We start from the raw sequence: 144,179 nt of genomic DNA, 5'->3' as shown, positions 1-144,179 counted from the left end.
AGGTTGTCTAGAAGAGCTGGGCGTCACCGTGGCACGTGAATGTGTATTTGATCGACCCATTTTTCAACTAATTGAACAAAGTCATAAATAATTCAATCCCAAATTTATATCAAATTATCATTCTAATTTCAAACTCAATTCAAATAAAAATATTATACTTCTTAACCCATTCAAATTAAAATTCTAACACATATTCTAACTAAACCCAACAAATAAATTCAAAACATATTATCACACTGATTTCAACTTCTTCTTTAAAATCAAACTGTTAACCTATATTTTGCTTGTATATCAGAATATTTCAACCAAAAACCTATATGTCTCACACAAATTTCAACCGAAAACAAACTCAGTTACAAACAAAAACTAATTTTTTCGCCAAAAACTCAATTTAAATTTCAAATTAACCTCAAATCCATCTTAATGTCAACCTAGAACTCAATTTATGTAAGGAATTCTTGCCCACGAAAGATAATGAATAAATGATTACTAAATAGAATAATGGTTTAATTTATTAGCATCATATGATTAGTGGGTTGAGGTCGGAATATCAGAATCAATAGCAATTATCATCCATAGCCTCCGTATTAAACTGAGTCACTTGTTGGGCACCTGAGTTCGGGTGGTTTTGCTAAAACATGCTTGATGACTGATACATGCCTAGATAGTTGTATCTAAAGTCATATATGTGGAACACTAGTGAATGTTGATCACTACGTGCGAGCATTCTACACTTGTGGTAAGTGTACGACCCAGACAGACTTTGGTTGTAAATGTGTCATTTAAGTACCGTTACGACACACTAACCGGGGTTGCTATGATGGTCACAATGGGACTTGATCTAAATCTTGAAGTGATCATGGACACTGGATCATGTTAACGAACTCTTTGACTCATTCGCTAAAAGGCTATACTATCATACTAAACCACAACTTATGTCTTGGGAGTTTTTGGAGCATGATTCGAGTGGAAGTGGTTAACAGATACGGAATCCAGCCTTCCTGAAAGAAGGTCAGTGTTCACTAACCTAAGGGTTGATTCCAGAACCGATAGATTGCCGGCACTTCCGAAGTTTATACGTTCAAAAAAATCTTTCGCTAGGGAAGTAACAATGCTTAGGGTATATATGTATCAAGAAAGGTATAACAGATTAATTGACCTTTCTCGATACGAGTTGAACCTGGAGGATCTTGATCACGTACTGACTAGATCAGTGGACACTCTCAAGATGAGTGAATATAATTCTAGTATAAAGGAGAGTTCAGTCTTGACATACCTAGGTGGAGTTTGATCAAGATCAGTGTCGTTGAAGTACCGTTACGACACACTAACCGGGGTCGCTATGATGGTCACAATGGGACTTGATCTAAATCTTGAAGTGATCATGGACACTGGATCATGTTAACGAACTCTTTGACTCATTCTCTAAAAGGCTACTATCAGCTAAATCACAGCTTATGTCTTGGGAGTTTTTGGAGCATGATTCGAGTGGAAATGGTTAACAGATACGGAATCCAGCCTTCTTGAAAGAAGGTCAATGTTCACTAACCTAAGGGTTGATTCCAGAACCGATAGATTGCCGGCACTTCCGAAGTTTATACGTTCGAAAAAATCTTTCGCTAGGGAAGTAACAATGCTTAGGATATATATGTATCAAGAAAGGTATAACAAATTAATTGACCTTTCTCGATACGAGTTGAACCTGGAGGATCTTGATCACGTACTGACTAGATCAGTGGACACTCTCATGACGAGTAAATATAATTATAGTATAAAGGAGAGTTCAGTCTTGACATACCTATGTGGAGTTTGATCAAGATTAGACAAATCGATGTGGAAAAAAGAAAGGAATTTTTTGTCTTTTCATCGGATTTGTTAAACTTCTATTACTAGGTCCATAGTCCCCGATTCGGCTTCGATAAGACGAATAAAGAACCTCTAATAATGATGTGTTTCATTATTATAATCTCACTAGCTATAATTGTGATCGACTACATCAATTCTGAAATATGGGTATTTGCATAATTAAATAATTATTTATGACAGTAATAATTATTTATTGTTTGATCAAGTAAATAATTAATCAATTACTTATTTGTTTATTGTTGGACCAAGTAAATAAATGATTAATTTGGTTTTAAGCAATTGGGCCTTGCACATTTTGAGGTAGATGAATTTAATAGGTTATGGCACAAGATTTGCGTCAAACACCTCTTGGCGATGGGTCAAAATGTGTTCCTCACTTCTTTAGTTTGTTAAATAAAAGAGAGAGAAAAATATTTAAAATAGAATAAGATATTGTCTTTTATTCTATCTCATGAATATTATGAGAGAATAATATTTAAAAGGAAATAAGATATTGTCCCTTATTCTCTCTCATGAATATTATGAGAGAATAATATTTAAAAGAAAATAAGAAAGTGTCATTTATTCTCTCTCATGAATATTAGGAGAGAATAATATTTAAAATGAAATAAGATATTGTCCTTTATTCTCTCTCATGAATATTAATGAGAATAATATTTAAAAGGAAATAAGATATTGTCCTTTATTCTCTATCATGAGAGAATAATATTTAAAAGGAAATAACATATTTCCTTTATTATCTCATTAATAAATATTCTTTATTTAAACAGGAAATAAAATCCTATAGATATTGATATGATGACTAAGAGAGAAAGTAGGATTCATGAGATGAGATCCAATAGCCAAGCTTAGATTCACTAGTATGAACACAATAAAAATAAATAATATATTTTGGAAACTATCAAGAATATATCATTTCCACTACTATACTTGTGCATTCAGAAAATTCAACCAAGAGCTCTCCCTCTCTCTCGGCCGAATTCTCTCTCTCTCTCTCTCTCTCTCTCTCCCCCCCTCCCCCCCCCCTTTGGAATTGCTCTATTCTGTTCTTAGAAAATAAGAGCGAGATCTTGAAACAATATTTGTTTCTTGATCGTGTGAGATTAAAGAGTGTGGTCCCACGCCATATTTCTTTCTTCATCCGAACATTACGTTTCAGAAGACTACGGTGTCATCAAGACGAGTACGAGGATCTTAAAGCTTGAAGAAGGAGATCAAGGTGTTCAAGTACGAGGATCTGAAAGCTTGAAGAAAGAGATCAAGGCATTTGAAGACGGATTGTGAAAGGTAGAAGTTTCTCTTCGTGAACCCAATCTGTAAGTTCTCTATGAACCTTATTCTTTGATCTTCTTCGTTGCTTGACATGTTTGAATGCTTTCATTATTTAATTAATAAAGTAAATCTAGATCTTGTTAGATAACCATCCTTACAAGTAGTATCATAGCGTATGTTCGTGTCCGATACTCCCCTCGTTTCCTTACAAGTAGTATCGGAGCGACTGTTCGTGTCTGATACCACCTCCGTAATTATGACAAGTGGTATCGGAGCGATTGTTCGTGTCTGATACCACCCCGTATTCTCCACAAGTGATATTATAGCGATTGTTCGTGTCTGATATCCTACGTGTTTCACCAACAAGTGGTATCAGAGCAATTTTTCGTGTATGATACCACTCGTTTGTTCCCATCAAGTGGTATTAGAGCGATTGTTCATGTCTGATACCACTCGTTTGTTCCCAGCAAGTGGTATCAGAGCAATTGTTCGTGTCTGATACCACTCGTTTGGTCCCAACAATTTCAACCTCAAATTCAAAACAATGTTTAATCCTAACATAAATCTACATAAAAATACATATCAAAACCCCAAATTCATGTATTAATCAAGTTAAAGACAAACACAACCCTAAATTCATGTATCAATACATATTGTGAATGAAATAATATGATATATATACACGATAGGTCTTAGAATATATATATATGATATAGAATATATATATATATATATATTTATGTTGTATGCAGATTCTTTTTTTTTTTACTTTTATTCCATGTATACATTATATATATATATATATATATATATATATACAATAAAAGAAATAATTATTACTATTAATATATTAAGAATAAAAGTAGGATTAGGGTATGAGCTTTTAGGGTTTGGGCTTTTAAGTTTAATTAAATCATATATAAACATCCCATCATTTTCTTTTCACGTTTCTTCTCTGCTCTCCCTCCCCTCTTCCTCTCTTTGTTTGGAAATTCGTAGCTCTAATTAGGTATACTTTCTTTTCTATCTGGTTCGGATTCCTTGAACACGGTTTCTTAAAACGCTTGCCCTGGTTTTAAAAAGTATGTTTTTGCGTTGATTATTTTTGGAATAGTTAGTTTTAAGTGTCTTCTATCTAAATCCGTATCGAAAAATATTTTTATGAAATACAAAATATTTTCCGATTATTTTCAAATCAGTGCACTGACCTAAGACCTATTTCTGATTTTCAGACTTTAAACGGTTACTGTGGATTCAACAATTTTAATTTTGCGTTGATTTTTGTTTTGAAAAAGTTAGGTTGAATGTCTTCTATCTAAACCTTTAATCGAAAAATATTTTTATGAAATACAGAATAGTTTTTGATTATTTTAAAAACGGTGCGCAGACAGTTTTTGACAAAAATTTTAAAGTTAGATATTAGCACTTCTTTTATTTTTTAATAAATAGTTAAAAAAATTTATTTTGGCTGTGGTGACTTTACAAAAAGTGACCAAAATTATGTTTTATATGTACTGGAAGTTTTACAAAAGTTTTCTCAGAGTTTTAGTTTTTCACCGAAACCTTAATAGCCAAGGGTATTTTGGTAATTTCACTTTGAAAGTCGTTTTTGAAAATTTCCAGAACCTGAGTTGTCTTTAGAACTTCTTCAAAAGTAGCTTAATAATATTTTCCCATCGATTACGCTCCGAGCCACGTAGCTTTTCCTACCCGTTTAGTTTTCCCGAGCCGTCCTCGACCAACGGACGCGATTTCTGAAGCGCAGGTGAGAATAATCTCACTACAACACGGATTTGTTCGAAAATAAAATTAACGACTATGCAATCTATTTTAGTTGTATTATGTGACTTTATATGTTTGATTGTTTTGATATGTGTGATATGTTATGATTCATGTGTTTATGATATGTTATGATTCACTTAGGCATGATCGATGTCTACAATATGTTCTTATTCTAAGCATGCTATCAAGTATGTCAATAAATTATGTTATTCTTGCATTTGACGTAATCAAGTAATAAGATTAACAAGTAAATAAGAGGGTCGTACTGCTTCGATCCAAGGTGGTAACTAGAGGATCTTCTCGAGCCGAATCAAGGGCTCACCTAGAGAATTTCCTCACAAGTTTATCAGATAGATGGGACGTCCTATGAGAGGTTGCAGCCCCATAGTTTGTTACCAAAGTGTACATTGAAATTGGTACGACTACTCTAGGGGACCCCGAATTAAAATACGTCAGACTTTACTTTTTGATATCATGTGTCACTTTTTAGCAAGTGAAATACTAATAACTGGTTATGCATGTTTATTGCTCTTGTTTTGTGAGTATAGTTGTTCTCGCTGAGCGTTAGCTCACCTATGTATATCCGTCCGTGTTGTAGGTAAGCAACCTATGAGCAAGTGAGGAGGGTGGATCAGCAGCGACAATGGCGAAAAGGTTGGGTTATGGTTGCCGCTTTCGAAAAATAAAAGACTTCCGCTTTGCTTTCAGTTTTTTTTTCAATAATCCAAACCCAAAGTTTTATTTTTCATGGTTTAAGTTATGTTTTTCAATTCCGTTAAAGGTTACGACTTTATTTATGGTATTTATTTACAATGGTATCTTTGGGTTTTAATTTTCGATTATGCAACTTCGAATTTTTGGTTGTTTTTGTTCATCAAGTTTTAAATGAAAATTTATTTTTAGGTCATGAGTTTGCACACTTTATATTTTAAGTTATGCTTTAAAAAAAAATTTACCTCAAATTTTCTTAAGTTTGTAAAGAGTAAGATAAGTAAGACGGTCCGAAAAGTCTGATCGTCACATGTGGCGAAGAAGATTGGCGGCGAGGACGTAGCGAATAACTTTGGTGGCGAGATCTGCATAGCGTCGGTCGAAACAGAGAGAAAGAGAGAGAGAGAGAGAGAGAGAGAGAGAGAGAGAGAGAGAGAGAGAGAGAGAGAGCGATTTAGGTCTGAGTTAAAATAATTTTTTTGCCTTTTATACTCGTGTTGTCAATGGTGCCCACAAGAATAGTAGTAGTGTCTATTTATGTACATTTGATGTCATATAGTCTTACGAAGACTCTTGCTTGTAATTGCTTATTCATTAATAATAAAGTTGAAACGTTCATTCATTCTTTCTTTGTTTGAAGCTTTATGATAAAACATTAGTCTTTTAGTCCATAAACAAACTTAACAACTTACGAAGAGACAAATGTAGATTTGCATGAACAAACTCTTCGTAGTTTGCTTAAAACGATATATTCGCAATCTTAGGGTCAAAGGACTATTGACCTCAGTACGATTGTTAGAAGAATCTATGATGTCTGGTTATGAGGCATTGAGAGTTGGAGACTCTATAGTTCTTCTAGGTATCTTCCGAAGGTACTGAATTGACCAGTGCACTTCTAGAGACAAGATAAGAACAAACCATTTAACCTCTTATGTCTCGAAGTCACTATGTATGAATTGCATCATGCTTACCTTAATCCTGAAATGAGACAAGCCATTTCACAGCTTAGTATTCTCATTTGAGAAAGTCAGAGTTCGGACTCACTATGTGATTCCGAACAGGGCCTATTGGTGAAGTACTAAGTTGTGAGAATGTCATGAGTAACTTTGTGAAGTTCTCATAGATATGGAATTCATGTACAAGATTGCTGAAATGCAATGTATGTCACCTCATGCTTTGTTCCTTTGAGTGTGAATAAATGAACTGGCCAGTCCAAATTGAGTCCTGACTCTTTTGGATGAAACAATGTGACTTGTTAGCTCCTCGTCATATACATTGTTTCTAACTTATTCACAAGCGACAAAGGAGTTGAGGAAATAACAGCTAGAAGGGTAAAATGGTAATTTAGTAAATCCCAACTAGCTGATGACATTCATGAAGGGTAGCATAGATAATATTCAGTGGATCCGCTCATTATAATTAGGTGAATTCTTGAGTAGAAAATAAATTCATTTGAACCGAGAGATTTTCAGTGTCAGCTCTTTAGTGGAGTCAGTTGGCATTAAGCTAAACTTGGAAAAGGTTTGTGAACTTTTGAGTCCAAGTGTTTAGCTCAAGCTTTGTTCATTTGGGTCCATGAGGTCACTGTCACGAATCACATCGATAGGAATAGTTAAACTGGAAGCTAAGTCAAAACAAGAACGAGAATTGTCAAAAGGGTATTTTTGTCTTTTGAGACATAGGATGAAATGAATGTCAATAAATTTTTTGACATGGTCATTTGATGACAAGTAACACTTAGCCATAATAAGATTAATTGGGCCCTGTGGATTAATTTCATTTCATAAGAATTTTATTGAAAATTCTTAATGGGCATTTTTCATGTTGTCATGAACAAATGGAAAAGCTTCTAGAAGGCCTTTCTAGAATGATGCTAGGCGCCCAACATACCCAAAGAGAGAGAGAGAATATTTTGTGCATGAATGTATCAAGATACTTGCCAAAAGAAAAAGAGGAAACAAATTTCCTCTAAGAGGAACAAGGAAGTTCGGCCAAGACAAGTAAAAGAGGGAGAGAATAAATGAGGAAACAAATCCATGTGGCATAGGTGATGCCTTACACGCCCAAATTGAAATGGGAAACATGGGATTTCTTCATGAGTATGTGATATTCAATATAGAAGAGGAAACTACCTTATTGAAGGTAAAGCATCTCCTATAAATAGGAGCCTCATTCTTCTCATTTTTCTCATTCCACATAAGTTAGAGATTGAGAGCTTCTCTCTCTAGAACTTGTGGTTGCCGCCCCTCTTCTCTCTAGTTTATTTTTTATTCTTCTTGTTTTGGCACCTAGGTCCTCACTCGACCTAGTGTTTAGCTCTGCGATTTCAAGACTCGTTCTTAAGTCGTAGTGTTTAAAAGTGCCCACTCACTAATTCCTTTATTTCGAGTGATTTAGTGATAGAAACTTTCGTGGTTGATCGAGGTGTCGAGGAAAGAAAGAGAGACGTGCTGCGAGGGGAGACGAGCGTTGCAACTTTCTAAGAGCTTCTCAAAGATCAAGCTTCAAGAAAGGTTAGTAACCTTCTTAGCTCATATTAGTTTTTAATTACATGTACTTGCACTTTGTCTAGGTTAGTAAAAAAATGTTTTTACTTGTAAAAGAAAATTTTTAAAATTCCGCCGCTTACCGAAGCGTTAATTATTTTCTTAAACCCTAGATCGGTTCCATCAAATGGTATCAGAGCTATGTGCAAAGATTAGCATGTACATGTTTTTTAAAATTATGAGCTTGAAAATCGTTTTCGAAAGTTTAATAATTTTGTGACAAGTTAGAATTGTTATTTTAGATTTTTTTTAATTTATTGCTCTTGCCTTTAAATTAAAATTCATATTGATTTTCTATGACTTTGGGATGTTTTTAAAACACATTAGAATCAGTTCTAAAAGTTTTTAATTTTTTATATTGAAAAACGTGTTTTAAAGGTTTGAGAAATTTCGAGTAAAATTTTGTTACTAGTTTTCTTGTCTTACTAGTTTCTTATTTTTACTTGAATCGTTTTATGCTTTTTGTTATTTCTTTTATGCCTTGTTATTACCTTGCTAATAAAACACAAATAAAAGCTTTAACAACCTTCGTAAAACGTTCCGTTACACTCGATTCTTTTTCGCACCTAAAAAGGACCAAGCTTTAATTATTTCTTTTTCTTCGAGCTGGAGTAAACCCGCATTAAAAGTGGCATAACTCTCTTCTCAGAAATCTAAATTTGATGATTCTTAAATCAAATTAAATCTCTGTCTCTCCTCTGTCCAATGCCACCGGTTTCGGCTAAAAAGGACATCGGAGCCGCCAAATATGGCGATTTTACTCCGAGGTGCGCGGCTGTGCTGAAACTCCAGTTTTTTAGAAATCCGGATTTTCAAACCCCACTACCATGAGTTATAGAACTCTAATGAGAAAATTTTCTTGAGCAAAAATGTTTTTCATATGATTATAAACATGATGTATAAGATTAAAATGTTTTGATTTTTGAAAGATTAATTGAAATTGAGTTTTTACAAAACTAGTTTGAATTTTGAAAAACCGTTTTCACTTTCAAACTTGAAAATATTTTGTCATCCAAATCAAATAAATTTTCAAAATGTTTTCAAAACTATATCTATATCACATATGTTCAAAATCTATATGCTCTTGAAAATTTGAGTGGGAGGTCTCCTTGTAGACAAGCGAAAAATAAAAAGATGTGTAATCTCAAACTTTCAAGTGTTCGAGTGAGTTGAAGTTCACACTTCCCTCACGCACTTTCCCGAAATAGAAAATAGGAAAAGATCGAGTATGTACCTTGTGCCTTTATGCACTAATAGTACTCTGAACATGTCGATCTAGGATTCTCTTCTAGTTGTCCGCTCTGTCGCTCTCTAACTAGGAAATCTGTTTCCGAACTTATAAGAGTCGATGAACCAACTCCAAAAACTAAGTGGGAGGGTTATACTTGTTGTTTGTAACCCACGATCTCCAACACTAATGAAAAGTGCAAGTGTCACCAGACTAAGAGTCACCCTCGTGGCCCTCTCTTAAATGAGAGTACTCAAGGGCGCTTTGCACTGATCATTGCTCCATGAGCTAAATCTGAAAGTGAGACAATGAGACAAGACCTCCCCTCGGCGGATTGTTTTTCAAAGTCAATCTCTTGGACTAAGTGGTTGGTTACACACTTAGACTCAATCCCTAGTAATCCTCCCTCGAGGCTCTGCGAAAGGATGTGAGTGATCAAACCAATTTACAAGGTGGCTAGTCAAAATTTGGTGTATTGACATCTTGGCTAAGCATTAATGATGTGTCATTTACTTATAAATGGAGATTTTTTGCGGCCTTCCCGCGAAGGAGTAAATTATCGTTTGGTTTATAACACCTTTGGATTTTATAAAGTCTTAAACAAACTTAAATCCTAAACCAAAGACTAATCATAAACTTGTTTCAACTTAAATAAGCAACATGTCTCGCAAACATCTCTCATTCATCCTTTCCTCGAACGAACTCGAAACCAAGAACTACGTAGTTTCGAAACATAACCTCGACATAATCCTTACCAAGCACAAATGGGTACTCACCACCCCGTGTCCTCCTCTGACGAATAATGATTCAACTCAAGAGGACAAAGACGCCTTGACGGCCTGGCTCTGCTCCAATGAGATTGTGAGGTGCTATATCTTAGCATCAATGAACAATGTGTTGCAACAACAACATCGTGACATCGAGACTGCCGTCGACATGCTCACCAATCTCCATGAGATGTTTGGAGGGCAAATGCGTCAAGCAAGGCAAAAAGCAGTCCGACAATTTATGAACTGTCGCATGAAGGCTAGGACTCCTGTTGGAGACTTTATGATATTGATCATTAGTCATCTGAGTAAAATGGAAATCCTAAGATCTGAGATTGATGGGAAGAATGTCATAGATATGATCTTAGAAACTCTCCCCGCATCTCTTGATACCTCCAAGATGAACTACTCCATACACAAGCTAGAGTACACTGTTACCAAGCTTATGATGGAACTTCACACTGCTGTAGGTCTCACTAAGAGAAAGAGGAATCAAGGAGAGGCACATGCTACTGAGCACAAAGCCTCCGCCTCTAGAACTGAGAAGGGACATTACAAGGCCAATAAAAGGAACTGTCCTGCCTATCTCAAAGCAAAGGAACATAGTATTGTACTAGTTACTGAAGCATGTTTAGTAGCTGATAATTTATCAATGTGGATTCTTGACTCCGCTGCTACTAACTATATTTGTTGTTCCTTGATTGGTTTCAAGAAAACCAAAAGCTTAGAGGAAGGCGAGTTCTGTTTCAAATGGGGTGATGGGAGCCTGGCGTCTGCAAAGGCTGTGGGATCCATGACGCTGTCATTTGAAGACCGGACTTTAAACTTGAATAATGTTTATTTTGTTCCTACCTTTGGGAAGAACTTAATATCCCTTGCTCGTCTTCGTGAGAAAGATTATTGTTTAAAGTTCATTAAGAATGGAATTCGTATTTCGTTTCCTGATTATTATTTTGTCACTAATGCATGTATGAAGATTGCTTTTTTCTACATCAATCCCACTCAACCTTCTCTTTTAGACACCGAAATAGATAATGATCTAATTAGGGAGCCAAAGAGGATCAAACTTTCTGAATCCTCCGATCTAACAAAATCAACACACCTATGGCACTTAAGACTTGGTCATATCAGTCTAGAAAGGATTAAGAGACTTGTGAGGGACGGTCCACTCCAAGCCTCTGCAATAGGTTCACTACCTACTTGTGAATCCTGCATAGAAGGAAAAATGACTAAGCGACCTTTCTCCGATAAGGGTCGAAGAGCCACTGAGTTGCTGGAACTAATACATTCTGATGTATGTGGTCCGCTTAGCCAACAGGCACGTGGAGGATACGAATACTTCGTTACCTTCACTGATGGTTACTCACGATATGGGTTTGTCTATTTGCTCAAACACAAATCCGAGATCTTTAACGTATTTAAGGTCTTTAGGGCTGTAGTGGAAAAGCAAACTGGCAAAGTGATCAAAACCCTTCGATCTGATCGAGGTGGTGAGTATATGTCTGGAGAGTTCGATGACTTTCTTAAAGAAGAAGTTATCGCTTCTCAGGTTACCGCACCTGGCACACCTCAACAAAACGGAGTGTCAGAGAGAAGAAACCGAACTCTTATGGAGATGGTTAGATCAATGATGAGTTACTCATCACTCCCTCCTTCCTTTTGGGGATATGCCCTCGAAATAGCCGCTTATATTCTGAACAAAGTTCCGTCCAAGACGGTTCCTAGTACTCCTTATGAACGATGGACTGGCCGTAAAATGAATCTTGGCCGCATCAGAATTTGGGGTTGCCCTGCACACGTGCTAAGGCAAAAGACTAGCAAGTTGGCTAGTAGGTCAGAATTGTGCTTGTTTGTGGGATATCCAAAGGAAACCAAAGGTTTTACTTTCTATAGTCCCGAGGACGATAAGACTTTCGTTAGCACGAATGCTCGTTTCCTTGAGGAGGACTTTATGAAAGATGCAAAACCTAGAAGCAAAATTATGCTTGAAGAAAAGTTGGGTGAGGAAGCTTCTACCTCATCTGTAAGAACTGTTCTTACCCCAACTGAAACACAACCTAACTCATCAGAATCTCGTCAAGTAGTACTTCGACGTAGTGGGAGGGCTACTCAAAAGCCTGACAGGTACATGTCTTATGGAGACTCTCTTGTAGCCGTCTCTGACACGGATGATCTTGTTTCCTATAGCCAAGCGATGGCTTGTTCTGAATCAAACCTTTGGCTTGACGCCATGAAAGTTGAAATGCACTCGATGTATGTCAACAAAGTCTGGAAACTTGTAGACCTTCCTGAAGGGATTAAACCCGTAGGGTGTAAGTGGATATACAAGAAGAAAAGGGGTCCTGATGGGAACGTCGAGACGTTCAAAGCACAACTTGTGGCGAAGGGTTATACCCAACAAGAAGGGATTGACTTTGAAGAAACCTTCTCGCCAGTCGCAATGCTTAAATCCATCCGAATACTCCTATCCATAGCTGCAGCTCTCGACTATGAGATCTGGCAAATGGATGTCAAGACAACCTTCCTGAATGGCAATCTTGACGAGCGCATTTACATGGCTCAACCAGACGGTTTCGTGGATAAAGGTCAAGAGACCAAGGATTGTGAGTTGCTTAAATCCATTTATGGACTAAAGCAAGTATCTAGGTCATGGAATATTAGATTCGATGAAACTGTAAAGAGCTTCGGCTTTGAATAGTCAATAGATGAGCCTTGTGTTTACAAGTTAATACACGAAGGCAAAGTTGTGTTTCTGGTACTATATGTCGATGATATACTACTCATTGGTAATGACGTGGGTAAGTTATCTGAGGTTAAGGTCTGGCTGGCATAGCAATTCGATATGAAGGATCTAGGAGAAGCCGTGTACATTCTGGGGATCCAAATCTTTCGAGATAGGAAAAACCGGACTCTGTCGCTCTCTCAAGCCTCTTATATTGATAAGGTGATGGATCGCTTCTCGATGCAAGACTCCAAGAAGGGCCAAACACCCTTTAGGCATGGAGTCTCACTCTCTAAGGACCAGTCTCCTAAGATTGCACAAGAGAGTGAAGATATGAGGAAGATTCCTTACGCCTCTGCCGTAGGAAGCCTCATGTATGCTATGCTTTGCACTAGACCTGATATATGTTTCGCCGTTGGCGTAGTTAGCCGTTTCCAATCTAACCCTGGACCCGAGCACTGGATTGCTGTTAAGCATGTTCTTAAGTATCTTCGAAGAACTAGGAACTTGATGCTTACATACTCAGGTACTGACCTGACTATGACGGGATATACCGACTCCGATTTTCAAGCGGATAAGGATTCCAGGAAATCCACTTCGGGATCTGTGTTCATCCTTAATCGTGGAGCTGTTGTGTGGAGGAGTATTAAGCAATCTTGCATTGCTAACTCCACAATGAAAGCAAAATATGTGGCTGCTTGTGAAGCATCCAAAGAGGCTGTATGGCTTAGAAAATTCCTCAAGTATTTGGAAATTGTTCCAAAAGTCGACGAGCCCATGACCCTTTATTGTGATAATAGTGGGGCTGTCGCTGACTCAAAGAAACCTCGAAGCCATAAAGCGCTCTACACATATTGAAAGGAAATACCATTTGATTCGAGAGATCGCGCAATGCGGAGACGTGGAGGTGAAGTAGATCTCTGGCAGATCTATTCACCAAGGCCCTAGCGAACATGGTCTTCGACCAAATTCGAGAGGGATTAGGCATGTAGGACTACTCACATCTTCTTTGAGTCAAGTGGGAGTTTGTTGTCAATGGTGCCCATAAGAAGAGTAGTAGTGTCTATTTATGTACATTTGATGTCATATAGTCTTACGAAGACTCTTGCTTGTAATTGCTTATTCATTAATAATAAAGTTGAAACGTTCATTCATTCTTTCTTTGTTTGAAACTTTATGATAAAACCTTAGTCTTTTAGTCCATAAACAAACTTAACAACTTACGAAGAGACAAATGTAGATTTGCATGAACAAACTCTTCGTAGTTTGCTTAAAACGATATATTCGCAATCTTAGGGTCAAAGGACTATTGACCTCAGTACGATTGTTAGAAGAATCTATGATGTCTGGTTATGAGGCATTGAGAGTTGGAGACTCTATAGTTCTTCTAGGTATCTTCCGAAGGTACTGAATTGACCAGTGCACTTCTAGAGACAAGATAAGAACAAACCATTTAACCTCTTATGTCTCGAAGTCACTATGTATGAATTGCATCATGCTTACCTTAATCCTGAAATGAGACATGCCATTTCACAGCTTAGTATTCTCATTTGAGAAAGTCAGAGTTCGGACTCACTATGTGATTCCGAACAGGGCCTATTGGTGAAGTACTAAGTTGTGAGAATGTCATGAGTAACTTTGTGAAGTTCTCATAGATATGGAATTCATGTACACGATTGCTGAAATGCAATGTATGTCACCTCATGCTTTGTTCCTTGGAGTGTGAATAAATGAACTGGCCAGTGTCCAAATTGAGTCCTGACTCTTTTGGATGAAACAATGTGACTTGTTAGCTCATCGTCATATACATTGTTTCTAACTTATTTACAAGCGACAAAGGAGTTGAGGAAATAACAGCTAGAAGGGTAAATGGTAATTTAGAAAATCCCGACTAGCTGATGACATTCATGAAGGGTAGCATAGATAATATTCAGTGGATCCGCTCATTATAATTAGGTGAATTCTTGAGTAGAAAATAAATTCATTTGAACCGAGAGATTTTCAGTGTCAGCTCTTTAGTGGAGTCAGTTGGCATTAAGCTAAACTTGGAAAAGGTTTGTGAACTTTTGAGTCCAAGTGTTTAGCTCAAGCTTTGTTCATTTGGGTCCATGAGGTCACTGTCACGAATCACATCGATAGGAATAGTTAAACTGGAAGCTAAGTCAAAACAAGAACGAGAATTGTCAAAAGGGTATTTTTGTCTTTTGAGACATAGGATGAAATGAATGTCAATAAATTTTTTGACATGGTCATTTGATGACAAGTAACACTTAGCCATAATAAGATTAATTGGGCCCTGTGGATTAATTTCATTTCATAAGAATTTTATTGAAAATTCTTAATGGGCCTTTTTCATGTTGTCATGAACAAATGGAAAAGCTTCTAGAAGGCCTTTCTAGAATGATGCTAGGCGCCCAACATACCCAAAGAGAGAGAGAATATTTTGTGCATGAATGTATCAAGATACTTTCCAAAAGAAAAAGAGGAAACAAATTTCCTCTAAGAGGAACAAGGAAGTTCGGCCAAGACAAGTCAAAGAGGGAGAGAATAAATGAGGAAACAAATCCATGTGGCATAGGTGATGCCTTACGCGCCCAAATTGAAATGGGAAACAAGGGATTTCTTCATGAGTATGTGATATTCAATATAGAAGAGGAAACTACCTTATTGAAGGTAAAGCCTCTCCTATAAATAGGAGCCTCATTCTTCTCGTTTTTTCTCATTCCACATAAGTTAGAGATTGAGAGCTTCTCTCTCTAGAACTTGTGGTTTCCGCCCCTCTTCTCTCTCTCTCTAGTTTATTTTCGATTTTTCTTGTTTTGGCACCTAGGTCCTCACTCGACCTAGTGTTTAGCTCTGCGACTTCGAGACTCGTTCTTAAGTCGTAGTGTTTCAAAGTGCCCACTCACTAATTCCTTTATTTCGAGTGATTTAGTGATAGAAACTTTCGTGGTTGCTCGAGGTGCCGAGGAAAGAAAGAGAGACGTGCTGCGAGGGGAGACGAGCGTTGCAACTTTCTAAGAGCTTCTCAAAGATCAAGCTTCAAGAAAGGTTAGTAAACTTCTTAGCTCATATTAGTTTTTAATTACATGTACTTGCACTTTGTCTAGGTTAGTAAAAAACTGTTTTTACTTGTAAAAGAAAATTTTTAAAATTCCGCCGCTTACCGAAGCGTTAATTATTTTCTTAAACCCTAGATCGGTTCCATCAACTCGACCCATAATTTTTATCGAGTTTTCTCTGCGGTGAGGAATGCACTACACCGCGGCGATAGTTTTCCAGAAACTTTTACAATGGGACTTTAACCGTTGTAGAAGGTTCTCACCGTGGCGAGGTATACTTCATGCCGCGGCGAGATTGTATAATTTTTTCTTGGAACTATCTCACCGCAGAGAGAAGTACTCATCGCCGTAGTGAGATTATACAACAGTACACTGTACCGTTGTACAAGGTCATGACTTTATCTCGCCACATCGAGAAGTACTCATCGCCACAGCGAGAATGTACAATAGTACACTGTACCGTTGTATAAGGTCGTGACTTTATCTTACCACAGCGAGAAGTACTCATCGCCGCAGCGAGAATGTACAACGGTACACTATTCCGTTGTATAAATTCCAGACTGTCTATTTTTTTACAACGAGACAAAATAACCGTTGTAAAGGCACTCATATTTCACAATAGTACAAAATAATCGTTGTAAAATGTCGACTTTTCACAACACTTAATTAAAGTGTTGTGAAAAGTCCGTTGTGTAATCCACACATTGTAGTAGTGATTAAACTCCAAAAGTAGTTCAGTTGAGCATATTATGGAGATTACAAAGGTACTGCTCTAAAGTGTCGAGATGATAAGCGCACCCAATCAATTTGAATGAGAGAAGTGCAGTTTTGGAATAGCCTTTAAAACAATTTGGTTATATTTTAATGGTCAATTAGGTTAGTAGCTCAATATTCACATTCCTTTTAAAAAATAGCACAAATCTTATTTTATTAAAAAAATAGAACACCATATTCACAGTAAATTAATTAACTAAAGAGTAAATTAAATTTATTCTTTAGTTAATTAGTTTAGTGCGGGTCTGGTGGGCTATTGTTTTTAATAAAAATGAAACTTTGACTATAATCTTAAAATAAGTTATGATATTGGTTAGTTGCAACAAATTCTTCATATTTTAATGAGTCTATTAGTTAGTTTGCCATATAGCCAATCTTTAGTAAGTTTTTGGTGAATAACCATGACCGAAATTCCCCAAATTTAAAATTTAATAAATTTTAATATTAGTATTAATTAGTAATTGTGATAAAGAAGGAAACAAAATCTACCACACACGTTATAAAAATATGAACGACTATTTATAATTATTAACTTATATTATGAACATTTTTGCGGTAAATATTGGAATTTGTTTACTATATAAAAATATTGATATTTTTTTATTGCATAAGAACTATATGTATACATATAGTTTACAACTATTTACAAATATTTACTACAACCTGTTTAGTAATTAACAAGTGTAAATAACCATAAATACATTACAGATAGAAAAAGAAAATTTAAATTACAATATAAATGCATTACAATCCTTATATGATTGCTGTGAATTTGGTCGAACGGAGTTCGTAGTTGTGTTCGGAACAACGAAAGAAGTCATTGGGTGGTCTTGGCTTAAATTTTGACAATGGAGTCCCGGCGACGATGGCAGTCCCGTGGCGGCGGTGAGTTTTAGCGCTCTGAAAAAATGTACCAAATTTTATTTTCCAGCACCTCTTATTAATCTCTGTGCCGCAATGGCGGAGTCATTTATAACAAAACCAACACAAATCAAAGTAGATATACAAGAGAACGTCAAAATTCATGTTTTTCAGTGAGTGCTCCGGCAATTTATCATCCCGTGTGAGTTTCAGAACAAAATATCCAGTTTTAAAGCTCTCTTTAAAATAAACACAATGCAAAAAGAATCGAGTTAAATGGAGTTCGGATGGCGGAAATATTAATCGACGAAATTTCAAGCCTGGTTTTTCGGCAAACAGAGACTTCTCCATGGACCAAAAGTTAGCTCAAAATACTCCATAACACTATTACTATCTTTACGTGGCGGATGTGTACTTCACTCCCATTTGGTTTGGTTTAGAGAGAGAGAGAGAGAGAGGAAAAAATGGGTTTCATTTATGGAGGTAACAAATCATTCTTATAAATTGTAGAATAATGCTACAATAAAAAGAAATGAATCAATTAAATAATTAATAATAATTGACTCAATCTGAATTAAAAATCATGAACTAAAAGAGAAATTGGAAATCAGAAATTTTTCATACAATGTCACGTCATACCACACTAGAACAAATATAGGCATCGGGTGCAACAAAAGTCGCACCCGATGCCCAAAATATCGCATCCAAAAATCCATCGCTAAAGGCTTCGGGTGCGACTTGTCGCACCTAAAGTCGCACCTATATTGCTTCGAAAAAGCTAAAAAATGGCGGGTGTTTGAGTATTCGGTGCGATATGTTGCACCGAATAACCTTTCCATCATAGTATTAGGTGCGACGTGTCGCACCTAATAACCTTCCCGCCAAGGTATCCGGTGCAAAATTTCATACCGCATACCCTTTCTGCCAAGGTATCTGGTGCGATATGTCGCACCTAATATATATTTTAATTAAAAAAATAATTTAAAAATTTATATATTAAAAATCTAAATTAGAATTCTTATAGAATTAATTAAAAAATAAAATTTAATTTACAAAATTATAAATTAGAAATAAGATTCTCATATTAGAATTCTTATATAAATGTACAAATCAAGTCTAGTATTAGATATTAATATCTAAACGTTCAAATCCTATTTTTCTTTTATATATACAACATATCGATAGTTGAATTTCCTTTTCCAAATAGGTCGCTTCGGGATCTGCTACGTCGTCCTCACGCTCGTCCGTCGCTGCCTGTTTCGCTGCTGCCTGTTCCACCGCTTCCGCTAGGACAATCTCGTAGGAATTCCGCAGAACCTGGCTTCTGCTAATTTGTTGTTGCACCTGGTTGCGACGTAGGCTGAGGCTGGGGAGTCGTGGGGGACTTCTGGGACATCCGTGTGAGGAAGGCGATCTGTTGCCGCATCTCATGCTGCTCGGCTTGTTGGTCCTCCATCTGGGCTTGTTGGCTTGACAGCGTAGATTGCATCTCGCTAACCAATGGATTGGTCCGAGATGACGAACTTGTCGAACATTTATCTAGCGCTCGAGCCATACCCATGGATGACCTTGGGATCGAAGGCCCTATCCCGACTTCCCAATCTCGGCGTGTCGCGAAAACTTCATGCATCGCATACTCCTCTGCGGATTCTTGGCTTACCACTTGGCCTTGTTCCTCTGCCTGTCGCATAATATCCGCCACTAAGGCGGTGACTTGATCCTTCACAAAAAAACCACAAAAAAGTATCAAATAAGAATGATATGTAATTAAATATAATAAATTAAACAAGTAACTTATAAATTGCGACTTCGCGAAGACCGTCGTCCACGATCCCTTTGCGTCATGGTGTTTGGCCAACCATATCGCTAAAGCTGAGCCCATAGTCCCATCTTCATTCCTATGCAATTTTTCAACGTCAAAATAAGACTACCGTATGTATTGCAAATCAATATTAAGCGACTTACTTTCTTGGAGCGATGATGCAAAACACTTAGTGACCCTTATCTCGCTTTTGTCTTCTTCTTCTTCTTCGAATTTTCTCGGTTGCGAAGAGACTTTGCATGTGAGACATAAATTCATTTAACTCGAAAATATAAGAAATTCAAAAAAAAATCAACTCATACCTTATGCTATTGCGTGTCGAACACATCTATTGCCTTCAACCAAGCTTCTTTGTTATAGCGCCCTCGGGTGTTTCATTTCTGGCAAGATCCTTACTCCCGCAAAACATCTTGAAGAATAACTACAACAGTCTCGAATTCTGGCCACGTCGCATCCTCTTGGCATCACGAACGATAGCCATATCAATCTCATGATGAATGAGATCTGCTGACACTAGCTGGTTAGTCACAGGATCACTGTACGCGAAGCGGTACTCGTTATGGATCAAAATCATCAAAGCCGCCATACTCTGAGGGTCTACGTGTTTCCAGTGAGGGAGGTCAATGGGAATGGTGCTCTGGAATAGGTTTCCAGCGTGGTTTTGGAAAGTGCCAATCAGTGGATTTTTTTCCCTGACGTCTTGAAAGAACGCCTATTGTATTTGATCGTAGCGAACTATGTTCGCACCAGGAGTCCCAACTCTTGCTCTAGCAGAAACGAGGCCAGTCGTTGGTCCCCACTTCTTCTTCGGTTCCCCAAAACTCGGTGTCTGTGGGGGATCACGGTCTCCTCCTAATAACGAATCCTGTCATCCACTCGCTCCTGAAGAAGTCGCCATCTTGCAAAATGAAAAATATTAGTATTACTCATTAAATGTCAATATTTCTCATTCATTGTCATTAATTATGTTATTAGTATTCAGTCGTGGTTCCATGGTATTACTCATTCCTCGTCGTCACTCGATGTAATGTTAGTACCCACTTCTATATCGACATCAACATCTTCTCCCTAAAAAACGACGCATACTTTATCTTCTTCATCGACTTCTTCATCATCGTCAATAATATTAACTAGCTTGGTCGCAGCGGTTTCATGTGGATGATTAAGACGGTCGATGTTTGACAATTTTATTGTCAACGGGACCAAGGCTGAGGTGGTCGGATCAACTTTAGGAATGTCTCATATTCCTCGATGATTGCATTCCTGAAAGATTTCCCATTCACGAACCTTAACAAGATCTTGGATGCAAAAGACTTGTTTCGCCTGAGTCGCGAGTATGTACAGCTCTTCTGTAAACCACTCTTTAGCGGTATACGAACTCGTCGCTCCGGTGGTCTTATCAACATGCACTATGCGTCCTGCATTGTACTTGTCGCCATACCATATGCATTTGAATAGTACGACATAACAATTATGTCAATAGTTCAGCACGATGACGTCTTCCATTCGACCGTAGAAATTATACTTATTCACAGGCATACAAACACCGCTGTTCTGAGTGATTCGTTGGTTATCATGACGACGAGTGATGAACTTCACGCCATTAACAAAGCAGCTCGGATACTGATGAACGAGTTAAAAGGAACCGGAAGACAATGCATAATGTTAATAGCATTTTTAGTATGCTTTCAATAAATGAATTATTTCATTTTACCTTTTTCGCAAACCAAATTTTGAATTCGTTTCTATGCATTGCTTCGATTCAGAATCTTCAGTGCCCACTTGAGACTTCTTTTGTATAAGTTCTAAATGCTCACTGTTAACGTTACTTAATTAAATGAATCGAACATTTACATCAAATATGGATCCACTTATGGACAAATGGTATAAATGTACCACTCCGCCTTCTCTTTTTGGTCGTCGTCTAAAACTATCGGTTTCATCATCGCATAAGGCACACAGTTCTCGTACCGAAAAACATAAAGCTCCCGCACTTGAACTTCATCGACAGTTTTCTTGTCTTCGAGATACCTTGCAACAAACGTCAGGGCCTCTTCTAAAACGTACGCTTCCGCAATAGAGCCTTCTGGCCTAGCTCTATTGCTGACAAAATGTTTTAACATTCCAAGGTATCTCTCAAATGGGTACATCCATCGCATATGCACCGAACCGCCACACAATGCTTCATCTGATAGATGAATCGCCATGTGAACCATGACCATGCAAAAAACTGGCGGGAATATGATTTCAAGCTTACACAAGATCTCAATGATAGAATCTTGCGCTTTTTCGAGATCTTCCACTCTTAGGGTTCTAGAACTTATCAATATGAAAAAGTTGCAAAGCTCAGAGATCATCTCCTATATCGGTTTTGGCACAAAAGGGCAAATACCATCAGCCAACATCATCTCAAGATCACGTTACAATCGTGCGACTTCAAACCTGTGAGCTTCCCATCAACAGTCACATTTTTCTTCAAATTTCCAACGAGCCCGTCTGGGAATTTGACAGATTGGAGGAACTCGGTAAATCGCTGTCTCTGCTCAAGGGTAAAGGTGTATGCTGCTGGCAGTTTGTACCACCCATTCCTTTGTTGTCTCAAGTGCAGAGAGGTCTTTATTTTCAAGTCCATCAAGTCAAATCTCGCCTTCTCCGTATCATAGTTCTTCTTTTCCAAGCTAAGGATGGTCCCGAAAAGATTCTCGCACACGTTCTTCTCTATATGCATGACGTCCATGTTGGGCTTCAACTCCAACTCTGACCAGTACAACAACTCGTAGAAGATGCTCTTTTTGGTCCAATTCAATTCGCACTCAAATCGTTTTTTGTTTGTCGACGTGTTTGTAATTGTCGTGCAAGAAACACTAGCCAATTGATCGAGTATATCTTGCGGAGTGAACTTGACAGGTTTACGGCATTTCTCGTGACGATCTATGTAGTGATCAGTGCTTTTCCTCAATCGGTGATGAGTAGGCAAGAATCGATGATGGTCGTAGTAGACTATCCTGTTTTTGACTTTCATAGATGGCATCTCGAGGTTGAACGTGGGGCACGCAAGATACCCTGGTCACTCCATCCCGACAAATACCCATCGAGCCGGGAAGTCGTTTATCATCTATAGAAGCGCGGCACGCAACCAAAACATTTCATCGTTTACCCCATCTTGAACTTGGAACCCAGTATCCCACAATTATTTCAGCTCTTCAACAACTGGCTGTAAGAACACGTCCATGTCTTTTTCAGGTGAGCTCGGTCCGGGTATCAGAAGTATTAGCATCAGGTACTCTTTTTTCATGCACAACCAAGGTGGCAAGTTGTACGCAGTTAGTACAAATGGCCACATTCTGTATGCTAGACTCATTTCCCCAAACGGGTTGAACCCATCAAAAGCTAGTCCAAGCTGTACGTTCCGAGGCTCTGCTATAAAATCTGGGTATCTCTTGTCTAGATTCTTCAACATCGTCCCATCCCCAGGATGTCGCAAAACGCCTTCTTCCTTGATGTGATCTCTTTCGTGCTACTGCATCTGAAGCGACGTGTGTCGAGAAGCGTACAATTGCTTCAATTGATCTTTCACGGAAAACTATCGCAATATCTTTTGCGATATCTTCGTTTTGGTTAGCTTTCATCTGCTCTCATTGCAAATTGAGCACGTTTCAGTTCCTCGAGATCTTTTCGAAATATGACATAATCGATAGTGTATGCGGCGTTGATAATCTCGTACCCCATGCCAAGACACTTCAGCTTTGCCTTTGCCCTGTAGTGTTTTTTCGGAATGCGATTACCAATTGGATGAGACTTCCTCAAGAGCTGCAAGAGTTCTATGAACGACTTGTTCGTCCAATGGTTCGTGACTTTGATGTGCGTCAACGATACCAAGAACGATAAAGAAGAAAACTATTTGCATCATGGGTACAATTCCGCTTCCATCACAGCGAACAAGTCTTCCACTTGCTCCTCTGCACGCACCTCGCTCGGGGTTGGATCCACATAGTTGTCAAAATCCTCGTGATTCATGATATCATGTAAGGCATCGTGCAATCCACTGACTCATCTCTGATCAGTTTCGATGACATCTTCTCACGAGTACGGACGAGATGATCACCGTGATGATACCATTCAGTCTATCCCGGGGTAAACCCTTTGTTCAAGAGGTGATTCTTTACAACCCCTATGTTGTGCCAATATCTCACGTTGTTGCAAGACTTGCAAGGACAACGGTATTGGCCATTTTTGTTTGGGAGTCTGCTTCCAAGGCGGATAAACTCGTTAACCCCTATTTTATACTGCAAACTCTACCGATTGTTCTCGATAATCCAATCTCTACTTGGATTTGACTTTCCCTTGAACGAGAATGACAGTTAAGATATTAATTAACTAACAAAGAGAGTTGTTAGTAAAAGACCATGAGAGAATTTGAAGAGAGAGAGAGAGAGAGAGAGAGAGAGAGAGAGAGAGAGAGAGAGAGAGAGAGAGAGAGAAGAGAGAGAGAGAGAGAGAACATAATATTTTTTTGACGTCTGATTGTATCAATTATGATTAGATACGAGTATTCTATAATTTGAACAAATCTATCGAAATTTCGGTAGAGTTTCATCTAGAATATTGACAAACCAAAAACCTACATTTTCATTTAAAAACATATAGATACCCTAAACTGAGCCTCTATGGCTCGATAACTACAACGGGAGATGATACCTTAAACCGAGCCTCTATGGCTCGATCAACTAAAACCTAAACCGAGGCTCTATGGCTCGATCACAACAATTTAATTCAATTATCTAACCAAACAACTAATGAATTTCAATCCAATCATGTAACATAACAATTCAATTTGCAGTTAAAAAAATATATTAACTAAAATTAAACAAGTATAATAACCTAAACTATTTAAATCATATAAATCTTTCATTCCAATTTTAATTTCAAAATCATATACAATTTAATTATAATTTAGAATTTACCAACAAAACTAACAAACTAACAAAATTAAATCATTTACAATTTATTAACCAATGCATATACTATTTATAATTTTTACTAACAAGACTAGCAAACTAAGAAAATCATAATAAATTATTTTATATTAACAAATTAAATCATATGAACATATTTACACATTATTAACATTTACAAAAAAACAAATTTACAATTACAACTAACCTAAACTAATCAAAATAAAAAACTTAAACAAAATCATTCCATTTACTTTTACAATTACATTTACCTAATTAAACATTAAACATTGAATTATCATATTATATTTACAATCATTATAATCACTTAAACTTAAATAATACGTATAACAAAAAAAATTAACTAACCTGTAGGATCACCGAGCTAGGCAGCGACGAGGCGGTTCACCGGGCAGGTATCGGAGTGCAGTGATGACGCAGATTTTTGGGCAGGTCTCCGAGCGTGGCTCAGTGGTCTCGATGGAATCGTGGGAAGGAGTGCCGATGGACGATCTCAGCAAGCGCCTTAACTTAAAGAGTGAGAGAGAATCAATGAAAGAGAGAGAAAGAGAGATAGAGAGAGTGAGAGACAGAGAGATAGAGAGATAGAGAACACGTTGGCGGAGAGCTCGACACAGCGGTGCCTCCTCTTCGGGAAGGGTCCGACGACGAGGCGAAGTGCTCGTCTGCCGAGGGTGGAGCGCGTGGGGAAGATATTGAGAAAGAGAGTGAAAAAGAGAGAGCGAGCTAGTCAAGGCTGGTCAGAGAGGCCGAGGAGGCGTTGGAGCGTCGGCGGCGCTGATCGGGGGGGAGCGCGGGCGGGCGGCGCTGGGCGAGGGCGGCGCTGGTCGCGAGCGAAGGTCGGGCGCGGGCGAGTGGGCGTGGGCGGCGGCGCTGAGTCGCGGCGGGTAGCCGGGAGAGCGCCGGAGTCGGGTTCGCGAGAGAGAGAGAGAGAGAGAGAGAGAGAGAGAGAGAGAGAGAGAGAGAGAGAGAGAGAGAGAGTTGAAGTGAGAAATATACAGAGTGAGGAAGAAGAAGAAAAAGACTGGGTGATTATAAATAACCTAAAATTATCAGGTGTGACGATGGGTTTATCCAGTGCGACATGTCGCACCGGAGGGTATTCGCTGGGGCGACGACGCACCCGATACCACTTATATGAATATAATAGTTTTTTTTTTTGCGTGTTATATTTGGTGCGACTTTGAACATATTAGGTGCGACATGTCTCAACTATTGGGCTTATTAGGTGCGACAGTGTCGCATCGAAAAGTAAATTCCACAGTGAAAAATATTCGGATGGATTTAAGGCTCGTTTAAAATTTTGAAACATTTAGATCCGACAAAGTCGCACCTAAAAGTATTAGGTGCGACATATCACACCGGATACCACTTAAATTTAGCGAAAATTTTAGTTTTCCGAAAGGGTATCCAGTATGACATGTCGCACCTAATACTCGCTTAGGTGCGACTTTTAGGTGCGACATCTCGCACCTAATACCCTTCCGTACCAGAAAACTGAATTTGTAGTAGTGTCATGTCATCATTATAGTTATTTACTTAAAATTTAATAAATCTTGGCTATTTAGAAATTCACTAAGCGACTTAGTTACCTATTTTTTTGTATTTTAATTTGTGTATTCGTGGCTAAATTTTTTATTTATTATTTTAATAAGGCTATTTAAAATAATTTATTCTATATTATACATTGTCTTAGTAGTAATAAGAAGAAAACCGACTCTAAATTGGAACATCAATTTCTAGAAACATGTTCTAAAGAAGTCATATTTAGAAGAATTTCTGGATAAGTCCATGCAAATCTTCTAGAACTTCTAGAAGATAAGGATAAATTAGGAGTCATGGGAAATAAAATACTAGCGAATAAATTTGAGCAGTAGATCGAAGGGGTCACTGGTATTGGTATATATAGTTGTGTATGTGTTTGTCTTAAACAAAAAAAAGTAGTGTTGCAAAAAAGTAAACACTAATAGTTTCTCCAAAGTTCTGTAGCCTCTCTTAAGATGGCTTCACATATAGATTTTGGGATCATCAGCACCGAAAAAGTTAAACCATCTTCTCCAACACCCAACCACCTCAAAAGCTATAAGCTCTCACTTCCCGACCAGTTAGCCTCAGTACTTCATATCCGACTAGTTCTCTTCTTTCCCAAAACTAGCGTAACCGATCAAAACCCTGGCTTTGTCAAAGCCAAGAGATCGGAACTCCTTAAGAAATCATTGTCTCAAACCCTGAGTACTTTCTATCCTTTTGCTGGAAGACTTAGAAATAATCTTTTGATCGACTGCAACGATGCGGGAGCTGAATTCGAGGAGACCAGTGTAAACGCTGCTTTATCAACGATCACGGACAAACCAGATTCAGAAATTTTGAAGCAACTCGTTCCGAGTGAGGGAGTTGTGCTCAAAGAAGACCCTCTCCTACTCGTGAAAGCCAGCTTCTTCGAATGTGGTGGGATGACCATTGGAGTTTCTCTTTCTCACAAGGTCGCTGATGCTGCGACACTTAGCTTGTTCCTAAGATATTGGGCTGCGGAGACTTCAGAGTCTCAGATTGACTCATCGCTGTACCCAGAATTCATTCAGGCTTCTCTATTCCCTCCGCTGGATTCCTTGGCCACGCTTCCACAGGTCTCCACAGAACAATCTCCTCCTGCAAATATCTCTGTTAGAAGGTTGGTGTTTCCTGGCTCGAGCATCTCGGCTCTGCGGTCCAGACTTTCAAGCTCAACTGTCAGAACCCCAACACGAGTTGAATCTGTACTCGCGTTGATCTGGAAATGCGCGATGGAAGCTTCAAGGGCTGTCTCGGGAAGATCTAGACTGTCCATGTTGAGTCAAGTGGTGAACTTGCGTGGAAAAACGGCTGCGGTGCCACAAGAGAACGCTTCAGGGAATCTCGTGTGGGGCTTTGCAGTGAAGTGTAGAGAGATACACGAAGCAGAACCGCAAAACTTGGTAGCTTTACTGAGGAAAGGGATTGATGAATTCAAGCAAAGCTGTGAAAATAAGGTGAAATGGGATTTTCTAAATGAAGAGCGTGCGGAGATCGTGAAGCTCATGAAAAATGGGGATGTGGATATTTTCACAGCAACAAGTTGGTGTAAGTTTCCATACTCTGACGTGGATTTTGGTTGGGGAAAGCCATCTTGGGTGGGTCCACCAAGTATAAGGTTAAAGAACTTGATTGTGGTCATGGATAGAATCGATGATGATGGAGTAGAAGTGTGGTTGTCTCTAAATGGAGAACAAATGACCAACTTTGAGGGAAACCAAGAGTTGCTAGAATTTGCAGCTTTCAATCCAAGTGCTAAAGATATTTGTTCACGATAATAAATCTAGTCACGCTCCCATTCAAAAGCTATCATAGCCATAGCCAATTTTTACTTTTATTAAGGAGTCCGTTTGGAACCCGAAAAATATGAATAAAATATTAAGGATTTGTCTTCTTTTTTTTAATCTTTGTTTGAATTATGAAAAACAAATATTTGTTACAACTAATCAATCCTTTACTTCATTTTAAGGATTCAGCCAAAGTTTTATTTTATTAAGAAAATAGTCAACCAGACCGAAGTTTGGAGACCGAACCAAGATAAATTTATGTGTCTCTCCTTTTATTTTCGCACTTGTGTCCGTGTTAATTATGTTTGTGTGTGTTGCTTGTGGTGCAAGTCACGTATGTGTGTGTGCGTGCGCTTTGAACGCAGATTTGGTCTAAACCTAGGATTCTCACAACAATTGGTATCAGACCCTTCTCCACACACCAAGAACCCAGGTTTTCAGGAAACCCAAGATTGAAAGATTCGATGGAAAAGGAGATTTTTCCCTATGGTGAGTTAGGGTGAAAGCCATTCTCATTCAGATGAAGATTGCAAAAACTTTGGAAAGAGATAAGGGTCTTCTTGCAACAATGTCCGCATCTGACAAATCTAACATCCTCGAAATGGCGCACATCACTCTTATTCTTCACCTTTGGATAAGGAGATGAGAGAAGTCTCGAAAGATAAAACTGCAGTGGGAATTTGGTCAAAGCTCGAATCATTCTACATGGCAAAGTCCTTGTGAACACTGAATTCTCCTAAAAGGAAGGCTCTGTGCATTTAAAATCCAAGAGGATAAATCGCTCAATGAAGGCGGCCTCAATGAATTCAACAAGATCATTCTTGATATGGAAAATATCAAAGTGAAGGTCGACGATGAAGACCAAGTTGTGCTTCTACTCAATTCCCTGCCTAAATACTTCACCAATCTCGATGAAGCGATGAAATGCGCGAAAGAGTCTCTAACCCTAGAAGAAGTTCAGATCGCGATCAAATCCAAAGATCTCGAATCGAAATTGGAGAAATGATCACTAGCTGAAGAATTGAACATTCACAAAAAGAACAAAAGGAACTTGAAACAAAATTTCAAGAATTGCTTCAAATCGAAGACGAGACCAAAAGGAATCAAAGACTGGCAATCAAAATAAATTCCCATACATATGCTATCATTGTTACAAGGAGGGCCACATGAAGAAAGATTGCTCTGATAAAGACAAGACCTTTGTTAAGCCAAGAAAGCACGCCAACGCCGCCATAGCTCAAGACGGCTATGAGAGCGCTGAAGCCCTAAACATCTTCGATAAATATCCAAATAAAGCATAGGTTCTTGACATCAGTTGTATCTACCACACGTCTCCAAAAAAATTCGTGGTTTAAGGATCTAAAGCTTGAAGATGGAGGCTCAGCTTCGTTAGAAAATGAAAAAACCGTGCAAGGTTTTGGGGTCACATAACATTTGTATCAAAATGTTCAATAACATTAACCTAATTTGGACTAATGTGAGATATATCCCCAATCTCAAAAGGAATTTTATAGCACTTGGAACTCTTGACAATCACGGATGTAGTTTCAATTCTTTCAATGGCCATATCTTAGTCAAATGGAATTATGAGATCATCATGAAGAGAATTATGCAAAATGGATTGTATTTTCTCCTAGGTAGTACTGTTGTGGGTTGTGTAAATGTGATCAACAGGGAAAATCTTCCAAGATTTTCATATAAGACTTGGACATCACTGAGCCTGATAAGCGAGGCTGTTTTGGTGATCAAAGGCTTGGCAAGTTGCAATTTTGTGAAGACTGTCTATGGAAAATCGGCTAGAGCCAAGTTCAAGAACGCTGAACTCGATCAAGGCATTCTAGACTATGTCCACTCCGACCTATGGAGTCCTTCTAGAGTTTCTTATCATGGTGGTAGTAGATACTATATGTATATGTATATTATTGATGATTACTCCAGAAGACTTTGTGTCTATGTCTTAAAGCAAAAGTCAGATGCTTAAAGTTTGGAAAGCTATGGTTGAAAATCAGACTGAGAAAAAGATTAAAAAGTTGAGAATCGAAAATGGCTTAGAGTATTGTGTTGATGTGTTCAATGAGTTATGCAGTTGGGAATGGAGACATAGACATCATATTGTGGTTCACACGCCACAACAAAATAGCTTGGCTGAGAGATTCAATAGAACAATCTTGGAAAGAGTGAGACGTATGCTACTTCATGCCAAGCTCTCTTACTCTTTCTGGGCCAATGGAGTCAAAATTGCTTGCTATCTCATCAATAGATGTCCTTCCACAACAATTGATCTAAAAACTCCAATGTAAATATATAATGGTCATAAAACTGGCTACTCAAAATTGAGATGTTTTAGTTATACAACCTATGCTCATGTGAAATAGGGAAAGTTTGATCCAAGCGCAATCAAGTGTATTTTCATTGGTTACCCTTAGTAAAAGGCTAAAACTATGGTGCATTGAACCAATTCAAAGAAGACGCATCATAAGCAGAGATATGGTGTTCAATGAAGAATGACTCGTTGCAGAAAATAAAAGTCTCAGCCACTGATTCTCTATCTGATCAAGATCAGTATACTGATGCTCAAGTTGAGGTGAAGCTACAATCAGAATGAGATCAAGATGATACTAAGCAAGTGCATGAATTTCAACCTCAACATGAACCCCTTGCTCAAAATGAAGTGGGGTTGCCAAACAAAGGTGGAGCTGATCAAGATCTTCCATATCAACAAGATGATGAAGTTTAGAATCAGAATGATTATAAACTTGTTAGAGATAGAGCAAGAAAAGTCTCAAAGCCCACACAAAGGTTTAGCTATGATCTAACTACTTATGCCTGTGTGATTGGTTCTGAGATCCTTGAAGAAGAACCAAGAAATTTCAAAGAGGCTTGCCAAGGCAAAGACAAAGAATTTTGGAAATCTGCAATGGTAGATGAACTAAATTCTTTGAAACTGAATCACACTTGCATTGTTGTGAACAAACCTCTTGGAAAGAAGAAAGTAGGCTCAAGACGGATCTTCAAATTCAAGGATGGAATACATGGGGTGGAGAAACCCAGGTTTAAAGCCAGACTGATTGCTAAAGGCTTTTCTCAACAAGAATGCATTGATTACAATGAGATTTACTCACCAGCTGTCAAGCACAGATGCATAAGAACTATCCTAGCTCTTGTTGCTCATTTCAATTGGGAATTGGAGCAAATGGATGTCACTACAGCTTTCTTGTATCTTGATTTAGAAGAGGATATTTACATGTAGCAACCTAAGGGATATGATGTTGGTGATTCCAAATCTAAAGTCTGCTTGCTACACAAGTCACTATATAGCTTGAAATAGTCTTCAAAACAATGGTATCTAAAATTTGACGACTTTATGAGGCAACACCATTACATGAGAAGTGAATATGACAGGTGTGTCTACTACAAGACTGTATCCAACAATGTTATGATTTATCTTTTACTATATGTTGATGATATGTTATTCGTATGTCAAGATAAATTAGAAATTTGCAGGTTAAAGTCACAACTCAAGGAGAGATTCAAAATGAAGAATCTTGGACCAACCAAGAGAATACTTTGCATGGAGATCAGGAGAGACATAAAAGCTAATAAGCTTTGCCTTTTTCAGAAGATCTATTTTCTAAAGTGCTTGACAAATTTGATATTAGAACAACCAAATCAGTCTCAACTCCGATGCCTCATCACTACAAGCTCTATACATCTCAAAGACCTATTACTGATGAAGACAAGAAGTTTATGCCTAAGATACCTATAATTTTGAATAAAATGAGAAGCGTATATTATTCATCAACCGTAAGGCTATATATACATGTACATATGTATAGAATCAGAAAATAACTCTGACTATAGAATAGGAGATAAACAAGGAAACTACCAACTATTCCTAAGGATGTAATCTAATTGAATCAATCAGATAATATCAGATCCTATAATATTTATATGTATGTATTTACATGTAACTAGAGTAGAAATAATAGAAATACGTATTTTTGTTGTCAATGGTGCCCACAAGAAGAGTAGTAGTGTCTATTTATGTACATTTGATGTCATATAGTCTTACGAAGACTCTTGCTTGTAATTGCTTATTCATTAATATAAAGTTGAAACGTTCATTCATTCTTTCTTTGTTTGAAGCTTTATGATAAAACCTTAGTCTTTTAGTCCATAAACAAACTTAACAACTTACGAAGAGACAAATGTAGATTTGCATGAACAAACTCTTCGTAGTTTGCTTAAAACGATATATTCGCAATCTTAGGGTCAAAGGACTATTGACCTCAGTACGATTGTTAGAAGAATCTATGATGTCTGGTTATGAGGCATTGAGAGTTGGAGACTCTATAGTTCTTCTAGGTATCTTCCGAAGGTACTGAATTGACCAGTGCACTTCTAGAGACAAGATAAGAACAAACCATTTAACCTCTTATGTCTCGAAGTCACTACGTATGTATTGCATCATGCTTACCTTAATCCTGAAATGAGACATGTCATTTCACACCTTAGTATTATCATTTGAGAAAGTCAGAGTTCGGACTCACTATGTGATTCCGAACAGGGCCTATTGGTGAAGTACTAAGTTGTGAGAATGTCATGAGTAACTTTGTGAAGTTCTCATAGATATGGAATTCATGTACAAGATTGCTGAAATGCAATGTATGTCACCTCATGCTTTGTTCCTTGGAGTGTGAATAAATGAACTGGCCAGTGTCCAAATTGAGTCTTGACTCTTTTGGATGAAACAATGTGACTTGTTAGCTCCTCGTCAATACATTGTTTCTAACTTATTCACAAGCGACAAATGAGTTGAGGAAATAACAGATAGAAGGGTAAAATGATAATTTAGTAAATCCCGACTAGCTGATGACATTCATGAAGGGTAAACATAGATAATATTCAGTGGATCCGCTCATCATAATTAGGTTGAATTCTTGAGTAGAAAATAAATTCATTTGAACCGAGAGATTTTCAGTGTCAACTCTTTAGTGGAGTCAGTTGGCATTAAGCTAAACTTGGAAAAGGTTTGAGAACTTTTGAGTTCAAGTGTTTAGCTCAAGCTTTGTTCATTTGGGTCCATGAGGTCACTGTCACGAATCACATCGATAGGAATAGTTAAACTGGAAGCTAAGTCAAAACAAGAACGAAAATTGTCAAAAGGGTATTTTTGTCTTTTGAGACATATGATGAAATGAATGTCAATAAATTTTTTGACAAGTTCATTTGATGACTTAATGTCACTCGGCCAGAATAAGATTAATTGGGCCTTGTGGATTAATTTCATTTCATAAGAATTTTATTGAAAATTCTAAATGGGCCTTTTCTTATGTTGTCATGAACAAGTGAAGAAAATTCTAGAAGCCTTTCTAGAAGATTTGGGCGCCTACTACCCAAGAGGAAAGAGAGTTTATTTTGTGTATAAATGTATTTAGATACTTGCCAAAAGAAAAAGAGGAAACAAATTTCCTATGCATGGCATAAGGGAATTTCGGCCATAAGGGTCAAGAGAGAAGCAAATAAAAGAGGAAACAAATCCAAGGACTTGCTTGGCAAATCTTGGCCGTGTGCCTCATTAAAGAAAAAGGTAAATTGGCTCATGAATATGTGATATTCTATAGAAGAGGAAACTACCTTATTGAAGGTAAGACCTCTCCTATAAATAGGATTCTCATTCTCCTCATTTTTCTCATTCCACATAAGTTAGAGATTGAGAGCTTCTCTCTCTAGAACTTGTGGTTGCCGCCCCTCTTCTCTCTCTTTCTAGTTTATTTTCGATTTTTCTTGTTTTGGCACCTAGGTCCTCACTCGACCTAGTGTTTAGCTCTGCGACTTCAAGACTCGTTCTTAAGTCGTACTGTTTAAAAGTGCCCACTCACTAATTCCTTTATTTCGAGTGATTTAGTGATAGAAACTTTCGTGGTTGCTCGAGGTGCCGAGGAAAGGAAGAGAGACGTGCTGCGAGGGGAGACGAGCGTTGCAACTTTCTAAGAGCTTCTCAAAGATCAAGCTTCAAGAAAGGTTAGTAAACTTCTTAGCTCATATTAGTTTTTAATTACATGTACTTGCACTTGTCTAGGTTAGTAAAAACCGTTTTTACTTGTAAAAGAAATTTTTTAAAATTCCGCCACTTCCCGAAACGTTAATTATTTTCTTAAACCCTAGATCGATTCCAACAAATGGTATCAGAGCTATGGTCAAAGATTAGCATGTACATGTATTTAAAAATATGAGCTTGAAAATCGTTTTCGAAAGTTTACTAATTTTGTGACAAGTTAGAATTGTTATCTTAGATTTTTTTTTATTTATTTTTTTGTCTTTAAATTAAATACCATGTTGATTTTCGATGAGTTTGGGATGTTTTTATAACACATTAGAATCAGTTCTAAAAGTTTTTAATTTTTTATATTGAAAAACGTGTTTTAAAGGTTTGAGAAATTTCGAGTAAATTTTGTGACTAGTTTTCTTGTCTTACTAGTTTCGTTTTTTTACTTGAATCGTTTTATGCTTGTTGTTGTTGGAATCGATCTAGGGTTTGAGAAAATAATTAACGCTTCATTAAGCGGCGGAATTTTAAAAATTTTCTTTTACAAGTAAAACAGTTTTTACTAACCTAGACAAGTGCAAGTACATGTAATTAAAAACCAATATGAGCTATGAAGTTCACTAACCTTTCTTGAAGCTTGAACCTTGTAGAAGCTTTTGGAAAGTTACAACGCTCGTCTCCCCTCGCAGCACGTCTCTCTTCCTTTCCTCGGCACCTCGAGCAACCACGAAAGTTTCTATCACTAAATCACTCGAAAAGAAGGAATCAGTGAGTGGGCACTTTTAAACACTACGACTTAAGAACGAGTCTCGAAGTCGCAGAGCTAAACGCTAGGTCGAGTGAGGACCTAGGTGCCAAAACAAGAAAAATCGAAAATAAAATAGAAAGAGAGAGAGAGAGGATTTCGGCCACCACAAGGTCTAGAGAGAGAAGCTCTCAATCTCTAACTTATGTGGAATGAATAAAATGAGGGGAATGAGGGTCCTATTTATAGGAGAAGGGTTGGCCTTGGAAAGAAGTAGTTTCCTCTTATTTTCCAAGCCTTTATGAGCAACCCTTTATTTCCCATTCCTATCCAAGTCACACGGCCACATAAGCCTTCATGACACCTTGGATTTGTTTCCTCTTTTATTTTTCTTCTCCCTTGACTTGTCTTGGTCGAAATTCCCATTGCCTTGAATAGGAAATTTGTTTCCTCTTTTTCTTTTGGCAAGTATCTTCATACATTAATGCACAAAAGGAACTCTCTTTCTCTTTGGGTAGTGGGCGCCTATTATGCTTTAGAAAGGCCTTCTAGAAGCTTTTCCATTTGTTCATGACAACATGAAAAAGGCGCATTAAGAATTTTCAATAAAATTCTTATGAAATGAAATTAATTCACAAGGCCCAATGATCAAGTCATGGCCGAGTGACATTAAGTCATCAAATGAACTTGTCAAAAAATTTATTGACATTCATTTCATCCTTTGTCTCAAAAGACAAAAATACCCTTTTAACTATTTTCGTTCTTGTTTTGACTTAGCTTCCAGTTTAACTATTCCTATCGATGTGATTCGTGACAGTGACCTCATGGACCCAAATGAACAAAGCTTGAGCTAAACACTTGGACTCAAAAGTTCACAAACCTTTTCCAAGTTTAGCTTAATGCCAACTGACTCCACTAAAGAGCTGACACTGAAAATCTCTCGGTTCAAATGAATTTATTTTCTACTCAAGAATTCGACCTAATTATGATGAGCGGATCCACTGAATATTATCTATGCTACCCTTCATGAATGTCATCAGCTAGTCGGGATTTACTAAATTACCATTTTACCCTTCTGGCTGTTATTTCCTCAACTCCTTTGTCGCTTGTGAATAAGTTAGAAACAATGTATTGACGAGGAGCTAACAAGTCACATTGTTTCATCCAAAAGAGTCAGGACTCAATTTGGACACTGGCCAGTTCATTTATTCACACTCCAAGGAACAAAGCATGAGGTGACATACATTGCATTTCAGCAATCTTGTACATGAATTCCATATCTATGAGAACTTCACAAAGTTACTCATGACATACTCACAACTTAGTATTTCACCAATAGGCCCTGTTCGGAATGACATAGTGAGTCCGAAATCTGACTTTCTCAAATGAGAATACTAAGGTGTGAAATGGCATGTCTCATTTCAGGATTAAGGTAAGCATGATGCAATTCATACATAGTGACTTCGAGACATAAGAGGTTAAATGGTTTGTTCTTATATTGTCTCTAGAAGTGCACTGGTCAATTCAGTACCTTCGGAAGATACCTAGAAGAACTATAGAGTCCCCAACTCTCAATGCCTCATAACCAGACATCATAGATTCTTCTAACAATCATACTGAGGTCAATAGTCCTTTGACCCTAAGATTGCGAATATATCGTTTTAAGCAAACTACGAAGAGTTTGTTCATGCAAATCTACATTTGTCTCTTCGTAAGTTGTTTAGTTTGTTTATGGACTAAAAGACTATGGTTTTATCATAAAGCTTCAGACAAGGAAGATTGAATGAACGTTTCAACTTTTTATTAATGAATAAGCAATTACAAGCAAGAGTCTTCGTAAGACTATATGACATCAAATGTACATAAATAGACACTACTACTCTTCTTGTGGGCACCATTGACAACAAACTCCCACTTGACTCAAAGAAGATGTGAGTAGTCCTACATGCCTAATCCCTCTCGAAGTTGGTCGAAGACCATGTTCGCTAGGGCCTTGGTGAATGGATCTTCCAGAGATCTACTTCACCTCCACGTCTCCGCGCTGCGCGATCTCTTGAATCAAATGGTATTTCCTCTAAATATGCTTAGAGCGCTTATGGCTTCTAGGTTCCTTTGAGTTAGCGACAGCCCCACTATTATCACAATAAAGGGTCATGGGCTCGTCGACGTTTGGAACAATTTCCAAATACTTAAGGAATTTTCTAAGCCATACAGCCTCTTTGGATGCTTCACAAGCAGCCACATATTCTGCTTCCATTGTGGAGTCAGCAATGCAAGATTGCTTAATACTTCTCCACACAACAGCTCCACCATTAAGGATGAACACAGATCCCGAAGTGGATTTCCTGGAATCCTTATCCGCTTGAAAATCGGAGTCGGTATATCCCGTCATAGTCAGGTCAGTACCTGAGTATGTAAGCATCAAGTTTCTAGTTCTTCGAAGATACTTAAGAACATGCTTAGCAGCAATCCAGTGCTCGGGTCCAGGGTTGGATTGGAAACGGCTAACTACGCCAACGGCGAAACATATATTAGGTCTAGCGCAAAGCATAGCATACATGAGGCTTCCTACGGCAGAGGCGCAAGGAATCTTCCTCATGTCTTCAATCTCTTGTGCAGTCTTGGGAGACTGGTCCTTAGAGAGTGAAACTCCATGCCTAAAGGGTGTTTGACCCCTCTTGCAGTCTTGCATCGAGAAGCGATCCATCACCTTATCAATATAAGATTCTTGAGAGAGCGACAGGGTCCGGTTTTTCCTATCTCGAAAGATTTGGATCCCCAAAATGTACGCGGCTTCTCCTAGATCCTTCATATCGAATTGCTTTGCCAGCCAGACCTTAACCTCAGATAACTTACCCACGTCATTACCAATGAGTAGTATATCATCGACATATAGTACCAGAAACACAACTTTACCTTCGTGTATTAACTTGTAAACACAAGGCTCATCTATTGACTGTTCAAAGCCGAAGCTTTTTACAGTTTCATCGAATCTAATATTCCATGACCTAGATGCTTGCTTTAGTCCATAAATGGATTTAAGCAACTCACAAACCTTGGTCTCTTGATCTTTATCCACGAAACCGTCTGGTTGAGCCATGTAAATGCGCTCGTCAAGATTGCCATTCAGAAAGGCTGTCTTGACATCCATTTGCCAGATCTCATAGTCGAGAGCTGCAGCTATGGATAGGAGTATGCGGATGGATTTAAGCATCGCGACTGGCGAGAAGGTTTCTTCATAGTCAATCCCTTCTTGTTGGGTATAACCCTTTGCCACAAGTCGTGCTTTGAACGTCTCGACGTTCCCATCAGGACCCCTTTTCTTCTTGTATATCCACTTACACCCTACGGGTTTAATCCCTTCAGGAAGGTCTACAAGTTTCCAGACTTTGTTGACATACATCGAGTGCATTTCAACTTTCATGGCGTCAAGCCAAAGGTTTGATTCAGAACAAGCCATCGCTTGGCTATAGGAAACAGGGTCATCCATGTCGGAGACGGCTACAAGAGAGTCTCCATAAGACATGTACCTGTCAGGCTTTTGAGTAGCCCTCCCACTACGTCTAAGTACTACTTGACGAGATTCTGATAAGTTAGGTTGTGTTTCAGTTGGGGTAAGAACAGTTCTTACAGATGAGGTAGAAGCTTCCTCACCCAACTTTTCTTCAAGCACAATTTTGCTTCTAGGTTTTGCATCCTTCATAAAGTCCTCCTCGAGGAAACGAGCATTCGTGCTAACGAACGTCTTATCGTCCTCGGGACTATAGAAAGTGAAACCTTTGGTTTCCTTCGGATATCCTACAAACAGGCACAATTCTGACCTACTAGCCAACTTGCTAGTCTTTTGCCTCAGCACGTGTGCAGGGCAACCCCAAATTCGGATGCGACCAAGATTCACTTTACGGCCAGTCCATCGTTCATAAGGAGTACCAGGAACCGTTTTGGACGGAACTTGGTTCAGAATGTAGGCGGCTGTTTCGAGGGCATATCCCCAAAAGGAAAGCGGGAGTGATGAGTAACTCATCATCGATCTAACCATCTCCATAAGAGTTCGGTTTCTTCTCTCTGACACTCCGTTTTGTTGAGGTGTGCCAGGTGCGGTAAGCTGAGAAGCGATACCTTCTTCTTTAAGAAAATCATCGAACTCTCCAGACATATACTCACCACCTCGATCAGATCGAAGGGTTTTGATCACTTTGCCAGTTTGCTTTTCCACTAAAGCCCTAAAGACCTTAAATACGTTAAAGGTCTCGGATTTGTGTTTAAGCAAATAGACAACCCATATCTTGAGTAGTCATCAGTGAAGGTAACGAAGTATTCGTATCCTCCACGTGCCTGTTGGTTGAGCGGACCACATACATCAGAATGTATTAGTTCCACCAACTCAGTGGCTCTTCGACCCTTATCGGAGAAAGGGCGCTTAGTCATTTTTCCTTCTATGCAGGATTCACAAGTAGGTAGTGAACCTATTGCAGAGGCTTGGAGTGGACCATCCCTCACAAGTCTCTTAATCCTATCTAGACTGATATGACCAAGTCTTAAGTGCCAGAGGTATGTTGATTTTGTTAGATCGGAGGATTCAGAAAGTTTGATCCTCTTTGGCTCCCTAATTAGATCGTTATCTATTTCGGTGTCTAAAAGAGAAGGTTGAGTGGGATAGTTGTAAAAAAGAGCATTCTTCATACATGCATCAGTGACAAAAGAATTATCAGGAAACGAAATACGAATTCCATTCTTAATGAACTTTAAACAATAATCTTGCTCACGAAGACGAGCAACGGATATTAAGTTCTTCCCAAAGGTAGGAACAAAATAAACATTATTCAAGTTTAAAGTGCGGTCTTCAAAAGACAGCGTCACGGATCCCACAGCCTTTGCAGACACCAGGCTCCCATCACCCCATTTGAAACAGAACTCGCCTTCCTCTAAGCTTTTGGTTTTCTTGAAACCATTCAAGGAACAGCAAATATGGTTAGTAGCAGTAGAGTCAAGAATCCACGTTGATACATTATCAGCTACTAAGCATGCTTCGGTAACTAGTACAATACTATGTTCCTTTGCTTTGAGATAGGCGGGACAGTTCTTTTTATCGGCCTTGTAAGGTCTCTTCACAGTTCCAGAGGCGGAGGCTTTTTGCTCAGTAGCATGTGCCTCTCCTTGATTCCTCTTTCTCTTAGTGAGACCTACAGCAGTGTGAAGTTCCTCCATAAGCTTGGTAACAGTGTACTCTAGCTTGTTAATGGAGTAGTTCATCTTGGAGGTATCAAGAGATGCGGAGAGAGTTTCTAAGATCACATCTATGACATTCTTCCCATCAATCTCAGATCCTAGGATTTCCATTTTATTTAGATAACTAATGATCAATATCATAAAGTCTCTAACAGGAGTCATATCCTTCATTCGACAGTTCATAAATTGTCGGACTGCTTTTTGCCTTGCTTGACGCATTTGCCCTCCAAACATCTCATGGAGATTGTTGAGCATGTCGGCGGCAGTCTCGATGTCACGATGTTGCTCTTTCAGCATATTGTTCATAGATGCCAAGATATAGCACCTCACAATCTCATCGGATCGAAGCCAGGCTGCCAAGGCGTCATTGTCCTCTTGAGTTGAATCATCATTCGTCAGAGGAGGACACGGGGTGGTGAGTACCCATTTGTGCTTGTTAACGGTAGGTATAATGTCGAGGTTACGTTTCGAATCTACGTAGTTTTCGTTTTCGAGTTTGTTCGAGGAAAGAAAGATTGAGAGATGTTTCAGAGACATATTGCCTATATAAGTTGAAACAAGTTTATGATTAGTCTTTGGTTTAGGATTTAAGTTTTATTAAGACTTTTTATAAAATCCAAAGGTGTTATAAACTAAACGATAATTTACTCCCTCAAGAGAAGGCCGCAAAAAATCTCCATTTATAAGTAAATGACACATCATTAATGCTAAGCCAAGATGTCAGTACATCATTTTGACTAGCCACCTTGTAAATTAGTTTGATCACTCATATCCTTTCGCAGAGCCTTAAGGAAGGATACTAGGGATTGAGCCTAAGTGTGCAACCAACCACTTAGTCCAAAAGATCAGCTTTGAAAAACAATCCCCCAAGGGGAGGCCTTGCCATCATTGCATCACTCTCGGACGTAGCTCATTGAGCAATGATCGAAGCAATAACGCCTTGGAGTACTCACATTTAAGTGAGGGTCGCAAGAGCGGCTCTTAGTCCCACGTTATTGCATCTTTCATTAGTGTTGGGGATCGTGGGTTACAAACAACAAGTATAACCCTCCCACTTAGTTTTTGGAGTTGGTTCATCGACTCTTATAAGTTCGGAAACAAATTTCCTAGTTAGAGAGCGACAGAGCGGACAACTAGAAGAGAATCCTAGATCGACATGTTCAGAGCAGTATTAGTGCATAAAGGCACAAGGTACATACTCGATCTTTTCCTATTTTCTATTTTGGGAAAGTGCGTGAGGGAAGTGTGAACTTCAACTCACTCGAACACTTGAAAGTTTGAGATTACACATCTTTTTATTTTTCGGCTTGTCTACAAGGAGACCTCCCACTCAAATTTTCAAGAGCATATAGATTTTGAACATATGTGATATAGATATAGTTTTGAAAACATTTTGAAAACTTATTTGATTTGGATGACAAAATATTTTCAAGTTTGAAAGTGAAAACGGTTTTTCAAAATTCAAACTAGTTTTGTAAAAATTCAATTTCAATTAATCTTTCAAAAATCAAAACATTTTAATCTTACACATCATGTTTATAATCATATGAAAAACATTTTTGCTCAAGAAAGTTTTCTCATTAGAGTTCTATAACTCATGGTAGTGGGGTTTGAAAATCCGGATTTCTAAAAAACTGGAGTTTCAGACAGCCGCGCACCTCGGAGTAAAATCGCCATATCTGGCGGCTCCGATGTCCTTTTCAGCCGAAACCGGTGGCATTGGACAGAGGACAGACAGAGCTTTAATTTGATTTAAGAATCATTAAATTTAGATTTCTGAGCAGAGAGTTATGCCACTTTTAATGCGGGTTTACTCCAGCTCGAAGAAAAAGAAATAAATTAAAGCTTCGTCCTTTTAGGTGCGAAAAAGAATCGAGTGTAACGGAACGTTTTAAGACATTGTTTAAAGCTTTTATTTGTGTTTTATTAGCAGGGTAATAACATAGAATAAAAGAAATAACAACATGCATAAAACGATTCAAGTAAATAAACGAAACTAGCAAGAAAATAAAACTAGTCACAAAATTTACTCGAAAATTCTCAAACCTTTAAAACACGTTTTTCAATATAAAAAATTAAAAACTTTTAGAACTGATTCTAATGTGTTTTAACATCATCCCAAAATCATAGAAAATCAACATGGTTTTTAATTTAAAGACAAGAGCAATAAATTAAAAAAAATCTAAAATAACAATTCTAACTTGTCACAAAATTAGTAAACTTTCGAAAACGATTTTCAAGCCATTAATTTTAAAAACATGTACATGCTAATCTTTGACCATAGCTCTGATACCATTTGTTGGAATCGATCTAGGGTTTGAGAAAATAATTAACGCTTCATTAAGCGGCGGAATTTTAAAAATTTTCTTTTACAAGTAAAACAGTTTTTACTAACCTAGACAAGTGCAAGTACATGTAATTAAAAACCAATATGAGCTATGAAGTTCACTAACCTTTCTTGAAGCTTGAACCTTGTAGAAGCTTTTGGAAAGTTACAACGCTCGTCTCCCCTCGCAGCACGTCTCTCTTCCTTTCCTCGGCACCTCGAGCAACCACGAAAGTTTCTATCACTAAATCACTCGAAAAGAAGGAATCAGTGAGTGGGCACTTTTAAACACTACGACTTAAGAACGAGTCTCGAAGTCGCAGAGCTAAACGCTAGGTCGAGTGAGGACCTAGGTGCCAAAACAAGAAAAATCGAAAATAAAATAGAAAGAGAGAGAGAGAGGATTTCGGCCACCACAAGGTCTAGAGAGAGAAGCTCTCAATCTCTAACTTATGTGGAATGAATAAAATGAGGGGAATGAGGGTCCTATTTATAGGAGAAGGGTTGGCCTTGGAAAGAAGTAGTTTCCTCTTATTTTCCAAGCCTTTATGAGCAACCCTTTATTTCCCATTCCTATCCAAGTCACACGGCCACATAAGCCTTCATGACACCTTGGATTTGTTTCCTCTTTTATTTTTCTTCTCCCTTGACTTGTCTTGGTCGAAATTCCCATTGCCTTGAATAGGAAATTTGTTTCCTCTTTTTCTTTTGGCAAGTATCTTCATACATTAATGCACAAAAGGAACTCTCTTTCTCTTTGGGTAGTGGGCGCCTATTATGCTTTAGAAAGGCCTTCTAGAAGCTTTTCCATTTGTTCATGACAACATGAAAAAGGCGCATTAAGAATTTTCAATAAAATTCTTATGAAATGAAATTAATTCACAAGGCCCAATGATCAAGTCATGGCCGAGTGACATTAAGTCATCAAATGAACTTGTCAAAAAATTTATTGACATTCATTTCATCCTTTGTCTCAAAAGACAAAAATACCCTTTTAACTATTTTCGTTCTTGTTTTGACTTAGCTTCCAGTTTAACTATTCCTATCGATGTGATTCGTGACAGTGACCTCATGGACCCAAATGAACAAAGCTTGAGCTAAACACTTGGACTCAAAAGTTCACAAACCTTTTCCAAGTTTAGCTTAATGCCAACTGACTCCACTAAAGAGCTGACACTGAAAATCTCTCGGTTCAAATGAATTTATTTTCTACTCAAGAATTCGACCTAATTATGATGAGCGGATCCACTGAATATTATCTATGCTACCCTTCATGAATGTCATCAGCTAGTCGGGATTTACTAAATTACCATTTTACCCTTCTGGCTGTTATTTCCTCAACTCCTTTGTCGCTTGTGAATAAGTTAGAAACAATGTATTGACGAGGAGCTAACAAGTCACATTGTTTCATCCAAAAGAGTCAGGACTCAATTTGGACACTGGCCAGTTCATTTATTCACACTCCAAGGAACAAAGCATGAGGTGACATACATTGCATTTCAGCAATCTTGTACATGAATTCCATATCTATGAGAACTTCACAAAGTTACTCATGACATACTCACAACTTAGTATTTCACCAATAGGCCCTGTTCGGAATGACATAGTGAGTCCGAACTCTGACTTTCTCAAATGAGAATACTAAGGTGTGAAATGGCATGTCTCATTTCAGGATTAAGGTAAGCATGATGCAATTCATACATAGTGACTTCGAGACATAAGAGGTTAAATGGTTTGTTCTTATATTGTCTCTAGAAGTGCACTGGTCAATTCAGTACCTTCGGAAGATACCTAGAAGAACTATAGAGTCCCCAACTCTCAATGCCTCATAACCAGACATCATAGATTCTTCTAACAATCATACTGAGGTCAATAGTCCTTTGACCCTAAGATTGCGAATATATCGTTTTAAGCAAACTACGAAGAGTTTGTTCATGCAAATCTACATTTGTCTCTTCGTAAGTTGTTTAGTTTGTTTATGGACTAAAAGACTATGGTTTTATCATAAAGCTTCAGACAAGGAAGATTGAATGAACGTTTCAACTTTTTATTAATGAATAAGCAATTACAAGCAAGAGTCTTCGTAAGACTATATGACATCAAATGTACATAAATAGACACTACTACTCTTCTTGTGGGCACCATTGACAACAGTTGTTATTTATTTTATGCCTTGTTATTACCTTGCTAATAAAACACAAATAAAAGCTTTAAACAACTTCATAAAACGTTCCGTTACACTCGATTCTTTTTCGCACCTAAAAAGGACCAAGCTTTAATTATTTCTTTTTCTTCGAGCTGGAGTAAACCCGCATTAAAAGTGGCATAACTATCTACTCAGAAATCTAAATTTAATGATTCTTGAATCAAATTAAAGCTCTGTCTGTCCTCTGTCCAATGCCACCGGTTTCGGCTCAAAAGGACATCGGAGCCGCCAGATATGGCGATTTTACTCCGAGGTGCGCGGCTGTTCCGAAACTCCAGTTTTTTAGAATTCCGGATTTTCAAACCCCACTACCATATGAGTTATAGAACTCTAATGAGAAAATTTTCTTGAGCAAAAATGTTTTTCATATGATTATAAACATGATGTGTAAGATTAAAATGTTTTTATTTTTGAAAGTTTAATTGAAATTGAGTTTTTACAAAACTAGTTTGAATTTTGAAAAACCGTTTTCACTTTCAAACTTGAAAATATTTTGTCACCCAAATCAAATAAGTTTTCAAAATGTTTTCAAAACTATATCTATATCACATATGTTCAAAATCTATATGCTCTTGAAAATTTGAGTGGGAGGTCTCTTTGTAGACAAGCCGAAAAATAAAAAGATGTGTAATCTCAAACTTTCAAGTGTTCGAGTGACTTGAAGTTCACACTTCCCTCATGCACTTTCCCGAAATAGAAAATAGGAAAAGATCGAGTATGTACCTTGTGCCTTTATGCACTAATACTACTCTGAACATGTCGATCTAGGATTCTCTTCTAGTTGTCCGCTCTGTCGCTCTCTAACTAGGAAATTTGTTTCCGAACTTATAAGAGTCGATGAACCAACTCCAAAAACTAAGTGGGAGGGTTATACTTGTTGTTTGTAACCCACGATCCCCAACACTAATGAAAAGTGCAAGTGTCGCCGGACTAAGAGTCACCCTCATGGCCCTCTCTTAAATGAGAGTACTCAAGGGCGCTTTGCTCTGATCATTGCTCAATGAGCTACGTCCGAGAGTGAGACGATGATGGCAAGGCCTCCCCTTGGGGGATTGTTTTTCAAAGTTGACCTTTTGGACTAAGTGGTTGGTTGCACACTTAGGCTCAATCCCTAGTAATCCTCCCTCGAGGCCCTGCGAAAGGATGTGAGTGATCAAACCAATTTATAAGGTGGCTAGTCAAAATAGATGTATTGACATCTTGGCTTAGCATTAATGATGTGTCATTTACTTATAAAAGGAGATTTTTTGCGGCCTTCTCTTGAGGGAGTAAATTATCGTTTGGTTTATAACACCTTTGGATTTTATAAAAGTCTTAATAAAACTTAAATTCTAAACCAAAGACTAATCATAAACTTGTTTCAACTTATATAGGCAATATGTCTCTCAACCATCTCTCTATCTTTCTTTCCTCGATCAAACTCGAAAACGAAAACTACGTAGATTCGAAACGTAACCTCGACATAATACCTACCGTTAACAAGCACAAATGGGTACTCACCACCCTAAACCCTAACCACAACTCATCCGCCGATTCTTCAACATCAGTCGGTTCGGACCTCCACTTAGTTTCACCCAAGCTTCATCCTGGTCATGGATAGATCACCCAGGTTCGGGTCCATAAGCAGTGACAATTGCCCTATGAAGACTCGCTTTCGCTAACGAACGATGATTCAACTCAAGAGGACAATGACGCCTTAGCGGCCTGGCTTCGATCCGATGAGATTGTGAGGTGCTATAACTTAGCATCAATGAACAATGTGTTGCAATAACAACATCGTGACATCGAGACTGCCGCTGACATGCTCACCAATCTCCATGAGATGTTTGGAGGGCAAAGGCGTCAAGCAAGGCAAAAAGCAGTCCGACAGCTTATGAACTGTCGCATGAAGGCTAGGACTCCTGTTGGAGACTTTATGATATTGATCATTAGTCATCTTAGTAAAATGGAAATCCTTGGATCCGAGATTGATGGGGAGACTAAAATAGATATGATCTTGGAAACTCTCCCCGAAACCTTTGATACCTTCAAGTTGAATTATTCCATGAACAAGCTGGAGTACACTGTTACCAAGCTTATGGAGGAACTTCACACTGCTGTAGTGTTGGAATCGATCTAGGGTTTAAGAAAATAATTAACGCTTCGGTAAGCGGCGGAATTTTAAAAATTTTCTTTTACAAGTAAAAACGGTTTTTACTAACCTAGACAAGTGCAAGTACATGTAATTAAAAACCAATATGAGCTAGAAGTTTACTAACCTTTCTTGAAGCTTGAACTTTGAAGAAGCTTGTGGAAAGTTTGCAACGCTCGTCTCCCCTCGCAGCACGTCTCTCTTTCTTTCCTCGGCACCTCGAGCAACCACGAAAGTTTCTATCACTAAATCACTCGAAAAGAAGGAATCAGTGAGTGGGCACTTTTAAACACTACGACTTAAGAACGAGTCTCGAAGTCGCAGAGCTAAACACTAGGTCGAGTGAGGACCTAGGTGCCAAGACAAGAAAAAATCGAAAATAAACTAGAGAGAGAGAGAGAGGATTTTCGGCCAAGTTCTAGAGAGAGAGTCTCTCAATCTCTTAAACTTAGGATGAATGAAATGTGAGGAAATGAGGCTCCTATTTATAGGAGAGGTCTCACCTTCAATAAGGTAGTTTCCTCTTCTATAGAATATCACATATTCATGAGCAATTTCCTCTTTTTTCCCTTTGAGACACTCGGCCAACTCAAGGCTTCTAGAAGCCTTGATTTGTTTCCTATTTTGTTCAAGGCCTTGCCTTGTCTCTCACTTGGCCGATTCCCACTTTCCTCTTGGAGGAAATTTGTTTCCTCTTTTTCTTTTGGCAAGTATCTAAATACATTTATGCACAAAATAAACTCTCCTATTTCTCTATTAGGGTAGGCGCCCAAGTCTCTCTAGAAGGAGCTTCTAGAAGCTTCTTCATTTGTTCATGACAACATGAGAAAGGCCCATTAAGAATTTTCAATAAAATTCTTATGAAATGAAATTAATTCACAAGGCCCAGTTAATCATATTATGGCCGAGTGACATTAAGTCATCAAATGAACTTGTCAAAATTTATTGACATCCATTTCATCCTTATGTCTCAAAAGACAAAAATACCCTTTCGACAATTTTCGTTCTTGTTTTGACTTAGCTTCCAGTTTAACAATTCCTTTTGATGTGATTCGTGACAGTGACCTCATGGACCCAAATGAACAAAGCTTGAGCTAAACACTTGGACCCAAAAGTTCACAAACCTTTTCCAAGTTTAGCTTAATGCCAACTGACTCCACTAAAGAGCTGACACTGAAAATCTCTCGGTTCAAATGAATTTATTTTCTACTCAAGAATTCGACCTAATTATGATGAGCGGATCCACTGAATATTATCTATGTTTACCCTTCATGAATGTCATCAGCTAGTCGGGATTTACTAAATTACCATTTTACCCTTCTAGCTGTTATTTCCTTAACTCCTTTGTCGCTTGTGAATAAGTTAGAAACAATGTATTGACGAGGAGCTAACAAGTCACATTGTTTCATCCAAAAGAGTCAGGACTCAATTTGGACACTGGCCAGTTCATTTATTCACACTCCAAGGAACAAAGCATGAGGTGACATACATTGCATTTCAGCAATCTTGTACATGAATTCCATATCTATGAGAACTTCACAAAGTTACTCATGACAGACTCACAACTTAGTACTTCACCAATAGGCCTTGTTCGGAATCACATAGTGAGTCCGAACTTTGACTTTCTCAAATGAGAATACTAAGGTGTGAAATGGCATGTCTCATTTCAGGATTAAGGTAAGCATGATGCAATTCATACATAGTGACTTCGAGACATAAGAGGTTAAATGGTTTGTTCTTATATTGTCTCTAGAAGTGCACTGGTCAATTCAGTACCTTCGGAAGATACCTAGAAGAACTATAGAGTCCCCAACTCTCAATGCCTCATAACCAGACATCATAGATTCTTCTAACAATCATACTGAGGTCAATAGTCCTTTGACCCTAAGATTGCGAATATATCGTTTTAAGCAAACTACGAAGAGTTTGTTCATGCAAATCTACATTTGTCTCTTCGTAAGTTGTTAAGTTTGTTTATGGACTAAAAGACTAAGGTTTTATCATAAAGCTTCAAACAAAGAAAGAATGAATGAACGTTTCAACTTTATTAATGAATAGATAGGCAATTACAAGCAAGAGTCTTCATGAGACTTCATTACATCAAATGTACAAAATAAAGACTACAACTCTTCTTGTGGGCACCATTGACAACATTTAGGTCTCACTAAGAGAAAGAGGAATCAGGGAGAGGCATATGCTACTGAGCACAAAGCCTCCGCTTCTGGAACTGTGAAGAGACCTCACAAGGCCGATAAAAAGAACTGTCCTGCCTATCTCAAAGCAAAGGAACATAGTATTGTACTAGTTACCGAAGCATGCTTAGTAGCTGATAATGTATCAACGTGGATTCTTGACTCCGCTGCTACTAACCATATTTGTTGTTCCTTAAATGGTTTCAAGAAAACCAAAAGCTTAGAGAAAGGCGAGTTCTGTTTCAAATGGGGTGATGGGAGCTTGGTGTCTGCGAAGGCTGTGGGATCCGTGACGCTGTCTTTTGAAGACCGCACTTTAAACTTGAATAATGTTTATTTTGTTCCTACCTTTGGGAAGAACTTAATATCTGTTGCTCGTCTTCTTGAGCAAAATTATTGTTTAAAGTTCATTAAGAATGGAATTCGTATTTCGTTTCCTGATAAATTCTTTTGTCACTAAAGCATGTATGAAGAATGCTCCTTTTTACCTCTATCCCACTCAACCTTCTCTTTTAGACACCGAAATAGATAATGATCTAATTAGGGAGCCAAAGAGGATCAAACTTTCTGAATCCTCCGATCTAACAAAATCAACATACCTTTGGCACTTAAGACTTGGTCATATCAGCCTAGATAGGATTAAGAGACTTGTGAGGAATGGTCCACTCCAAGCCTCTGCAATAGGTTCACTACCTACTTGTGAATCCTGCATAGAAGGAAAAATGACTAAGCGACCTTTCTCCGATAAGGGTCGAAGAGCCACTGAGTTGCTGGAGCTAGTACATTCTGATGTATGTGGTCCGCTCAGCCAACAGGCACGTGGAGGATACGAATACTTCGTTACCTTCACCGATGATTACTCACGATATGGTTTTGTCTATTTTCTCAAACACAAATCCGAGACCTTTAACGTATTTAAGGTCTTTAGGGCTTTAGTGGAAAAGCAAACTAGCAAAGTGATCAAAACCCTTCGATCCGATCGAGGTGGTGAGTATATGTCTGGAGAGTTCGATGAATTTCTTAAAGAAGAAGGAATCGCTTCTCAGCTTACCGCACCTGGCACACCTTAACAAAACGGAGTGTCAGAGAGAAGAAACCGAACTCTTATGGAGATGGTTAGATCCATGCTGAGTTACTCATCACTCCCTCTTTCCTTTTGGGGATATGCCCTTAAAACAGCCGCCTATATTCTGAACCAAGTTCCGTCCAAAACGGTTCCTGGTACTCCTTATGAACGATGGACTGGCCGTAAAGTGAATCTTGGCCGCATCCGAATTTGGGGTTGCCCTGCACACGTGCTGAGGCAAAAGACTAGCAAGTTGGCTAGTAGGTCAGAATTGTGCATGTTTGTGGGATATCCAAAGGAAACCAAAGGTTTTACTTTCTATAGTCCCGAGGACGATAAGACTTTCGTTAGCACGAATGCTCGTTTCCTTGAGGAGGACTTTATGAAGGATGCAAAACCTAGAAGCAAAATTGTGCTTGAAGAAAAGTTGGGTGAGGAAGCTTCTACCCCATATGTAAGAACGGTTCTTACCCCAACTGAAACACAACCTAACTCATCAGAATCTCGTCAAGTAGTACTTAGACGTAGTGGGAGGGCTACTCAAAAGCCTGACAGGTACATGTCTTATGGAGACTCTCTTGTAGCCGTCTCTGACATGGATGATCCTGTTTCCTATAGCCAAGCGATGGCTTGTTCTGAATCAAACCTTTGGCTTGACGCCATGAAAGTTGAAATGCACTCGATGTATGAATACAATGTCTGGAAACTTGTAGACCTTCCTGAAGGGATTAAACCCGTAGGGTGTAAGTGGATATACAAGAAGAAAAGGGGTCTTGATGGGAACGTCGAGACGTTCAAAGCACGACTTGTGGCGAAGGGTTATACCCAACAAGAAGGGATTGACTATGAAGAAACCTTCTCGCCAGTCATGATGCTTAAATCCATCTGCATACTCCTATCCATAGCTGCAGCTCTCGACTATGACATCTGGCAAATGGATGTCAAGACAGCCTTTCTGAATGGCAATCTTGACGAGCGCATTTACATGGCTCAACCAGACGGTTTCGTGGAAGGAGGTCAAGATACCAAGGTTTGTGAGTTGCTTAAGTCCATTTATGGATTAAAGCAAGCATCTAGGTCATGGAATATTAGATTCGATGAAACTGTAAAGAGCTTTGGCTTTGAACAGTCAATAGATGAGCCTTGTGTTTACAAGTTAATACACGAAGGTAAAGTTGTGTTTCTGGTACTATATGTCGATGATATACTACTCATTGGTAATGACGTGGGTAAGTTATCTGAGGTTAAGGTCTGGCTGGCAAAGCAATTCGACATGAAGGATCAAGGAGAAGCCGCGTACATTCTGGGGATCCAAATCTTTCGAGATAGGAAAAACCGGACCCTGTCGCTCTCTCAAGCATCTTATATTGATAAGGTAATGGATCGCTTCTCGATGCAAGACTCCAAGAAGGGCCAAACACCCTTTAGGCATGGAGTTTCACTCTCTAAGGACCAGTCTCCCAAGACTGCACAAGAGATTGAAGACATGAGGAAGATTCCTTACGCCTCTGCCGTAGGAAGCCTCATGTATGCTATTCTTTGCACTAGACCTGATATATGTTTCGCCGTTGGCGTAGTTAGCCGTTTCCAATCCAACCCTGGACCCGAGCACTAGATTGCTGTTAAGCATGTTCTTAAGTATCTTCGAAGAACTAGGAACTTGATGCTTACATACTCAGGTACTGACCTGACTATGACGGGATATACCGACTCCGATTTTCAAGCGGATAAGGATTCCAGGAAATCCACTTCGGGATCTGTGTTCATCCTTAATGGTGGAGTTGTAGTGTGGAGGAGTATTAAGCAATCTTGCATTGCTGACTCCACAATGGAAGCAGAATATGTGGCTGCATGTGAAGCATCCAAAGAGGCTGTATGGCTTAGAAAATTCCTTAAGTATTTGGAAGTTGTTTCAAACGTCGACGAGCCCACTATTGTGATAATAGTGGGGCTGTCGCTAACTCAAAGGAACCTCGAAGCCATAAGCGCTCTAAGCATATTGAGAGGAAATACCATTTGATTCGAGAGATCGCGCAGCGCGGAGACGTGGACGTGAAGTAGATCTCTGGCAGATCCATTCACCAAGGCCGTAGCGAACATGGTCTTCGACCAACTTCGAGAGGGATTAGGCATGTAGGACTACTCACATCTTCTTTGAGTCAAGTGGGAGTTTGTTGTCAATGGTGCCCACAAGAAGAGTAGTAGTGTCTATTTATGTACATTTGATGTCATATAGTCTTACGAAGACTCTTGCTTGTAATTGCTTATTCATTAATATAAAGTTAAAACATTCATTCATTCTTTCTTTGTTTGAAGCTTTATGATAAAACCTTAGTCTTTTAGTCCATAAGCAAACTTAACAACTTACGAAGAGACAAATGTAGATTTGCATGAACAAACTATTTGTAGTTTGCTTAAAACGATATATTCGCAATCTTAGGGTCAAAGGACTATTGACCTCAGTACGATTGTTAGAAGAATCTATGATGTCTGGTTATGAGGCATTGAGAGTTGGAGACTCTATAGTTCTTCTAGGTATCTTCCGAAGGTACTGAATTGACCAGTGCACTTCTAGAGACAAGATAAGAACAAACCATTTAACCTCTTATGTCTCGAAGTCACTACGTATGAATTGCATCATGCTTACCTTAATCCTGAAATGAGACATGTCATTTCACACCTTAGTATTCTCATTTGAGAAAGTCAGAGTTCGGACTCACTATGTGATTCCGAACAGGGCCTATTGGTGAAGTACTAAGTTGTGAGAATGTCATGAGTAACTTTGTGAAGTTCTCATAGATATGGAATTCATGTACACGATTGCTGAAATGCAATGTATGTCACCTCATGCTTTGTTCCTTGGAGTGTGAATAAATGAACTGGCCAGTGTCCAAATTGAGTCCTGACTCTTTTGGATGAAACAATGTGACTTGTTAGCTCCTCGTCAATACATTGTTTCTAACTTATTCACAAGCGACAAAGGAGTTGAGGAAATAACAGCTAGAAGGGTAAAATGGTAATTTAGTAAATCCCGACTAGCTGATGACATTCATGAAGGGTAAACATAGATAATATTCAGTGGATCTGCTCATCATAATTAGGTTGAATTCTTGAGTAGAAAATAATTTCATTTGAACCGAGAGATTTTCAGTGTCAACTCTTTAGTGGAGTCAGTTGGCATTAAGCTAAACTTGGAAAAGGTTTGAGAACTTTTGAGTCCAAGTGTTTAGCTCAAGCTTTGTTCATTTGGGTCCATGAGGTCACTGTCACGAATCACATCGATAGGAATAGTTAAACTGGAAGCTAAGTCAAAACAAGAACGAAAATTGTCGAAAAGGTATTTTTGTCTTTTGAGACATATGATGAAATGAATGTCAATAAATTTTTTGACAAGTTCATTTGATGACTTAATGTCACTCGGCCATAATAAGATTAATTGGGCCTTGTGGATTAATTTCATTTCATAAGAATTTTATTGAAAATTCTAAATGGGCCTTTTCTTATGTTGTCATGAACAAGTGAAGAAAATTCTAGAAGCCTTTCTAGAAGATTTGGGCGCCTACTACCCAAGAGGAAAGAGAGTTTATTTTGTGCATAAATGTATTTAGATACTTGCCAAAAGAAAAAGAGGAAACAAATTTCCTATGCATGGCATAAGGGAATTTCGGCCATAAGGGTCAAGAGAGAAGCAAATAAAAGAGGAAACAAATCCAAGGACTTGCTTGGCAAGTCTTGGCCGTGTGCCTCATTAAAGAAAAAGGGAAATTGGCTCATGAATATGTGATATTCTATAGAAGAGGAAACTACCTTATTGAAGGTAAGACCTCTCCTATAAATAGGAGCCTCATTCTCCTCATTTTTCTCATTCCACATAAGTTAGAGATTGAGAGCTATTCTCTCTAGAACTTGTGGTTGCCGCCCCTCTTCTCTCTCTTTCTAGTTTATTTTCGATTTTTCTTGTTTTGGCACCTAGGTCCTCACTCGACCTAGTGTTTAGCTCTGCGACTTCAAGACTCGTTCTTAAGTCGTACTGTTTAAAAGTGCCCACTCACTAATTCCTTTATTTCGAGTGATTTAGTGATAGAAACTTTCGTGGTTGCTCGAGGTGCCGAGGAAAGGAAGAGAGACGTGCTGCGAGGGGAGACGAGCGTTGCAACTTTCTAAGAGCTTTTCAAAGATCAAGCTTCAAGAAAGGTTAGTAAACTTCTTAGCTCATATTAGTTTTTAATTACATGTACTTGCACTTGTCTAGGTTAGTAAAAACCGTTTTTACTTGTAAAAGAAAATTTTTAAAATTCCGCCGCTTCCCGAAGCGTTAATTATTTTCTTAAACCCTAGATCGATTCCAACAATTTTGACAATACCTTATGCAAGTGCAGTGGAGAGTATGATGTTCTCCATGATATGTTCAAGACATGACCTAACTTATGCAATAAGCTTAGTCAAACATTTCATTTCTGATCTAGGAAAAGAATATTGAAGTGAATTCAAATAGGTTCTGAGATACTTGAGAGGTACACTTAACCAGGATCTTGTGTATGGTAAAACTTCCACTAACGCTATGTAGATAGAAGGTTATGCAGGGAGCATAGACATTACAAAGTCCCTAACATGCTATCTACACTTCAGTCCGAACTTGTAGATAAAAGGACTACTATCTGAACTTGGCTACAAGCAAGAGCAAGTAACAGTGTTCAGTGACAGTCAAAGTGAACTGCATTTGGCTAATTAGGCTAAACAGCAAGTCTTCCATGAAAGGTTAAAGAATATTGACGTCAAGAAGCACTTTGTTAAAGACGTGGTTAATTAAGGTGCAGTCAAGATGGCAAAGATCTCAACTGAAGAAAAGCCAGCTGACATGATGATCAAGCTTGTTCCTAGTTCCAAGTTTCAACATTGCTTGAAGATAGTTAATTTTGAAAGCTGTGAAAGAGAAGAGAAAATGGACGTAGGGTTTCTGATCTAAGTGACTTGAGAATGAGTTAGATCAAGGTGGAGAATCATTACGTTGATCTAATCATGGAATGACACGTGGAAGAGCTAGTGGCATGGCATAACAGACTTCGACAAAAGAATCGCAAATTAAAACAGTAATCAGTTTGCTTCAACAGAATTCGACCATTGGATCTTGAAAACGTGCATATGAAGGCATCTCAAGCTTTGTGTTTAAATAGAGTGGAACGTTGTTTTTTATATACACTTTATCATTATGAGATCTTGTATGTTGTAGAGAGAGAAAGAAATTAAGAGAATTTGGTTTAGAGAGATAAATACAGTTGAGAGAGAAAGTCTTTTGTAATTTGAAAATAACAAGAAGAGAATCAATCTCATCGATAGTGAAGAAACTCCAAGGCTAGAGTAGGTCATTTGGAGACCAAACCAGGATAGATTTACGTGTCTTTCCTTTTATTTCCGCACTTGTGTTCTTGTTAATTGTGTTTGTGTTTGTTGCTTGTGGTGCAAGTCATGTATGTGTGTGTGTGTGTGTGTTTTTTTTTTGAACCCATATTTGATCTAAACCCTAGATTCACAAAACAGCCTCGTAGGAGATCAGTCCCGTATCCTTCCAAAAGGCATCGAACTTCCATTAGAGATCTCCTCGTTTGTCTCTCGTAGGCTTTATGACCTTTCAAAAAATAGTTTATTACAGTTAACTAATGAGGATTATGTTAACGTGAGGTTTGGGTTCTTTCAACTACATTAATAAAAAAAAAATCATCAGTTTCGTGGAAATTTTAAATTTTTTGAGGTAATAGCTAATTTTAATTTTACTTTTCAGGAAGGAAAAGAAGAAATAGATACACTTTTATTTAAAAATTGAGTAGAAATGCAGCAACGATGCAATCAGGTAGTCGGTCTCCAAAGCCTATGGGAGATCCTACATCGACCTCGCAGTTAATATTTGGATCGGAGGTTATGCATAATGTTGTCGGTCGTTTTCGGAAAATCCGAGACGCCAAGAAGGCACGTCGCTCAAAGGGCCGATGGTCAGGCCGGAGGTCCTGAAGAGCGGCAAGTCTTCAAGCCCTCGCCCAAACTCTTGACTCCTTGAGTCGAGCCTAGCCCCTCGAGTTGAGACTTGAGTCGGCTCCCCGAGTTGAGCCTTGCTTCTCGAGTTGAGACTTCATACAGTCTCCTCGAGTCGAGCTTCGCTCCTCGAGTTGAGCCTTCAGTCAGTCTCCTCGAGTCGAGCCTTGAGTCAGTCTCCTCGAGTCGAGCTTCGCTCCTCGAGTCGAGCAACTCTCGTCAAGTGGAAACCTTCATATTTCGCGTGGGAAGAATGGTATTCGAAGACCCCTAAAGGCCCGCAAGAGTCCGGGAAGACGAGCCATTCGCCGCGCGCACAGCACGCTACGCTGGCCAGCCGTGCAGCAAGCAGCGCGCCGCGCCATCAAGGCAGCGCGCCGCGCCAGGCAGGCGCGCGCCGCGCCAGGCAGGCGCGCGCCGCGCCAAGATGCGCCCTCGCCGCGCGCTCCATGCGCCGCGCATCCTGCGCCGCGTCCAGTGACCCGCGCGCCGCGCGCCGTGCGTCTCCACTTGATGGCGCGCGCGTCCCTAGTCCCACATGGACGAAAAAGGGACCTTCTAAGGCCCCCAAACACCTATAAATACTCCCTCTCATTGAGGGGAAAGCCATCCCATTCATTCTCAAGGAACTTGAGACTTTTCTCTGCTTCTCTGGATGCCATCCTTGGCCTGAAGCAGATTCTCCTCGATTTCTCGTTCTCAGATATTCTGAAGCGCTTTCCGGGGACTCCCGAGTGCCGCCTCTCTTGATCGAACGATTAATCTTGAGCCCACGAGTGCTCTAACGGTTTTCGACTGAAAATCGCCTACGCGTCTAGCACCCTAGACGCGTCCACCATTTCTGACAAGAAATCGCGTACACGTCCGGCATTTCCAACTAGGAATCGCCTACGCGTCCGGAATCTCCGCCACAACAAGGAACTCTTGACTTAGAGTCTTCCACGTCTCCAAAAGAGAGAAAACACACATTCTCTCTCGCATACGTGATGTTTGAAGTTCTGAGACGTCGCCGAGGACTCCTCCGCACCTCATCTCCTTCGTCGAGCACGCCTCTCCACCAAGGCTCCGCGCCTCATACTGCATCTCACACGCTTGAACTACGTTCTGACCTGATCCCACACAAGGGTACGTAGGCAGCCGACAACCAAGGCACGGTCACTCCTCCTCCTCACCCCCTACCTCACCCGAGAGGCGGGTTGATCGGAGAAGACCCTAGCTCGAGACTATCGAGTTCACACTCTTGGCCCGGGTGCGATCACTTAGTTCGGCCTTGGATCGAACTGCCCGAGGTTTTAAATAGTTGTTCATTTTCGTGCGACAACATTTTGGCGCTAGAAGGAGGGGACTTCCCGACCTGTTCAGCCCGAAATCCCTTCTGTTCATCTTCTTCTTTTCTTCTACAAACTCAACTTTCTCGAACTTGAGAAAAGATGAGTACTCAACCACCCGTACGTTCTGAGGCCGTGAACAACCCCGAAAACGTCACTGGGACCAAGAAATACTTCTTGCACTCCCGAGCGCATGGTGACGAAGAGTCGCTCCACGAAGAGAGCTCGACCCGCTCACCATCTCCATCTTCTGATAGCAGGGACAACCGCATCATGGAGCTGGAGGAGAGTATCCGCCAACTAAAAGCGAAGAACGCGAGGTACCACAACCGACTGGCTGTGAAGTCGAGTCGAGCATCACTCCTCGAGTCGAGTCATTCTCCTCGAATCGAGCTTCGCTCCTTGAGTCGAGTCACACTCCTCGAGTCGAGCCTTGCTCTTCAAGACGAGTCACACTCCTTTAGTCGAGCCTTGCTCCTCGAGACGAGTCATACTCCCCGAGCCGAGCCATGCTCTTCGAGACAAGTCACACTCCTCAAGTTGAGCCTTTCTCTTTGAGACGAGTCATTCTCCTCGAGTCGAGCTTCGCTCCTCGAGACAAGTCATTCTCCTCGAGTCGAGCCTTGCTCCTCGAGTCCAGTCATTCTCCTCGAATAGAGCTTCGCTCCTTGAGTCGAGTCACACTCCTCGAGTTGAGCCTTGCTCTTCAAGATGAGTCACACTCCTCGAGTCGAGCCTTGCTCCTCGAGGCGAGTCATTCTCCTCGAATCGAGCTTCGCTCCTCGAGACAAGTCATTCTCCTCGAGTCGAGCCTTGCTCCTCGAGTCGAGTCATTCTCCTCGTGTCAAGCCTCGCTCCTCGAGTCGAGTCACTCTCCTCGAGTCGAGCCTTACTCCTCGAGACAGGTCATTCTCCTCGAGTCGAGCCTTGCTCCTCGAGACGAGTCATTCTCTTCGAGTCGAGCTTCGCTCCTTGAGTCGAGTCATTCTCCTCGAGTCGAGCCTCGCTCCTCGAGTCGAGTCATTCTCCTCGAGTCGAGCCTTGTTCCTCGAGACAAGTCATTCTCTTCGATTCGAGCTTCGCTCCTCGAGTCGAGTCATTCTCCTCGAGTCGAGCTTCGCTCCTCGAGACAAGTCATTCTCCTTGAGTCAAGCCTTGCTCCTCGAGTCGAGTCATTCTCCTCGTGTCGAGCCTCGCTCCTCGAGTCGAGTCACTCCCTCGAGTCGAGCCTCACTCCTCGAGACAAGTCATTCTCCTCGAGTCGAGGCTTGCTCCTCGTGTCAAGTCATTCTCCTCGTGTCGAGCCTCGCTCCTCGAGTCGAGTCACTCCCTCGAGTCGAGCTTCGCTCCACGAGACAAGTCATTCTCCTCGAGTCGAGCCTTGCTCCTCGAGTCGAGTCATTCTCCTCGCGTCGAGCCTCGCTCCTCGAGACGAGTCATTCTCCTCGAGTCGAGCCTTGCTCCTCGAGACGAGTCATTCTCTTCGAGTCGAGCTTTGCTCCTTGAGTCGAGTCATTCTCCTCGAGTCGAGCCTCGCTCCTCGAGTCGAGTCATTCTCTTCGAGTCGAGTCATTCTCCTCGAGTCGAGCCTTGCTCCTCGAGACTATTCATTCTCTTCGAGTCGAGCTTCGCCCCTCGAGTCGAGTCATTCTCCTCGAGTTGAGCCTTGCTCCTCGAGTCGAGTCACTCCCTCGAATCGAGCCTCACTCCTCGAGACAAGTCATTCTCCTCGAGTCGAGCCTTGCTCCTCGAGTCGAGTCATTCTCCTCGCGTCGAGCCTCGCTCCTCGAGACGAGTCATTCTCCTCGAGTCGAGCCTTGCTCCTCGAGACGAGTCATTCTCTTCGAGTCGAGCTTCGCTCCTTGAGTCGAGTCATTCTCCTCGAGTTGAGCCTCGCTCCTCGAGTCGAGTCATTCTCCTCGAGTCGAGCCTTGTTCCTCGAGTCGAGTCATTCTCCTCGAGTCGAGTCTTGCTCCTCGAGACGATTCATTCTCTTCGAGTCGAGCTTCGCCCCTCGAGTCGAGTCATTCTCCTCGAGTTGAGCCTCGCCCCTCGAGTCGAGTCGTTCTCCTCGAGTCGAGCCATGCTTCTCGAGACGAGTCAGTCTCCTCGAATCGAGGTTCGCTCCTCGAGTCGAGCTTAAACTTTACGCACGAAGAGCCTCCGTCCGTGCCTCACGAGACGATTTACTTCACCAACAAAGAGACCAAGCGAGTTGTGCATCCGCTTAACGACGCGATAGTGCTCAAAGCCCAAGTGGCCAACAACTTGGTGAAAAGAGTTCTCATCGACAACGGCAGTGTTGCCGACATAATTTTCAAGTCCACCTTAGAGCGCATGAAGCTCGGGGGGCTACGCCCAACTCCGACCCAAACACCTTTATCCGGGTTCACTGGGGAGAGAGTCATGACCGAAGGCATCATCGATCTACCGGTCACCTTCGAAACTCCCGGAGGCATTGAAGTCGTTCACATGGTCCCATTCCTAGTGGTCGACCAAGAGTCCCCCTACAACGTAATAATTGGGTGACCCACGCTGAACCAACTAAGGGCCATTACTTCAACATACCACCTACTGGTGAAGTTCCCCACCGAGGATGGAATCGGCACCATGGCTGGAGATCAATCCCAAGCCAGAATATGCTACATCCAAGGAATCGATGGAAAAACCGCTAGAAAGACGGTTAACACAATCTCCCAGCTCAGAGATAGCGTCGAGTCGACCAAGGTCCTCCTCGAAATCCACGAAGACCTCTGCATGACACTCAAGTGCAAGGCGCCGACGTCTTCATCCCAAACAGGGAGGGACCCCACAAAGTCTGCCAAGTCGTACATGACGAGATACGCTACATCAAATACACGGACACCGATCCGTCGCCTGTGGAATGCGGAACACTTGAGAAAGTACTACCGGTAGCCAGCGCTTCCCCCCATTTTATTTCTTTGCTTTCCAACATTCAATAAGGCCTACGAGCCAATGTTTTAGGATTTCAAATTTTTGCAATATTAATAAAGTTCGAGGTTTTTCTTTCAAAATCCATTATATCAAAGATTTTCAATCATCAAAGATTACACTTGTAAACCCAAAACTCGGGGGGCTAGTGACATAGGCAATGGTAAGTACGCTCAAAATCCTCAAGAAAGTACGCTCCACAAAAAGAAAGCACGCTCCATCAAAACAAAACACCCGAACATAAAACGGGAACAAGCGTACACGTAAGACGCCTCAGTGGCGCGCCGTAAGACATCCCCGAGATGCAGGCTAAAGACGCCTCTGTGGCGCGCCATAAGCCATCCCCGAAATGTAGGCTAAAGACGCCTCCGTGGCGCGCCGTAAGCCATCCCCGAGATGCAGGCTAAGACGCCTCCGCGGCGCGCCATAAGCCATCCCAGAGATGCAGGCTAAGACGCCTCCGCGGCGCGCCATAAGCCGTCCCAGAGATGCCGGCTAAGACGCCTCCGCGGCGCGCCACAAGCCATCCTAGCGATGCAGGCTAAGACGCCTCCGCGGCGCGCCACAAGCCATCCCAGAGATGTAGGCTAAGACGCCTCCACGGCGCGCCACAAGCCATCCCAGAGATGCAGGCTAAGACGCCTCCACGGCGCGCCACAAGCCATCCCAGAGATGTAGGCTAAGACGCCTCCGCGGCGTGCCACAAGCCATCCTAGAGATGCAGGCTAAGACGCCTCCGCGGCGCGCCATAAGCCATCCCAGAGATGCAGGCTAAGACGCCTACATGGCGCACCTAAGACGCCTACATGGCGCACGTAAGACGCCTACATGGCGCAACCAAGCCGTCACTCGTGACGCACCTAAGACGCCTACATGGCGCACTAAAGCCGCCTACATGGCGCACCCAAGTCATCCCTCGCGACGCACCTAAGACGCCTACATGGCGCACGTAAGACGCTTACATGGCGCAACCAAGTCGTCACTCGCGACGCACCTAAGACGCCTACATGGCGCACGTAAGACGCCTACATGGCGCAACCAAGTCGTCCCTCGCGACGCACCTAAGATGCCTACATGGCGCACTTAAGACGCCCACATGGCGCAACCAAGTCGTCCCTCGCGACGCACCTAAGTAACCTACATGCCGCATCTAGGCCATCCCTTACGACGTGCCTACGATGCCTAAAACAACGCACAGAGCCGTCCCTAACAACGCGCCCTGAGTCACCACAAGGCGCTGCGTACGATGACTAATCGCAACGCACTAGAAGCCGCCATAAGGCGCACCTGAACCGCCACACTAGGCACAATTCAAACTATCTCCGCCACCACCGACTCAGCACGATCACACCCGCCTTGGGAGACTCTCCACTCCGTGCGAGCTAATCAAAGCTTCTCGTAAAAACTCGCAAACTCCACCTCTGAGCGAGAACCTCGCTCGGCCTGAGCTAGCTGAGACTTCACTCGAGCAAGCTCCTCCTGGAAGAGTCCCAGGCGACAAATGAGGTCGTGTAGAACCTCCTCGAGTCGAGTCATTCTCATCGAGTCGAATCTCGCTCCTTGAAACGAGTCAGTCTCCTCGAGTCGAGACGCGCTCCTCGAGTCGAGTCATTCTCCTCGAGTCAAGCTTTGCTCCTCGAGTCGAGGCACGCTCTCCTTAAGTCAAGCCTTGCTGCTTGAGTCAAGTCATTATCCTCGAGCTGAGCCTTGCTCCTCGAGTTGAGTCACTCTCAACGAGTCAGTCTCCTCGAGTCGAGACGCGCTCCTCGAGTCGAGTTATTCTCCTCGAGTCGAGCATCGCTCCTTAAAGTCAAGTCGCTCTCCTTGAGTCGAGCCTTGCTCCTCGAGTCAAGACATCCTCCTCGAGTCGAGCCTTGCGCCTCAAGTCGAGTCACCCTCCTCAAATCAAGCCATGCTCCTCAAGTCGAGTCACGGCCTCCTCGAGTCGAGCCTTGCGCCTCGAGTCGAGTCATCCTCCTCAAATCAAGCCATACTCCTCGAGTCGAGTCACTCTCCTCGAGTCATCCCCCTCGAGTCGAGCACCACTCATTAAGTCATTCTCCCCGAGTTGAGTCTTGCTCCTCGAATCGAGTCATACTCCTCGAGTCGAGCATAGCTCCTCGAGTAGAGTCATATTCCTTAAAGTCCAGCCAATCTCCTTGAGTTGAGCCTAGCCCCTCGAGTTGAGACTTGAGTCGGCTCCCCGAGTCGAGCCTAGCCCCTCGAGTTGAGACTTGAGTCGGCTCCCCGAGTTGAGACTTGAGTCGGCTCCCCGAGTTGAGCTTCGCTCCTCGAGTTGAGACTTGATTCAGTCTCCTCGAGTCGAGCTTCGCTCCTCGAGTCGAGCCTTGAGTCAGTCTCCTCGAGTCGAGCTTCGCTCCTCGAACCGAGCCTTGAGTCAGTCTCGCTCCTCGAACAAACACCTGGAGCGGCCTGAAGAACAGGTCAGCCAAAGTAGAGACTCGCGCTCGCGCCTGGGGAATAAGGGCCGATCTTCCGAACGCAGACGAAGAAGCATCACCAAGGCGGGAATGGCGGATGCCCCGTGAGGCCGACTTATGCTTGATGTGTTGGAATTGATCTAGGGTTTAAGAAAAAGATTAAACGCTTCGGGAAGCGGCGGAATTTTAAAAAATTTCTTTACAAGTAAAAACAGTTTTTACTAACCTAGACAAAGAGCAAGTACATGTAATTAAAACCAATATGAGCATAGAAGTTTACTAACCTTTCATGAAGCTTGAACTTTGAGAAGCTTTTGGAAAGTTGCAACGCTCGTCTCCCTCGCAGCACGTCTCTCTTCCTTTCCTCGGCACCTCGAGCAACCACGAAAGTTTCTATCACTAAATCACTCGAAATAAAAGGAATTAGTGAGTGGGCACTTTTAAACACGACGACTCGAGAACAAGTCTCAGAGTCGAAGAGCTAAAACCACTAGGTCAAATGAGGACCTAGGTGCCAAAACAAAAACCGAAAATAACTAGAGGGAGAGAGAGAGGATCGGCCACAAGGTCTAGAGAGAGAAGCTCTCAATCTCTAACTTATGTTGAATTAATAAAATGAAGGGAATGAGGGTCCTATTCATAGGAGAGGGGTTGGCCTTGGAAAGAAGTAGTTTCCTCTTATTTTCCAAGCCTTTATGAGCAATCTTTTATTACCCATACCTATCAAAATAGGCGCCCATCTCATACAATCCACAAGGGATTAGTTTCCTCTTTTGTTTCCCTTCTTGGTTGCCTTGGCCGATTCTCCTTGTTTCCTCATAGAGGAAATTTGTTTCCTCTTTTTCTTTTGGCAAGTATCTTGATACATTTATGCACAAAATATTCTCTTTCTCTTGGGTATTTTGGGCGCCCATCTCTCATCTAGAAGGAGCTTCTAGAAGCTTCTTCATTTGTTCATGACAACATGAGAAAAACCCATTAAGAATTTTCAATAAAATTCTTATGAAATGAAATTAATCCACAAGGCCCAATAAACAGGTTATGGCCGAGTGACATTAAGTCATCAAATGAACTTGTCAAAAAATTTATTGACATTCATTTCATCCTTTGTCTCAAAAGACAAAAATACCCTTTTAACTATTTTCGTTCTTGTTTTGACTTAGCTTCCAGTTTAACTATTCCTATCGATGTGATTCGTGACAGTGACCTCATGGACCCAAATGAACAAAGCTTGAGCTAAACACTTGGACTCAAAAGTTCACAAACCTTTTCCAAGTTTAGCTTAATGCCAACTTACTCCACTAAAGAGCTGACACTGAAAATCTCTCGGTTCAAATGAATTTATTTTCTACTCAAGAATTCGACCTAATTATGATGAGCGGATCCACTGAATATTATTTATGTTTACCCTTCATGAATGTCATCAGCTAGTCAGGATTTACTAAATTACCATTTTACCCTTCTAGCTGTTATTTCCTCAACTCCTTTGTCGCTTGTGAATAAGTTAGAAACAATGTATTGACGAGGAGCTAACAAGTCACATTGTTTCATCCAAAAGAGTCAGGACTCAATTTGGACACTGGCCAGTTCATTTATTCACACTCCAAGGAACAAAGCATGAGGTGACATACATTGCATTTCAGCAATCTTGTACATGAATTCCATATCTATGAGAACTTCACAAAGTTACTCATGACAGACTCACAACTTAGTACTTCACCAATAGGCCTTGTTCGGAATCACATAGTGAGTCCAAACTTTGACTTTCTCAAATGAGAATACTAAGGTGTGAAATGGCATGTCTCATTTCAGGATTAAGGTAAGCATGATGCAATTTATACATAGTGACTTCGAGACATAAGAGGTTAAATGGTTTGTTCTTATATTGTCTCTAGAAGTGCACTGGTCAATTCAGTATCTTCGGAAGATACCTAGAAGAACTATAGAGTCCCCAACTCTCAATGCCTCATAACCAGACATCATAGATTCTTCTAACAATCGTACTGAGGTCAATAGTCCTTTGACCCTAAGATTGCGAATATATCGTTTTAAGCAAACTACGAAGAGTTTGTTCATGCAAATCTACATTTGTCTCTTCGTAAGTTGTTAAGTTTGTTTATGGACTAAAAGACTAAGGTTTTATCATAAAGCTTCAGACAAGGAAGATTGAATGAACGTTTCAACTTTATATTAATGAATAAGCAATTACAAGCAAGAGTCTTCATAAGCCTATATGACATCAAATGTACATAAATAGACACTACTACTCTTCTTGTGGGCACCATTGACAACAAACTCCCACTTGACTCAAAGAAGATGTGAGTAGTCCTACATGCCTAATCCCTATCGAAGTTGGTCGAAGACCATGTTCGCTAGGGCCTTGGTGAATAGATCTGCCAGAGATCTACTTCACCTCCATGTCTCCGCGTTGCGCGATCTCTCGAATCAAATGGTATTTCCTCTCAATATGTTTAGAGCGCTTATGGCTGCAAGGTTCCTTTGAGTTAGCGACAGCCCTACTATTATCACAATAAAGGGTCATGGGCTTGTCGACGTTTGGAACAACTTCCAAATACTTAAGGAATTTTCTAAGCCATATAGCCTCTTTGGATGCTTCACAGGCAGCCACATATTCTGCTTCCATTGTGGAGTCAGCAATGCAAGATTGCTTAATACTTCTCCACACAACAGCTCCACCATTAAGCATGAACACAGTATATCCCGTCATAGTCAGGTCAGTACCTGAGTATGTAAGCATCAAGTTCCTAGTTCTTCGAAGATACTTAAGAACATGCTTAACAGCAATCCAGTGTTCGGGTCCAGGGTTGGATTGGAAACGGCTAACTACGCCAACGGCGAAACAGATGTCAGGTCTAGTGCAAAGCATAGCATACATGAGGCTTCCTACGGCAGAGGCGTAAGGAATTTTCCTCATGTCTTCAATATCTTGTGCAGTCTTGGGAGACTGGTCCTTAGAGAGTGAAACTCCATGCCTAAATGGTGTTTGGCCCTTCTTGGAGTCTTGCATCGAGAAGCGATCCATTATCTTATCAATATAAGATGCTTGAGAGAGCGACAGGGTCCGGTTTTTCCTATCTCGAAAGATTTGGATCCCCAGAATGTACGCGGCTTCTCCTAGATCCTTCATATCGAATAGCTTTGCCAGCCAGACCTTAACCTCAGATAACTTACCCACGTCATTACCAATGAGTAGTATATCATCGACATATAGTACCAGAAACACAACTTTGCCTTCGTGTATTAACTTGTAAACACAAGGCTCATCTATTGACTGTTCAAAGCCGAAGCTTTTCACAGTTTCATCGAATCTAATATTCCATGACCTAGATGCTTGCTTTAAATCATAAATGGACTTAAGCAACTCACAAACCTTGGTCTCTTGACCTTCTTCCACGAAACCGTCTGGTTGAGCCATGCAAATGCGCTCGTCAAGATTGCCATTCAGAAAAGCTGTCTTGACATCCATTTGCCAGATCTCATAGTCGAGAGCTGCAGCTATGGATAGGAGTATGCAGATGGATTTAAGCATCATGACTGGCGAGAAGGTTTCTTCATAGTCAATCCCTTCTTGTTGGGTATAACCCTTCGCCACAAGTCGTGTAATGAACGTCTCGACGTTCCCATCAGGACCCCTTTTCTTCTTGTATATCCACTTACACCCTACGGGTTTAATCCATTCAGGAAGGTCTACAAGTTTCCAGACTTTGTTGACATACATCGAGTGCATTTCAACTTTCATGGCGTCAAGCCAAAGGTTTGATTCAGAACAAGCCATCGCTTGGCTATAGGAAACAGGATCATCCATGTCAGAGACGGCTACAAGAGAGTCTCCATAAGACATGTACCTGTCAGGCTTTTGAGTAGCCCTCCCACTACGTCTAAGTACTACTTGACGAGATTCTGATGAGTTAGGTTGTGTTTCAGTTGGGGTAAGAACAGTTCTTACAGATGAGGTAGAAGCTTCCTCACCCAACTTTTCTTCAAACACCATTTTGCTTCTAGGTTTTGCATCCTTCATAAAGTCCTCCTCAAGGAAATGAGCATTCGTGCTAACGAAAGTCTTATCGTCCTCGGGACTATAGAAAGTAAAACCTTTGGTTTCCTTCGGATATCCTACAAACATGCATAATTCTGACCTACTAGCCAACTTGCTAGTCTTTTGCCTCAGCACGTGTGCAGGGCAACCCCAAATTCAGATGCGGCCAAGATTCACTTTACGGCCAGTCCATCGTTCATAAGGAGTACCAGGAACCGTTTTAGATGGAACTTGGTTCAGAATGTAAGCGGCTGTTTCGAGGGCATATCCCCAAAAGGAAAGCGGGAGTGATGAGTAACTCATCATTGATCTAACCATCTCCATAAGAGTTCGGTTTCTTCTCTCTAACACTCCGTTTTGTTGAGGTGTGCCGGGTGCGGTAAGCTGAGAAGCGATACCTTCTTCTTTAAGAAAGTCATCGAACTCTCCAGACATATACTCACCACCTCGATCAGATCGAAGGGTTTTGATCACTTTGCCAGTTTGCTTTTCCACTAAAGCCCTAAAGACCTTAAATACGTTAAAGGTCTCGGATTTGTGTTTAAGCAAATAGACAAACCCATATCTTGAGTAATTATCAGTGAAGGTAACGAAGTATTCGTATCCTCCACGTGCCTGTTGGTTGAGCGGACCACATACATCAGAATGTATTAGTTCCAGCAACTCAGTGGCTCTTCGACCCTTATCGGAGAAAGGTCGCTTAGTCATTTTTCCTTCTATGCAGGATTCACAAGTAGGTAGTGAACCTATTGCAGAGGCTTGGAGTGGACCATCCCTCACAAGTCTCTTAATCCTATATAGACTGATATGACCAAGTCTTAAGTGCCAGAGGTATGTTGATTTTGTTAGATCGGAGGATTCAGAAAGTTTGATCCTCTTTGGCTCCCTAATTAGATCATTATCTATTTCGGTGTCTAAAAGAGAAGGTTGAGTGGGATAGATGTAAAAAAGAGCATTCTTCATTCATGCATCAGTGACAAAAGAATTATCAAGAAACGAAATACGAATTCCATTCTTAATGAACTTTAAACAATAATCTTGCTCAAGAAGACGAGCAACGGATATTAAGTTCTTCCCAAAGGTAGGAACAAAATAAACATTATTCAAGTTTAAAGTGCGGTCTTCAAAAGACAGCGTCACGGATCCCACAGCCATCGCGGACACCAGGCTCCCATCACCCCATTTGAAACAGAACTCGCCTTCCTCTAAGCTTTTGGTTTTCTTGAAACCATTCATGGAACAACAAATATGGTTAGTAGCAGCGGAGTCAAGAATCCACGTTGATACATTATCAGCTACTAAGCATGCTTCGATAACTAGTACAATACTATGTTCCTTTGCTTTGAGATTGGCAGGACAGTTCTTTTTATCGGCCTTGTGAGGTCTCTTCTTAGTTCCAGAGGCGGAGGCTCTTTGCTCAGTAGCATGTGCCTCTCCTTGATTCCTCTTTCTCTTATTGAGATCTTCAGCAGTGTGAAACTCCTTTATAAGCTTGGTAACATTGTACTTTAGCTTTGTAATGGAGTAGTTCAGCATGAAGGTATCAAGAGACTCGGGGAGAGTTTCTAAGATCATATCTATGATATTCTTTCCATCAATCTCAGATCCTAGGATTTCCATTTCATTTAGGTAACTAATGATCAGCATCATATTGTCCCAAACAGGAGTCCTAGCCTTCATGCGACAGTTCATAAACTGTCGGACTGCTTGTAGCCTTTGTTGTCAATGGTGCCCACAAGAAGAGTAGTAGTGTCTATTTATGTACATTTGATGTCATATAGTCTTACGAAGACTCTTGCTTGTAATTGCTTATTCATTAATAAAAAGTTGAAACGTTCATTCAATCTTCCTTGTCTGAAGCTTTATGATAAAACCCTGGTCTTTTAGTCCATAAACAAACCTAACAACTTACGAAGAGACAAATGTAGATTTGCATGAACAAACTCTTCGTAGTTTGCTTAAAACGATATATTCGCAATCTTAGGGTCAAAGGACTATTGACCTCAGTATGATTGTTAGAAGAATCTATGATGTCTGGTTATGAGGCATTGAGAGTTGGGGACTCTATAGTTCTTCTAGGTATCTTCCGAAGGTACTGAATTGACCAGTGCACTTCTAGAGACAATATAAGAACAAACCATTTAACCTCTTATGTCTCGAAGTCACTATGTATGAATTGCATCATGCTTACCTTAATCCTGAAATGAGACATGCCATTTCACACCTTAGTATTTTCATTTGAGAAAGTCAGAGTTCGGACTCACTATGTCATTCCGAACAGGGCCTATTGGTGAAATACTAAGTTGTGAGTATGTCATGAGTAAATTTGTGAAGTTCTCATAGATATGGAATTCATGTACAAGATTGCTGAAATGCAATGTATGTCACCTCATGCTTTGTTCCTTGGAGTGTGAATAAATGAACTGGCCAGTGTCCAAATTGAGTCCTGACTCTTTTGGATGAAACAATGTGACTTGTTAGCTCCTCGTCAATACATTGTTTCTAACTTATTCACAAGCGACAAAGGAGTTGAGGAAATAACAGCTAGAAGGGTAAAATGGTAATTTAGTAAATCCCGACTAGCTGATGACATTCATGAAGGGTAGCATAGATAATATTCAGTGGATCCGCTCATCATAATTAGGTCGAATTCTTGAGTAGAAAATAAATTCATTTGAACCGAGAGATTTTCAGTGTCAGCTCTTTAGTGGAGTCAGTTGGCATTAAGCTAAACTTGGAAAAGGTTTGTGAACTTTTGAGTCCAAGTGTTTAGCTCAAGCTTTGTTCATTTGGGTCCATGAGGTCACTGTCACGAATCACATCGATAGGAATAGTTAAACTGGAAGCTAAGTCAAAACAAGAACGAAAATAGTTAAAAGGGTATTTTTGTCTTTTGAGACAAAGGATGAAATGAATGTCAATAAATTTTTTGACAAGTTCATTTGATGACTTAATGTCACTCGGCCATGACTTGATCATTGGGCCTTGTGAATTAATTTCATTTCATAAGAATTTTATTGAAAATTCTTAATGGGCCTTTTTCATGTTGTCATGAACAAATGGAAAAGCTTCTAGAAGGCCTTTCTAAAGCATAATAGGCGCCCACTACCCAAAGAGAAAGAGAGTTCCTTTTGTGCATTAATGTATGAAGATACTTGCCAAAAGAAAAAGAGGAAACAAATTTCCTATTCAAGGCAATGGGAATTTCGACCAAGACAAGTCAAGGGAGAAGAAAAATAAAAGAGGAAACAAATCCAAGGTGTCATAAAGGCTTATGTGGCCGTGTGACTTGGATAGGAATGGGAAATAAAGGGTTGCTCATAAAGGCTTGGAAAATAAGAGGAAACTACTTCTTTCCAAGGCCAACCCTTCTCCTATAAATAGGACCCTCATTCCCCTCATTTTATTCATTCCACATAAGTTAGAGATTGAGAGCTTCTCTCTCTAGACCTTGTGGTGGCCGAAAATCCTCTCTCTCTCTCTCTAGTTTATTTTCGATTATTTCTTGTCTTGGCACCTAGGTCCTCACTCGACCTAGTGTTTAGCTCTGCGACTTCGAGACTCATTCTTAAGTCGTAGTGTTTAAAAGTGCCCACTCACTGATTCCTTCTTTTCGAGTGATTTAGTGATAGAAACTTTCGTGGTTGCTCGAGGTGCCGAGGAAAGAAAGAGAGACGTGCTGCGAGGGGAGACGAGCGTTGCAAACTTTCCACAAGCTTCTTCAAAGTTCAAGCTTCAAGAAAGGTTAGTAAACTTCTAGCTCATATTGGTTTTTATTTACATGCACATGCTCTTGTCTAGGTTAGTAAAAACTAGTTTTACTTAAAAAGAAATTTTTTTAAATTCCGCCGCTTAACGAAGCGTTAAACTTTTTCTCAAACCCTAGATCGATTCCAACAGCCTTGTCTGACGCCTTTGCCCTCCAAACATCTCAAGGAGATTGTAGAGCATGTTAGCGGCAGTCTCGATGTCACGATGTTGCTCTTTCAGCACATTATTCATAGATGCCAAGATATAGCACCTCACAATCTCATCGGATCGAAGCCAGGCCGCTAAGGCGTCATTGTCCTCTTGAGTTGAATCATCATTCGTCAGAGGAGGACACGGGGTGGTGAGTACCCATTTGTGCTTGTTAACGGTAGGTATTATGTCGAGGTTACGTTTCGTAGTTTTCGTTTTCGAGTTTGATCGAGGAAAGAAAGATTGAGAGATGGTTGAGAGACATATTGCCTATATAAGTTGAAACAAGTTTATGATTAGTCTTTGGTTTAGGATTTAAGTTTGTTTAAGACTTTATAAAATCCAAAGGTGTTATGAACGAAATGACACTTTACTCCGTCGAGGGAAGGCCGCAACGAGTCTCCTTTCATAAGTAAATGACTCATCATTAATGCATAGCCAAGATGTCAATACATCAATTTTGACTAGCCACCTTGTAAATTGGTTTGATCACTCACATCCTTTCGCAGGGCCTCGAGGGAGGATTACTAGGGATTGAGTCTAAGTGTGTAACCAACCACTTAGTCCAAAAGATTGACTTTGAAAAACAATCCGCCGAGGGGAGGCCTTGTCATCATCGTCTCACTCTCGGACGTAGCTCATTGAGCAATGATCAGAGCAAAGCGCCCTTGAGTACTCTCATTTAAGAGAGGGCCACGAGGGTGACTCTTAGTCCGGCGACACTTGCACTTTTCATTAGTGTTGGGGATCGTGGGTTACAAACAACATGTATAACCCTCCCACTTAGTTTTTGGAGTTGGTTCATCGACTCTTATAAGTTCGAAAACAGATTTCCTAGTTAGAGAGCGACAGAGCGGACAACTAGAAGAGAATCCTAGATCGACATGTTCAGAGTAGTATTAGTGCATAAAGGCACAAGGTACATACTCGATCTTTTCCTATTTTCTATTTCGGGAAAGTGCGTGAGGGAAGTGTGAACTTCAACTCACTCGAACACTTGAAAGTTTGAGATTACACATCTTTTTATTTTTCGGCTTGTCTACAAGGAGACCTCCCACTCAAATTTTCAAGAGCATATAGATTTTGAACATATGTGATATAGATATAGTTTTGAAAACATTTTGAAAATTTATTTGATTTGGATGACAAAATATTTTTCAAGTTTGAAAGTGAAAACGGTTTTTCAAAATTCAAACTAGTTTTGTAAAAATTCAATTTCAATTAAACTTTCAAAAAACAAAACATTTTAATCTTACACATCATGTTTATAATCATATGAAAAACATTTTTGCTCAAGAAAATTTTCTCATTAGAGTTCTATAACTCATGGTAGTGGGGTTTGAAAATCCGGATTTCTAAAAAACTGGAGTTTCAGACAGCCGCGCACCTCGGAGTAAAATCGCCATATCTGGCGGCTCCGATGTCCTTTTGAGCCGAAACCGGTGGCATTGGACAGAGGATAGACAGAGCTTTAATTTGATTCAAGAATCATTAAATTTAGATTTCTGAGCAGAGAGTTATTCCACTTTTAATGCGGGTTTACTCCAGCTCGAAGAAAAAGAAATAAATTAAAGCTTGGTCCTTTTTAGGTGCGAAAAAGAATCAAGTGTAACAGAACGTTTTAAGACGTTGTTTAAAGCTTTTATTTGTGTTTTATTAGCAGGGTAATAACAAGGAATAAAAGAAAAAACAACAAGCATAAAACGATTACGGTAAATAAAAGAAACTAGAAAGACAAGGTAACTAGTCACAAAATTTACCGAAATTTCTCAAACCTTTAAAACAAGTTTTTCAATATAAAAAATTAAAAACTTTTAGAACTGATTCTAATGTGTTTTAAAAACATCCCAAACTCATAGAAAATCAACATGCTTTTTAATTTAAAGACAAGAGCATTAAATTAAAAAAAAAATCTAAGATAACAATTCTAACTTGTCACAAAATTAGTAAACTTTCGAAAACGATTTTCAAGCTCATAATTTTAAAAACATGTACATGCTAATCTTTGACCATAGCTCTGATACCATTTATTGGAATTGATCTAGGGTTTAAGAAAAAGATTAAACGCTTCGGGAAGCGGCGGAATTTTAAAAAATTTCTTTACAAGTAAAAACAGTTTTTACTAACCTAGACAAAGAGCAAGTACATGTAATTAAAACCAATATGAGCATAGAAGTTTACTAACCTTTCATGAAGCTTGAACTTTGAGAAGCTTTTGGAAAGTTGCAACGCTCGTCTCCCTCACAGCACGTCTCTCTTCCTTTCCTCGGCACCTTGAGCAACCACGAAAGTTTCTATCACTAAATCACTCGAAATAAAAGGAATTAGTGAGTGGGCACTTTTAAACACGACGACTCGAGAACAAGTCTCAGAGTTGAAGAGCTAAAACCACTAGGTCAAATGAGGACCTAGGTGCCAAAACAAAAACCGAAAATAACTAGAGGGAGAGAGAGAGGATCGGCCACAAGGTCTAGAGAGAGAAGCTCTCAATCTCTAACTTATGTTGAATGAATAAAATGAAGGGAATGAGGGTCCTATTTATAGGAGAGGGGTTGGCCTTGGAAAGAAGTAGTTTCCTCTTATTTTCCAAGCCTTTATGAGCAATCTTTTATTACCCATACCTATCAAAATAGGCACCCATCTCATACAATCCACAAGGGATTAGTTTCCTCTTTTGTTTCCCTTCTTGGTTGCCTTGGCCGATTCTCCTTGTTTCCTCATAGAGGAAATTTGTTTCCTCTTTTTCTTTTGGCAAGTATCTTGATACATTTATGCACAAAATATTCTCTTTCTCTTGGGTATTTTGGGCGCCCATCTCTCATCTAGAAGGAGCTTCTAGAAGCGTCTTCATTTGTTCATGACAACATGAGAAAAGCCCATTAAGAATTTTCAATAAAATTCTTATGAAATGAAATTAATCCACAAGGCCCAATAAACAGGTTATGGCCGAGTGACATTAAGTCATCAAATGAACCTGTCAAAAAATTTATTGACATTCATTTCATCCTTTGTCTCAAAAGACAAAAATACCCTTTTAACTATTTTCGTACTTGTTTTGACTTAGCTTCCAGTTTAACTATTCCTATGGATGTGATTCGTGACAGTGACCTCATGGACCCAAATGAACAAAGCTTGAGCTAAACACTTGGACTCAAAAGTTCACAAACCTTTTCCAAGTTTAGCTTAATGCCAACTGACTCCACTAAAGAGCTGACACTGAAAATCTCTCGGTTCAAATGAATTTATTTTCTACTCAAGAATTCGACCTAATTATGATGAGCAGATCCACTGAATATTATCTTTGTTTACCCTTCATGAATGTCATCAGCTAGTCTGGATTTACTAAATTACCATTTTACCCTTCTAGCTGTTATTTCCTCAACTCCTTTGTCGCTTGTGAATAAGTTAGAAACAATGTATTGACGTGGAGCTAACAAGTCACATTGTTTCATCCAAAAGAGTCAGGACTCAATTTGGACACTGGCCAGTTCATTTATTCACACCCCAAGGAACAAAGCATGAGGTGACATACATTGCATTTCAGCAATCTTGTACATGAATTCCATATCTATGAGAACTTCACAAAGTTACTCATGACAGACTCACAACTTAGTACTTCACCAATAGGCCTTGTTGGGAATCACATAGTGAGTCCGAACTTTGACTTTCTCAAATGAGAATACTAAGGCGTGAAATGGCATGTCTCATTTCAGGATTAAGGTAAGTGTTGTCGCTATTTTTTGGACAACGATTTAGGAGCCAAAGACGGTTAGACCCAAGGCCGGACCAAGTGGTCTCGTCTTGACTCGAGCGTGTCTGACTTGGTATCCCAAGTCGTCCCTTAGCTGTGGATGTCCCTTGAGTTCGTCAGAGTACCTGAAAAGGAGTAGAGAACACGTGAACTACAAAGGGGAAACAGGGGGGGTGCCCCTGTTTACCTCTCCGACGCTCAACATTAGTGGGATTGAGGTGGAGTATAGAGGTTTTAGTGGTGTTTAGGGGCCAAAGCTTGAGAGAAACGAGCGAGGTACGAGTTCGGCAGCGTTTCAGTACTCAAGAATGGATTACCTGGACTAGGGGAGTGACCCCTGTATTTATAGGCAGCCAAGGGGTGGTTTGAAGACCCCTTGGCCGAGTGAGCAAGGTTGAGCCAGCCTTGGAGGAGGGCCGGCCTTGGAGTGCCGGCCTTGGAGAGCCGGCCATGGAGGGCCGGCCTTGGAGAGCCGGCCATGGAGAGCCGGCCATGGAGAGCCGGCCTTGGAGGAGGGCCGGGCTTGGAGTGCCGGCCTTGGAGAGCCGGCCTTGGAGAGCCGGCCATGGAGAGCCGGCCTTGGAGGAGGGCCGGCCTTGGAGTGCCGGCCTTGGAGAGCCGGCCTTGGAGGAGGGCCGGCCTTGGAGTGCCGGCCTTGGAGAGCCGGCCATGGAGAGCCGGCCTTGGAGGAGGGCCGGCCTTGGAGTGCCGGCCTTGGAGAGCCGGCCTTGGAGGAGGGCCGGCCTTGGAGTGCCGGCCTTGGAGAGCCGGCCTTGGAGAGCCGGCCTTGGAGGAGGGCCGGCCTTGGAGTGCCGGCCTTGGAGAGCCGGCCATGGAGAGCCGGCCTTGGAGGAGGGCCGGCCTTGGAGTGCCGGCCTTGGAGAGCCGGCCATGGAGGGCCGGCCACGGAGAGCCGGCCATGGAGGGCCGGCCTTGGAGAGCTGGCCATGGAGATCCGGCCATGGAGAGCCGGCCTTGGAGGAGGGCCGGCCTTGGAGTGCCGGCCTTGGAGAGCCGGCCTTGGAGGAGGGCCGGCCTTGGAGTGCCGGCCTTGGAGAGCCGGCCTTGGAGAGCCGGCCTTGGAGGAGGGCCGGCCTTGGAGTGCCGGCCTTGGAGAGCCGGCCATGGAGAGCCGGCCATGGAGGGCCGGCCACGGAGAGCCGGCCATGGAGGGCCGGCCTTGGAGAGCCGGCCATGGAGAGCCGGCCTTGGAGGAGGGCCGGCCTTGGAGTGCCGGCCTTGGAGAGCCGGCCTTGGAGGAGGGCCGGCCTTGGAGTGCCGGCCTTGGAGAGCCGGCCATGGAGAGCCGGCCTTGGAGGAGGGCCGGCCTTGGAGTGCCGGCCTTGGAGAGCCGGCCTTGGAGGAGGGCCGGCCTTGGAGTGCCGGCCTTGGAGAGCCGGCCTTGGAGAGCCGGCCTTGGAGGAGGGCCGGCCTTGGAGTGCCGGCCTTGGAGAGCCGGCCATGGAGAGCCGGCCTTGGAGGAGGGCCGGCCTTGGAGTGCCGGCCTTGGAGAGCCGGCCATGGAGGGCCGGCCACGGAGAGCCGGCCATGGAGGGCCGGCTTGGAGAGCCGGCCATGGAGATCCGGCCATGGAGAGCCGGCCTTGGAGGAGGGCCGGCCTTGGAGTGCCGGCCTTGGAGAGCCGGCCTTGGAGGAGGGCCGGCCTTGGAGTGCCGGCCTTGGAGAGCCGGCCTTGGAGAGCCGGCCTTGGAGGAGGGCCGGGCTTGGAGTGCCGGCCTTGGAGAGCCGGCCTTGGAGGAGGGCCGGCCTTGGAGTGCCGGCCTTGGAGAGCCGGCCTTGGAGGAGGGCCGACCTTGGAGAGCCGGCCATGGAGGGCCGGTTGAGCATATGGCCGGCCACTGGCCGACTGACCTTTGGGCCGGCGACAGGCCGGCCAAGCATATGGTCGGTCGCTGGCTGGCTGACCCCTGGCCCGGCCACTGGTTTGGGCCGGCCAAAGGCCGAGGCAAGGTTTCGCCGCTTGAGGCCTTGCACCGGTCGCATGGGTCGAGGTGACGCCTTAGTCCCCGTCGGTCCGAGACGGACCGACAACATTAGCCCCCCGAGTTTCCGGTCGAGCGTAGATCGAGTGGAAACTCAAAATCTACCCTTTATACGGATGCGTGATGAACGCTCTCGGGTTTGCGTCATGAGGAATGGCCTTCGCGCGTCGCGAGGGACGGCCTTTGGGCGTCGCGAGGGACGACCTTTTGTTTCGGGTTGATCGTGCATGGCTTATTTTCTCGATCTACCAACGAGGGCGTGATCGATTAGCACGGCTTTATTGTGTGGTGCGCGTCTTATTTTCTCGACTTGCCAATGAAGGCATAATCGATTTGCACGTTTTTTTGTATTGTACGCGTCTTGTTTTCTCGACTTGCCAACGAAGGCATAATCGATTTGCACGTCTTTGTTGTGTTGTGCGCGTCTTATTTTCTCGACCTGCCAACGAAGGCATAATCAATTTGCACGTCTTCGTTGTGTTGTGCGCGTCTTATTTTCTCGACCTGCCAACGAAGGCATAATCGATTTGCACGTCTTCGTTGTATGGACGCAGACCTTGAACCCATTTGTAACTCGTTGCCTATCGGCCCACGAGCTGGGCGGCGAGCGCGATGCCACATTTGTGTGGTGAGGTTTCCCGTGGACACTGGCTAGACCAGATACGCCCTGCGGACGCAGACCTTGAACCCATTTGTAACTCGTTGCCTATCGGCCGACGAGCTGGGCGGCGAGCACGATGCCACATTTGTGTGGCGAGGTTTCCCGTGGACGTTGGCTAGACCAGATACGCCCTACGGACGCAGACCTTGAACCCATTTGTAACTCGTTGCCTATCGGCCGACGAGCTGGGCGGCGAGCACGATGCCACATTTGTGTGGCGAGGTTTCCCGTGGACGTTGGCTAGACCAGATACGCCCTACGGACGCAGACCTTGAACCCATTTGTAACTCGTTGCCTATCGGCCGACGAGCTGGGCGGCGAGCGCGATGCAACTTTTGCGTGGCGAGGTTTCCCGTGGACGCTGGCTAGACCAGATACGCCCTGCGGACGCAAACTTGAACCCATTTGTAACTCGTTGCCTATCGGCCGACGAGCTGGGCGGCGAGCGCGATGCCACTTTTGCGTGGCGAGGTTTCCCGTGGACGCTAGCTAGACCAGATACGCCCTACGGATGCAGACCTTGAACCCATTTGTAACTCGTTGCCTATCGGCCGACGAGCTGGACGGCGAGCGCGATGCCACATTTGTGTGGCGAGGTTTCTCGTGGACGCTGGCTAGACCAGATACGCCCTGCGGACGCAGACCTTGAACCCATTTGTAACTCGTTGCCTATCGGCCGACGAGCTGGGCGGCGAGCGCGAACTCAAGACTCAACTCGAGGGCTCATGTAGAGCCTACACGAGGAATAGTTAGTTGACTTGTGGACATGGGACTCAACTCGAGGGCTCTTGTTGAGCCTGCACGAGGAGTGGTTAGTTGGCTTGTGGACTCGGGCTCAACTCGAGGACTCATGTAGAGCCTGGACGAGGAGTTGTTAGTTGGCTTGTGGACTCGGGCTCAACTCGAGGACTCATGTAGAGCCTGCACGAGGAGTTGTTAGTTGGCTTGTGGGCTTGGGACTCAACTCGAGGGCTCTCGTAGAGCCTGCACGAGGAGTTTCGTGAAGAGTCGTCGCGAGGAGTATCGGTCGACTCGTGGACTCGGAGCTCGATTCGAGGAATGAATTCATCTCGAGGAGACATGTGAAGAATCGGCACGAGGAGTATTAGTCGACTCGTGGATTCGAACTCGACTCGAGGAATGAATTCATCTCGAGGAGACATGTGAAGAGTCGGCACGAAGAGTATTATTCGACTCGTGGACTCGAACTCGACTCGAGGACTTACGTAGCGCCAGTACAAGGAGTTACGTGGAGAGTCAGCGCGAGGAGTATCGGTCGACTCGCGGACTCGGAGCTCGACTCGAGGAATGAACTCATCCCGAGGAGACATGTGAAGAGTCGGCACGAGGAGTATTAGTCGACTCGTGGATTCGAACTCGACTCGAGGAATGAATTCATCTCGAGGAGACATGTGAAGAGTCGGCACGAGGAGTATTATTCGACTCGTGGACTCGAACTCGACTCGAGGACTTACGTAGCGCCTACACGAGGAGTTACGTGGAGAGTCAGCGCGAGGAGTTTCGGTCGACTCGCGGACTCGGAGCTCGACTCGAGGAATGAATTCATCTCGAGGAGACATGTGAAGAGTCGGCACGAGGAGTATTAGTCGACTCGTGGAGTCGGGCTCAACTCGAGGACTCATGTAGAGCCTGCACGAGGAGCTACGTGGTGAATCGGCACAAGGAGTATTAGTCGACTCGTGGATTCGAACTCGACTCGAGGACTCACGTAGAGCCTGCACGAGGAGTTTCGTGAAGAGTCGTCGCGAGGAGTATCGGTCGACTCGCGGACTCGGAGCTCGACTCGAGGAATGAATTCATCTCGAGGAGACATGTGAAGAGTCGGCACGAGGAGTATTAGTCGACTCGTGGACTCGGGCTCAACTCGAGGACTCATGTAGAGCCTGCACGAGGAGCTACGTGGTGAATCGGCACGAGGAGTATCGGTCGACTCGTGGATTCGAACTCGACTCGAGGAATGAACTCATCTCGAGGAGTTACGTGAAAAGTCTTTCTTTGGGGCCTCCGGTCTAACCATCGGCCCCATGAGACTTTATTATGCTTTTATCTGTTTTTTGTTTTTGAGGGAGTTAGCCCAACACGGTTGGGCGAACTGATGAACCGAATCCAAAGACGTTTGGACGAAGCGATGAAGTCGCTCCAGCTCGTCTAGACGAAGTGCCGAGATCGACCAGGCGAGGCAACGAACTCAGCCAGACGAGGTGACGAGCTCGACCAGATGAGCTTGGCCAGGCGAAATCAACCAGGCGAGTTGACGAGCTCGGCCAGGCGAGGCGAGCTGATGAGCTCGGCCAGGCGAGGCGAGCTGCTGAGCTCGGCCAGGCGAGGCGAGCTGATGAGCTCGGCCAGGCGAGGCGAGCTGATGAGCTCAGCCAGGCGAGGCGAGCTGCTGAGCTCGGCCAGGCGAGGCGAGCAGATGAGCTCGGCCAGGCGAGGCGAGCTGATGAGCTCGGCCAGGCGAGGCGAGCTGCTGAGCTCGGCCAGGGCGAGGCGAGCTGCTGAGCTCGGCCAGGCGAGGCGAGCTGCTGAGCTCGGCCAGGCGAGGCGAGCTGCTGAGCTCGGCCAGGTGAGGCGAGCTGATGAGCTCGGCCAGGTGAGGCGAGCTGATGAGCTCGGCCAGGTGAGGCGAGCTGATGAGTCGGCCAGGCGAGGCGAGCTGCTGAGCTCGGCCAGGGCGAGGCGAGCTGATGAGCTCGACATCCCGAAAATTCGTGAGAATCGACACGAGGAGTATCAGTCGACTCGTGGACTCGGGCTCAACTCGAGGACTCATGTAAAGCCTGCACGAGGAGCTACGTGATGAATCGGCACGAGGAGTATCGGTCGACTCGAGGAATGAACTCATCTCGAGGAGTTACGTGAAAAGTCTTTCTTTGGGGCCTCCGGCCTAACCATCGGCCCCATGAGACTTTATTATTATTATTATATTTTTTTTTTTGAGTTGTTGTTGAGTTGTTTTTGATTGAGCGTTGATCCCTGTTAGCCCCCCGAGTTTCTTGCGTTTGTGGGACGAAGGCCAAGAAACTCTCGTATTAGAGGTATACAATAGTGTGCGTTACACTTTTTCATGTGTGAAATAACTCTTTATTGCAATAAGGGGGTCGTTACAGTTTGTCATGGCACTTGGCCTTCTTTTATGAAAAAAAAAGAAAATTACATTTTTGAAATGAAAGCAATCACGAGGTCGATCGAGCTTGGTCGTGAGTTTAAGGGTCGAAGTAACGACACTCATGGCTTGCCAGCAGACGCGACGAATTCCTTGAAATCCCCACCTCGAATTAGGGAATCAATTCGCTTCTTAAGCTGCTTGCACTCGATCGTCGCGTGACCGTGATCTTTGTGGTATTCGCAGAACCTACTTCGATCTCGCTTCGCGAGGTCCTTTGTGAGTGGTGCGGGGCTTCCCAGCTTATCGCTGCGTAAGCTCAGGATCCGGTCGGGCGTTGTGTTGAGCGGGACGAAGGATCGCTTCGGGGCTGGAGAAGGGTGGTCGTTAGGGACTTGACCCTTCCGGCGCCTTTTCCTTCGTGACTCGGGACCAACGGCCGGCATCACAAGCGTGGCCGCGCGTTCTTGGTCGAGTGCTCGATCAATGTTGGGTGGTTGCTGCCCCAAGATGATCGCGGTCTCGCGTCGGGCGTTGAGCTTTTCTCTCAAATCGAACCCGTGATTCTCTCTTTGAGAACTGAGGCGGTCTCTCAAGTCTCCGGAGGCTGTCCCTATCACCCTTGTTAAGGGTGCGTCATTCAGGCGACGCCCTTGATGGAGGCCGTGACCATCGACGTTGTCACCTTCACGAGGGTTTTGGACGCGGATGGAGAGCTTGGAGCGTCCCTTTCGGGACCTCGAGACCGAGCGTTCTCGAGTATTGCGTGAGCTTTGGAGCCTTGACGTGGTCGCCCGAGGGTGTCCCCTCGAGGGCGCGTGCGCGTGCTCCTCAGAAAGTTGACGTTTCGACGCGGCCGCCCGAGGGTGTCCCCTTGGAGGCGTGCGCGTGTGTCCACTTTCGTGAATAGCGTGGTCGAGGTTGGTCTCATGGTTGATGTCATCGACATTGTTGGAGTCGAGGAGGTCGGCGATGAGCGCGCCGGTGACGCCGGGGCGGTCTAGGAGCTCGGCGAGCCTTCGAGTCGTGTCCTCTCGGACTGCGGCCTCGGGGTCATTCGCCAGGTCTCGGGGCTGGCTCTCGTTATCACGAGGTTGCCCTTCGAGACGGTGCGCGGAGCTTTGGAGGTCGCGCCTCGAGCTAGTCGCTCGGGCGCCCGCGGAGGTGGCGGGGCTACGACTCATCTCTCGAGAGTCGTAGAAGTGAGAAGAAGACTGGTAGAGGGGATGTGTTGCCAAGGTCGAGAGATCCCCTCTTTCTAGCGCCAAAATGTTGTCGCTGTTTTTCGGACAACGATTTAGGAGCCAAAGACGGTTAGACCCAAGGCCGGACCAAGTGGTCTCGTCTTGACTCGAGCGTGTCGGACTTGGTATTCCAAGTCGTCCCTTAGCTGTGGATGTCCCTTAAGTTCGTCAGAGTACCTGAAAAGGAGTAAAGAACACGTGAACTACAAAGGGGAAACAGGGGGGTGCCTCTGTTTACCTCTCCGACGCTCAACATTAGTGGGATTGAGGTGGAGTATAGAAGTTTTAGGGGTGTTTAGGGGCCAAAGCTTGAGAGAAACGAGCGAAGTACGAGTTCGGCAGCGTTTCAGTACTCAAGAATGGATTACCTGGACTAGGGGAGTGACCCCTGTATTTATAGGCAGCCAAGGGGTGGTTTGAAGACCCCTTGGCCGAGTGAGCAAGGTTGAGCCGGCCTTGGAGGAGGGCCGGCCTTGGAGTGCCGGCCTTGGAGAGCCGGCCATGGAGGGCCGGCCACGGAGAGCCGGCCATGGAGGGCCGGCCTTGGAGAGCCGGCCATGGAGAGCCGGCCATGGAGAGCCGGCCTTGGAGTGCCGGCCTTGGAGAGCCGGCCATGGAGGGCCGGCCACGGAGAGCCGGCCATGGAGGGCCGGCCTTGGAGAGCCGGCCATGGAGAGCCGGCCTTGGAGGAGGGCCGGCCTTGGAGTGCCGGCCTTGGAGAGCCGGCCTTGGAGGAGGGCCGGCCTTGGAGTGCCGGCCTTGGAGAGCCGGCCATGGAGAGCCGGCCTTGGAGGAGGGCCGGCCTTGGAGTGCCGGCCTTGGAGAGCCGGCCTTGGAGGAGGGCCGGCCTTGGAGTGCCGGCCTTGGAGAGCCGGCCATGGAGGGCCGGCCACGGAGAGCCGGCCATGGAGGGCCGGCCTTGGAGAGCCGGCCATGGAGAGCCGGCCATGGAGAGCCGGCCTTGGAGGAGGGCCGGCCTTGGAGTGCCGGCCTTGGAGAGCCGGCATTGGAGGAGGGCCGGCCTTGGAGTGCCGGCGTTGGAGAGCCGGCCATGGAGAGCCGGCCTTGGAGGAGGGCCGGCCTTGGAGTGCCGGCCTTGGAGAGCCGGCCTTGGAGGAGGGCCGGCCTTGGAGTGCCGGCCTTGGAGAGCCGGCCATGGAGAGCCGGCTTGGAGGAGGGCCGGCCTTGGAGTGCCGGCCTTGGAGAGCCGGCCTTGGAGGAGGGCCGGCCTTGGAGTGCCGGCCTTGGAGAGCCGGCCATGGAGGGTCGGCCACGGAGAGCCGGCCATGGAGGGCCGGCCTTGGAGAGCCGGCCATGGAGAGCCGGCCATGGAGAGCCGGCCTTGGAGGAGGGCCGGCCTTGGAGTGCCGGCCTTGGAGAGCCGGCCTTGGAGTGCCGGCCTTAGAGAGCCGGCCTTTGAGAGCCGGCCTTGGAGGAGGGCCGGCCTTGGAGTGCCGGCCTTGGAGAGCCGGCCATAGAGAGCCGGCCTTGGAGGAGGGCCGGCCTTGGAGTGCCGGCCTTGGAGGAGGGCCGGCCTTGGAGAGCCGGCCATGGAGGGCCGGCTGAGCATATGGCCGGCCATTGGCCGGCTGAGCATATGGCCGGCCACTGGCCGACTGACCTTTGGGCCGGCGACAGGCCGGCCAAGCATATGGTCGGTCGCTGGCCGGCTGACCCTTGGCCCGGCCACTGGTTTGGGCCGGCCAATGGCCGAGGCAAGGTTTCGCCGCTTGAGGCCTTGCACCGGTCGCATGGGTCGAGGTGACGCCTTAGTCCCCGTCGGTCCGAGACGGACCGACAACAGTAAGCATGATGCAATTCATACATAGTGACTTCGAGACATAAGAGGTTAAATGGTTTGTTCTTATATTGTCTCTAGAAGTGCACTGGTCAATTCAGTATCTTCGGAAGATACCTAGAAGAACTACAGAGTCCCCAACTCTCAATGCCTCATAACCAGACATCATAGATTCTTCTAACAATCGTACTGAGGTCAATAGTCCTTTGACCCTAAGATTGCGAATATATCGTTTTAAGCAAACTACGAAGAGTTTGTTCATGCAAATCTACATTTGTCTCTTCGTAAGTTGTTAAGTTTGTTTATGGACTAAAAGACTAAGGTTTTATCATAAAGCTTCAGACAAGGAAGATTGAATGAACGTTTCAACTTTATATTAATGAATAAGCAATTACAAGCAAGAGTCTTCATAAGACTATATGACATCAAATGTACATAAATAGACACTACTACTCTTCTTGTGGGCACCATTGACAACATGATGCGTGGTCAAACTTTTAGCGTTTATCCCCGAGCAGTCGAAGCCCTCCGGTGCGGCAGAGCCTTCCGCCAGGTGCCACTCCGTCTTCTCGAAGCATTAGCCCGCAGCATCAACCTCCGTCTTCGAGACCTCGGAATGAGCACGCCATTGCGAAATTCAAAAGTACAGTCGCCTTCCAAGCTGGCCGAGACGGAAGCCATGATCTTCCCTTAATAGGTCACGATTACACAATCGTCGCCCTGCTAGTCACCGCCGAGTCCCATGGACTCCGGATTGATGATATTATCAAGCAAAATACCATCGAAGAAAGACTTGGGCATGACTTCGCCAAAAGATCAACGAGCTGCAACACGCAGGTACGCCTCTACACAAATGCGTGTCCCACTTGCCCACGCATGTCCCCTTTGCTCCGGGGTTAGAGCGACGGACGCAAACGCGTTTGCCTCGCCCATGTCAAGCTACGTCTCCTATCCGCTTGGATCCTCCTGCACGTGTCGAGAGAGACGGAAAAGCGAGAGAGAGCACTAGCAATTATGAGAATATCCTTCATAACCACAAAAGCTTCGTGACAGTGAAGCTCTAGGAAGTCTATTTTCCTCAAACACCCGGCGGAAACAACTAAAAGTTCACCGCCCGGGGCCTCCCGAGCAATGAACTTGGGGGGCTAATGTTGTCGGTCGTTTTCGGAAAATCTGAGACGCGAAGAAGGCACGTCGCTCAAAGGGCCGATGGTCAGGCCGGAGGTCCTGAAGAGCGGCAAGTCTTCAAGCCCTTGCCCAAACTCTTGACTCCTTGAGTCGAGCCTAGCCCCTCGAGTTGAGACTTGAGTCGGCTCCCCGAGTTGAGACTTCATACAGTCTCCTCGAGTCGAGCTTCGCTCCTTGAGTTGAGCCTTGAGTCAGTCTCCTCGAGTCGAGCTTCGCTCCTCCAGTCGAGCCTTGAGTCAGTCTCCTCGAGTCGAGCCACTCTCTTCAAGTGGAAACCTTCATATTTCGCGTGGGAAGAATGGTATTCGAAGACCCCTAAAGGCCCGCAAGAGTCCGGGAAGACGAGCCATTCGCCGCGCGCACAGCACGCTACGCCGGCCAGCCGCGCAGCAAGCAGCACGCCGCGCCATCAAGGCAGTGCGCCGCGCCAGGCAGGCTCGCGCCGCGCCAAGACGCGCCCGCGCCGCGCATCCTGCGCCGCGTCCAGTGACCCGCGCGCCGCGCCAGATGCCCCGTGCGCCGCGCCCCCTGCGCCGCGCGCCGCGCATTGTGCGCCACTCTTTGTGCGCCGCGCGCGCCGTGCGCCTCCACTTGATGGCGCGCGTGTCCCTAGTCCCACATGGACGAAAAATGGACCTTCTAAGGCCCCCAAACACCTATAAATACCCCATCTCATTGAGGGGAAAGCCATCCCATTCATTCTCAAGGAACTTGAGACTTCTCTCTGCTTCCCTGGATGCCATCCTTGGCCTGAAGCAGATTCTCCTCGATTTCTCGTTCTCAGAGATTCTGAAGCGCTTTCCGGGGACTCCCGAGTGCCGCCTCTCTTGATCGAACGATTAATCTTGAGCCCACGAGTGCTCTAACGGTTTTCGACTGAAAATCGCCTACGCGTCTAGCACCCTAGACGCGTCCACCATTTATGACAAGAAATCGCCTACGCGTCCGGCATTTCCAACTAGGAATTGCCTACGCGTCCGGAATCTCCGCCACAACAAGGAACTCTTGACTTAGAGTCTTCCACGTCTCCAAAAGAGAGAAAACACACATTCTCTCTCGCATACGTGATCTCCGAAGTTCTGAGACGTCGCCGAGTACTCCTCCGCGCCTCGTCTCCTTCGGCGAGCACGTCTCTCCACCAAGGCTCCGCGCCTCATACTGCGTCTCACACGCTTGAACTACGTTCTGACCTGATCCCACACACGGGTACGTAGGCAGCCGACAACCAAGGCACAGTCACTCCTCCTTCTCACCTCCTACCTCTCCCGAGAGGCGGGTTGATCGGAGAAAACCCTAGCTCGAGACTATCTATTTCACACTCTTGGCCCGCACTACTACAAAAATAGGATTCTACAACGCTTAAAAACAGTTGTAGAATGATTCTACAACGCTTCTTAAGCGTTGTAGAATCCTGCGTTGTAGAAGCTTCTACAACGCTTAAAAATCCGTTGTAGAATCCAACAGCTTTCTACAACGCTTAATTATCCGTTGTAGAAACTAAGCTTCTACAACGGATTCTTAAGCGTTGTAGAAGCTTCTACAACGGGTTGAATCCATTGTGTAATTTTTAAACATTTTCAAACATCTCGCCGCGGCGACGTATAATTCGCGCCGCGGCGACATATTCTACAACGGATCTTCAATCCGTTGTAGAAGCACGTCGCCGCGGCGCGAAATATACGTCGCCGCGGCGAGTTATTTGCCGCGGCGAGGTACGTTCCACGCCGCGGCGAGAACATTCTACAACGGAAAATAATCCGTTGTAGAATCAACTCGCCGCGGCGAATAATACACTTCGCCGCGGCGAAGTCAAATCTTAGCCGCGGCGAGATTATTCTACAACGGATTATCATGCGTTGTAGGAAGGGGATGAATTTTTTTTTTAAAACTCGCCGCGGCGAAGAAAAAATCTCGCCGCGGCGAGACTAAGATTTCTAATTTGCCTGCTCTCGGTATCTTGTCTCGCCGCGGCGAATAATATTTCCCGCCGCGGCTCGAATTACTTGCCGCGGCGAGAAAAAAAGTTCGCCGCGGCGAGAATCATTTATTTTCAATCCAGAATCTGTTTTTTACACGATACTAGCACCTGAAAATAATCTTCAATACAAAAAATATCTAATATATACATTCATCTTCAAATATCCTCATCTTCAAAACATTCAAAATCTAATATATACATCTTCAAAAAAACTAGCTAATCATCACAGTTAATAAATGTTTGTACATAACTTACCCATTCTTCCCTAACTCTCTCTAAATCCTCCTTTGTATAGGATTTCTTATTTTCTAATTTTCCTACACCTCCTACGACTATATCACGCATATAAGAAATGACAAAATACCCGCATTCCGTGTTTCCCGTTTGTCTCGGAGCGTCCCAAGCCTTGATGTACGTTGATTGCCCGTTACTATGGGCGTTTTGATGCTCGAGCTTGAAATCAACAAGAACCCTATATAACACGGAGATTATAAGAGAAAAAACATCTAGAACGATTTATAATGAAAATTATTTAAGAAATCAAAATATTACCTTTTTATCAATCGATTTAAATCGATTGGGATTTTATTTCTCAACGGGTCAAAGAACATAGCGCTATTTCTCCAAAGGTCGAGGACAACGAGCATCCAATGCGCACCTTTGTTATACGGCATCAAAACTAATTCACCAAATTTGCAATCTCGTACCACGTTTCCAACGTCCTTGACTCGTTTTGACAAATAAGCCTCCTCGTCGTCATTTTCGATATACGAACTTAAGCTCGGATTTATAAAACAATAATTTCGAGTCTTCTTCGCCTTTTCTAGCCTCGAGCGTAGATAGCTATGACAAACAAATATTTAGTTGATCAAAACACTAAATATTGAATATTGATATTAAAAAACGCATATAAAGAAAACTCTTACTCCATATAAACCGTTATGCTCCCCGCGCCAATTTCCAAGTATTGCAAAAAATCGGAAATGTCTTCAAATGACACAGGAATCGGGATAGCCGCGAGACTTGGACTAACATCGACCATAATCACATCCCCTTCCGGTAACATTACTTTGTTGGCATGTTGAGCGAGCAATCGATACTTGGGATTAATCACCTTGTACGGAATCTTCTTAGCATCATCGATGCTAGCTTCACTCTCAAAACCGAGCTTTGAGAGTTGTTTGACAACCGGACCGCGACTCTCTATTCCCGAGTCCATTTCCATGAGTCTCTTTGGCCACGAGACAAACCCGCCTATAGCATCTTCAACGGTTTGAGCTTCTTCGGTGGGAATTGGCAATTTTGCTTTTTTAATCAAAACCCCCAAAACGGCCACGCGTAAATTTCCTTCCTCCAAAGGTGAGAAATGAACTACGCCTCCATTCATGTACGCTCGCCCATTTGCAACATGAATTGTGCCTCCAAACTCGGTGTCATCAATGAAAAGAAGACACTCGACGCTTTCATCCGAACTCGGTGTCACCGGCGTGGTTGGATTCAAAGAGCAACTAGCACGAACACTATTGGGTTTTTCCACAACAATAGGATCGATCTTCGGACGATCATCAACAATGATAGGATCGATCTTCGGACGATCATCAACATCGTCGTGTTCTAAGCGAATCAAGAATTTTATCAATAACTTAATACCAAAACATTTATCTTTAATAAATAGATAAAAAAAAATTAAACATACCTAAAGAGACCGCTTCATTGACGTGTTCTTCAACATTTGCCATCTCTTTATCATCAACAACCTTAGTGTTGAGATTCCCATCCACTTGCTCGACACTAGGCGACTCGACAGTAATGCTACCATTTCCACCGAAGGCCTTCATCACCAAAGACTTTAACTCGCTCATTTCCCGACGCATCTTCATTACTTCTTCGTTGGGCGTTGGAGGAACAAAATACTTAAAACGCGACGTGTGTTTGGATTGACCGCAAACTCGCGACGTTCCCAAAGCTTCTTGCAAAACACTCTTTCCCGATTCCGGCAACCATGTCCCTTGCGATGCTTGTTGGGATAACGTTTTCTACACATAAAATTATTTGAAAATAAAATTACAAGGTTAATTGTTATAACAAAGGTAAAGAACTTACGATTTTTTCTCCCATCAATTTGTCTTTCTCATCCTTGTAGTTATCTACGTCTTTCATTCGCGAGTCAATCCAAAGTTCCTCTTTCGTAGGCCATTCCCCCGTTTCGTCATGCTAGTAAGAAGTAATTATATAATAAATTAAAAAATAATTGCAACATTTGAAATAACTAAAAGAAAAAAATGAATCTAACCTTTTCTTGATCAAGCTTTCGATATCCATTTCGGCCCGTTCGAGATTTGTACACACTTTTTCCGATATTTGATTTCCCATGTTCCGATGTTTGTTTGAACATTTCGGTTCGCCTATACTCAACAAATGCTATCCAATCTTCTTCGGTGATACTTGTATAGTATTTCAAAATACAAGCCGGTCTCTTTAAGGCGATTGGTTCGTTGATTATGTCTTTGAGTAGATCGTTGTATATCTCATGACGAAATAACCTTGCGGCTTCTCCGACTCTCATAAGGCAATCGTGTTTTTGTTCGATAGGAATCGTAAATCCTTCTTGCATTTCGTTCCAAATCCGTTCTTTAATTTGGGCGTTGTCTTTACATCTCCAATCACGCATCGAAAGTGGAACGTGTTCTCTTGCTAACACGCCAAAGTAACTCGACAACTCATCACCCTCTTTACCGATTGGTTGCCCTTTATCATCAAATTGTACCGGGATTTTTTTACCAAGTGTTTTAGCCTTATTAACCCGACCCATAAGAGTGTTTCTTCGTTTTCCTTGTTCATCGGAGTTAAGCGCTAGTTGTCTTCTAATTTTTCTTTTATCACTACCGCTAGAAGTAGTAGTAGTGGACGACATTGAATCTAATAAACAAAATTCAAATCATAATTTCAATTTTCAACTCAAATGTTATCAAAATTTCAACTCAAATGTAACAAAAATCAAATATAAACTCAACTCTAATCACAATATAAACTCAAATCCAATCCGATTCTAAACAAAAACACAATTTCAATCCCAATTCAATCTACTATCAAATATATTTCTCAAATCAAATCAATATCAAACTTCAATTCAATAAACTCAAATCCAATACAATATCTCCTAATTTCAAATCAATATCGAATTCACACTAAATAAGTTCATGTAAAAATGTTCAAAAACATTACCCGGAGTTGGACGAGCACAAGGGCGGCGAAGAGAAGGTGGTGAGGCGAGGTGAGGGCGCGCGGCGAGGGTGGGCACGAGCAAGGTGAGGGCGCGCGGCGAGGGAGGGCGGCGTGGGCGCACGGCGAGGAGAGAGAGGGCGGCGTGGGCGCGGCGCACGGCGAGGAGAGGGAGTTGAGGGTCGGAGAGAACGCGCGGGAGGGCGCGGTAGTTCAGCGAAGTGAGGGACGGAGAGAGAGAGAGGGGCCGAGAGAGAGAGCGTGGCGGAGAGAGAGAGAGGGACGGGCGGCAAGAGAGTGGCGGAGAGAGAGAGGGACGGGCGGAGAGAGAGAAGGACGAGAGAGATAGTAGTGGAGATGAGAAGAAATAAGAATGAGAAATGAGAGGGAAAAAAAACGCTAAGTATAGATATGAATGGGCGCGGGTAGTTAAAAAAATTTGAAAATTTCAAATTTTTTAACGCTCCTACAACGCTTATTCTAAGCGTTGTAGGATCTCGCCGCGGCGAAGTGTATTTCTCGCCGCGGCGAGATGATTCTACAACGCTTAGAATAAGCGTTGTAGGATCCTCGCCGCGGCGAAACCAAATTCTCGCTGCGGCGAGAGTTACCCAGAAACGTCTCGTCGCGGCGAAAATGTGGCATCGCCGCGGCGAGGTAACCCTAGATGTCTTCGCCGCGGCAATATACAATTTCCGCCGCGGCGAGACCTTTCTACAACGCTTAAGTAAGCGTTGTAGAAGCCTCGCCGCGGCGAAGGCTAATTCCCGCCGCGGCGAGGAATACATTCGCCGCGGCGGGAATTGTATGATGCCGCGGCGAGAGTATATGTCTGGAACATGGTGCTCTCGGTAAGTTTTTCGCCGCGGCGACGACTTGTTCCCGCCGCGGCGCAGGACTCCTGCCGCGGCGGGATTTGTACCTCGCCGCAGCGTGATATGTCGCCGCGGCGAACGCATATTTTTGCCGCGGCGAGGACATTCTACAACGCTTATGGTAAGCGTTGTAGAATGTCTCGCCGCGGCGAAGTAGAAAGTTCGCCGCGGCGAGTGACACGAGACTGGTGATATAAATTCTCATTTCTGGTCTTTTTCACTTTGAACTCTCTCATAACCTCACTCGAAAAAATATTTCCAGTACCTTTTCTACTCATTCTAGAGCGTCCTCGTTTACTAATCTCATCTACACATTCAAATCTTGTAAGTTCTTCTTTAACTTCTTCTAATTGTTGTTCTCTTGATAGTTTACTAATTAGAATTGGTAATTTTTTGTATAATTAGGGTTTTTCTATGAATATGAGGAAGTGGATGTGGGAGAATAGATTGAATGAGATATATCGGAAAGGTGTAGATGAGTTTTGTGATTTTGCTAGAGAGAACATGGTAGATTTGAAATCTATTCGTTGTCCTTGTATTAAATGTGGAAATCATAGACATTTTTCGATTGATGTCGTTCGGACCCATTTGTTTGCATATGGAATAATGACCTCGTATCAAAGATGGTTCTACCATGGTGAGGTTTTTCGTTCTACGGCAAATGAGGATGATGTTGAAGATGATATTGATGATATGTGCGGAATGATGAATGATTTGGAGGACGATTTTGTTGAGCGACCGGAATTGTTTGAGTCCATGATGAATGATGCGGAGACACCATTATATGAAGGGTGTACAAGCTATTCGAAGTTGTCATTTTTAGTTACATTATTTCATTTGAAGGCGTCGGGGGGTTGGACAAACACTAGTTTTACTCTATTGTTGGAAACACTGAAAGATGCATTTCCGAAAGACAATAAAGTACCTTTAAGTATGTATGAAGCAAAGAAGACTTTGGGTACATTAGGCATGAAGTACGAGAAATTCCATGCGTGCCCAAATGATTGTGTTTTATATAGACACGAGTATGAAGATCTAGATGAATGTCCGACGTGCAAAGAGTCACGGTGGAAGAAGGGTAAAATTCCATGTAACGGGGTTAAAGGAGTTCCAGTTAAGGTACGTACATTTTCATCACTTGATTAGAAAATACATGTAGCTCATATTCATTATTTATTACTGATTTTCATTAAATATATTTCAGTCGTTATGGTACATTCCTCCAATGCCGCGCTTTCGTCGAATGTTTAATAGTGTCAAACACGCGAAGAACATGGTTTGGCACTCCGAAAAGCGTATCGATGATGGTATGTTGAGACATCCTGCTGATGTTGCACAGTGGAAATCATTCGATTTAGAGTATAAGGATTTCAGTGTTGATACTCGAAATTTGCGCCTTGGTTTAGCTTCTGATGGAATGAACCCGTTCAGCATGATGAGCAGTAAATACAGTGTTTGGCCGGTTATACTTGTGAACTACAATCTCCCTCCAAAGCTATGTATGAAGAGAAAGTTCTTGATGTTAACGCTTTTGATTTCAGGACCGAATCAACCAGGAAATGATATTGATGTCTATTTAGCACCGTTGGTCGATGATTTGAAGATGTTATGGGAGAAAGGGATGGAAGTTAAAGACGCTTACCGTGGAGATTCGTTCTACTTAAGGGCAATGTTAATGTGGACTATTAACGATTTTCCGGCCTATGGAAACTTGTCAGGATACTCTGTGAAATGCTCGATTGGTTGTCCGATTTGCATGAAAGACACATCTTCCATCCGTTTGAAGCATGGTAAGAAAACTGTTTTTCTGGGTCATAGAAGATTCTTACCAAGAGATCACTCGTATAGAAGATTGAAACAAGCGTTTGATGGAAATTCAGAAGAACGACCCCCTCCTAGAATTTTGTCTGGTGAAGATGTCTATGAGATGGTTAAAAACGTCAATGAAGTGCTTGGGAAAAGAAAGCGGAGTGCTAGTACTAAAGAATCGTTCAAAGAGAATCCTTGGAAGAAGAAATCGATTTTCTACGACCTTCCTTATTGGAAGACACACTACGTCCGGCATTGTCTGGATGTTATGCACATCGAGAAAAATGTTTGCGAATCGCTTATTGGTACACTTCTTGATGATCCAAATAAATCGAAAGACGGAATACAATCTCGATTGGATCTCAAAGAGATGAATATAAGAAGAATTTTGCATCCCGAGGAGGGGGGTGGGAAAAAAACAAAATTACCACCGGCAAAGTACACTCTAGATCGAAAGGAGAAGAAGAAATTGTGTAACTGGTTTGCTTCTATTAAAGTCCCCGAAGGTCATTCGTCAAACTATAAGAGGTTCGTGTCTTTGAAAGATTTGAGGCTTACTGGAATGAAGACGCACGACTGTCATGTGCTGCTACAACAAATGTTGCCTCTTGCTTTGCGAGGAATTGTGCCAAAAGATGTGAGGTTTGCAATATCAAAGATATGTGTATTCTTTAACTCGATTTGCTCGAAGGTCATCGATCCAACTCGATTGGATTTAATGCAGTCAGAATTGGTGAAAACTCTGTGCTTGCTCGAAAAGATCTTTCCACCTTCGTTTTTCGACATAATGATCCACTTAACCGTCCACTTGGTACGTGAAGTGAAATTAGGAGGGCCCGTATTTTTACGGTGGATGTATCCAATCGAACGTTATATGAAAGTGTTGAAAAGCTACGTGAAGAACTACAATAGGCCGGAAGGAAGCATAGTTGAAAATTACATAGCAGAAGAGTCTGTTGAGTTTTGTTCTGAGTATTTAGCTAAAACAGACGAAATTGGGTTACCCAAGAATACCAATTTTGATTCAAAACCTCTATCTAAAGGTATTTTTTTAACACTTTATTTGTTTATTTAAATTATATATGAACATTATTTTTAAGTATTTGTATCATTATAGGTACTTATTCGATCGTCAACCGAAAAGAATGGGAGCAAGCAAGTCTCCATGTGCTACACAACGTTTCCGAGGTCAAGCCATTTGTTGATATTCATTTGAATGAGTTGAGAGTGAATAATCCAAAGAAGGGTAGAAATGAAAAATGGTTGCAAGAAGAGCACAACCGTTTGTTTCAAAACTGGCTTGGAAAACGCATATTTAAAGAGGCAGGACATTCATCTACGTTGAGTAAACTATCTGGCGGGTCTTCCTCAATGGTTACAAGGTACACTGCTTGGTCTGTTAATGGTTTTACATTTTACACAAAGGAATGAGACAATAAGCATCCCGTACAAAATAGTGGTGTTACATTGTTTGCGGAAGCTTTACATGTTTCGTCGGCAAAAGATAAGAATCCAAAACATGCTTTTATGAAGTATTATGGATACATTGAAGATATTTGGGAACTTGATTATTGCGGGTTGCGAGTCGCATTATTCCAGTGCAAATGGGCAGACAATAATCACGTTAAAGTTGATAATGACGGAGTTACAATTGTCGACTTTAGACGGATTGGCTACGAGAATGATTCATTTATTTTGGCTTCGCAAGCAAGTCAAGTGTTTTATGTTTCGGATCCAGCAAATCCTGAGTTATCGTTAGTGGTTCATATGAAAGCGAGAAACGGTAACGAAGAAGAAGACGAAGACATGTCTAGCATTCCTCCGTTCACATCAGGATTACCGCCAATTGATCAAGAGGTGGATGATCTTGATAATGACGATGTTTCACATCTACTTCGTAAGGATATAGATCCTATTTTTGTTTAATATTGAACATTTAGATAATGTATTTTCATTTTGGATTTGATGTTATTCTCCTGTAGACAACGTTATTTTCCATTCAAAATTTCTCTATACAATGTCATTTACATTAACATTACATTTCTCCGACATCGCCGCGGCTGAGTACAACTCTCGCCGTGGCAGGATCATCTCGCCGCGGCGAAATACAAATCCTGCCGCGGCGAGGACCCTTCTACAACGCTTAAACAAGCGTTGTAGAAACCTCGCCGCGGCAACGTATATTCCATGCCGCGGCGAGGATATCACGCCGCGGCGGGAATATTACCTCGCCGCGGCGAGACTAGATCTTAAAAAACACAGACTCTCGGTATAAAAAAATGAAAATCTCGCCGCGGCGACATATAAATCCTGCCGCGGCGAGGACCCTTCTACAACGCTTAAACAGGCGTTGTAGAACCCTCGCCGCGGCAACGTATATTACATGCCGCGGCGAGGGTATCCCGCCGCGGCGGGAATATTACCTCGCCGCGGCGAGACAATGTCTTGACTCGCCTCGCCTGGCCGAGCTCACCAGCTCGCCTCGCCTGGCCGAGCTCATCAGCTCGCCTCGCCCAGCCGAGCTCACCAGCTCGCCTCGCCTGGCCGAGCTCATCAGCTCGCCTCGCCCGGCCGAGCTCATCAGCTCGCCTCGCCCGGCCGAGCTCATCAGCTCGCCTCGCCTGGCCGAACTAAACTGTTGTAGAAACCTCGCCGCGGCAACGTATATTCCATGCCGCGGCGAGGTCATTACGCCGCGGCGGGAATATCAACTCGCCGCGGTGAGACAAGTTCTTAAAAAACACAGACTCTCGGTATAAAAAAATCAATTTCTCGCCGCGGCGAAATACAAATCCTGCCGCGGCGAGGACACTTCTACAACGCTTAAATAAAGCGTTGTAGAAACCTCACCGCGGCAACGTATATTCCATGCCGCGGCGAGGTCATTACGCCGCGGCGGGAATATCAACTCGCCGCGGCGAGACAAGTTCTTAAAAAATACAGACTCTCGGTATAAAAAAAATCAAACTCTCGCCGCGGCGAGGTGATATTTTAGCCGCGGCGTAGATCACTCGCCGCGGCGGAAAATATACTGTGCCGCGGCGAGAATAGTCACGCCGCGGCGAGAAAGGTACCTAGCCGCGGCGAAGAAGCACTCTACCAGGTACTCATCCACTTTTTTGCAATATTTAACCAATTCTCCAACTAAAAATGATCATTCAATTAAAATTTCTACAATAAATAAAACAAACCAAACGAGTCTCAAACACACAAATAAAACAAACCAAACGAGTCTCAAACACACAAATAAAACACACCAAGCGAGTCTTAAACTGAAACTTAAATTTAAAAAGAGTTTGAAATTTATATGGAAGAGTTGGTGTTGTTGGTTCTTGAAATTTACTCGTCATTCGGTGGTGGTGGTGGTGGGTTCGCCGGATATTGAGGAGGTGCCATATGCGGTGGCCACTGTGGTGGTGCGTACGGATAGTCGAAGTACTGAGGATATGGAGGAAATAACACCTGATTCTCTTGGTTGATGTCCCACCGAGAGTAGAGATCGTTCAACTGATTGATGTGAGAGGCGCCATACTCCGCTTGTTGGTGCATGTACTGTTGCGTGTGTTGGAACCCGCCGACGAGATAGTTGGAGCAATGAGCAATGTAGTCGATGGTGGCGGGGTCGATTACCGGAGGCGCTGGTAAGCGCAATAGGGGCTCCGCTTCCCCCTCTTCCCCCTCTTCCTCCGCTTCTTCCTCTTCCTCCGCTTGTGGATCCTCCCTAATCTTGTACCGCTCGATAATGGAATCCGTAATAGGCCCCATTGAACTGTGTATCGTATCCCTTTTCGAGCGTGGTACCCCCGAATTTGTACAAAGGCCGGTAATGATCGCCGGATATGGCAAACCGTGTCGTTCATTAGTATAGTCGAGTTTCTTCATCCAATTATAGATTAATCGACCGACGTTAATGGAAAGGCCTTTAACAATGCAGAACAACACCTGGATACGATCCTCGTCGATAGTGGTGAAGTGCTTGATTGGATAGAGACGAGCGCAAACAAAGTAAATCCACGCTTTAGCGATCCTGGTGAGTTGGTCACGCTTGAGTACCCTTTTTCCTTTTTCAGTGACCCAATCCTCTCCCGGAATGCACAACACCCGTGACATCTCCTCATGGCTGCAACTTCTTAGCCATTCTCGATAGCCCTCGTTCTCGAAAGGCACATCTGGGGTCCCAAGAAGATCGTTGATAGCTTCGATACTCATATCGACCTGTTTCCCACGGACCGTCACAACATCACCTTGGGAGTCCGGCAAGTTTGCGTAGAATTCGTACACGAAGTTGACGTTCGAATCGAACTCGGGTACAGCACAATACCTCCCCCAATCATGACCAACTATGCTGTTGCGGATTTGCTTTCCTATATCCGACGTATTGCTTACATTGAATCCTCTCTCATGGATAATGTTACGCGGCAAGATTTTGTCGTAGCGTTCCTCTGCGACCTTGCTAGTAAAGATACTCGAGTTGTATTCCTCTTCGGGAGACTGTTGACGAGGTCGCTTGCTTTTTACTTTACTCTGACCTCTGGAATAGCTCGGAGCCTTGGAGGCCGTGTTTTTAGTTCGAGGCATTTTCAAGCTCCTACAAAACATAATCATAAACAATTCTACAATTAACATAGAACAAATTATATATCAATTCCAAGAATATATATTTAAGTACATGACAAATTAAAACAATTCCAACAATCACAAATAATTCATAAACAATTCGACCAATCACAAATTCATGAACAATTCGATCAATCACCAATTCATAAACAATTCAATCTCAACATTAATATACATAACCATTTTAACCACTAACCTATGTAACAATATGTCAAACACAATCCGGACATTTCAATTTAACTCAAATTCTCATTCAAATTCACTCATTCAAATTCCACTAACCTAAATTCACTCATTCAAATTCCACTAACCCAAACCCTAATTTCTTGTTCTAATAAGAGAAAATCAAACAAAACCCTAAATTTGTGAATTCAAAAAATCAAACTATATGCAATTCGGGTAAACAACAAGAAATCCATATCAACAACACCAAATTAAATCAATATACACCTTAAAAAACTTTTAAAATCATACCTTACAATGACGCGGCAAGAGAGAGAGAGAGAGAGAGGCGCGAGAGGAAGCACGGCGAGGACTCGGCGAGAGAAAAGTGACGGCGAGGACAAGGCGAGAGAGAGTTGGCGGCGAGGACAAGGCGACGGCGAGATTTTGGGGCGGCGAGGACGTGGCGAGGGATTTTGAAAGAAAAAAACTGGAGAGAAGCGGCCGAAAATGGTTGTCTCGTGTGTGGGTATTGGAAAAAATGAGAAAAAAACTGAAAACGGCCTTTTATAGTGAAAACCTAAAAATTCTCGCCGCGGCGAAAATATGTCTTCGCCGCGGCGAGACGTCCCTACAACGGTTATAATATCCGTTGTAGGAACGGGTCGCCGCGGCGAGATTCCTCCCTCGCCGCGGCGAGACAGTTTCTTAAAAAACTGCTTGGCCACGGTATCCACCTCGCCGCGGCGGAGGATATTTCTAGCCGCGGCGAAATTATCTCGCGGCGGCGAGAAATAGTTATCGCCGCGGCGACATGAATCTACAACGCTTGTAACAAGCGTTGTAGAAAGAGTCGCCGCGGCGATGTTTAAATTGTGCCGCGGCGAGACCCATCCTTCTACAACGCTTTTACAAAGCGTTGTAGAAAGTTCTCGCCGAGGCATAAATCACGTGGTGCCGCGGCGAGGATTCTACAACGGATAGTTTAAACGTTGTGGAAAATCTGAAATTTATGTACTTCTACAACGCTTAGCTTTAAGCGTTGTAGAAACTATCATATCCTACAACGCTTATGCATAAGCGTTGTAGAAACACTGAGATTCTACAACGCTTAGCCATAAGCGTTGTAGAAACACTATGTTTCTACAACGCTTATGTTAAGCGTTGTAGAATCCCTAGTTTCTACAACGCTTATGTTAAGCGTTGTAGAAAGTGGGTTGTATAATCCAACATTTGTAGTAGTGCCGGGTGCGATCACTTGGTCCGGCCTTGGATCGAACCGCCCGAGGTTTTAAATAGTTGTTCATTTTCGTGCGACGACACATAATAGTGTATTGTTGTTCTCATCCCCAGTCAATGGGAAGAAAAGAGAGAAAAAGGAGCAGTGCTTTGAGACCTTCAAATGAGGAGCGTGTTACAAACACCGATGATGGGGTTCTGGTCTTAGTAGACATGAGTCCCTTTTAAAGTACAAGATTGGACATTCCGATGGCTGAGTGATTTCTTCCCCTCTTCCATATCACTAATCAAACGTGGAGTTAATTGCTCGAATGGTTGTTGACGACACATAGCGCGGCTTCTTTTTCTGCAAAGAACAAGGCGCGCATATGTGGATATAGACAACCCTCATAATATGTACCCTTTATCTTTGGGTCAGGGTTTAATTTACGCGTGAAGAGCGTAAATGCTTTAGTATAATCTGCATCTTGGCATGGAAATATTGCATTGAGCAACTTCACGGATTCCAGAAGCGAAAATTGAATGAGAATGCGACGAAAGTGTGAAGCAAGAGATGGCTCCATCCTAGTCCCGACAAGCTGAAGATGATCCTTAGATGCCGATCAGTCCCAGAGAACAGGCTTTGGTAGGATAATATGGAATGGCATGTCGTGGCAGCATTATGCAATAAGTGGGAAATACATATGACCCTTGTTAAGATATCGCATTATTGTATCATAATAGTCTTGTTGTTAGATCTGAAAACTTCTGAAAGTACGAGAGGGTCTTCGTTTTCTCATCACGCATAGGCTGCCACTAGAGATTCATAGAGAGTGATATCCGTATGGCCACGAGAAGTTCATAGAAAGCAAGTTCACTAATCAAGACTAGTTCTTGGTTATTTTAATTTAAGAAAAATATCAATAAAAACCTTCATTTTTTGACCACGTGATGCAATGATACCTTCTGTTTCACATTGTGTCAAAAAAACCTTTTGTTTTTCGTTTTATGTTTAACAATTAACTTTTTTATTTAAAAATATATATTTCACCCTAAATATTGTTAATTTATGTACACGAAATATTTTTAAAATACCAAATATTAACATCATATTCTTAATTAACAAACCCTAACCTAGAATTTTGTTAGCTATTATTTATAACACATTTATAACACAAAAATAAACATTACGATGTACACAAATCTTAAAAAACTTTATGGATGAAATAGCAAAAGTAAACAATTAAACCTTATAATACATAAAAACCGTGAATATTCTTAAATAACATAAAGAAAAATGAGAGGGTTTTTTTTTTTTTTTTTTTTTTTTTTTTTGTATCATCAAGTAACAAAAATAAAATAGAATTATTATTGGGTCATTTGATCCAAACTGAGAACTTTTATGTATGTTTGGTTGGGGTAATGTTAATCAAATTTTCGGGAATCTTATATTACATTGTTTGTTATGAGTTAATCTTAAAAAAGATTATCAGGAATGTGATTACATTTCATTACCGACCCTCAGCGATACTTTCCCTAAGACTTGCCATCATACTTATCATCATGATAAATTTGCAAAAATCTAAATATTTTGCTATATAGAGATAGATTATTCTCTATATATTGTCTTAGTTGTTACAAGTCCAAAGATAATTTATAGTCTAAGTTAAGATTAAGAAAGATAATTTCTAGAAACATGTTCTGGAAAATTCATATTAAGAAAAGATTTCTACATAAGACCATGCAATCTTCTAGAATGTTCTAGAATCTAAGGATAAAATCGGACATGGAAATATTGTTACAAATTGAATCCATAATTGCAAAATCCTAATTTATGGTTGGGTGGTACCAGAAGTATAAGTAGAGATGATATATTTGTGTTTGTATAAAACTGACAAAACTAAAAACTCAAAATAATATAGGGGGGGCTTAATCCTGTAAGTTTTCTAGTCTCTCCATATTTATAAGAATTTCTGAAATCATCCGAATTATCATATCAACTTAGTGTTTTTTTTTAATACCATCTGAGTTTCTTAAGATGGTTTCACAAATCAAGATTGAGATTATCAACACAGAAACAGTAAAACCGTCTTCTCCTACACCAAACCATCTCAAAAGCATGAAGCTCTCAGTTCTCGACCAATTAGCCCCACTACTACATGTTCGACTACTGCTCTTCTTTCCCAGAGCTGGTACCGATCAAAATCCCTACCCTGTCAACGCCAAAAGATCCGAACTCCTTAAGAATTCATTGTCTCAAACCCTTACCCACTTTTACCCGTTTGCTGGAAGATTAAGAGAGAATCTCTTGATCAACTGCAACGATGAGGGAGCTGAATTCCTGGAGGCCAGTGTCAAAGCTTCATTACCAACAATCATGGACAAACCAGATTCTGAAATTCTGAAGCAACTCGTCCCGGGTAACACAGTCGTTCCTGAAGAGGACCCTCTATTGCGAGTCAAAGCCAGCTTCTTCGAATGTGGTGGGATGACCGTTGGCTTGGCTGTTTCTCATAAGGTCGCTGATGCAGGGACGATTAGCTTGTTCCTAAGATGTTGGGCTGCGATGTCTAAAGAATCTCAGATTGACTCATCGCTCTTACCACATTTCGTTCCGTATTCTCTATTCCCTCCACAGGATTCCCTGGCTTCCCTGACACAGCTCCCCCCAAAACAATCTTCTCCAGAAAATATGGCTGTACGAAGGTTGGTATTTCCTGGCTCGAGCATCTCGGCTCTGCGGTCCAGTCTTTCAAGCACGACCGTTAGAACCCCAACAAGAGTTGAATCCGTACTCGCGTTAATCTGGAAATGTGCACTGAAAGCTTCGAGCGCTGTTTTGGGAAGATCTAGAAAATCCATCTTGACTCAAGTGATGAACTTGCGTGGAAAAATGGTTGCCGTGCCACACGAGAACACATCAGGGAATTTTGTGGGGATCTACTTGGTGAACTGTAGAGAGAGTCACGAGGCAGAAACGCAAAACTTGGTTGCACTTCTGAGAAAAGGAATTGATAAGTTCAAACAAACCTGTGAAAGTAGGCTCAAATGGAAGGGTCTAAATGACCAGATGGCGCTATACCAGAAGCTCACAAAAAATGACGACGTAGAAATTTTCATTTCAACAAGTTGGTGTAAGCTCAAATTTATTGACGTGAATTTTGGATGGGGAAAGCCATCTTGGGTGTGTAAACCTAGTTTGGATGTTAAGAACATGATTTTTGTCATGGATAGAAGTGATGATGATGGAGTAGAAGTGTGGCTGTCTTTAGGCGAAGAACAAATGACCCACTTTGAGGGAAACAAAGAGTTGCTCGAATTTGCTTCTTTCCATAAGTGCTAAGGATATTAGTTTATGATGATTTATAAATTTAGTCACTCTCCATTCAATAAAAAATTTGTTACGTTAGATTTCAAAGCCAAAAAAAATAAATAGCTGCATAAGCTAGAATTGAAGACAATGTTTTTTTTATTTACTTATTAATTAGTGACTTGCTTTTGTTATTTTGACAATTACAATCGGAATATCTATTACATGTGTGGCCCTTCATGATTTTATTTGTAAGTTCGTTTGCTACAAAGTAATAAATTCAAATACAATCTGTTTGCTGTTAACCATGTAATAAGGAAACGAATGGGATATAATAATTTATGGAGAAAAATTACTTCTCCACGTTGAATATCTCACAAATTTCCATTTGAATCGTCTTTTTTGTCAGTACCTTCAAGTCAAGTAAAATTTTTACTGCCGAAAACTTGTTATGTTTTCTAAATCTAGCATACAACCTATAATCCAAATTTTTGTGCTAGTGGGTGCTGAGAGTACCAAGTTGACTTCTCTAGCACGGTCTGGCCCAAACTTCTAAAAGGCTAGTGTGCCACAGGTTGAGAAGACCTTGAATCGCCGCATCCTGTCAGGGACGGCTTAACAAAATAAGAGGCCTAAAGAGAGCGTATACAGTAAGGCATTTTTCCAAACACACAAAATAAATTTATCATATGATAATGACAAAATAAATTCGCTTTTGTCCGTTTCAACTTCTTATTCTTTTTTAGATTGAATCAAGCTTTTTTTTATGATATATCGATTGATATTTTTTACTAGACATAATTAAACAAAAAAAAAAACTAAGAAATATAGACAACACAATACAATTCTTAAAAAAAAAAAAAAAAAAAAGACACGGACACCAACTAATTTAAATATAGAAAGCAACAAACAACACATATAAAGGGAGAAAAAAAAAGTTACATAGAGAAAACCCGAGTTTTTTCATTTGTTGTCTTCTTCATAATAAAAAAATAAAAACTTTCTTCATTTCTATGAAAAAAAAAATATTCAGATTTGTTTCATGCCCTTTAGTGTGATGGTGATGGTGATGGGGTCAGTGCTGGAGAAAAGATAAGCATTCCAAAGTTTTTTTTTTTTTTTTGTTTTGCTATCGTACACCACTACAACAGTTGTTATATTTTTAGCCCATTAAAATATGTGACCCCTAAACTATTAGTGAATCATATAGGCAGAATTGAGGGATAATTTTTTGGGTGGGCCTTTTTCAAAACGAGGCCTAAAGGAAAGGCTTTAGTTGCCTACAAGGTAGGCCGGGCCTGCAGCCTGTGTGCCAATGGCCTTGGCCAAGGCAGCGTGCCAGTGCACCATTGGCTGAGAGGCTCTTGTGTCGCCACTGGCTGGCGTCCCTGTGTCCTTGGCTGATGGCAGACATGGTGAGACGTGCCTTCTCCCATACTTTGGGCGTCAATGTATCAGGCCTTGTGCGCCATGATGGCCTTGACCCACACATGCTTCTTTTTTGTTTTGTTTTATTTTGTTTTTTTTTATCTCCGTCGTGTCCTCGTCTTGTTTTCTGGTCTTAAATTGGCAGCAGGGTTTTATTTCTCCGATTCCTCATAACATTAACGTCTAAAGTTTATTGGTTGGCGGAGTCCGAGCGATAAACTTCAAGTCATTCTTTTTCTATCATTCGAGGTTCAACCTTTTACTTTACTCTTCTTTTATATTTTTTGTGGCTCGTGCCCTAGGTCCGCGTGGGCTTGGGCATGCACGTGCGGAAAGAGGGGAGGAAATTTGCAGCTAGGGTTCCGATCTCTTCTTTTTCCGTATGTATATATATATATATATATATATACATATGTATATATATGTATATATCACGGATCTGGCTCGTGCGCGTGGAGAAGGTAGAGGGGGCTAGGATTTCCCGTTTTCCTTGTATCCTATTTTTTTATTTTATTTCCTTTCCTCGTTTTTGTCTTTACGTGCGTCTTCATTCCTCTTTCTCTCTCTTCTCCACTCTTCTTTCTCTTTATATCTCTCTCCATGAGCAATCCATGGATCACCACAGGTTTCTCTTGTTGCTCCTGATCTCAAGGTGGAAGGTATTTGGGCCGATTATTTTATGTAAGGTATTTGGGCCGATCCTTTACACAATCCTGCCCCTTCCCCAACTAGCATAAACATCCAATGATGGCCAATTCTCAAAACCAAACGGACCCCAAGTTTCATGATGTAGAATTTTCGTTCAATGACGGATATCATGCCCCATCTTTGTCACCCAATGGTGAACGGGGGTATTCGCGGAGGCCTGTGCGGCACTAGGACGCAGCGCGCGCGGCTTCGATGCGTGCAAGGTCACGCATCTTGCACTGGCCCTCCCGCATGGGATGGCCAACCTGAGCTAACCAATGCACAGAAGACCTGCACTCAAATTTTAAGCGCACCTTTTCCCATGCCACAGACGAAGTGTAGCCCTGCACTGACTGGTGCGTAGAGGACCGGCGCGCCTCTTGTTGTCGCACACGCAACGTCAAACCCAACGCTTCCTGGCACGAAACCAGTCGGCAAAGAAGAAGTCGTTGCCCCTTTTCCGATGCACGAGGGTTCAGTGTGTCGTGTGTCAGCGTGAGGGAATTCGGCAAGGCATCTTCCAGCATGATCGTCATGGCCGCATCTCTTTCTCCGCATTACAATGTCCATGAAATGACGACTACGGGGACGACTATGACGGGGTTATAGATGAATTCGAGAAGGACTTCTCTTACGTAGTCTTGTGTCGTGCGACTTCTGGAGTCAAGCCACACCTTGAGTTTTGAGGAGGATGAGGCGGACATCCATGGGTCTAGTGTCATGAGAGACAATGGCTCGGAGCCGGATGGGAATCAGTTGAAGACCACCAAATGCTTATCCAGGACACGGTCTTTTCCCCTTGGGGATTCTGTGACACTCAACTATTTTTGATGTTCTTGGGTCAACATGATAAGCACTATCGCTCACCATTTTTCTTGATGCTCCGGTCCACTTATGACATACCTCTCTTAGTGGATCTTCTCCATGCCTACTTCGAGGTGGATTTGGTGTGTCATTGCAGCCTATCATACAAGAGCTGCTTTTGCACTTGTAGGTACAAGCCTTACAAATTAGTCGTGCTTCCTACCGTATAGTCATACTATACCCTATTTTTTTGGCATGGGCATGGTGGGGCAGGCCATGAATGTCGATGATCTCTGAAGTCTCTGATCAATCTTCGAAGTTTCAGGCTAGCGGGAGTTCTATACTGATCGGGATCGTCGATATTATATGCTCATGACGCATGTTGCAACCAAGAATTAGATGTTGTGGGTGTGGGTTTCATCCCATGCGTTTGGGATTTCTCTTTTTAACTTTCTTAAGGAGTTCGGACTTTTGGTGTTGACGAGGCCATGATTTTAATCTGTGCTGGCTCTGGGAAAGAAGAGTAGCAGTCGAACATGAACATGAAGTACTGTGGCTAATTGCTCGAGAACTGAGAGCTTCATTTTTTTAGGTGGTTTGGTGTTGGAGAAGACGGTTTCACTATATCTATGTTGATAATCTTAATCTTGATTTGTGAAGTCATCTAAAAAAATTATATGTTACAAAAATAACCCAAACATGAAACGATATTTCGGATGATTCCAGGAAGCCCTTAATAATTTGGAGAGGCTAGAGAATTTAAACAAATAGGGGTACCTATATTATTTTTAGTGTTTTTAATTTCAGTTTAATACAAACACAAATATGTCACCTCTACTTATAAGCAGGGACGAAGCCAGGATTTCACTTTAGGGGGGATAATTTGTAAAAAAAAAATTCAGAGGGGGCTAATTTGTAAGTTTTAAAGGTAAAAAATTGTAAACTAACAAGACTGATTTAACTCTGCATTAACAAGAATTAACGCTGATTTACAATGCATTAACGAGAATTAACACTGAACTAACAAGACTCTGAAAGGTCTTGTTTTACGCACATGTTTACCAAAGAACATGACACTTAAGATTTTGGACTTGGGTATTGTGTCCATAACAATTGTGAGCGTTGATATACGATCTATTCCTCATCTTAGAACGAGAAAAAACAGTTGCAATCATCTTCCATGAACAATGTGAATTCATACAAACAATAGAATAGCGAGATTGGCTACACCACTGGACATCATTTCCGATGAAAAGGTCGTTCACATTAACATCGAAATTCATCAAAAAAATGGCCAAATCAAAAGCTCCATCATACGAAACAGATTCATAATCATTTTCTTTTTTATCTTCAGATGACGGAAGAGCAGTGAGGATCCAGCCGATTCGAGGTATTGTCTCTCAAAAACTTTAACTACAAAAAAAGACCCTAAAAATGAAACTGGTTAATCTTTGTTAATTCAGGTTAATGAACACAATTTTTACTGTGTTTTAAAGGTCACCCAGATTCAAAAAACAAACACCAATATCGTTCGTAATATTCACATAAATTAACAAAATAGATAGATCCTTATAAAAACATGAAATTCAACGAGACAAAATGGATGCTTACGCTATAGAAGCACGACAAACATAAAAAAAGAAAAGCAAATCATCATTTCTTCGTCAAAACCTGATTCAATCAGTGAAAACCCTTCGATCGTAGCAGCTGAAAGGGACAATCCTTGAGTCGACATTGCTGAAATTGACAAATCTTCGATCGACATTGATGGACCTGGTAGATGAGAACGTTCAAACTCTTTAAGCGCTGGATTATTATTTTTTTTTTTTGAAGTTTGAATATACAGAAATCCCAAGAATCGAACAACAAATCTGTAATAGAAATCCCGAAAATTAAGCACAATTAAAGCCAAAATCACTATTGACATTTTCGTTCAAATTCTTTCTTCATATAACACACATCTAAAAAAAATGCTGCAAATATAGAAAGCTCAAGGATAATTTGGGCATAGAAAATTAGGCAGAAAACGTCACCTCAGCTCATTGGGTATTTCTAAAAAAAAATCAACGTGGGCTAATATACAATCTCAACGTTTGCATGATCCGTGTAATTTTCCACTATATAACGACATTCGCAGATAATATGTTTCCAATTATATATTCAATTACAACAAAGTAAGAAGTAAATGTCATCAAATTAGGAATTTATGACTTTTAAATTATGTCATGGAATTTTTCTAGTAACATATTTTAATTTTAAAGTTATGATATTTGCTTTGTATATTCTAAAAAGATTGCAAAAAAAAAAAATCTCTGTTTAATTTCTTCCAAACTGACATATCAGAAATTATTATATATTATCAGTTATCAATGCCATACCATGATGTTGACATATCAGAATTTTACCTTTGGAAACAAAAATCCCACGTATTTTATATATATGGCCAAATAGTTATCCCTCACAAAATAATAGCGCTATTGTTTCTCAAAATAATAACAATGATATATATATATATATATATATATATATATATATATATATATATATATATATTTGGTTACGTCCCACGTTTTGTTTAAGACAAGGCAATTAAAAAAGAAAAATCCTAACCCCTCTCTCTCGCAAAAATCAAAGTTTGGGTTTTCAATCTTCGGTGTCAACCCTAATCAGTGGAGGACTATCGACTTAGGGGAAGATAATTTTTATGTATTGTTTTTCTTTTTGTTTTACCTTTGTTTTGATTATGTTTCAATATCCAGACTTATAAGATCTGACTTTTGTACCACCCGATCTTTAATCGGAGTGATATTAAATTTGTCTTCAGATCTGAATCTCAGATCTAAGATATTAATTTCTTTTTTGGACGTGTATCTCTCGGACAAAATCCTTAAACTGCAATCTACAACAAGCGAAGACCGGTGTTTTCGCTCGTGATTTGTGTGGTAATATGATAATGACTATTTACTTGCATAGAGGGTAACCCACATGTTATTTTGTGGTATTTATGATTGTTTGTGGTATACATTCTTATAGACATTTTTTAAATTTCTTTTTGTGCTAATTTTGTAAATTAAGACTTTGACTTTTATCAATATATTATATTGAGGAGCCCTTTATAAAAAATTAAAATAAAAATATAAAAAACACTCAAAATAAAATCGGGTGAAAAATAAAAGAATGAGAAATAACTGGTCAATGGTTTAGTAAAAAACACTAAGAAAAAAAATTAAAGAAAAGATAGAATGAGCGGAGAATGAATAAAATAAGAGTGCGAAAACAAAAAAGGATTACGAATCAAAGACAAAAGATGGAAAAATAGATTCAGAGTAGGAGAAAGAAGATAAACAAAAGAAGAGTGGATAGAAGCAACGCTGAAAATGAAGAATAACATGAAGAAAGTATTCATAAAGGAAAAAGAAAAATGGTAATAGGCCAAAAAGTTCAGTAACTTACGAAGGCTCAAGTGGCCCCATCGACGTATAAAAGAATTCAAACAAGAAAATCTTTGTCATTCACCATTTGTTGTCATGCGCACGTAACTAATCAGTTAGGCCTGGCCCATATTCCGAATCATGAGTTTGGCACACCTTCTTCAAAAAGCATTCACGAAGTCGATGTGATCAGAAGATGTGCGATCTCACCGTGAAACTCACAATGTTGACAATTTGTATCAAGCCGATTCAACAAAACGACTTGACGTGGAAAGACGAGAAGCAATGAAGCACGAGATTGCCAACACGTGTTTACGAGGATCGTGCACTTTGTCAGTCTATAAATTCATTTCTTACGGGAAGAAATGCATTTGCTTTTTTCTTATAATCGTTTTTCATATTCATTCTCTCTCCTCAATCATAATTTTTGAGCTCGCCATTCTTTGTTTGAATTGCTGTGCTCGGCTTTTGTAATTGAGATCGTGATACGAATAAAATCGCTTTTTTACCTTATTTAATTTCGTTATATTTATCATACTCCGAGTTTATACTTGTTTCTATACGGTAACTTTTTGAGATCTACTTTCTAGATATAAAATAATACAAATACCTTTCATCTTTCTTTTCTCATGATTGTTTAGTCTCGCAAATGACATTAACAATTTGGTTCCATTAGTGATAAATAATATCAGAAAGTCCAACTTCGAATGAAATGAGCTAAGCTCGATCTAAAAATTTACCACATTGTCAAATTGTACTGAAACTGACTCCGGAGTCCCTTGGGGTTGAAGTCGATCTTGGAGATACTACTGAAAAGAGCCGATGGCAAAGACAAAACCAATTGGATTATTCAGGCCGATGGGATAGTCTCGCAACTCCAACCCCACATGTTTTCGGATCTCAAACTGAAACATGTGAGATAACTAACTCAGGGTCGATCAGACGTACGACTTCGGTTACGTAGGCGGGTCGAAGCCTTCCTCCCGGTACCTGTCTGGACTTTACCGAGATTCAGGTAACCTCGACAGCGGAGATTGATTAATACCCGATCTTCCAGTCAGGAGCTTCCCCTCAGGTCGCTCTCACGTCCACCTCGGCCACTCTAAGTGGCATAGGTGTGACCTCTCCAAAACATCAATTGGGACCTTCCACCTTATTGGTTGGAGGACCGAACTTGATGGTACCAAACACGACGGAACAAATGACAGTGATCCCGGTCCGCGTAGGATATGAGTTCCCCGCCATTGAAAACATGGGCATGACCGAGTTTGAAAAATTCAAGGAGTCTATCATGGGGCAGTCAACACGAAGTTTTATATTGCAATGAGTTCGGCTCATGAGATCGACCGACTCGGCGTCGAAATGAGACGAAATCCTTTCACTAAAAATACTACTAATGTCTTCATTGGGGACGTTGGTAAGGTTAGGCTCCCGTGTTACATTGGTACATTCAACTCGAAGGTAAATATAACATCTTTTAGGATCGCAATGTGCCGAGCTCAGTTTAGGGAGGACAAAAGGGGGGTAGGTCATTGCCAATGATCGATTCACCCAAAATATCTACGGCTCTCGAGTGGTTCTCAAAACTGGAAGAGAATCCATTTATAACTTCAATAGTTATAAGCGGTCTTCTTAAAACACTATTCCATGTTGGTAAAGGATGAATCCACCATGGCATATCTTTGGAGCACTCAGCAATCGAAGTCCGAGTTTTTGAAGACTTTCATGTGCCGCTTCAAAGGTATTTTGACCAAGATATTAAAAATCGATAATGATTTCAACCTGGCTATCCTAAAAAAATGGACTCTCGCATGATTCCATAGTTTGTGAGGAAATGATTGTAATCCGTCCGTCGAACATCTAGGATGCAATTCACCAACCTCCGGATCACGTCGATGTTGAAAATCAAACTTACCTCGACATCAAGTCCTCAACTCAACAACCTAGGGACGACCTAAGATGCTCATATATAACACAAAACTTACTAAGTATTTGCGAAGTCCTAATCGAAAAGGAAACACAAGTTACTTAGTACAAAAACTCCGCTCCATCATTTTATACTTGGTGTCATTTGGAACAAGATCTCTAGGAGACATGAACCAAAGTAAATGCGGAGAAACTTTACCCTGTTAATCGAGCCAAGGGATGAAGCCAAAGTAGATACAGTAAATTGTTGATCAATATATTTGGTTTCTTGAGAAGCTATCCATACATTCACATCCTAAAACACACATGCATAAAAAAATGTCTAGAATAGATATATGAAAAATAAAAGCATGGAGATAAAAAGAACCACCACGGCCAACAAAAAATAATATGTCCTCCAAACCTATAACAGTTTGGCAAAAATAAAAAGCATAAGTAGAAATGTATATGAATAAGACTTTTACGAATAACAAATAGGCCACAAAAGAAAATTAAGAATAAACGTATATGAAATTTTTACGAATAAGACTTTTAAAAAAAGGAAATTTTTCATTGCACTTGTCTTGCTGGTCGGCGTGCTCCTAAAGCTCGTCTCTTGGCGGCGGTGTCGAGGTGCGCTTAGCGGCTCCCTCGGCCTCCTTGGGGATCCCTTCGAGCACTTCAGATACGTGGCCGAGCATCGAACCATGCTTTTCAGCCACCATATCTTGACCTGGCACAGACTCAAGCACCTCATCGGGAGAAGTCCAATAACGGCATGAACGGGATGTCATCAACGATAGGAATAGCGATATCCCCAAACTCCGCCTCGTACTTGACGAATGTCTTTCTCGACATCCGCGGGCTTGGTGTTGAAATCTTCTAAATCATTCGCAAGGATGTCTTTGACAAGAATGGCGTTGGCCTAGTATTGCTCAAGCCTATGGAGGACCTGGTTGACCCGACTAGTTCCGCCATGTTGGCTCGTTACTTTGGTATGGCCACCCTAGTACTTCAGAGACAAAGCTTCCTAGACGCCCGAACCGCTTTCTCATGCTCCGTCTTTGCCTCCCTCTTGATGCACGCCATCTGAACCTTCGCCCCATCTCCGCCTGCTTTCCACCATAGAGGCCGAGAGGTTGGCCCAAGCTTCCTTGGTCTTCTTCTTAGTGTAGTAAGAGTTTGATTACTTGGACATCTTAGTAATCATGTCCTCAATGTTGACTTTAAGACTTTGGTTGTCAAGGATGAAGTTGTCGATATTTTTGGAAAGCTTCTACTCACATTTCTTCGTGTTCTCCACCTCGTGATGCGACATCTTCTCATTGATACCCTAGAGTTAGAAATTAAGGGCTTCCGTGTCGGAGTGCACCTTAGCAAAAAAAAATTCCCTTCTCCAGGGCATCCCGGACACGACCCTCATATCCGTGGACGTAGAAATTAAGCTCGATCGCGGCCTTCAACAAAGAAAAAAATGGATAGGTATATGTAGAGAATGATGCACAACGTATATACAAAAAAAGATAAAGGTCACTAACCAAAGTCAAGATCACTGACATACGCCGATGCCATGCGGGCTCCTTGAGAACTAGCACTTTGGAGATCGGCATATTGGGATTAATGATCTGTCGCAGCATGCCCGCGACGAGTAGATGTCGTCTATATGCATGTTATCATGGTTACGGTGAAAGGCAAATTGATTTGCCTTGTGAGTCCTGGAATGGGGCGGAACAGAGCCGCATGGCTTTCACCTTGAACGAACGAGTTGGTGCCGCCCTTGACGAAGTCTATTTTCTTCGACTTCTTTTTTTTCTTTTCTTTTGGAGGAGTTGTTCACCTTCTTCTTCTTCTTCCTCTTCTTCTTCTTCTCTTTGATTGGTTCCACCTGAACCAACTTCTCTTTCTAATTCTTCTTCGAAGACGACCAGAAGGTCTCGTCACCCTTGGTCCTCTTCGACGGCATATTTCTTTTCTTCGATGCTGCCACATCGCCTTTGTTGTCAATGGTGCCCACAAGAAGAGTAGTAGTGTCTATTTGTGTACATTTGATGTAATATAGTCTCACGAAAACTCTTGCTTGTAATTGCTTATTCGTTAATAAAAAGTTGAAACGTTCATTCATTCCTCCTTGTCTCTTTGAAGCTTTATGATAAAACATTAGTCTTTAGTCCATAAACAAACTAAACAACTTACGAAGAGACAAATGTAGATTTGCATGAACAAACTCTTCGTAGTATGCTTAAAACGATACATTCGCAATCTAAGGGTCAAAGGACTATTGACCCCAGTATGATTGTTAGAAGAATCTATGATGTCTGGTTATGAACGATTGAGAGTTGGAGACTCTATAGTTCTTCTAGGTATCTTCCGAAGGTACTGAATTGACCAGTGCACTTCTAGAGACAAGATAAGAACAAACCATTTAACCTCTTATGTCTCGAAGTCACTAAGTATGAATTGCATCGTGCTTACCTTAATCTTGAAATGAGACATGTCATTTCACACCTTAGTATTCTCATTTGAGAAAGTCAGAGTTCGGACTCACTATGTGATTCCGAACAAGGCCTATTGGTGAAGTACTAAGTTGTGAGAATGTCATGAGTAACTTTGTGAAGATCTCATAGATATGGAATTCATGTATAAGATTGCTGAAATGCAATGTATATCACCTCATGCTTTGTTCCTTGGAGTGTGAATAAATGAACTGGCCAGTGTCCAAATTGAGTCTTGACTCTTTTGGATGAAACAATGTGACTTGTTAGCTCCTCGTCAATACATTGTTTCTAACTTATTCACAAGCGACAAAGGAGTTGAGGAAATAACAGCTAGAAGGGTAAAATGGTAATTTTGTAAATCCCGACTAGCTGATGATATTCATGAAGGGTAAACACTGATAATATTCTGTGGATCCGCTCATTACAATTAGGTTGAATTCTTGAGTAGAAAATAAGTCAACTCTTTAGTGGATTCAGTTGACATTAAGCTAAACTTGGAAAAGGTTTTTTGAACTTTTGAGTCCAAGTATTTTAGCTCAAACTTTTTTCATTTGGATCCATGAGGTCACTGTCACGAATCACATAGACTAGGAATAGTTAAACTGGAAGCTAAGTCAAAACAAGAACAAAAATAGTCGAAAGGATATTTTTGTCTTTTGAGACATAGGATGAAATGAACGTCAATAAATTTTTTGACATGGCCATTTAATGACATGTTTCACTCGGCCAATATTAGTCTTATTGGGCCTTGTGGATTAATTTCATTTCATAAGAATTATATTGAAAATTCTTAATGGGCCTTTTTCATGTTGGCATGAACAAATGGAAAAGCTTCTAGAAGCCTTTTCTAGATGAAATAGGCGCCCAACATACCCAAGAGAAAGAGAGAATATTTTGTGCATAAATGTATGAAGATACTTGCCAAAAGAAAAAGAGGAAACAAATTTCCCCTAAGAGGAAATGAAGTAGGCGCCCATATAGAGTCAAGGCAATGCAAGGAACAAAAAAGGAAACAAATCCAAGCCTTCTAGAAGGCTGCCTTGGCCGAGTATCTCATAGAGGAAAAGAGGAAATTGGCTCATGAATATGTGATATTCTATAGAAGAGAAAACTACCTTATTGAAGGTGAGACCTCTCCTATAAAACAGAGCCTCATTCTTCTCATTTTTCTCATTCCACATAAGTTAGAGATTGAGAGCCTCTCTCTCTATAGACCTTGTGGCCGCCCATCTCCTCTCTCTCTCTCTAGTCAATTTCGTTTTATTGTTTTGGCACATAGGTCCTCATTTGACCTAGATTTTAGCTCTGCGACTTCAAGACTCGTTCTGAAGTCGTAGTGTCTAAAAGTGCCCATACACTAATTCCTTTTATTTTGAGTGATTTAGTGATAGAAACTTTCGTGGTTGCTCGAGTTGCCGATTAAAGAAAGAGAGACGTGCTGCGGGGGAGACGAACGTTTTAACCCTTCCGAAGGCTCATCAACGTTCAAGCTTCTAAAGAGGTTAGTAAATTTATTATGCTCATATTAGTTTTATTTACATGTGCTTGCACTTTGTCTAGGTTAGTAAAAACGTTTTACTTGAAAAAGAAATTTTTTAAAATTCCGGCGCTTAACGAAGCGTTAAACTTTTTCTTAAATTCTAGATCGATTCCAACAAATGGTATAAGAGCTATGGTCAAAGATATGCATGTACATGTATTTAAAATTATCAGCTTGAATATCGTTTTCGAAAGTTTACTAATTTTGTGACAAGTTAGAGTTGTTATCTTTGTTTTTTTTTTAATTTATTGCTCATGCCTTTAAATTAAAAATCATGTTGTTTTTCTATGAGTTTGGGATGATTTTAAAACACATTAGAATCAGTTCTAAAACTTTTTAATTTTTTATATTGAAAAAGTGTTTTAAAGGTTTGAGATATTTCGAGTAAAATTTTGTGACTAGTTTTCTTGTCTTACTAGTTTCTTATTTTTACTTGAATCGCTTTATGCTTGTTGTTTTTTCTTTTATACAACATTATTACCTTGCTAATAAAACACAAATAAAAGCTTTAACAACATCCTAAAACGTTATGTTACACTCGATTCTTTTTCGCACCTAAAAAGGACCAAGCTTTAATTATTTTTTTTTCTTCGAGCTGGAGTAAAACGCTCAGTAAAAGTGGCATAACTCTCTGCTCAGAAATAGAAATTTAATGATTCTTAAATCAAATTAAATCTATGTCTGTCCTCTGTCCAATGCCACCGGTTTCAGGTCAAAAGGACATTGGAGCCGCCAGTTATGGCGATTTTACTCCGAGGTGCGCGGCTGTTCCGAAAGTGCAGTTTTTTAGAAATCCGGATTTTCAGCCCCACTACCGTGAGTTATAGAACTCTAATGAGAAAATTTTTTTGAGCAAAAATGTTTTTCATAAGATTATAAACATGATATGTAAGATTAAAATGTTTTGATTTTGAAAGATTAATTGAAATTGAGTTTTTACAAAACTAGTTTGAATTTTGAAAAACCGTTTTCATTTTCAAACTTGAAAATATTTTGTCTTCCAAATCAAATAAGTTTTCAAAATATTTTCAAAACTATATCTATATCACATATGTTCAAAATCTATATGCTCTTGAAATTTTGAGTGGGAGGTCTCTTTGTAGACAAGCCGAAAAATAAAAAGATGTGTAATCTCAAACTTTCAAGTGTTCGAGTGAATTGAAGTTCACACTTCCCTCATGTACTTTCCCGAAATAGAAAATAGGAAAAGATCGAGTATATACCTTGTGCCTTTATGCACTAATACTGCTCTGAACATGAAGATCTAGGATTCTTTTCTAGTTGTCCGCTCTGTCGCTCTCAAAAACTAAGTGGGAGGGTTATATTTGTTGTTTGTAACCCACGATCCCCAACACTAATGAAAGAAGCAATTAACGTGGGACTAAGAGCCGCTCTTGCGACCCTCTCTTAAATGGGAGTACTCCAAGGCGTTTTTTCTTCGATCATTGTTCAATGAGCTACGTCCGAGAGTGAGACGATGATGACAAGGCCTCCCCTTGGGGGATTGTTTTTCAAAGTTGATCTTTTGGACTAAGTGGTTGGTTGCACACTTAGGCTCAATCCCTGGTAATCCTCCCTTGAGGCTCTACGAAAGGATATGAGTGATCAAACAAATTTAAAAGGTGGCTAGTCAAAATTGGTGTATTGACATCTTGGCTAAGCATTAATGATGTGTCATTTACTTATAAATGGAGATTTTTTGCGGCCTTCTCTTGAGGGAGTAAATTATCGTTTGATTTATAACACCTTTGGATTTTATAAAAGTCTTAACGAAACTTAAATCATAAACCAAAGACTAATCATAAACTTTTTTCAACTTTTATAGGCAAAATGTCTCTCCACCCTCTCTCAACCATTCTTTCCTCGAATAAACTCAAAGGCGACAATTATGTCGACTGGAAACGTAACCTCGACATTGTCCTTACTGTCGACAAGCACAAATGGGTTCTCACCACCCCCTGTCCTCAAGCGAATGAAGATTCGACCCAAGAGGAAAAAGACGCCCTGGCAGCATGGCTCCGATCCGATGAGATTGCGAGGTGCTATATTTTAGCATCTATGAACAATGTGTTGCAACAACAACATCGTGACATCGAGACTGCCGCCGACATGCTCTACAATCTCCACGAGATGTTTGGAGGGCAAGGACGTCAAGCTAGGCAACAAGCGGTCCGACAGTTTATGAATTGTCATATGAAGGCTGGAACTCCCGTTAGAGACCATATGATGCTGATCATTAGTTATCTAAATAAAATGGAGATTCTTGGATCCGAAATTTATGGGGAGACTAAAATAGATATGATCTTGGAAACTCTCCCCGAATCTTTCGATACCATCAAGTTGAACTACCCCATGAACAAGCTAGAGTACACTGTTACCGAGCTTATGAAGGAGCTTCACACCGCTGAGGGACTCACTAAGAAAAAGAGGGCTCAAGGAGAAGTACATGCTACTGCCTCCACCTCTGGATCTAAGAAGAGACCTCGCAAGGCCGAGAAGAAGAACCAACCTAAGGTTCAAATGAAGAAGAAGGCGCCAAAGGCTCCAAAGGTGGACAAGTCTAACGACAAGTGCCACCACTGCAATGAGCCTGGTCACTGGCGTAGGAACTGTCCTGCCTACCTCAAAACCAAAGTAAAAGGTATTGTACTTATTACTGAAGCCTGTTTAGTAGCTGATAATGTATCATCGTGGATTATTGCCTCCGCTGCTACTAATCATATTTGCTGCTCCTTGACTGGTTTTAGGAAAAGCAAAAGCTTAGAGGATGGCGACTTCTGCTTCAAGTGGGGTGATGGGAGCGTGGTGTCTGCGAAGGCTGTGGGATCCGTGACGCTATCTTTTGAAGATCGCACTTTAAATTTGAATAATGTTTATTATGTTCCTTCCTTTGGGAAAAACTTAATATCTGTTGCTCAACTTTTAGAGCAAGATTATTATTTAAAGTTTATAAAGAATGGAATTTGTATTTCTTTTTCTAATTCTTTTGTCACTGATGCATGTATGAAGAATGGTCTTTTTTACATTTATCCCACTCAACCTTCCATCTTAGACACCGAAATAGATAATGATCTAATTTGGGAGCCAAAGAGAATCAAACTTTCTGAATCCTCCGATCTAACAAAATCAACATACCTATGGCACTTAAGACTTGGTCATATCAGTCTAGATAGGATTAAGAGACTTGTGAGGGACGGTCCACTCCAAGCCACTGCAATAGGTTCACTACCTATTTGTGAATTATGCATAGAAGGAAAAATGACTAAGCGACCTTTCTCCGATAAGTGTCGAAGAGCCACTGAGTTGCTGGAACTAGTGCATTCTGATGTATGTGGTCCGCTCAGCCAACATGCACGTGGAGGATACGAATACTTCGTTACCTTCATCGATGCTTACTCGCGATATGGGTTTGTCTATTTGCTCAAGCACAAATCCGAGACCTTTAACGTATTTAAGGTCTTTAGGGCTTTAGTGGAAAAGCTGTTGGAATCGATCTAGGGTTTAAGAAAAAGTTTAACGCTTCGTTAAGCGGCGGAATTTTAAAAATTTTCTTTTTAAGTAAAACTAGTTTTTACTAACCTAGACAAGAGCATGTACATGTAAATAAAAACTAATATGAGCTATTAAAGTTACTAACCTTTCTTGAAGCTTGAACCTTGTAGAAGCTTTTGGAAAGTTGCAACGCTCGTCTCCCCTCGCAGCACATCTCTCTTTCTTTCCTCGGCACCTCGAGCAACCACGAAAGTTTCTATCACTAAATCACTCGAAAAGAAGGAATCAGTGAGTGGGCACTTTTAACCACTACGACTTGAGAACGAGTCTCGAAGTCGCAGAGCTAAACACTAGGTCGAGTGAGGACCTAGGTGCCAAGACAAGAAATAATCGAAAATAAACTAGAGAGAGAGAGAGAGGATTTTCGGCCAAGTTCTAGAGAGAGAGTCTCTCAAATCTCTTAAACTTGGATGATTGAAAATGAGAAGAATGAGGCTCCTATTTATAGGAGAGGTCTCACCTTCAATAAGGTAGTTTCCTCTTCTATAAAATGAGCCAATTTCCTCTTTCTTTTCCTTGAGAAGCTCGGCCAAAATAGACTTCATTAAGTCTTGGAATAGTTTCCTATTTTGTTCCATGCCTTGCCTTGTCTCTCTCTTGGCCGAATTCCATATAGCATCCTCATGCAAATTTGTTTCCTCTTTTTCTTTTGGCAAGTATCTTGATACATTTATGCACAAAATATTCTCTCTTGGTTGGGTATGTTGGGCGCCTATGTCTTCTAGAATGGGCTTCTAGAAACTTTTCCATTTGTTCATGACAACATGAAAAAGGCCCAATAAGAATTTTCAATAAAATTCTTATGATATGAAATTAATTCACAAGGCCCAATGATCAAGTCATGGCCGAGTGAAACATGTCATAAAATGACCTTGTCAAAAATTTATTGACATTCATTTCATCGTTTGTCTCAAAAGACAAAAATACCCTTTTCACTATTTTCGTTCTTGTTTTGACTTAGCTTCCAGTTTAACTATTCCTATCGATGTGATTCGTGACAGTGACCTCATGGACCCAAATGAACAAAGCTTGAGCTAAACACTTGGACTCAAAAGTTCACAAACCTTTTCCAAGTTTAGCTTAATGTCAACTGACTCCACTAAAGAGCTGACACTGAAAATCTCTCGGTTCAAATGAATTTATTTTCTACTCAAGAATTCGACCTAATTATGATGAGCGGATCCACTGAATATTATCTATGTTTACCCTTCATGAATGTCATCAGCTAGTCGGGATTTACTAAATTACCATTTTACCCTTCTAGCTGTTATTTCCTCAACTCCTTTGTCGCTTGTGAATAAGTTAGAAACAATGTATTGACGAGGAGCTAACAAGTCACATTGTTTCATCCAAAAGAGTCAGGACTCAATTTGGACACTGGCCAGTTCATTTATTCACACTCCAAGGAACAAAGCATGAGGTGACATACATTGCATTTCAGCAATCTTGTACATGAATTCCATATCTGTGAGAACTTCACAAAGTTACTCATGACAGACTCACAACTTAGTACTTCACCAATAGGCCTTGTTCGGAATCACATAGTGAGTCCGAACTTTGACTTTCTCAAATGAGAATACTAAGGTGTGAAATGGCATGTCTCATTTCAGGATTAAGGTAAGCATGATGCAATTCATACATAGTGACTTCGAGACATAAGAGGTTAAATGGTTTGTTCTTATATTGTCTCTAGAAGTGCACTGGTCAATTCAGTACCTTCGGAAGATACCTAGAAGAACTATAGAGTCTCCAACTCTCAATGCCTCATAACCAGACATCATAGATTCTTCTAACAATCATACTGAGGTCAATAGTCCTTTGACCCTAAGATTGCGAATATATCGTTTTAAGCAAACTACGAAGAGTTTGTTCATGCAAATCTACATTTGTCTCTTCGTAAGTTGTTTAGTTTGTTTATGGACTAAAAGACTATGGTTTTATCATAAAGCTTCAGACAAGGAAGATTGAATGAACGTTTCAACTTTATTAATGAATGAATAGGCAATTACAAGCAAGAGTCTTCATGAGACTTTATTACATCAAATGTTCAAAATAAAGACTACAACTCTTCTTGTGGGCACCATTGACAACAAACTCCCACTTGACTCAAAGAAGGTGTGTGTAGTCCTTCATGCCTAATCCCTCACGATGTTGGTCGAAGACCTTGTTCGCTAGGGCCTTGGTGAATGGATCTGCGAGGTTGTCCACCGTTGAGATCTTCTTCACTTCCACGTCTCCGCGCTGCACGATCTCTCGAATCAAATGGTATTTCCTCTCAATATGCTTAGAGCGCTTATGGCTTCTAGGTTCCTTTGAGTTAGCGACAGCCCCACTATTATCACAATAAAGGGTCATGGGCTCGTCGACGTTTGGAACAATTTCCAAATACTTAAGGAACTTTCTAAGCCATACAGCCTCTTTGGATGCTTCACAAGCAGCCACATATTATGCTTCCATTGTGGAGTCAGCAATGCAAGATTGCTTAATACTTCTCCACACAACAGCTCCACCATTAAGGATGAACACAGATCCCGAAGTGGATTTCCTGGAATCCTTATCCGCTTGAAAATCGGAGTCGGTATATCCCGTCATAGTCAAGTCAGTACCTGAGTATGTAAGCTTCAAGTTCCTAGTTCTTCGAAGATACTTAAGAACATGCTTAACAGCAATCCAGTGCTCGGGTCCAGGGTTGGATTGGAAACGGCTAACTACGCCAACGGCGAAACAGATGTCAGGTCTAGTGCAAAGCATAGCATACATAAGGCTTCCTACGGCAGAGTTGTAAGGAATTTTCCTCATGTCTTCAATCTCTTGTGCAGTCTTGGGAGACTGGTCCTTAGAGAGTGAAACTCCATGCCTAAAGGGTGTTTGACCCCTCTTGCAGTCTTGCATCGAGAAGCGATCCATCACCTTATCAATATAAGATGCTTGAGAGAGTGACAGGGTCCGGTTTTTCCTATCTCGAAAGATTTGGATCCCCAGAATGTACGCGGCTTCTCCTAGATCCTTCATATCGAATTGCTTTGCTAGCCAGACCTTAACCTCAGATAACTTACCCACGTCATTACCAATGAGTAGTATATCATCGACATATAGTACCAGAAACACAACTTTGCCTTCGTGTATTAACTTGTAAACACAAGGCTTATCTATTGACTGTTCAAAGCCGAAGCTCTTTACAGTTTCATCGAATCTAATGTTCCATGACCTAGATGCTTGCTTTAGTCCATAAATGGATTTAAGCAACTCACAAACTTTGGTCTCTTGACCTTTATCCACGAAACCGTCTGGTTGAGCCATGTAAATGCGCTCGTCAAGATTGCCATTCAGAAAGGCTGTCTTGACATCCATTTGCCAGATCTCATAGTCGAGAGCTGCAGCTATGGATAGGAGTATGCGGATGGATTTAAGCATTGCAACTGGCGAGAAGGTTTCTTCATAGTCAATCCCTTCTTGTTGGGTATAACCATTTGCCGCAAGTCGTGCTTTGAACGTCTCGACGTTCCCATCAGGACCCCTTTTCTTCTTGTATATCCACTTACACCCTACGGGTTTAATCCCTTCAGGAAGGTCTACAAGTTTCCAGACTTTGTTGACATACATCGAGTGCATTTCAACTTTCATGGCGTCAAGCCAAAGGTTTGATTCAGAACAAGCCATCGATTGGCTATAGGAAACAGGGTCATCCATGTCGGAGACGGCTACAAGAGAGTCTCCATAAGACATGTACCTGTCAGGCTTTTGAGTAGCCCTCCCACTACGTCTAAGTACTACTTGACGAGATTCTGATGAGTTAGGTTGTGTTTCAGTTGAGGTAAGAACAGTTCTTACAGATGAGGTAGAAGCTTCCTCACCCAACTTTTCTTCAAGCACAATTTTGCTTCTAGGTTTCGCATCCTTCATAAGGTCCTCCTCAAGGAAACGAGCATTCGTGCTAACGAAAGTCTTATCGTCCTCGGGACTATAGAAAGTAAAACCTTTGGTTTCCTTCGGATATCCTACAAACAGGCACAATTCTGACCTACTAGCCAACTTGCCAGTCTTTTGCCTCAGCACGTGTGCAGGGCAACCCCAAATTCGGATGCGGCCAAGATTCACTTTACGGCCAGTCCATCGTTCATAAGGAGTACCAGGAACCGTCTTGGACGGAACTTGGTTCAGAATGTAGGCGGCTGTTTCGAGGGCATATTCCCAAAAGGAAAGCGGGAGTGATGAGTAACTCATCATTGATCTAACCATCTCCATAAGAGTTCGGTTTCTTCTCTCTGACACTCCGTTTTGTTGAGGTGTGCCAGGTGCGGTAAGCTGAGAAGCGATACCTTCTTCTTTAAGAAAGTCATCGAACTCTCCAGACATATACTCACCACCTCGATCAGATCGAAGGGTTTTGATCACTTTGCCAGTTTGCTTTTCCACTAAAGCCCTAAAGACCTTAAATACGTTAAAGGTCTCGGATTTGTGTTTAAGCAAATAGACAAACCCATATCTTGAGTAATCATCAGTGAAGGTAACGAAGTATTCGTATCCTCCACGTGCCTGTTGGTTGAGCGGACCACATACATCAGAATGTATTAGTTCCAGCAACTCAGTGGCTCTTCGACCCTTATCGGAGAAAGGTCGCTTAGTCATTTTTCCTTCTATGCAGGATTCACAAGTAGGTAGTGAACCTATTGCAGAGGCTTGGAGTGGACCATCCCTCACAAGTCTCTTAATCCTATCTAGACTGATATGACCAAGTCTTAAGTGCCAGAGGTATGTTGATTTTGTTAGATCGGAGGATTCAGAAAGTTTGATCCTCTTTGGCTCCCTAATTAGATCGTTATCTATTTCGGTGTCTAAAAGAGAAGGTTGAGTGGGATAGATGTAAAAAAGACCATTCTTCATACATGCATCAGTGACGAAAGAATTAGAAAAAGAAATACGAATTCCATTCTTTATAAACTTTAAATAATAATCTTGCTCGAAAAGTTGAGCAACAGATACTAGGTTTTTCCCAAAGGAAGGAACATAATAAACATTATTCAAATTTAAAGTTCGATCTTCAAAAGATAGCGTCACGGATCCCACAGCCTTCGCAGACACCACGCTCTCATCACCCCACTTGAAGCAGAAGTCGCCATCCTCTAAGCTTTTGCTTTTCCTAAAACCAGTCAAGGAGGAGCAAATATGGTTAGTAGCAGCGGAGTCAATAATCCACGATGATACATTATCAGCTACTAAACAGGCTTCAGTAACAAGTACAATACCTTTTGCTTTGGTTTTGAGGTAGGCAGGACAGTTCCTACGCCAGTGACCAGGCTCGTTGCAGTGGTGGCACTTGTCGTTAGACTTGTCCACCTTTGGAGCCTTTGGCGCCTTCTTCTTCGTGTGAACCTTAGGTTGGTTCTTCTTCTCGGCATTGCGAGGTCTCTTCTTAGATCCAGAGGTGGAGGCAGTAGCATGTACTTCTCCTTGAGCCCTCTTTTTCTTAGTGAGTGCCTCAGCGGTTTGAAGTTCCTTCATGAGCTCGGTAACAGTGTACTCCAGCTTGTTCATGGAATAATTCAACTTGAAGGTATCAAAGGTTTCGGGGAGAGTTTCCAAGATCATATCTATTTTAGTTTCCCCATCAATCTCAAATCCAAGAATCTCCATCTCGTTGAGATAGCTAATGATCAGCATCATATGATCTCTAACGGGAGTTCCAGCCTTCATACGACAGTTCATGAATTGTCGGACCGCTTGTTGCCTAGCTTGACGTCCTTGCCCTCCAAACATCTCATGGAGATTGTAGAGCATATCGGTGGCAGTTTCATAATCACGATGTTGTTGTTGCAACACATTGTTCATCGATGCCAAAATATAGCATCTCGCAATCTCATCGGATCGAAGCCAGGCCGCCAGGACATCTTTCTCCTCTTGCGTCGAATCATCATTCGTTTGAGGACAGGGGGTGGTGAGAACCCATTTGTGCTTGTCGACAGTAAGGACTATGTCGAGGTTACGTTTCCAGTCGACGTAATTGTCGCCTTCGAGTTTATTCGAGGAAAGAATTGTAGAGAGAGGGTTGAGAGACATATTGCCTATAAAAGTTGAAACAAGTTTATGATTAGTCTTTGGTTTAGGATTTAAGTTTCATTAAGACTTTTGTAAAATCCAAAGGTGTTATAAACCAAACGATAATTTACTCCCTCAAGAGAAGGCCGCAAAAAATCTCCATTTATAAGTAAATGACACATCATTAATGCTAAGCCAAGATGTCAATACATCTATTTTGACTAGCCACCTTTTAAATTGGTTTGATCACTCACATCCTTTCGCAGAGCCTCAAGGGAGGATACTAGGGATTGAGCCTAAGTGTGCAACCAACCACTTAGTCCAAAAGATCAGCTTTGAAAAACAATCCCCCAAGGGGAGGCCTTGCCATCATTGCATCACTCTCGGACGTAGCTCATTGAGCAATGATCGAAGCAATAACGCCTTGGAGTACTCACATTTAAGTGAGGGTCGCAAGAGCGGCTCTTAGTCCCACGTTATTGCATCTTTCACTAGTGTTGGGGATCGTGGGTTACAAACAACGAATATAACCCTCCCACTTAGTTTTTGGAGTTGGTTCATCGACTCTTATAAGTTCGGAAACAAATTTCCTAGTTAGAGAGCGACAGAGCGGACAACTAGAAGAGAATCCTAGATCGACATGTTCAGAGCAGTATTAGTGCATAAAGGCACAAGGTACATACTCGATCTTTTCCTATTTTCTATTTCGGGAAAGTGCGTGAGGGAAGTGTGAACTTCAACTCACTCGAACACTTGAAAGTTTGAGATTACACATCCTTTTATTTTTCGGCTTGTCTACAAGGAGACCTCCCACTCAAATTTTCAAGAGCATATAGATTTTGAACATATGTGATATAGATATAGTTTTGAAAACATTTTGAAAACTTATTTGATTTGGATGACAAAATATTTTCAAGTTTGAAAGTGAAAACGGTTTTTCAAAATTCAAACTAGTTTTGCAAAAATTCAATTTCAATTAATCTTTCAAAAATCAAAACTTTTAATCTTTACACATCATGTTTATAATCATATGAAAAACATTTTTGCTCAAGAAAATTTTCTCATTAGAGTTTTATAACTCATGGTAGTGGGGTTTGAAAATCCGGATTTCTAAAAAACTGGAGTTTCAGACAGCCGCGCACCTCGGAGTAAAATCGCCATATCTGGCGGCTCCGATGTCCTTTTGAGCCGAAACCGGTGGCATTGGACAGAGGACAGACAGAGATTTAATATGATTCTAGAATCATTAAATTTAGATTTCTGAGCAGAGAGTTATGCCACTTTTAATGCGGGTTTACTCCAGCTCGAAGAAAAAGAAATAAATTAAAGCTTGGTCCTACTTAGGTGCGAAAAAGAATCAAGTGTAACGGAACGTTTTAAGATGTTGTTTAAAGCTTTTATTTGTGTTTTATTAGCAAGGTAATAACAAGGCATAAAAGAAATAACAACAAGCATAAAACGATTCAAGTAAAAATAAGAAACTAGCAAGGTAACAAAACTAGTCACAAAATTTTACTCGAAAAATCTCAAACCTTTAAAACACGTTTTTCAATATAAAAAATTAAAAACTTTTAGAACTGATTCTAATGTGTTTTAACATCATCCCAAACTCATAGAAAATCAACATGGTTTTTAATTTAGAGACAAGAGCAATAAATTAAAAAAAATCTAAGATTACAATTCTAACTTGTCACAAAATTAGTAAACTTTCGAAAACGATTTTCAAGCTCATAATTTAAAAACATGCACATGCATTCCTTTGACCATAGCTCTGATACCATTTGTTGGAATCGATCTAGGGTTTAAGAAAAAGTTTAACGCTTCGTTAAGCGGCGGAATTTTAAAAATTTTCTTTTTAAGTAAAACTAGTTTTTACTAACCTAGACAAGAGCATGCACATGTAAATAAAAACTAATATGAGCTATTAAAGTTACTAACCTTTCTTGAAGCTTGAACCTTGTAGAAGCTTTTGGAAAGTTGCAACGCTCGTCTCCCCTCGCAGCACGTCTCTCTTTCTTTCCTCGGCACCTCGAGCAACCACGAAAGTTTCTATCACTAAATCACTCGAAAAGAAGGAATCAGTGAGTGGGCACTTTTAAACACTACGACTTGAGAACGAGTCTCGAAGTCGCAGAGCTAAACACTAGGTCGAGTGAGGACCTAGGTGGCAAGACAAGAAATAATCGAAAATAAACTAGAGAGAGAGAGAGAGGATTTTCGGCCAAGTTCTAGAGAGAGAGTCTCTCAAATCTCTTAAACTTGGATGATTGAAAATGAGAAGAATGAGGCTCCTATTTATAGGAGAGGTCTCACCTTCAATAAGGTAGTTTCCTCTTCTATAAAATGAGCCAATTTCCTCTTTCTTTTCCTTGAGAAGCTCGGCCAAAATAGACTTCATTAAGTCTTGGAATAGTTTCCTATTTTGTTCCATGCCTTGCCTTGTCTATCTCTTGGCCGAATTCCATATAGCATCCTCATGCAAATTTGTTTCCTCTTTTTCTTTTGGCAAGTATCTTGATACATTTATGCACAAAATATTCTCTCTTGGTTGGGTATGTTGGGCGCCTATGTCTTCTAGAATGGGCTTCTAGAAGCTTTTCCATTTGTTCATGACAACATGAAAAAGGCCCAATAAGAATTTTCAATAAAATTCTAATGAAATGAAATTAATTCACAAGGCCCAATGATCAAGTCATGGCCGAGTGAAACATGTCATAAAATGACCTTGTCAAAAATTTATTGACATTCATTTCATCGTTTGTCTCAAAAGACAAAAATACCCTTTTCACTATTTTCGTTCTTGTTTTGACTTAGCTTCCAGTTTAACTATTCCTATCGATGTGATTCGTGACAGTGACTTCATGGACCCAAATGAACAAAGCTTGAGCTAAACACTTGGACTCAAAAGTTCACAAACCTTTTCCAAGTTTAGCTTAATGTCAACTGACTCCACTAAAGAGCTGACACTGGAAATCTCTCGGTTCAAATGAATTTATTTTCTACTCAAGAATTCGACCTAATTATGATGAGCGGATCCACTGAATATTATCTATGTTTACCCTTCATGAATTTCATCAGCTAGTCGGGATTTACTAAATTACCATTTTACCCTTCTAGCTGTTATTTCCTCAACTCCTTTGTCGCTTGTGAATAAGTTAGAAACAATGTATTGACGAGGAGCTAACAAGTCACATTGTTTCATCCAAAAGAGTCAGGACTCAATTTGGACACTGGCCAGTTCATTTATTCACACTCCAAGGAACAAAGCATGAGGTGACATACATTGCATTTCAGCAATCTTGTACATGAATTCCATATCTATGAGAACTTCACAAAGTTACTCATGACAGACTCACAACTTAGTACTTCACCAATAGGCCTTGTTCGGAATCACATAGTGAGTCCGAACTTTGACTTTCTCAAATGAGAATACTAAGGTGTGAAATGGCATGTCTCATTTCAGGATTAAGGTAAGCATGATGCAATTCATACATAGTGACTTCGAGACATTAGAGGTTAAATGGTTTGTTCTTATATTGTCTCTAGAAGTGCACTGGTCAATTCAGTACCTTCGGAAGATACCTAGAAGAACTATAGAGTCTCCAACTCTCAATGCCTCATAACCAGACATCATAGATTCTTCTAACAATCATACTGAGGTCAATAGTCCTTTGACCCTAAGATTGCGAATATATCGTTTTAAGCAAACTACGAAGAGTTTGTTCATGCAAATCTACATTTGTCTCTTCGTAAGTTGTTTAGTTTGTTTATGGACTAAAAGACTATGGTTTTATCATAAAGCTTCAGACAAGGAAGATTGAATGAACGTTTCAACTTTATTAATGAATGAATAGGCAATTACAAGCAAGAGTCTTCATGAGACTTTATTACATCAAATGTTCAAAATAAAGACTACAACTCTTCTTGTGGGCACCATTGACAACAAAAGCAAACTGGCAAAGTGATCAAAACCCTTCGATCTGATCGAGGTGGTGAGTATATGTCTGGAGAGTTCGATGACTTTCTTAAAGAAGAAGGTATCGCTTCTCAGCTTACCGCACCTGGCACACCTCAACAAAACGGAGTGTCAGAGAGAAGGAACCGAACTCTTATCGAGATGGTTAGATCAATGATTAGTTACTCATCACTGCCTCCTTCCTTTTGGGGATATGCCCTCGAAACAACCGCTTATATTCTGAACCAAGTTCCATCCAAGACGGTTCTTGGTACTCCTTATGAACGATGGACTGGCCGTAAAGTGAATCTTGGCAGCATCAAAATTTGGGTTTGCCCTGCACACGTGCTAAGGCAAAAGACTAGCAAGTTGGCTAGTAGGTCAGAATTGTGTCTGTTCGTTGGATATCCAAAGGAAACCAAAGGTTTTACTTTCTATAGTCCCGAGGATGATAAGACTTTCGTTAGTACGAATGCTCGTTTCCTTGAGGAGGACTTTATGAAGGATGCAAAACCTAGAAGCAAAATTGTGCTTGAAGAAAAGTTGGGTGAGGAAGCTTCTACCTTATCTGTAAGAATTGTTCTTACCCCAACTGAAACAGAGCCTAACTCTTCAGAATCTCGTCAAGTAGTACTTCGACGTAGTGGGAGGGCTACTCAAAAGCCTGACAAGTACATGTCCTATGGAGACTCTCTCGTAGCCGTCTCTGACATGGATGATCCTGTTTCCTATAGCCAAGCGATGGCTTGTTCTGAATCAAACCTTTGGTTTGACGCCATGAAAGTTGAGATGCACTCGATGTATGTCAACAAAGTCTGGAAACTTGTAGACCTTCCTGAAGGGATTAAACCCGTAGGGTGTAAGTGGATATATAAGAAGAAAATAGGTCCTGATGGGAACGTCGAGACGTTCAAAGCACGACTTGTGGCGAAGGGTTATACCCAACAAGAAGGGATTGACTATGAAGAAACCTTCTCGCCAGTCGCGATGCTTAAATCCATCCGCCTACTCCTATCAATAGCTGCAGCTCTCGACTATGATATCTGGCAAATGGATGTCATGACAGCCTTCATGAATGGCAATCTTGACGAGCGCATTTACATGGCTCAACCAGACGGTTTCATGGAAGAAGGTCAAGAGACCAAGGTTTGTGAGTTGCTTAAGTCCATTTATGGATTAAAGCAAGCATCTAGGTCATGGAATATTAGATTCGATGAAACTGTAAAGAGCTTCGGCTTTGAACAGTCAATAGATGAGCCTTGTGTTTACAAGTTAATACACGAAGGCAAAGTTGTGTTTCTGGTACTATATGTCGATGATATACTACTCACTGGTAATGACATCGGTAAGTTATCTGAGGTTAAGGTCTGGCTGGCAAAGCAATTCGATATGAAGGATCTAGGAGAAGCCGCATACATTCTGGGGATCCAAATCTTTCGAGATAGGAAAAACCGGACCCTGTCGTTCTCTCAAGCATCTTATATTGATAAGGTGATGGATCGCTTCTCGATGCAAGACTTCAAGAAGGGCAAAACATCCTTTAGGCATGGAGTCTCACTCCCTAAGGACCAGTCTCCCAAGACTGCACAAGAGATTGAAGACATGAGGAAAGTTCCTTACGCCTCTGCCGTAGGAAGCCTCATGTATGCCATGCTTTGCACTAGACCTGACATTTGTTTCGCCGTTGGTAGTTAGCCGTTTCCAATCCAACCCTGCACCCGAGCACTGGATTGCTGTTAAGCATGTTCTTAAGTATCTTCGAAGAACTAGGAACTTGATGCTTACATACTCAGGTACTGACCTGACTATGACGGGATATACCGACTCCGATTTTCAAGCGGATAAGGATTCCAGGAAATCCACTTCAGGATCTGTGTTCATCCTTAATGGTGGAGCTGTGGTGTGGAGAAGTATAAAGCAATCTTGCATTGCTGACTCCACAATGGAAGCAGAATATGTGGCTGCTTGTGAAGCATCCAAAGAGGGTGTATGGCTTAAAAAATTCCTTAAGTATTTGGAAGTTGTTCCAAACGTCGATGAGCCCATGACCCTTTATTGTGATAATACTGGGGCTGTCACTAACTCAAAGGAACCTCGAAGCCATAAGCGCTCTAAGCATATTGAAAGGGAATACCATTTGCTTTGAGAGACCGTGCAGCGCAGAGACGTGGAAGTGAAGTAGATCTTTGGCAGATCTATTCACCAAGGCCCAAGCGAACATGGTCTTCGACCAACATCGAGATGGATTAGGCATAAAGGACTACTCACATCTTCTTTGAGTCAAGTGGGAGTTTTTTGTCAATGGTGCCCACAAGAAGAGTAGTAGTGTCTATTTGTGTACATTTGATGTAATATAGTCTCACGAAGACTCTTGCTTGTAATTGCTTATTCATTAATAAAAAGTTTAAACGTTCATTCATTCCTCCTTGTGTGTTTGAGGCTTTATGATAAAACATTAGTGTTTAGTCCATAAACAAACTAAATAACTTACGAAGAGACAAATGTAGATTTTCATGAACAAACTCTTCGTAGTTTGCTTAAAACGATACATTCGCAATCTAAGGGTCAAAGGACTATTGACCCCAGTATTATTGTTAGAAGAATCTATGATGTCTGGTTATGAGGCATTGAGTGTTGGAGACTCTATAGTTCTTCTAGGTATCTTCCGAAGGTACTGAATTGACCAGTGCACTTCTAGAGACAAGATAAGAACAAACCATTTAACCTCTTACGTCTCGAAGTCACTACGTATGAATTGCATCGTGCTTACCTTAATCCTGAAATGAGACATGTCATTTCACACCTTAGTATTCTCATTTGAGAAAGTCAGAGTTCGGACTCACTATGTGATTCCGAACAAGGCCTATTGGTGAAGTACTAAGTTGTGAGAATGTCATGAGTAACTTTATGAAGATCTCATAGATATGGAATTCATGTATAAGATTGCTGAAATGCAATGTATATCACCTCATGCTTTGTTCCTTGGAGTGTGAATAAATGAACTGGCCAGTGTCCAAATTGAGTCTTGACTCTTTTGGATGAAACAATGTGACTTGTTAGCTCCTCGTCAATACATTGTTTCTAACTTATTCACAAGCGACAAAGGAGTTGAGGAAATAACAGCTAGAAGGGTAAAATGGTAATTTTGTAAATCCCGACTAGCTGATGATATTCATGAAGGGTAAACACTGATAATATTCTGTAGATCCGCTCATTTGATACGAACCTCGGCCGACTAAGCTCCGAGATCCGATACCCCAATAGCACAGCGACGAATCGTCTACAATTTAGGAACGAAGGTGGATCGAATGACGCCACGGACGGATGCGAATGGCCGTCTGATGAGTCGGGCTTGAACTCCTACACGCACCGCTTTGTAAGAGACTCGAATAGTTTAAACGAACCAAAGAGAGAATGAAAATCCTCACAGAAAAGTGTTTAACTCGAAATCAGATTGTGTGTCTTTCATTCAGCCTAAAGGCTTAATTTATAGAGTTTACAAAGGCAAATTCGCAGCTCTATGGGCCCCATAACCTAATAAGCCCATTTAGCCTTATTTAAGCACTAATAAACATAAAACAAAGGACCAACCCAATACAAACACATACGGGCTTTTTAAATAACATGTCTTGGCCCAAATAACATAAACTGAAAATATAAAAATAGGAATAGTCCGACTAATTCAATTCAGCCCAAATAACGTTCTTCATTGGTGTTTCTTGGCTTCCTGGAATTCTCTCCTTTGCGAGCTTGTCCCCTTCTTCATCTTGGAGCTTGATGATCAGATTGTTATGCTCCTCCTTGAATCTCCTCGCTCGAGCTCTCGTCACGGGTCCTTCCGGCACTTGGTATTTTGCTTGCGGCTCCTTTTGGGGCATGTCCTCATCATTCCCCTCGTCTTGAAAAGGATTTGCCCTCAAATCATGATCTGCATCAAAAGGAGATAAGTTAGTCACATTGAATGTAGCACTAACATTATACTCACCTTAAAGATCCAATTTGTAGGCATTATCGTTGATCCTGCAAATAACTTGGAATGGTCCATCGCCACGCGGCTGTAGTTTGGACTTGCGTTGCTCCGGAAAACGCTCCTTGCGCATATGTAACCAGACCCAATCACCAGGTTCGAAAATCACTCTCTTGCGGCCCTTGTTGGCTTGCTGCGCATACTGCTCTATTCTTCGCTCAATGTTGAGTCGTGCCCTCTCGTGAAGCTGCTTAACAACGTTAGTGGGTTAAAACCATAGACAATCTCAAAGGGTGAGAACTTAGTAGATGAATGAATAGCGCGGTTATAAGCAAACTCAACATGTGGTAAACAATCTTCCCAAGTTTTGATATTCTTCTTAATTATTGCCCTCAACAAAGTCGACAAGGTCCTATTAACTACTTCGGTCTGACCATCAGTTTGGGGGTGACAAGTAGTCGAAAACAACAACCTAGTACCCAACTTAGCCCATAAGGTCTTCCAAAAGTAACTTAGAACTTGGTATCCCTATCCGAGACAATCGTCCTAGGCATGCCATGCAACCTAACAATCTCTCGAAAGAACAAATCAGCAACATTAGAAGCATCATCGGTTTTGTGACAAGGGATAAAATGTGTCATCTTTGAAAACCTATCAACCACTACAAAAACAGAATCACGACCTCTCTTATCCTAGGCAAGCCTAACACAAAATCCATTGATATATCTACCCAAGGTGAGCTAGGAATAGGCAAAGGTGTATACATACTGTGTGATCGAACTTTCGACTTAGCTTTCCTACATGTGACACAATTACCACAGATCCTCTCAACATCACGCTTCATGCGAGGCCAATAAAAGTGCTCTTGGATCACTCCTAGAGTTTTTGCTATCCCAAAATGTCCCATAAGGCCCCCACCATGAGCTTCCCTAACTAACAACTCCCGAAGAGAACAACTTGGCACACAAAGTCGACCAAGCCTGAACAAAAATCCATCATGCCTAAAGTAATCTCCTGACGCCATCTTCTCACACTTCGTAAATATCACTAAACTCTCGTTCTTCTGGATACAACTCTTTGATATGTTCAAAACCAAGCAATATAGTAGCTAAAGTGGAAAGTAAAACGTACCTTCGAGAAAGGGCATCGGCTACCACATTCTCCTTACCTTGTTTGTACTTGATGACATATGGAAACGGCTCGATGAACTCCATCCATTGTGCATGCCGTTTGTTGAGCTTTTGTTGTCCCTTCAAGTACTTGAGTGACTCATGGTCGGTGAGGACCACGAACTCTCTTGGCAAAAGGTAGTGCTGCCAAGTCTCTAAAGCTCGAATTAATGCGTACATCTCCTTGTCATAAGTGGGGTAATTAAGGGTGGCCCCACTCAATTTTTCGCTAAAATACGCAATTGGCCGTCGATCTTGCATGAGAACTGCTCCGATTCCCACGCCGGACGCATCACACTCGACCTCGAATGGTTTATCGAAGTTAGGTAATGTGAGACAAGGAGGGTTGACTAATTTCCCTTTGATTTCGGTGAATGCCTCCTCTTGTGCTTGCCCCCATGCTAACGCCACATTTTTCTTCATCACCTCCGTGAGCGGGGCAGCGATCGTGCTAAAATCTCTGACAAAGCGCCTATAAAAGCTCGCTAAGCCATGAAAACTCCGTACTTGTGCTGCATTTGTCGGCGTCGACCACTCCTGAATAGCTTTCACCTTTTCCTCATCAACCTGCACTCCTTTTGAACTTACAACAAAACCCACGAAAACAACGTGATCGGTGCAAAAGGCGCACTTGTCAAGGTTAGCAAATAACTGTTCACGTTTGAGTACAATAAAAACATCACGCAAGTGTAAGACATGATCATCCAGGGTCTTGCTATAAATCAAAATATCATCAAAGTATACCACCACAAATTTACCAATGAACGAACGCAAAACATGATTCATAAGTCGCATAAATGTGCTAGGTGCATTAGTCAACCCAAAAGGCATCACTAACCATTCATACAACCCAAGTTTAGTTTTAAAAGCGGTTTTCCATTCATCCCCCTCTTTCATTCTAATTTGATGGTACCCACTCGTTAAGTCAATCTTAGAGAAAACACACGCACCATGTAATTCGTCTAGCATATCATCCAATCTAGGAATGGGAAAACGATACCTGACCGTGATGTTGTTGATGGCTCGACAATCCACGCACATTCTCTGGGACCCATCCTTCTTTGGAACCAATAGAACTGGTACGGCGCAAGGGCTCATGCTCTCTCTAATGTACCCCTTTGACAAAAGTTCCTCGACTTGCCGTTGCAACTCCTTCGTTTCCTCAGGGTTGGTTCGATAGGCCGGTCTGTTTGGAAGCGAGGCTCCGGGTACAAGGTCAATCTGGTGCTCAATCCCCCGAATCGGTGGTAGTCCTGTTGGCATGTCTCGAACAACAACGTCCTTGAACTCCTGCAAAAGAGAAACAATGGCAGTAGGTAGAACCTCGCCATGTTGGTTAGTGAATAAGGCAGCCTCCTTGTACACAAGTAAAATCATTGGCTGTTTGGCAAAGAAGGCTTTTCTCACATCACTCTTTCCCGCAAAGTAGTTGTTTTGTTTTCTCTCACCGATTTTGTTTTTCATGACCCCATCCTTTCTTTCACTCCCCGCTTCTCTCTCGGGTTTTCTCTCTGGGACTCTCTCTTTTTTTTTTCTCTCTGTTTTTACCTCATCCCTTGGTTCTTTTCCCTTCTCTAGGGCCCTAAACCTTTCCCTCTCTTTTTGCATCCTCAGTTGATCTTCATGAACTTGCTTTGGAGTCAGGGGTGCGAGGGTGATGGTACGATTCTTGTGCCTGAGGGAGTACTTGTTGGTGTAGCCGTCATGAGTCACCCTCCGATCGAATTGCCACGGCCGCCCCAAAAGTATATGCCTCGCGTCCATTGGTGCCACGTCACAGAGCACCGAGTCCTCATAGCTGCCAATCCGAAAATTGATAAGGACTTGTTTGTAGACACGTACCTCTTCACCATCATTAAACCACTGAAGCTTGTAAGGACGAGGGTGGTTTATCGTGGGAAGTCCAAGCTTCTTCACTACAGCAACGCTGGCTATGTTCGTACAACTCCCTCCATCGACGATAACACTGAACACCTTCTCACCAATATGGCACCTCGTGTGAAAGATGTTTTCACGCTGCTCCTCATCATCTCGTACAACCTGTGCGTTCATAGTTCGTCGAGAGACCAACACGAGCTCTGCTGGTGCCTCAATTTCCTCGTCTGACTCTTCTCCGGTACACTCTTGATCTTCCTCTTCATCGTCGGTAACCATCTCTCCGGTCAGAAGAATCGTCATTCTCCTCTTATTCGGGCATTGATTTGCGAAGTGACCAACTCCCTGACACTTGAAGCACTTGATATCACGATTTCGCTGAAATGACGTCTCCGGTTTCTTTTGAGCACTGGGACCAGAGCTATATGTGGTTGGGGCTGCAGAAGTGCTTGGCTTGGCTACGTCTCCTCGTGTTTTGAAACTGCTCTTCTCGTCCCGGTTGAAGGTCTTCTTCCATGCAGGTTGTTCTGAAAATCGGTTTCCCCGCAAGCTACCCCTCGTCTTGAGCTGCTTCTCAATCTTGACGGCCAGGTGAACCAAATCCTCCATCTCGACATAATGCTGCAACTCCACTTTGTCCGCTATGTCAGGGTTCAGCCCGTTGATAAATCTGGCCATGGTAGACTCGCGATCTTCCTCTATGTTGTTGTCAATGGTGCCCACAAGAAGAGTTGTAGTCTTTATTTTGTACATTTGATGTAATAAAGTCTCATGAAGACTCTTGCTTGTAATTGCCTATCTATTCATTAATAAAGTTGAAACGTTCATTCATTCTTTCTTTGTTTGAAGCTTTATGATAAAACCTTAGTATTTTAGTCCATAAACAAACTTAACAACTTACGAAGAGACAAATGTAGATTTGCATGAACAAACTCTTCGTAGTTTGCTTAAAACGTTATATTCGCAATCTTAGGGTCAAAGGACTATTGACCTCAGTATGATTGTTAGAAGAATCTATGATGTCTGGTTATGAGGCATTGAGAGTTGGGGACTCTATAGTTCTTCTAGGTATCTTCCGAAGATACTGAATTGACCAGTGCACTTCTAGAGACAATATAAGAACAAACCATTTAACCTCTTATGTCTCGAAGTCACTATGTATGAATTGCATCATGCTTACCTTAATCCTGAAATGAGACATGCCATTTCACACCTTAGTATTCTCATTTGAGAAAGTCAAAGTTCGGACTCACTATGTGATTCCGAACAAGGCCTATTGGTGAAGTACTAAGTTGTGAGTCTGTCATGAGTAACTTTGTGAAGTTCTCATAGATATGGAATTCATGTACAAGATTGCTGAAATGCAATGTATGTCACCTCATGCTTTGTTCCTTGGAGTGTGAATAAATGAACTGGCCAGTGTCCAAATTGAGTCCTGACTCTTTTGGATGAAACAATGTGACTTGTTAGCTCCTCGTCAATACATTGTTTCTAACTTATTCACAAGCGACAAAGGAGTTGAGGAAATAACAGCTAGAAGGGTAAAATGGTAATTTAGTAAATCCCGACTAGCTGATGACATTCATGAAGGGTAAACATAGATAATATTCAGTGGATCCGCTCATTATAATTAGGTGAATTCTTGAGTAGAAAATAAATTCATTTGAACCGAGAGATTTTCAGTGTCAGCTCTTTAGTGGAGTTAGTTGGCATTAAGCTAAACTTGGAAAAGGTTTGTGAACTTTTGAGTCCAAGTGTTTAGCTCAAGCTTTGTTCATTTGGGTCCATGAGGTCACTGTCACGAATCACATCGATATGAATAGTTAAACTGGAAGCTAAGTCAAAACAAGAACGAAAATAGTTAAAAGGGTATTTTTGTCTTTTGAGACAAAGGATGAAATGAATGTCAATAAATTTTTTGACAAGTTCATTTGATGACTTAATATCACTCGGCCAAGACTTGATCATTGGGCCTTGTGAATTAATTTCATTTCATAAGAATTTTATTGAAAATTCTAAATGGGCTTTTTCTTATGTTGTCATGAACAAGTGAAGAAAATTCTAGAAGCCTTTTCTAGAAGCCATAGGCGCCCAACACTACCCAAAGAGAAAGGGAAATTATTTTGTGCATAAATATATTTAGATACTTGCCAAAAGAAAAAGAGGAAACAAATTTGCATATTAGATGCACAAGGGAATCGGCCAAGAGAGTAATAGGCAAGCCAAGGAACAAAAAAGGAAACAAATCCTAGCCTTCTAGAAGGCTGCCTTGGGCGCCCAAAAGGAATGAGAAATAAGGGTTATTTTGCTCATGAATATGTGATATTCTATAGAAGAGGAAACTACCTTATTGAAGGTAAGACATCTCCTATAAATAGGAGCCTCATTCTTCTCATTTCATTCATTCAACATAAGTTAGAGATTGAGAGACTCTCTCTCTAGACATTGTTGGCCGCCCCTCTTCTCTCTCTTTCTAGTTTCTATTTTCGATTTTTCTTGTCTTGGCACCTAGGTCCTCACTCGACCTAGTGTTTAGCTCTGCGACTTCGAGACTCGTTCTTAAGTCGTAGTGTTTAAAAGTGCCCACTCACTGATTCCTTCTTTTCGAGTGATTTAGTGATAGAAACTTTCGTGGTTGCTCGAGGTGCCGAGGAAAGAAAGAGAGACGTGCTGCGAGGGGAGACAAGCGTTGCAAACTTTCCACAAGCTTCTTCAAAGTTCAAGCTTCAAGAAAGGTTAGTAAACTTCTAGCTTATATTGGTTTTTAATTACATGTACTTGCACTTGTCTAGGTTAGTAAAAACTGTTTTACTTGTAAAAGAAAATTTTTAAAATTCCGCCGCTTACCGAAGCGTTAATTATTTTCTCAAACCCTAGATCGATTCCAACAAATGATATCAGAGCTATGGTCAAAGATTAGCATGTACATGTTTTTAAAATTATGAGCTTGAAAATCGTTTTCGAAAGTTTACTAATTTTGTGACAAGTTAGAATTGTAATCTTAGATATTTTTTAATTTAATGCTCTTGTCTTTAAATTAAAAAGCATGTTGATTTTCTATGAGTTTGGGATGTTTTTAAAACACATTAGAATCAGTTCTAAAAGTTTTTAATTTTTTATATTGAAAAACGTGTTTTAAAGGTTTGAGAAATTTCGAGTAAAATTTTGTGACTAGTTATATTGTCTTGCTAGTTTCGTTTATTTACTTGAATCGTTTTATGCATGTTGTTATTTCTTTTATTCTATGTTATTACCCTGCTAATAAAACACAAATAAAAGCTTTAAACAACATCTTAAAACGTTCCGTTACACTTGATTGTTTTTCGCACCTAAGTAGGACCAAGCTTTAATTTATTTCTTTTTCTTCGAGCTGGAGTAAACCCGCATTAAAAGTGGCATAACTCTCTCCTAAGAAATCTAAATTTGATGATTCTTGAATCAAATTAAAGCTCTGTCTGTCCTCTGTCCAATGCCACCGGTTTCGGCTGAAAAGGACATCGGAGCCGCCAGATATGGCGATTTTACTCCGAGGTGCGCGGCTGTCTGAAACTCCAGTTTTTTAGAAATCCGGATTTTCAAACCTCACTACCATGAGTTATAGAACTCTAATGAGAAAATTTTCTTTAGCAAAAATGTTTTTCATATGATTATCGAGGTCCCGAAAGGGACGCTCCAAGCTCACCATCCGCGTCCAAAACCCTTGTGGAGGTGACGACGTCGATGGTCTCGGCCTCCGCCAAAGGCGTCACCTGAGTGATGCGCCCTTAACAAGGATGATAGGAACGGCCTCCGGAGACTTGAGAGACCGCCTCAACTCTCGAAGAAAGGATCCCGAGATCGACTTGAGAGAAAAGCTCAACGCCCGACGCGAGACCGCGATCATCTTGGGGCAGCAACCACCCAACATTGATCGAGCACTCGATCAAGAGCGCGCAGCCGCGCTTGTGATGCCGGCCGTTGGTCCCGAGTCACGAAGGAAAAGGCGCCGGAAAGGTCAAGTCCCTAACGACCACCCTTCTCCAGCCCCGAAGCGATCCTTCGTCCCGCTCAACACAACGCCCGACCGGATCCTGCGCTTACGCCGCGATGAGCTGGGAAGCCCCGCTCCACTCACAAAGGACCCCGCGAAGCGAGATCGAAGTCGGTTCTGCGAATACCACAAAGATCACGGGCACGCGACGGTCGAATGCAAGCAGCTCAAGAAGCGAATTGATTCCCTAATTCGAGTTGGGAATCTCAGGGAATTCGTCGCGTCTACTAGCAAGCCATGACGGTCGCGACTTCGACATTCACGCCCGAACTCGATCGGCTTCGTGGTCACTTTCATTTCAAAAGTGTAATTTCCTTTTTTCAAAGAAGGCCAAGTGCCATGACAAGCTGTAATGACCCCCTTATTGCAATAAAGAGTTATTTCACACATGAAAAAAATGTTATTGTATACCTCTAACGCGAGAGTTTCTCAACCTTTGTCTCACAAACGCAAGAAACTCGGGGGGCTAACAGGGACCAACGCTCAATCAAAACGCTCAATCAAAAAACAATTCAACAACAACTCAAAAAATAAAAATAAGAGAAACTCTTCACATGTCTCCTCGAGATGAATTCATTCCTCGAGTCGAGCTACGAGTCCGCGAGTCGACCAATACTCCTCGCGACGACTCTTTACGAAACTCCTCGTGCAGGGTCTACGTGAGTCCTCGAGTCGAGTTCAAGTCCACGAGTCGACTGATACTCCTCGTGCCAACTCTTCACATGTCTCCTCGAGATGAATTCATTCCTCGAGTCGAGCTACGAGTCCGCGAGTCGACCAATACTCCTCGCGCCGACTCTTCACGAAACTCCTCGTGCAAGCTTTACATGAGTCCTCGAGTTGAGTCCCAAGTCCACAAGCCAACTAACCACTCCTCTTGCAGGCTTTACATGAGTCCTCGAGTTGAGTCCCAAGCCCGCAAGTCAACTAACTATTCCTCGTGCAGGCTCTACATGAGCCCTCGAGTTGAGTCGTGAGTTCGCGCTCGCCACCCAACTCGTCGGCCGAAAGGCGACGAGTTACAAATGGGTTCAAGGCTTGCGTCCGCCAGGGCGTATCTGGTCAAGCCAGCGTCCACGGGAAACCTCGCCACACAAATGTGGCATCGCGCTCGCCGCCCAGCTCGTCGGCCGAAAGGCAACGAGTTACAAATGGGTTCAAGGCTTGCGTCCGCCAGGGCGTATCTGGTCAAGCCAGCGCCCACGGGAAACCTCGCCACACAAATGTGGCATCGCGCTCGCCGCCCAGCTCATCGGCCGATAGGCAACGAGTTACAAATGGGTTCAAGGCTTGCGTCCGCCAGGGCGTATCTGGTCAAACCAGCGTCCACGGGAAACCTCGCCACACAAATGTGGCATCGCGCTCGCCGCCCAGCTCGTCGGCCGATAGGCAAAGAGTTACAAATGGGTTCAAGGCTTGCGTCCGCCAGGGCGTATCTGGTCAAGCCAGCGTCCACGGGAAACCTCGCCACACAAATGTGGCATCGCGCTCGCCGCCCAGCTCGTCGGCCGACAGGCAACGAGTTACAAATGGGTTCAAGGTCTGCGTCCAAACAAAAAAGACGTGCAAATCGATTATGCCTTCGTTGGCAAGTCGAGAAAAGTAAGACGCGCACAATACAACGAAGACGTGCAAATCGATTATGCCTTCATTGGCAAATCGAGAAAAGTAAGACGCGCACAAAATGACGAAGACGTGCAAATCGATTATGCCTTCGTTGGCAAATCGAGAAAAGTAAGACGCGCACAAAATGACAAAGACGTGCAAATCGATTATGCCTTCGTTGGAAAGTCGAGAAAAGTAAGACGCGCACAACACAACGAAGACGTGCAAATCGATTATGCCTTCGTTGGCAAGTCGAGAAAAGTAAGACGCACACAACACAACGAAGACGTGCAAATCGATTATGCCTTCGTTGGCAAGTCGAGAAAAGTAAGACGCGCACAACACAACGAAGACGTGCAAATCGATTATGCCTTCGTTGGCAAGTCGAGAAAAGTAAGACGCGCACAAAACGACAAAGACGTGCAAATCGATTATGCCTTCGTTGGCAAGTCGAGAAAAGTAAGACGCGCACAACACAACGAAGACGTGCAAATCGATTATGCCTTCGTTGGCAAGTCGAGAAAAGTAAGACGCGCACAACACAACGAAGACGTGCAAATCGATTATGCCTTCGTTGGCAAGTCGAGAAAAGTAAGACGCGCACAACACAACGAAGACGTGCAACTCGATTATGCCTTCGTTGGCAAGTCGAGAAAAGTAAGACGCGCACAAAACAAAAAAGACGTGCAAATCGATTATGCCTTCATTGGCAAATCGAGAAAAGTAAGACGCGCACAAAACGACAAAGACGTGCAAATCGATTATGCCTTCGTTGGCAAATCGAGAAAAGTAAGACGCGCACAAAACGACAAAGACGTGCAAATCGATTATGCCTTCGTTGGCAAATCGAGAAAAGTAAGACGCGCACAAAACGACAAAGACGTGCAAATCGATTATGCCTTCGTTGGCAAGTCGAGAAAAGTAAGACGCGCACAACGCAACGAAGACGTGCAAATCGATTATGCCTTCGTTGGCAAGTCGAGAAAAGTAAGACGCGCACAAAACGACGAAGACGTGCAAATCGATTATGCCTTCGTTGGCAAATCGAGAAAATAAGACGCGCACAATACAAAAAAGGCGCGCAAATCGGTTATGCCTTCGTTGGCAAGTCGAGAAAGCAAGACGCGCACGACACAATAAAGTCGTGCTAATCGATCACACCCTCATTGGCAGATCGAGAAAATAAGCCACGCACGATCAACCCGAAACAAAAGGCCGTCCCTCGCAACGCATAAAGGCCGTCCCTCGCGACGCACAAAGGCCGTCCCTCGCGACACGCGAAGGCCATTCCTCATGACACGAACCCGAGAGCGTTCATCCCGCATCCGTATAAAGGCGTGGATTTTGAGTTTCCACTCGATCTACGCTCGACCGGAAACTCGGGGGGCTAATGTTGTCGGTCCGTCTCGGACCGACGAGAACTAAGGCATCGCTTAGATCCACGCGACCGGTGCAAGGCCCGCACAGCGGCTCCCGGCCGGCCAAGTGCCGTCCGGCCAGCTCCCGGCCGGCGGCCGCCCGGCGTATGACCGGCCCAAGGCCGGCGCTGGCCAAGGCCGGCTCTCCAAGGCCGGCGCTGGCCAAGGCCGGCTCTCCAAGGCCGGCGCTGGCCAAGGCCGGCGCTCCAAGGCCGGCCCTCCACGGCCGGCACTCCAAGGCCGGCCCTCCACGGCCGGCGCTCCAAGGCCGGCCCTCCACGGCCGGCGCCCCAAGGCCGGCCCTCCACGGCCGGCGCTCCAAGGCCGGCCCTCCACGGCCGGCGCTCCAAGGCCGGCCCTCCACGGCCGGCGCCCCAAGGCCGGCCCTCCACGGCCGGCGCCCCAAGGCCGGCTCTCCAAGGCCGGCGCTGGCCAAGGCCGGCGCTCCAAGGCCGGCCCTCCACGGCCGGCGCCCCAAGGCCGGCCCTCCACGGCCGGCGCCCCAAGGCCGGCCCTCCACGGCCGGCGCCCCAAGGCCGGCCCTCCACGGCCGGCGCTCCAAGACCGGCCCTCCACGGCCGGCGCTCCAAGACCGGCCCTCCACGGCCGGCGCTCCAAGGCCGGCCCTCCAAGGCCGGCCCTCGGCCAAGGGGTTCCTCAAACACCTCTTGGCCGCCTATAAATACAAGGGTCCTTCCCTTGACCCAGGTAACCCATTCTTGAGTACTGAAACGCTGCCGAACTCGTACCTCGCTCGTTTCTCTCAAGCTTTGGCCTCTACACACCCCTAAAACCTCTATACTCCACCTCAATCCCACTAATGTTGAGCGTCGGAGAGGTAAACAGGGGCACCCCCCCTGTTTCCCCTTTGTAGGTCACAAGTTCTCTACTCCTTTTCAGGTACTCTGACGAACTCAAGGGACACCCACAGCTAAGGGACGACTCGGGATACCGAGTCCGACACGCTCGAGTCAAGACGAGACCACTTGGTCCGGCCTTGGGTCTAACCGTCTTTGGCTCCTAAATAGTTGTCCGAAAATCAGCGACAACAAACATGATGTGTAAGATTAAAATGTTTTGTTTTTTGAAAGTTTAATTGAAATTGAATCTTTACAAAACTAGTTTGAATTTTGAAAAACCGTTTTCACTTTCAAACTTGAAAATATTTTGTCATCCAAATCAAATAAATTTTCAAAATGTTTTCAAAACTATATCTATATCACATATGTTCAAAATCTATATGCTCTTGAAAATTTGAGTGGGAGGTCTCCTTGTAGACAAGCCGAAAAATAAAAAGATGTGTAATCTCAAACTTTCAAGTGTTCGAGTGAGTTGAAGTTCACACTTCCCTCACGCACTTTCCCGAAATAGAAAATAGGAAAAGATCGAGTATGTACCTTGTGCCTTTATGCACTAATACTGCTCTGAACATGTCGATATAGGATTCTCTTCTAGTTGTCCGCTCTGTCGCTCTCTAACTAGGAAATATGTTTCCGAAATTATAAGAGTCGATGAACCAACTCCAAAAACTAAGTGGGAGGGTTATATTCGTTGTTTGTAACCCACGATCCCCAACACTAGTGAAAGATGCAATAACGTGGGACTAAGAGCCGCTCTTGCGACCCTCACTTAAATGTGAGTACTCCAAGGCGTTATTGCTTCGATCATTGCTCAATGAGCTACGTCCGAGAGTGATGCAATGATGGCAAGGCCTCCCCTTGGGGGATTGTTTTTCAAAGCTGATCTTTTGGACTAAGTGGTTGGTTGCACACTTAGGCTCAATCCCTAGTATGCTCCCTTGAGGCTCTGCGAAAGGATGTGAGTGATCAAACCAATTTAAAAGGTGGCTAGTCAAAATAGATGTATTGACATCTTGGCTTAGAATTAATGATGTGTCATTTACTTATAAATGGAGATTTTTTGCGGCCTTCTCTTGAGGGAGTAAATTATCGTTTGGTTTATAACACCTTTGGATTTTACAAAAGTCTTAATAAAACTTAAATCCTAAACCAAAGACTAATCATAAACTTGTTTAAACTTAAATAGGCAACATGTCTCGCAAACATCTCTCAATCTTTCTTTCCTCGTTTAAACGCGAAAACGGAAACTACGTAGATTCGAAACGTAACCTCGACATAATACCTACCGTTAACAAGCACAAATGGGTACTCACCACCCCATGTCCTCCTCTGACGAATGATGATTCAACTCAAGAGGACAATGACGCCTTAGCAGCCTGGCTTCGATCCGATGAGATTGTGAGGTGCTATATCTTGGCATCTATGAACAATATGCTGAAAGAGCAACATCGTGACTTCGAGACTGCCGCTGACATGCTCTACAATCTCCTTGAGATGTTTGGAGGGCAAAGGCGTCAAACAAGGCTACAAGCAGTCCGACAGTTTATGAACTGTTATATGCAGGCTAGGACTCCTGTTGGAGACTTTATGATATTGATCATTAGTCATCTGAGTAAAATGGAAATCCTAGGATCTGAGATTGATGGGAAGAATGTCATAGATATGATCTTAGAAACTCTCCCCGCGTCTCTTGATACCTCCAAAATGAACTACTCCATAAACAAGCTAGAGTACACTGTTACCGAGCTTATGATGGAACTTCACACTGCTGTAGGTCTCACTAAGAGAAAGGGGAATCAAGGAGAGGCACATGCTACTGAGCAAAAAGCCTCCGCCTCTGGAACTGTGAAGAGTCCTTACAAGGCCAATAAAGAGAACTGTCATGCCTATCTCAAAGCAAAGGAACATAGTATTGTACTAGTTACCGAAGCATGCTTAGTAGCTGATAATGTATCAACCTGGATTCTTGACTCCGCTGCTACTAACCATATTTGCTGTTCCTAGAATGGTTTCAAGAAAACCA

The 144,179-nt window shown here is 42.1% G+C and overlaps 3 protein-coding genes across 3 annotated transcripts; 2 read left to right on the top strand and 1 right to left on the bottom strand.

Annotated features, from left to right (window-relative positions):
* Window positions 1-26,389: 26,389 nt before the first annotated feature.
* LOC149384831 (akuammiline synthase 1-like) lies at window positions 26,390-27,760 on the top strand. Its single transcript, XM_089624840.1, has one exon. The coding sequence runs from the start codon at window positions 26,390-26,392 to the stop codon at window positions 27,716-27,718; it is 1,329 nt and encodes a 442-aa protein (XP_089480966.1). The 3' UTR covers window positions 27,719-27,760.
* Window positions 27,761-31,478: 3,718 nt separating this feature from the next.
* Window positions 31,479-87,929, bottom strand: LOC149384830 (uncharacterized). Its single transcript, XM_089626174.1, has 5 exons — window positions 87,883-87,929; window positions 87,113-87,800; window positions 86,739-87,029; window positions 86,442-86,658; window positions 31,479-31,487 (listed from the first exon to the last, which is right to left on the bottom strand). The coding sequence occupies exons 1-5, from the start codon at window positions 87,923-87,925 to the stop codon at window positions 31,479-31,481; spliced, it is 1,248 nt and encodes a 415-aa protein (XP_089482300.1). The 5' UTR covers window positions 87,926-87,929.
* A 12,198-nt stretch (window positions 87,930-100,127) lies between these two features.
* On the top strand, window positions 100,128-101,432 carry LOC149384829 (akuammiline synthase 1-like). Its single transcript, XM_089626173.1, has one exon. It carries the CDS (start codon window positions 100,128-100,130, stop codon window positions 101,430-101,432), a length of 1,305 nt encoding a protein of 434 aa, XP_089482299.1.
* Window positions 101,433-144,179: the final 42,747 nt, after the last annotated feature.

This window comes from Urtica dioica, chromosome 9 (genome assembly GCF_054948205.1).
Source record: "Urtica dioica subsp. dioica isolate 48M chromosome 9, U.dioica_male_clone48M_v1_H2, whole genome shotgun sequence".
NCBI classification, from domain to species: domain Eukaryota; kingdom Viridiplantae; phylum Streptophyta; class Magnoliopsida; order Rosales; family Urticaceae; genus Urtica; species Urtica dioica.
This window is presented reverse-complemented; position numbering and strand designations above follow the sequence as displayed.

Excerpts from the sequence above, each read along its gene's own strand:
- LOC149384831 (XM_089624840.1), top strand. The coding sequence starts at position 26,390 with ATGGCTTCACATATAGATTTTGGGATCATCAGCACCGAAAAAGTTAAA.
- LOC149384830 (XM_089626174.1), bottom strand. The coding sequence starts at position 87,925 with ATGGCAAATGTTGAAGAACACGTCAATGAAGCGGTCTCTTTAG. Across the intron at positions 87,801-87,882 it reads CAATGAAGCGGTCTCTTTAG|AACACGACGATGTTGATGAT; the intron begins GTATGTTTAATT and ends TGATTCGCTTAG. Across the intron at positions 87,030-87,112 it reads AGCATAACGGTTTATATGGA|CTATCTACGCTCGAGGCTAG; the intron begins GTAAGAGTTTTC and ends TGTTTGTCATAG.
- LOC149384829 (XM_089626173.1), top strand. The coding sequence starts at position 100,128 with ATGGTTTCACAAATCAAGATTGAGATTATCAACACAGAAACAGTAAAA.